Source organism: Diaphorina citri, unplaced genomic scaffold, assembly GCF_000475195.1.
Source record: "Diaphorina citri unplaced genomic scaffold, Diaci psyllid genome assembly version 1.1 scaffold488, whole genome shotgun sequence".
Classification (NCBI taxonomy): Eukaryota; Metazoa; Arthropoda; class Insecta; order Hemiptera; family Psyllidae; genus Diaphorina; species Diaphorina citri.
In genome coordinates, this window is record NW_007377923.1 from 1 (window position 1) to 144,179 (window position 144,179).

The following is a 144,179-nucleotide window of genomic DNA, read 5'->3' on the forward strand; positions in this document are numbered from 1 at the left end:
TAAATGATTGGGAGGTATATGACACAGATACTGAACCAAGCTGATGGTTCTTATACATGTGAAAAGTGGTGCAGTCACACAGAAGTGATAAACTTGGTTACACAACTTACACATCACATTCCTGCCCCGGTGCTTATTTTATTAGTGGGTGTTGAAAAAACAAAGGTTTCACAGCTTTCTGTAATTCATATTGGACTTGGTCTGGAGCACAGCTGTGTGCTCATATAGTAAGTAATGAAACAGCTGCTATAATGATCCATCATAATGATGTGTCCATCCCGTAGTCTCTCATCAGTTGGAGTAGACCAATTTAATTACACTAATCTTACACCTCTTTGTTTCCTTTTTCAGTCAACTATAAGACAGAGTTGTTTGACACTCGTACAGGAGGTTACATGCAGTCAAGTCCTGGTGTTGGTATGCACGTACAGATCAGTAACCCAGACTCCAAGATTATTCTGTCAAGAGTAAGTTATCAAATATGAAAGTTCTCAAAAATTCATGCATGTTAATATCACATGGCATTTGCAAGTTTGGACAGAAGTATCACCAGTTTTTTTTTTTTTTTTTTTTTTTTTTTAACTGAAGAATTAGCAAGGATTGAGTGCGAAGGGCATCCACTCGTAAAATTTTGTAGCCAAACCAAAATGTCAGCCCAAAAGCGATCGCTCTAGGTACTGATTGAGGGCTGACGAAAAACGCCGACCCCGTCTGAACAAGGGAAAAGGCGAAGAAGGAGAAAGGTTTGGATAGAGGGATCTAAAACTGCCATAGTCTTATCGTCCCGAAAGCGAAGAGAGAAGGTAGACAGGATAGGAGAAAGCCAGCCGTTCTGAGAACGAACCTTATCCCGGGTTCGATACCCGGCGGGGTCGAAGTTTCTTCGGCTCTGTGCTTGGAGTTCGGGGTGCACTCAGCCTCGTGAGGACAATTGAGTAGCTACTTTAATCGAGTAGCGACCAGTGGCGGCATTACCAGTGTAAAAAGATTATTGAAACATGGAAATTGATTGCAAAGGAGGCACTTAGTTATGTTGAGATATCCACAAAAGTTGTGAAAAAGCTCTGCTTTAACACAAATAATTTGTGATTTGATTTGACTTTGTTGATTGTTTGGTTTACAGCAACAGGAACCCTCCTGCCACACCCTCTACTCCAGCCTCGGCGACGATGGGAAGAACATCCTGTCAATGAAATCTTCCGAAAATATGGATACAAACCAGCCTTCCAAAGTAAGCCCTTAACATCACTCTTTAACAGGAAAGACAAAGTGGAAGATGAAGAATGTAGTGGGGTCTATAAACTGACTTGTGAATGTGGTGCAGAATACGTAGGCATGACCCGTAGAAACATTAAAACACGAACGGAGGAACGCCAGGAACTCAACTAAAGGCAGATCCAACTATGCAGACCACCTAATTGATGAGGGCCATGACTACACGAAGACTAAACTAGACGTCTTATACAAAGGGAACAAATACCGTGAAGTCATGAGCTACGAACAAATTTACATCCACGAGTCGGTCAGAAGAAATTTGAATCTAAACGCGGTAATAGACACTCTTCCCAGCCTCGGCAGTCCCCTCCAAGAAAATCAAAACCGAAGAAGAGGCCGATGATCTCACCAAGGACATGGAAGACCCTCCTGCAGAACCTAACATTGCAGAGGTATGCAGTATAATCTAATACAATTAGTCAAGATAACTGTATTTTATTAATAGTTGACCAAACGATGAAAGTAAGGTCTACGTTTTATGTACCGGGTTGAGATAGGCCATTCCCGTCCTTTCTTGGCGTGTGGAAAATGATGTGGTAACTTAACACAGCCTTCATGAGCGTGGAACCTAACATTGCAGAGGTATGCAGTATAATCTAATACAATTAGTCATGATAACTGTATTTTATTAATAGTTGACCAAACGATGAAAGTAAGGTCTACGTTTTATGTACCGGGTTGAGATAGGCCATTCCCGTCCTTTCTTGGCGTGTGGAAAATGATGTGGTAACTTAACACAGCCTTCATGAGCGTGTAAAGTTGGCGGGAAATTCGAAATTTTAATTTTTTTCTCCGCAACTTGTACAATCTGAATTCATTTTTTACATTTTTATGTTCGAGTTTTCACGTTTATATTATCTTCTTTTCATTTAATTAGATATTACAAACAAGCGAATACAAAACATACAAAAATAAAACATAAAATAATTCTTAATACATGGCCGCCGACAGAGGGTTGAAAACAATACCCAACACTCCCACGCTATCCTTGCTTAAGTTACCACTCCAATCAAAACTGTAGAAACAATATCCTATCTCACCTCGTCCAAGCTTCCACCTCCCAAAACCCCCCCCCGGTTACATAAACACCACCTCTGAAGTGTTCCTTGCGAAGGAGCTTTGCTCGGGACATTTGGATGTGACGTCATCACCTACGAGCGTAATGCCGTGACGTCAAAGTTCAACGATTTAACCGTTGTTTTTTTTTTTTTTTTTTTTTTTTTTTTTAATCGATTTATCTCGGGATCTAGAAGTCCTAGAAGAAAAAGAAAAATTCCGTTGGTCCTCATTTTTCCTGCTCTATGGCTTTGAAAAATCACCCAAGTAAGCGCAACTGATCTATTTACAGGTGACCCCGAGCAGTGGCGGAGGTAAGACAAGTGGTGTCAGCAAGCGAGACAACGAGGGAGCTCCCCTCAAGTCCGGGACAGTGGCGGATCTGGACGAGGACATGGAGAAGGGGGAAGGAGAGGGTGCACCCATCGTGCCCCCTACCAAGGAGTCTGGAGCTTCGGTAAGTTTTTTATTTTTTTATTATTTATTTATTTAAAGAGGTTTGATAAAGGGAACTGTAACTGCTATGGTCTTATCCTCCCGAAATCGAAGAGAGAAGGAAGACAGGACCAAGCTAACTAAGCTGGCCGGTAAGTTTTTTATTCTCTTCTTTAGGTCAGCGATCGCCTTGGACGCGGGAGACCCGGGTTCGATTCCCGGCGGGGTCAAAAAATTCGTATCAAATGATTGGTTCCGTGACTGGCTGTCGCGGGGCCCACTCAGCCTCGTGAGGAAAATGAGTAGCTATGTAGGTAATAATAATAATGTAATATAAATGCGCATTTGTCGTTCTCATTTTACATGACTCTCCTGAGACTTCCATGAAAGCATGAGACCATCCGCTTGTAAAATCTTCTATTCTAACACAACTCTAGTTTCTTCTACTGTTTTCTCTTTTCTACTCTATTTAATTCTGTTCTAAACTAATTTATCACTTTCCCTTCCTACCTTAATGTATTGTATTTCAGGGTGAGAACGGTCGTACTTCGCCATCCCATCGTGATCGCGATGAAGACACTGCTACGGAACAAATGCATCACATCGTCATACCATCCTATTCTGCTTCAAATTCTCGTGTCCTCCAGTAACCTCCGTGGCCGAGTGGGTATCACACTAGGCTTGTACGCCGGAGGTCCCGGGTTCGATTCCTGGCGGGGTCGAGTAGCGACCAGTGGCGGCATTACCAGTGTAAAAAGATTATTGAAATATGGAAATTGATTGCAAAGGAGTGCCTCCTTAGTAATGTTGTGATATCCACGAAAGTTGTGAAAAAGCTCTGATTTGTCACAAAGAATTTGAGATGTACATAATTGAACACATTTTAAATTGAACTTACTGGTAGACATATCTCATGAACCTCCTACAAAAACTTCATTAATTTTGTTAATCTTACGTATTCTTGAGAGTTCATTGCAACGGTCAATACATTAATTAGACTTACTTTATCATGGACACTGGTTGCTTGAAGTTGAAAGACTCGTCTACCGCGGCTGTTTTCTTCTACTATTTTCTCTTTTCTACTCTATTTAATTCTGTTCTAAACTAATTTATCACTTTCCCTTCCTACCTTAATTTATTGTATTTCAGGGTGAGAATGGTCGTACTTCGCCATCCCATCGTGATCGCGATGAAGACACTGCTACGGAACAAATGCATCACATCGTCATACCATCCTATTCTGCGAGTGTCCATGATGAAGTAAGTCTAATTTATTTGTTAACGTGTCCCCCTTCCCACAGAGCGGTATCGCGGGAACGGTTCCGGAGAAGGAAGGCGAGGAAAACAAGGACTCAAACTCCAAGCACAGAGCCGAAAAAAACTTCGGCATCGCCGGGAATCGAACCCGGGCCTCCTGCATGCAAGCCTAGTGTGATACCCACTCGGCCAAGGAGGTTGCTAGAAGGTAAGAGATCCGATAGAGCACTCACCTCCCGACTCCGGATCTTCAAGATAGGGATCCTCTATCGGCAACCGCAGGAAGTGCAGTATACACTCGTCCTGGGTTCGAGACCCGACGTGCTCGCAAACTTTGTTCCAATCGTCCTTGTACATTTCCAGCGCCTCCAGGAGGAGCAGAGTTTCCTGTTCTGTCCAATCACGAGAAAGCGATGCTGCCTGCTTGTTGCGCAGTGCTGCTGGCTTCTTGGCATATCTGGGGAAGTAAAAAAAAGGAATTTTAATTGTGTTCAGCATAAATGCTTGTCACAAATGTCGTCCCCTGCTTAACACACTACGCTAAATTTTATGACTTGACTTGGACTCGAACCACCAACCTCCAGATCCAGAGTCCACCACGCTAACCACTGCACCACTGAGGTTGGTATATCTGAGGAAGTAACGAGTCTGTAGTTACGTTTTTTACTTTTTATTACTGCAGTTATAGTGAAGCTATACTAGTAATGAGAAAGTAATGAGAAATTTTCAAAATCGGCAAATGGGTGGATATATTCGTTTTATTTAATTAGCTGAATATTTCTACATTATTCATTTTCGGTGAAATTAGATATAGAAACTGCATTTTTTTTTTTTTTTTTTTTTTTTTTTTTTTTTCATACCATCCTATTCTGCGTGGTTCGATTATAATTCCATCCATGCTATAGAGCGGCGCGCTCTGCCGGAATTTTTCAACAACAAGAACAAGTCGAAGACACCCGAAGTTTACGTTGCGTATAGGTAAGAAAAAATTACACTGCCCGTCTAAGCGTTTTATTATTTTTAGAGTAGAGAGGCTGTAATTGCTTCGGTTTTATCGTACCCTAAAGTGTGGAGAGAAGGAATATACCTCGTTTATACTTTTTTTTTATGGGATGCTATACACTGTCCTGACAAAGCGTGGCATTACCCCGTTTAAACTGCCAGACTGAGACTGAAAAGTCCCTGTTCTACCGCAGTCTAAACGAAGTCTTGGGTATTTGGTAAATAATTTTCCAAGCTATCAGTATAAGTAAAAGAGGAAGACTGATAAGTGTTCAGATTAATTCAATTATTTGTTTTTCTCGTGTCTTATTTTTGTCTTGAACTGAACAATCGTGTTATGCCTCCTGCGTGCAAGCCTAGTGTGATACCCACTCGGCCACGGAGGTTGCTTGTCTTGAACATTTTTAAATAATTCAGGACCGACCGAGTGTTTTCTTTTGGTCAGGAATTTGTTCAACAGGGTCTCTGAAATCGCCTATTTCTGATTGCAGGAACTTCATGATTGATACCTATCGTCTGAATCCAAGTGAGTACGTCACAAGTACGGCATGCAGGCGAAACCTAGCGGGAGATGTGTGCGCTATCATGAGAGTACACGCTTTCCTAGAGCAATGGGGTCTGATCAACTATCAGGTAAGATAAATGTTAATTAAAAATTTCAAAGACAATTTAGATTCGACATTCAACTGGTGAAAATATTTGGTGAGCTTTCGAGAATTCTCAGATTCTCATCATCAGACCAAAAATCGCGAAAGAGATGTTTATTGGTACATTTATTGTCTATTTTGATATTTTGCTTTCTCTCTCTCTCTTTTTTTTTAAACTTCCTCGATTTTTTTCTTTTTTTTTCCCTCTTAAGTAATTGTTATTATGTTAGTTTTCTTCACTAAAAGTAAACTTATTAGTCTCATTACCATTCCCATTTATCTCCCTCTTAAGTAATTGTTATTATGTTAGTTTTCTTCACTAAAAGTAAACTTATTAGTCTCATTACCATTCCCATTTATCTGGAAATCTACTTAAACCTTGTATTATTCAATCCCCTCCCCCCAGGTGGATTCAGATGCCAAGCCCACCACAATGGGGCCTCCCCCCACGTCTCACTTCCATGTTCTCACCGACACACCCTCCGGCCTGCAACCAGTCAATCCGCCCAAAACCGCACAGCCCTCTGCCGCCAAGGTTCTGCTCGATATGGACAAGAAAATCGAACCCGCGACCCTCGGACTGGGAGCCAAGAAGGAGGGAGGACCTGATATGTCCGCTAACTTTGGACTCAAGCTGGACCAGTGAGTGACTTTTTATAACCCCACCAATTTTTAGCACTTTCTAGCTAAAAAAAAAAAAAAAAAAAAAAAAAAAAGAGTTTTTTTTTTTATTTTCCCCAAAAAATAAAAATGTAAAAAAATTTTGTAGCCAAACCAGAATGTCAGCCCAAAAGCGATCGCCCTAGGTACTGATTGAGGGCTGACGAAAAACGCCGACCCCGTTTGAACAAGGGAAAAGGCGAAGAAGGAGAAAGGTTTGGATGGAGGGAACTATAACTGCCATAGTCTTATCGTCCCAAAATCGAAGCGAGAAGGTAGACAGGATAGGAGAAAGCCAGCCGTTCTGAGAACGAACATTATCCCGGGTTCGATTCCCGGCGGGGTCGAAGTTTCTTCGGCTCTGTGCTTGGAGTTCGGGGTGCACTCAGCCTCGTGAGGACAATTGAGTAGCTACTTTAATCGAGTAGCGACCAGTGGCGGCATTACCAGTGTAAAAAGATTATTGAAACATAGAAATTGATTGCAAAGGAGGCACTTAGTTATGTTGAGATAGCCACAAAAGTTGTGAAAAAGCTCTGCTTTAACACGAATAATTTGTGATTTGATTTGACTTTGTTGATTGTTTGGTTTACAGCAACAGGAACCCTCCTGCCACACCCTCTACTCCAGCCTCGGCGAATAGGGACTCTATGCCATCGGGATCGTCACCTAGGTTTGGTTGAGGAGAGAGAGGTATGCGAGCAGGCGCTAATGTTGGGCATTCCAGGATGGGTTAATCTTTAACCCATCAAATATACCAGACCTTGTTTAGACTGCTGGGGTAAAGGGACTTTTCAGTCCTATTCGGGCAGGATAAACAAGGTAACCCCTTCTTTACTGATATTCAAGCATCTCCGCCCCCTAATTTTCTGGAAAACTCATGGTAATTTTCATTCTGGAATAGTCATGGAATTTCATTCCGGGAAAAGCGTACAAACCCTGTATTACATATGTAGCTTTTCATTTTCCTCATGAGGCTGAGTGGGCTAAATTTTCGTGTAGTAACCTTTTTTTTTCTTTCTTTCTCCAAATGTTCACAGCTCCGTATCTCAGTGGACGATCTGATGACTGCCACAGGAACCAGTGCCGGGGCTGCTAGTAGTGGCGCGGGTGCCAGATCAAGGAGGTAAAGCATGTAGCATTCCTATACCTCCTCAATGGTCCCTTGGAGGGGAAAAAGTCGCGATATCAGTTTTTAAGTCTTATTTTTAAGAGGTGATAGGGAAAGCTGTATTTGAGTGTAACTGCTAAGGTCTTATCGTCCCGAAATCGAAGAGCAAAGAAGGATGAGATAGAAAGCCAGCCGTTCCGAGAACGAACCTTATCTGTAAGGCTGTATTTTTACTTGCTATTTTCTTTTTTTTTACAATGTTTAATCTTTATTTGAAAATAATAGGTACATAACATACATACGACGAGAAGTAGTTACTAGAATAGAATAGAATATACCTTGTTTATCCTGCCAGAATGAGACTGAAAAGTCCCTTTACTTCCGCAATCTAAACAAGGTCTTATATATTTCATAGGTGTAGTTTAAACATATGTAAACAAAAACCTTGTTTAAATATTAAAAAATGAGAAAAAAAAAGAAAAAAAATTACAAGAATATGTGATAAAGGATTAGGATTAGGAGATTACTATTGTAACTTAGGATTAGGATTACTATTGTAACTTCTAAGAGGAGGTAAGTTGTGTTACCCACATACCCACAAATACCCACAAAAGTAGTAAAAAAGCTCTCTGCTTTACCATGAAGATTCATGCTTTGATTTGACTTTTTATTTTCTTCTCTTCAGGTGGTGCGTTGGGTCCCCTGGCTTATCAGCCCATTCCATTCAGCAAGGCAGGCAACCCGATCATGTCTACTGTAGCTTTCCTGGCTTCCGTAGTCGATCCTAGGGTAGCCTCCTCAGCAGCCAAATCCGCCATGGAAGAATTCGCCAGAATCAAGGTGAGAACTTACTCTAGTACAGCGATTTCCAACTAGCGGCCCACGGGCCACATGTGAACCACCGGACAATTTTTGTGGCATGCGAAGCTTTTTGAGTGGGCCCCCTCGAGCTTCGTATTTGCTCTTTTACTATGGGGTGGACTCCGAAAATGTGGAATATCCATCACCCCTTCAAGAAAATCCTGGATACGGGCTTGCTCCCCCTGTGGCCCGCGAAATACCTGCCAATGTAGCATGTGGCCTGCATACACATGGAACCCCCAGCTGACTTTTGTGTAGGTGTGGTTATTTACTTTCATAGAGTTTTTTTCCATTCACATTCACAACTACTTTTTCTTTACTTTTGTTTACTTTCAATAAATAAAAGGACCTCTGTAGACAAAGCTAATTTGTACACCCTAGTTCACAAAGGGTACAAGTTATTTTTTTTTTTATTTTTATTTTTATTTTTTTTTTTTCGAAATCGAGTTACGTGTTAAAATGGGTTAATCGAATTATGTGTTAAAATGGGTGTAACTGCTAGGTATGCCTAGATATCATTCGTACGAGGTATCGCTTGTGCTCCGTGTTTATAAACCTTTCATTAACCCATTTTAACACATAACTCGATTTCGAAAAAAATGTCACTTGTACCCTTAGTGAACCAGGGTGTACATTTCTATTACTTTTTACTTCAATTAAGACCTCTTTATCTATGTATTCTAGGATGAAGTACCAGCTGCTATCATGGATGCTCACATCAAGAATGTTGAAGCTTCCACTGCTGATGGAAAATATGATCCGGCTGCAGGACTCCTTCAGGTAAACAGAGTTCAATATTCAATCTGCATCTTAATTACGATCTTTCAACCTTTAAATTTTAAACTATCAAATAAATTGTGAAATAGAACTTTTATTTGTTGAAATTTAATTTGTCTACTAACTAAATTAATAAAGTTTACATGGGATAGCATCATCACACTGATAACCATATCACAAGGGGGCACTTCGGCTTGTTATACAGGAATCGTTTCAGGCTCTGGTTATGAGAGACACCTACAGACCTACGAGAAGTATAGTGGTAACAGTAACATGTAATACAGATAATGGAGGAGTTGCAATTGGAAAAATAATATTAATAAAAGGTAGATTCCTACGAAAGAGTTGTGAAAAATCCGAATCTGAGGTCAAAACTCCGGGAATGTAACTTTAAAAGGTCGAAAATTCAAATTTTAATTGCCATTCTAATGAAAAAGTTCAAAGAGTTGTGACGTCAGATTTCACGTCAAAATGCGCAGAAACGCTTGCGCACAAACAAACGAAGCGGGAGTTATGAATTATGACGTCATCGCCTACGGGAGCGTATGCCGTGACGTCAAACTTCACAATTTACCGGTATTTTTTAAATCGCTTTATCTCGGTATCTAGAAGTTGAAGAAAAAGAAAAAAACCATTGGTCGTCATTTTTTCTGCTCTATTACTTTGAAACATCACCCAAGTAAGCGCAACTGATCTAATATGGCAAGGGCTACGATTTAAAATTGAACTCTGACAGTCTGACACATTCGCGTGCAGCAGTGCTAGTAGCTGAATGCGTCGGTGTTCGGGTTAAATTTAACTCTCGGATTAAGCAATATTTTACTAAATCAACCAATCAGATTGTTTAATCCGAGAATTAAAACGAATTAACAGATTATGGCCCCGGACATCCATAAAATCGGGAACTCGCGAGGCAAAAATCGACGATAGCTACAGCCGTGAAACTCAAGGATATGCAGCAAGCATGATAAATTATTCAGCATCGTCTGCAACGTTCTTTGGGTAAAGTTCTCTGTGCATATTATCACGAATCCTCTGTGGCGTGTTTTATCGCAGATACGTGTAGATTTTCATTTTCGAGAAATTCGGTTTTTTTCTTTTTTTTTTTTTAGGGGAAAATTGGGAAAGTTGACCAATTTTCTGATGAAAAGTGAAGTTTAATTTGCAGTTTTACTAGAATTACCTGGAAAAATGAAACAGCTCCTGTGTGTTGTCCTCCTGGCAGTCATACCATTTTCCTACGCCCTTTACTTTCACATCTCGGAGACGGAGAGAAAATGTTTCATAGAGGAAATCCCCGAGGAAACTCAAGTGATAAGTAAGAATCTATCCTATCCTTTTACAATTTTATAGTGTGAACTGTGAATCTCAGCTTCTTTAAACTAGAACAAGGACTCGGCGCCGTCCAGTGACAAGGAGAAAGGCAAAGATGGCGCCAAGACCAATGGTCAGGTCAAGGATGAGGAGAAAGAGGTCAAACAGGAGACGGAGGAAGGAATGGAGGTGGATAGGGAGGAGAAGGAAGGAGAGGACAAAGCGGAACAGACCACCCGAGTGGAAACCGAGAAGGAGCGATTGGTCAAGGTATTTATTTACTATTAATGAATTTATTTCATTTTGACATCCTTTGTAAATACTATTTTACTTGAGTTATTTTTATTTATGGATACTTACGAATTGGTTTTCCCTTGAAAAAGTCTATAAGATAGACGAAACTCCGAGTCGGGATGAAAACCTATTCGTAAGTGTATCCATAAATTAAAATAACCTAAGTAAAATGGGATTTATTTATTTAGACTCTATTGGTTTACACAAATACAAGAAATTACAAAGGGCGAAATTATTGCCTAGGGCAATCTCTACCATTCAACCCTGTGCATACAATATGCCACTTGGTAAGCTGGAGCTCGTGGTGGGTGCGATTCCGAAGCGGCAAAAATACTGTAATTAGGGTCACGGTTAACCCCAGAGGTTAGTCGCATTGGGGTAAAAATAATCACGGTTACCCCAGAGGTAACACGCTTGTCATACAGAAGGTCCCAGGTTCGACGACCATCATAGGCATCGAAAAAAATGCATTCATATTGCAAATATTTGATATTTAAATACATAGGTATTTCGATTACAAATAGTTTAACGTAGTGATAGATTCTGACGTGACTTTGTGAAGTTTCATCTTTGTGAAGTTTCATCTTGAACACAAGTAACACTCTTTACAGGTAGAATACTACCTTTTAGTGTTCTCATGTTGACCCAACACCTAAATGGGAAGTATTGTGTTTCTTGCCCATCTGACGAGGTGCAAACTACGAGATAAGTATGCTACAACATAGACCTCCTCCTCTTCTTTTTCTTCGCCTTTCCCCGTGTTCAGGGTCAGCGTTTGTAGTCAGCCTCTCAATCAGCCCTAACTAGGGTGATTGCTTTGGGCTGACATTTGGTTTACAAATTTTACGAGTGGATGCCCTTCGTACTCAAACCTTTGCTATTTCTTTAGCAAGGGAAGTTCAGGCTGGTAAGGAATTTTAATTGTGTTGAGCATAAATGCTTGTCACAAATGTCGTTCCCTGCTTAATGCACTACGCTAAATTTTATTTATGACTTATTAATTGGTGGTATGAAGTTCATTGACCTATTTTTTGTCCCTCAAATTCTTTGTTCCCATGCTCTACAGTAATAACTAAAACTGTCTTTTCTTCAATGTCAAAATAACATCCCGTTTTTCAGCTTTACAGTTACGAGGGCAGAATATCTTTCACCTCACATATGCCTGGTGAGCACGTCATATGTTTGTACTCGAACAGCATATGACTTGACTTGGACTCGAACCACCAACCTCCAGATCCGAAGTCGTCGGCGCTAACCACTACACCACTGAGGTTGGTAATTTCAGGCTAGTATACTCCCTGTTTAACGTCCCCCAGCTAGACACATGCCACACGTGGTAAATAAAACCACAATCCCCTCTGTTTCCAGGACGCACAGCTTCAGTCTGCTGCAGCTGCGGCCCTAGCCTCTGCCGCTGTCAAGGCCAAACATTTGGCCGCAGTTGAAGAGCGCAAGATCAAATCCCTGGTGGCCCTCCTGGTTGAGACGCAAATGAAGAAGTTGGAAATCAAACTGCGGCATTTCGAAGAGCTTGAGACTACCATGGAACGAGAGAGAGAAGGTAATAGATTAATTAAATAAAAAAAATCTCAAATTCTTTGTGGTAAAGCAGAGCTTTTTCACAACTTTCGTGGATATCACAACATTACTAAGTGCCTCCTTTGCAATCAATTTCCATATTTCAATAATCTTTTTGCACTGGCAAATCCATAAATTAAAATAACCCAAGTAAAATGGTATTTATTTATTTATTTAGACTCTATTGGTTATAATTCAGAGTACACAAATACAAGAAATTACAAAGGGCGAAATTATTGCCTAGGGCAATCTCTACCATTCAACCCTGTGCATACAATATGCCACTTGGTAAGCTGGAGCTCGTGATGGGTGCGATTCCGAAGCGACAAAAATACTGTAATTAGGGTCACGGTCAACCCCAGAGGCTAGTCGCATTGGGGTAAAAATACTCACGGTTACCCCAGAGGTAACCCGCTTGTCATACAGAAGGTCCCAGGTTCGACGACCACCATAGGCATCGAAAAAAATGCATTCATATTACAAATATTTGATATTTAAATACATAGGTATTTCGATTAGAAATATTTATCGTAGTGATAGATTCTGACCTGACTTTGTGAAGTTTCATCTTGAAAAGAAGAACACAAGTAACACTCTTCACAGGTAGAATATTTTAACGGGTTACTTTCTAGTGTTCTCATGTTGACCCAACACCTAAATAGGAAGTATTGTGTTTCTTGCCCATCTGACGAGGTGCAAACTACGAGATAAGTATGCTACAACATAGACCTCCTCTTCTTTTTCTTCGCCTTTCCCCGTGTTCAGACGGGGTCGGCGTTTGTAGTCAGCCTCTCAATCAGCCCTAACCAGGGTGATTGCTTTGGGCTGACATTTGGTTTACAAATTTTATGAGTGGACGCCCTTCGTACTCAACCTTTGCTATTTCTTTAGCAAGGGAAGTTCAGGCTGGTAAGGAAATTTAATTGTGTTGAGCATAAATGCTTGTCACAAATGTCGTTCCCTGCTTAATGCACTACGCTAAATTTTATGACTTGACTTGGACTCGAACCACCAACCTCCAGATCCGAAGTCCACGGCGCTAACCACTACACCACTGAGGTTGGTAATTTCAGGCTAGTATACTCCCTGTTTAACGTCCCCCAGCTAGACATATGCCACACGTGGTGAATAAAACCACAATCCCCTCTGTTTTCAGGACGCACAGCTTCAGTCTGCTGCAGCTGCGGCCCTAGCCTCTGCCGCTGTCAAGGCCAAACATTTGGCCGCAGTTGAAGAGCGCAAGATCAAATCCCTGGTGGCCCTCCTGGTTGAGACCCAAATGAAGAAGTTGGAAATCAAACTGCGGCATTTCGAGGAGCTTGAGACTACCATGGAACGAGAGAGAGAAGGTAATAGATTAATTAAATTAAAATAAATAAAAAAAAATCTCAAAGTCTTTGTGGTAAAGCAGAGCTTTTTCACAACTTTCGTGGATATCACAACATTACTAAGTGCCTCTTTTGCAATCAATTTCCATATTTCAATAATCTTTTTGCACTGGCAATGTCACCACTGGTCGCTACTTGATTGAAGTAGCTACTCAATTGTTGGTGGTATGAAGTTCATTGACTTATTTTTTGTCCCTCAAATTCTTTGTTCCCATGCTCTACAGTGGTAACTAAAACTGTCTTTTCTTCAATGTCTGTTTTTCAGCTTTACAGTTACGAGGGCAGAATATCTTTCACCTCACATATGCCTGGTGAGCACGTCATATGTTTGTACTCAAACAGCACAAAGTGGGTGGGAGCATCGCAGTTGAGGGTACACTTGGACATCCAAGTTGGCGAGCATGCAATTGACTATGCACAAGTAGCACAGAAAGACAAACTGTCTGAGTTACAGTTGAGAGTCAGACAACTTTTGGATCAATGTGATCAAATCACCAAGGAGCAGAACTATCAACGGGTATGTGAATTGTCCTGTGTTCTACTTTAGATTACAACCTTGCACCTCATTTCAGGTGTAGATGAAATATTGAGGTACTAATACTTGGTATTACATACTTGATTAGGGTTCAAATTGATGGTAATCAAACCAGAAGCTTGTAAAGTTTACATGTTACATGTAAACCTCTGGATCACATCTTGGATGTCTTAATCACTTTTTTTTTTTTTCAGTACCGAGAAGAAAGGTTCCGTGCAACCAGTGAAAGCACTAATCAGCGTGTATTCTGGTGGTCCCTGGCTCAACTTGGAATCTTAGTGTGCATGGGTGTCTGGCAGATGAGACATCTGAAGAGCTTCTTTGAATTAACAAAAACTTGGGCACTTTCAAAGAAATTTTGATCTGACGTGAATCCAGTTCGTCCTCGATTTGTAAATATTTATTTTAGAGTTTGGACACCGATTTAATTTTATATTATTTTATGTGTTTGAACATTTTTCTTCTGCTTTATGAAATAAATTTACGTAGATACGCATCATAGTGACAGTAGTAAATTTATTTCTAATATAGGTATCCCTTCTTTAGGTAAACAGGTGTTTCATAAGCAACTGGTGAATCTCATTGCACTTCATAATAGAGGGGGCACTTCGGCTTGTTATACAGGAATCGTTTCAGGCTCTGGTTATGAGAGACACCTACAGACCTACGAGAAGTATAGTGGTAACAGTAACATGTAATACAGATAATGGAGGAGTTGCTATGAATTATGACGTCATCGCCTACAGGAGCGTATGCCGTGACGTCAAACTTCACAATTTACCGGTATTTTTTAAATCGATTTATCTCGGTATCTAGAAGTTGTAGAAGAAAAAGAAAAATACCATTGGTCGTCATTTTTTCTGCTCTATTACTTTGAAACATCACCCAAGTAAGCGCAACTGATCTAATATGGCAAGGGCTACGATTTAAAATTGAACTCTGACAGTCTGACACATTCGCGTGCAACAGTGCTAGTAGCTGAATGCGTCGGTGTTCGGGTTAAATTTAACTCTCGGATTAAGCAATATTTTATTAAATCAACCAATCAGATTGTTTAATCCGAGAATTAAAACGAATTAACAGATTATGGCCCCGGACATCACAATCCTTCGTAATCATAAAATCGGGAACTCGTCAACTCGCGAAGCAAAAATCGACGATAGCTACAGCCGTGAAAAAGGATATGCAGCAAGCATGATTAATTATTCAGCATCGTCTGTAATGTTCTTTGGGTAAAGTTCTCTGTGCACATTATCACGAATCCTCTGTGGCGTGTTTTATCGCAGCGCAGATACGTGTAGATTTTCGTTTTTCGAGAAATTTGTTTTTTTTTTTTTACGGGAAAATTGGGAAAGTCGACCAATTTTCTGATGAAAACTGAAGTTTAATTCGCAGTTTTACTACAGTTACCTGGAAAAATGAAACAGCTCCTGTGTGTTGTCCTCCTGGCGATCATACCATTTTCCTACGCCCTTTACTTTCACATCTCGGAGACGGAGAGAAAATGTTTCATAGAGGAAATCCCTGAGGAAACTCAAGTGATAAGTAAGAATCTATCCTATCCTTTTACAATTTTATAGTGTGAACTGTGAATCTCAGCTTCTTTAAACTAGAGATTTATAAATGATTGGGAGGTATATGACACAGATACTGAACCAAGCTGATGGTTCTTATACATGTGAAAAGTGGTGCAGTCACTCGAGCTCCAAGAAGTGATAAACTTGGTTACACAACTTACACATCACATTCCTGTCCCGTTGCTTATTTTATTAGTGGGTGTTGAAAAAACAAAGGTTTCACAGCTTTCTGTAATTCATATTGGACTTGGCCTGGAGCACAGCTGTGTGCTCTTATAGTAAGTAATGGAACAGCTGCTATAATGATCCATCATAATGATGTGTCCATCCGATAGTCTCTCATCAGTTGGAGTAGACCAATTTAATTACACTAATCTTACACCTCTTTGTTTCCTTTTTCAGTCAACTATAAGACAGAGTTGTTTGACACTCGTACAGGAGGTTACATGCAGTCAAGTCCTGGTGTTGGTATGCACGTACAGATCAGTAACCCAGACTCTAAGATTATTTTGTCAAGAGTAAGTTATATCAAATATGAAAGTTCTCAAAAATTCATGCATGTTAATATCACATGGCATTTGCAAGTTTGGACAGAAGTATCACCAATGTTTTTTTTTTTCAATCTTGGGCTATACACATGGAAAAAATATATTGGTTAATAGGGAGATTTCGCATCGAATCCTGATCCCCATAACGCAACCCATGTTGGCGCCATCTTGTTTACATCATGTTTTTAGATTTAGCACGGGATCGAAAACCGAACGAAAACCGAAACCGAAAACCGAAGCGAACCTAGCGGACGCTCAAGTAATCATACCTTTAATTTGTTCAATGTTTTGTCTTGTCCTAAATAACAAATTATTCAAATCAGTTTTTGAATTAATTAATTAAAAACAGGAAACAATGATTTTTTAAAATTATTTATTTGTTTTCTCAATTTAATTATTCCACCGTGTTCGTTATCTGTTACGTTCTTTTTTGTACAAATAAAACGATGGGTAAAAAAAGGACATAACAGATAACGAAGAAAAGAAAAAATTAATAATTAATTATTACATAAAAAATGAGTTTTTTGCTATGTTTTTGTTTTTAATTAATTTCTGAATTAATTAAGATACCTACCTACATCAAAAAATTTCAGTCAAAATTAATTTCCCCTTCAAAAATGTAAAATAACCGTGATCTATTCAAAAAGAATTTAAATTTACGCGCGTTTCTAACATGGGAATTTCATCACCGTAATACGAAAAAAATCCCTATGTTCAAGCCAAAACATCGTAACTCCGATCCCCGTGTTCAAAACCCCATAACGTGTGTCATGCGCAGAAACCAAAACTCGTCGAACATTGGACCCGAAACAGGATGCGAAATCTCACTATTAATTGGTGGTATGAAGTTCATTGACTTATTTTTTGTCCCTCAAATTCTTTGTTCCCATGCTCTACAGTGGTAACTAAAACTGTCTTTTCTTCAATGTCTGTTTTTCAGCTTTACAGTTACGAGGGCAGAATATCTTTCACCTCACATATGCCTGGTGAGCACGTCATATGTTTGTACTCGAACAGCACAAAGTGGGTGGGAGCATCCCAGTTGAGGGTACACTTGGACATCCAAGTTGGCGAGCATGCAATTGACTATGCACAAGTAGCACAGAAAGACAAACTGTCTGAGTTACAGTTGAGAGTCAGACAACTTTTGGATCAATGTGATCAAATCACCAAGGAGCAGAACTATCAACGGGTATGTGAATTGTCCTGTGTTCTACTTTAGATTACAACCTTGCACCTCATTTCAGGTGTAGATGAAATATTGAGGTACTAATACTTGGTATTACATACTTGATTAGGGTTCAAATTGATGGTAATCAAACCAGAAGCTTGTAAAGTTTACATGTAAACCTCTGGATCACATCTTGGATGTCTTAATCACTTTTTTTTTTTTCAGTACCGAGAAGAAAGGTTCCGTGCAACCAGTGAAAGCACTAATCAGCGTGTATTCTGGTGGTCCCTGGCTCAACTTGGAATCTTAGTGTGCATGGGTGTCTGGCAGATGAGACATCTGAAGAGCTTCTTTGAAGCTAAGAAATTAGTGTGAAATTTGTACAGGGATGATCTCAAAAAAAAAAAAAAAAATTGGTTGTGTTTTGTCTACAAACATGGAGGGTTTTTAATCAATTTGTATGGGTTTTGTAGATTGAGACACAATTGTTTCTATTCTTGTTGTACTAACAATATGAAACAGCAACACAGCCCACCTTTCTGTACTGATTTTGAAGGCAATTCCTTTTTACAAAGTTAATGAATAGTAAGAACCATTGAAAGAATACAATAAATTATACAAAACATTTTTTTTATCATTTTCATGAGGTCAATATTACATACTTAATTTAAGTATTTTTCTTGAATGACACCCTTGTACATATTATTTCTTCGTGTCATGTACCCATAGAAATACTTACTTAGTGAGACTGACCCATTATTTAGAATGTGACACTATGGGAAATTTTAGGATAATTTATTGTTACATATGATGAGTATACCTAACACAAACTTGTGTAAAAGTTGAATAAAGTTGGCTCTCCTCCATTTTAGGTGTATTTTTAATCAAAATATTAACAAACTGTATTTTTATTATTGAGTACCTCAATCAGTGGTGCATAGAAATAAGGGGAAAAATAAAATAAATTAAGTAGGTAATCGTAATTTTCGTATATGTAATGTATAAAAAATAAAGAAGTCACTGTTACAGTACATTATGGAACAAAAACTTCGTTTTGTTTTTAATAACAGTAGGCTAATAATTTATGATTGCAAATTAAAAGAAAATAACAAAGAAATTCATAGTACTTTTTTCAGGCATCAACCAGTATCACCTTTGAAATTAAGGGCTTGTCACTTTATGATCTTTTGGAAAAAACAATGACAAACAGTTAGGACCTGTTAGGAGCTGTTCTTTGAACTCTGGAAAAGAACCAACCAACAGTCATAGAACAATATGTTCAAGAATTTAACATACCCCCAGTCCTTGCTGTTCTTTGAACTCTGGAAAAGAACCAACCAACAGTCATAGAACAATATGTTCAAGAATTTAACATACCCCCAGTCCTTGATAAAAACCCATGTTACAATTCCCAAACTGCCTGAATCACATTTCTTGTAAAGATCACAATTCTTTGATTCATATCACATCACTTGACCAGCTTCACCATTTTCTCATTCATTTGGACATTAGGAATTTTCAACAGCTTCTTGTTAAAGTTCTCTCGCACTTCTCTGGGAACTTCTTCCTCACCACTCTTGTACACAGCAAATACCATCTTCTTGAGTGATTTCAGTTTGATTTCCGTACCTGGCTTCAATAGCTTAGCTATGATGTCCTTGAATGGAGTTTTTTCTGGCTCATTGCTTTTCCCTGGGAAAAGAAGTTGATACCATTTTAAAATAGAAGTCAAATAATTATAATTTACGAGTAAAACCCCCCTTCACATTATATTTTTTAGACAATAAAAACTCACCCTTCAAAAACATTTATTGCCAGCTTAGCTTGAAATACTTCAAAAGAGAAGGTACAAGGTACAAGGTACAAGTACAAGAGGCGGAGCTCGGAGCTGCTGCTCGTTGAGGTGCAATTTTTTATTTTTTTTCTTTTTTTTTCGCGATCAAAGTTCATTTCTTAAATTTTTTGCCAAAGTTGTTTCTTTCGAAGTATTTGCTTCTTAATCTGTTTTTTCGCGATCAAAGTTCATTTCTTAAATTTTTTGCCAAAGTTGTTTCTTTCGAAGTATTTGCTTCTTAATCTGTTAAAATGTGTTTTTCCCCCAAGTTCTAACGTTTTGTAAATTAATTAATCAAAGGTAAGTAGGTACCTACCTGAAAACTTTTTCATTAGTGTGATATTGGGGCGGTATCCCACAAGGACGAAGGACGCATTCCCAGAGCTGATTCTTGGAATTGAGATTGAGTCAGGGGCTTAGTTACATAAAATTCAACTTAATGAGCTTGGAACCTAGGATTTCCAAAAAGTTCTGATATCACTTCATTCATTCAAGAGATATGGATTAGATAACATTGCTCAAGTTGTATTTTCTTTTTATTGTTGGTGTTTCACCTGTAAGGACTATCTGGCACCTGTTAGGTAGGTACCTGTCTTATTTATCTTGTCAGCTATAGTGATAGGGTAGGTTAGGATTCTTGGGTTTCTTAATTTAATACCTAATAAAAAGTACAACAAAACACTTTACTATCGGACCAACTTTTTCTGGGTTATTTTTAGGTTTTTGAATTTAACATTGTTTTATGTTCTAGCCCCCCTATTTACCTAACATTTGACACCATGGCCTTGTGGACAAAAGCTCAACACTTGGAAGAAGTGCACAGTATTTATGGCGACCACTTTCCCATTGAAGTGCGGCACTTTCTTGCTTCCTGGATTGAGGACAAAGCCTGGTAAATATTTTCATTTTTTACATTGTGACATAATTATGTACTTTTTATAAGAAACTTATATGAGGAAAGCCAAAAAAGATGTGAAAAATAAAGCTAAGTTCAGGCTTTTATTTTACATTAGTAATAGAAAAAAATTAACAAAAATTAATAATAACATGCCAAGTAGTGTTAAAAGCATCTTATGGAAAAAAGGTAGTAGGTAAGTACTTTCCTTATCCTATAGGACGGAAAGTAAGGTAATCGGGCTAAATTTTTAGGTAGGTATTTGTATTTCTCTATTCAACCCTTCACAAGCACAATGTGGAGCTGAATCCTCCTTGTCTAAAACTTTAGCATGTTTGTGGATTGATATGTACAGTCGAACCTGTCTGAGTGGGAAACCTGGATAACTGGGAAAAAATCATGGCCCCTTCATTTTGTACTAAAAAAACCCTGTTTAAATGAGAAAATCAAGCCTCCATATGTGGGAATGACTTTTTCTAGATACTCAGTACGGAGCCTCTGTAAGTGGGAAAGGTTGCCATTTTCCTAGCTCCGGAACCTTCTGCAGATCTCTGTAAGTGGGAATTTGCAGGAAAGCATAGCATATTCCTCTTCCTCCAAACCAGTGTTCACATTTACCTCTATAAGTGGGAATAGGGAAATGGCAACCCCTCTAAGTGGAACACTTTTTAACTGGGAAACCTGGATAAGTGGGAAAAAATTGTCGGTCCCTTGGATTCCCACTTAGACAGGTTTGACTGTATTGTGATTCTGAGTATGACCATGAAATGTTGTATTGTGCTTCCAGGACAGACATTGACTTGGACAATCCCCAGCATGAAGTGTATGTCACTAATCTAGTCGCTTCCCTTATCCAAGAACTGGAGAATAGGGTCAACAATATGGGTGGTGCCGAGGAAATGTTCTTGCTTCGGCGTAAGCTGCTTCATGCACTCGAAAATTTCAAAGTAAGTGATTCCCACCTAACTTCTTTTCAGCTCAAACAATTAGTTCAATGTTAGTGTACTAATTATAATAAAATTAGGAAGTGACTTTTTATCACAAGCCAAAGTCCCTCCCATCTAATACCTTACCTGAAGTGTTCACATGCTTCCAAAACTCTCTCTCTTCCTTTCTCTCTTTTTCTCTCTTTCTCTCTCTCTCTCTCTTTCTCTCTCTCTCTCTTTCTCTCTCTCTCTCTCTCTCTCTCTCTACTCTCTCTCTCTCTCTCTCTCTACTCTCTCTCACTCTACTCTCTCTCTCTCTCTTTCTCTTTCATTTGAGTTGTGATTAGGGATAAAAGCATTTGAGTTGTACCTTTGTTAATGTGTGCCAATTTATTACTCTGATATTTAGAGGTTATATTTACTGTAAAGTCACGTCATAACAAACTCCGACCTTGCACACATAGCAAATACACTCTCTTTTTCTCTCACTTCTTATCTTATCTTTTCAGGTAAAATTCTCAGGTTTAATAGATTAAAATAAATATGGTTTTGGGAAAACTTGTAATGTTTAGGGAATCTATAATCAACCCCAGTGGTGTAGTTATTCGCACAGTGGATTTGGAGGTTGATGATCTGAGCCCAAGTCAAGTTATAAAATCTTCCAAGGTGTATTAAATATAGAAGAAAACAATAACTAGGTAGAAGTGTATTTTCTTGTCAGGAAAATTTCGGAAATTCAATCAATTCCGATGAGGCACCCTCTTGAATTTCCTATGGTTAGGCCAGACACTATCACACAAAATGAAGTCCAAAAGGAAAATGCAACTTAGGTGTGCTTAAAAAGTATTGAAAGTGCTAGAAAGATGAGGGAAAAAAATCCCTGATTTTTTTGCTCTCTTTCAAGTCCAATACAAACTCCCTTTATACAGTTCTATTCCATCTCCATGCTACTTTGACAATAATGAAATACTGTGTCTGTCTTCTTGGCATAGCAATCAGTTGGTGAATATATTAAATCGATTTTTTTCCTCTGTACCTATTCATAAGAGAACGGGAAAACTTGTCCACACCATGAGTAGGAGTGGTGACAATGTTGCAAGTTTTGTAAATAGAAGATATTTTGTGTGTTTGGGGGGGGGGGGGGGGGGTTTTTGGGGCCTCCAATGCTATCGATATCTCAGTAGGTATGACCTCTTCTTTACCAATGTAAGAGATTTCCTAGAAGTACGTAACCTCCAAAACTCTCGATATTTCAGTAGGTATGACCTCTTCTTTACTTTTCTCCAACTCAGGCTCCGAGCAACACTATAGCCGTATTTTATTATTCCTGTGGCACTTTCACCATTTTTCAACATCCTGTCTCCCATTCCATGGTGTTTACCCACAGAAACCCATGTTTTAAAACATTTCCCTTAACACGAGAGACAGACTATTTTTTAAAATTCTTGGTATTTTTTCATCAAGAAATAGCAAAATTTCACTCAGAGGCCCTCTTTCAGATAACCATTGAAAATACATAAGTGGTCCGTGGCAACAAGTGTGGTGGCGCCATTACGCCCAGAGTGGAAAATCACCTCTGTGCTGCCTCTTTGCACACAGAGGAGGTATAATAAAACACGACTGTAGTATCCTTGCTCGAATGAGTATATCACTATTTCGATTCCTCATATGGGGTTTCCATATTAGGGTTTCAATTCTCCGAGTCAAATTTTTTTTTTTTTCGGCCCTGATGTGCTTGGGACTCGGAATGTAGCCTGGCCCCTGGGCTACCTGAGCCCGGATTTAAATTTCCATAGAATTTCCTCAGGAACCTGAATATGAATGAAGGAGCTCTTGAATTTTCCACGATCCTCTTCATTATACCCTGAGATGTGTTGCTCCCACTTTCTCTGTCCTGATATTTCTATTTCCATTTTCCACCTGTATTGTTTAATTTCGTTGAAAATTTTCCTCGTTTCGAATCTTTTGTTCCTGTATGTCCCAATTATCCTCCTACGCGCTTCGGTGTCACCTCTCTGTACTCCTCCTATTTCTCTTCTTCTTTGCATTCTTTTATTCTCAATTCTTCTTTTTTTTTTCTCGTCTCTTTTCGAAGAGCTTTGATTTTTTTTCCTTTGTATCTGTCTTCTTGTTCGTTCTCTTTTCCTCCCCTTCTCTTTCTCTTTCGTTTCCTCTTTCAGTTGCCGTTTTTCTCCTCCTCCCCCCCCCTCTTTCTCTTTCAAATACCTTATGTTTTCTGTTCTCTCTTCCCTATCTTATCGTTCGTTCTTCTGTATTTTTATCTCCCCTCGTCTCTTTTCGAAGAGCTTTGATTTTTTTTCCTTTGTATCTGTCTTCTTGTTCGTTCTCTTTTCCTCCCCTTCTCTTTCTCTTTCGTTTCCTCTTTCAGTTGCCGTTTTTCTCCTCCTCCCCCCCCCCTCTTTCTCTTTCAAATACCTTATGTTTTCTGTTCTCTCTTCCCTATCTTATCGTTCGTTCTTCTGTATTTTTATCTCCCCCTCCTCTCCCTCTCTTCCAAAATCGTATATTTTTCCTGGTTTCGTTTCTTCTTGTTTATCTCACCCTCTCTCCCTCACTCCCCCCCCCTCTACCTCTTACTGTTTCTGTATTTTCCTCCTTTGTTTCTTCTCGCTCGTTCTCTTTTCTTCTCTCCCCCCCCTCTCTCTCTCTCTCTCTCTCTCTCTCTCTCTCTCTCTCTCTCTCTCCCTTCCCCCCCAAGTAAAAAAAAACAGCGGCCTTATTGTCACAAATTCGAAAGGAGGACAGAGGATATGAGAAAGCCAGGCGTTCCGAGAACAAACCTTATTATGTTATGATAAATACGAGCTACCCTCCAAGTTAACTAGGCTGGCGTGGTTGTTTATTTTTTTATGAACTCTTTACACACTTCTAACAACCTATTCACACTGAACGAAATTTTTCTTGGTCCGAAGTTACAATTTTTCCGAATTCTTCGTTGACAATGTGTGAACACACTAACACTAATTATATGTGAACACACTAATACAAAAAAAAAAAAATCATACCGAAGAAAAATTCGTTTCGTGCAGTGTGAACGAGCGGAAAGTACACTTTTGGTGCCAAGCAATTAGAGGAACACTGTCATTTCCTTTGTTTTTCCTAGGATAATGGGACCTAGAATTATCAATGTACCATTGTTTGGTATTCGTAGCATAAAAAACATGGTTTATGTATATTTTGAACAGTTGAGTTTCAAATAAAATTGATAAGATCCAACCAAGAAAAGCAAAGGGGACAGAAGAAAACTTGAAAAATTGCAGCGTTCCTCGAATTGCTTGGCCCAGTGGCTGAATCCTCCTCTACACAAACTTCAGCTATTCAGCTGAAGTTTCAGACGAGGAGGATTCAGCTCTAGGTTTTATGTGCTTGTGAATGAATTGTCATAGTACCTAAATAAAAAACATCTACCTCAGTTTGTTTATAACCCGTATTTCTCTACTGATAGATGGGCTCTCCGATCCGGATCGATAGCATGCCTGTGTACAATCAGAATGCTACGGACATACTACGAGATTTGGAACTGCTGCGTGCTCGCACACAGAAAACAGCGGCCACCCTGCACAAGATGGACAATGCACAGGAAGCGTTCAATCTGTCCTACCATGACTTTACCAATATAACCAGTAAGTCCTTGTTTTTTTTTTTTTTTTTTTTTTCGATTCCTACGAAAGAGTTGTGAAAAATCCGAATCTGAGGTCAAAACTCCGGAAAAGTAACTTTAAAAGGTCGAAAATTCAATTTTTAATTGCTTGCCAGCTTGGTTAGCTTGAAATCTAGTGCACTTGCCTTGTAAGAGGTAGGTCGCAGGTTCGATTTCCACCCAGGACAAACTTTATCCTAAACAGATAAGGTTTGATAGGTTCTCTAAAGAACTATACATTGTGTATTAGGAAGTAAAACTGGCTTCCTCATAACTTACTTTTCTTTTTAGGGGACTTAGTAGACACAGTTGAGTCATTCATTTCTTCAACAACAGATACATCAGCTGGTTCTGGTTTGACTTCAGAGACCTCTTTATTATCTTGTGATGAAGATTGTTCATTCTTTTTCTTCTTCTTTTTCTTGTCTCCATTTGTCAGCTTCTCATCACAGGATTCTTTAATTCCATTTGATTGAACTCCATTTGATTTTTTAGTATCTTCAACAATGTCTTGTGCAACGTCTGTCTCTGTGCTGGTTGCTTGAGAATTTTTGTTTTTCTTCTTCTTTTTCTTGAGGATTCTTTAATTCCATTTGATTGAACTCCATTTAATTTTTTAGTATCTTCAACAATGTCTTGTGCAACGTCTGTCTCTGTGCTGGTTGCTTGAGAATTTTTGTTTTTCTTCTTCTTTTTCTTCCCAACTTCCCCATTTGTTTGATTTGTATCTTCCATGGGTTCTACCACACCATTGGCTGTACCATTTTGTTTAACTTCCATGTCAACATGAGTGTCATTTGTTTTATTCTTTTTATTTTTCTTCTTCTTTCCTTTGTTATTCTCCTCTTGTTCACTTTCTTGATTAGTTTTTATTTTTTTACTCTGGACTTTTTCATCACCTTCACTTGTTTCTGATATACTTCTTTTCTTTGCTGTAGGTTGCTCAGTTTCCTTTTTCTCTTTAGCTGCAGCTAAAGCTTGTTGTTTTTCCTGGTTAGCAGCCTCTACATTTTTCTTCATTTCTTCTTGTACTAAATTGAACACAGCAAGAATTTCTTTATCCGAGAATCGTCTCAAGTGGGAATTGTTTTTGCAAAAATTCTGAAATAAAATTGGGAATTTATGGTATTACTTTGGTGATTTTAATACACACTTGCATGACCCCATTTCTACAATATTGTTGTATAGTTTATGAACAAAGACAATTGCAATTCCACACTTTAATAAACTGCCAGGACTGAGGAGTCACTTTTTGTTAGCAGTTTAAATAATCAGCAGCACTTTCTTAGCCTAAAGTCTGTAATTCAAAATAAATCTTATCTATTATCCATAATGTGCTGAAGTAAAAAAAAAGTTCATTGCTATTAATCTGAGCACACATGCCTTCATGCCTAAAAACTCATACAAAGGAGTGTTAAAAATTACATAGGTAGGTAAGTCATTTCAGTGTCAAAAATCACATAAAATTGCAATAACTAATCCTAACTAGAAAGTGTGCAACAGTCCTACATACTGGTTTGTATGCACACTGAAATTTGGTCAATACCTTGAATTTAGCTTCTTTCCTAGGCACATTGTCTGACTCTTTGATGATATCCAATATGTCTTTTGATGACTGGTTAAGATTTGCATGGGTATCTGCTACACTCTGAATGATTTCACTCCAAGTCAGTTGTTTCTTCTGTTGTTTGTTTTTGGCTTCTTTTGCCACAAAGGTACCCTTTGCAGAGTACCTTTCATCTTCTGTTTGACATGATGTGTGTGCCTCGTAGTCTTGCCTGAGAGAATAATAATGTAATGTAAGACTTGAAACCTAATTGATTTATGCTCAAGTCTAGATTGATTGCTGTGTGTTTCTGTATTTTTGGACTGAAATGTAATGTAAGACTTGAAACCTAATTGATTTATGCTCAAGTCTAGATTGATTGCTGTGTGTTTCTGTATTTTTGGACTGAGATAGAGCAGAAGGTTAAACTCCAACATGCAATAATGCCCTCAAACCTGCAGGGTGTATCTGAAAGTATACCTTTTTACAATTTGTAGTTCACAATATTTTTGTCCCATAACTTTTGCAAAATGAATTTCTGAAACTGGGGCTTGATCTCTATGATTATAGGCAATTTGTACTATTATATAGACCTGGGGCTGGGGATTGGAGAGTGTGTCTGATTTGGATGGAGATGCAATAGTTACCTACCTGAAATCTTTCAAACAATCTATGCAGCACACATTAGGGCCACCAGATTTTCTCCGACACTCAAAGGAGCTATGTTTCTCCACTCGATTCTTCTTCACGGAGTCTCCACAGTTGTTACAAGTAAATGTCACCATACTTGAAATGGAATGATTTTGTCTGTCTCAATTTCTCAAAGTCTGGTTTACTAGTGATAGTGAAGAATGGCAAAATTAGCAAACACAACACACACAAACATACAAACACACGTGGGCAAAGCTATCGAAAAATTCAAGTTGAAAATTCAAATAATTCGCGGGCAAGTTTGTGAAAGGCATCACCAAATTCACACATATGTACGCCATTTCTGGGAGTCTCCTTACAAAGACGGCAGATTCTGTCGTTGATGACAGGCACTGTTGGTACCCTCTATAAATGCATCGGTTCTGTTGATCGTGTTATCGTGCCCATGGCTATTATAAACATGGCTAAGTACTTATACTTGGGTAATATTATTATAAACTCAATTAACCTTGTCGGGAGTTATCTAGCTTCCTGCATACCGTTTTAATTCAGTCACCTGTGTATAAAACGTTCTATAGCCGGAGGGTTAAACCATCAAGTCCTCCCAAGTACGACTTTGAATTTGAATTTGAATTTATTTATTTTAAAGTGCATACAATACAGGTAATTGACAAAGTATAATGGCAACACCCTATTACATTATAGACACTAGAAGAATAACAAAATAAAAGTAAAAAAAGTATGATTGATTTAGGGGCGGAGAAAGGGAGATAGGTGTATATAAAGAGAGAGAGAGAGAGAGAGAGAGAGAGAGAGAGAGAGAGGCGAAGGAAAACCACGAATGTAATCTCAGGCCGGATAAAATTTGCCATGGAATTTCCTCAGATACGGAGATTTCAGGAAGCTATAAAAAATCAATAGGGGAAAATGACAACAGTTCGCTTTTTTTTTACAAGATTATTATTATTTTACCAAACGGCACGGCGTTTCGCCAGTTACGGCATCTGTGAACTCCTGGATCAAGGAATTTTAACTTCTTTCTGGTTTCGTCTTCTGCTTTCTTCCCACTCTGTTGACTTCTGGAAAGTGCCTATCAGAATGGAGTCAATAAAGTCATCATGCAAAGTCATAATAGTAGAGTTATGTTGTGTGCGTGTTGACCGTAGTTATGACATGCAAAGCCTGACAGCCCGACACTCAATTTATATGTACATACTCTGCTGTTTTCTTGTTTCTTTTGCTCGATTTTTTTTTTTTTTTTTTTGAACCTAGGATTTCCAAAAAGTTCTGATATCACTTCATTCATTCAAGAGATATGGATTAGATAACATTGCTCAAGTTGTATTTTCTTTTTATTGTTGGTGTTTCACCTGTAAGGACTATCTGGCACCTGTTAGGTAGGTACCTGTCTTATTTATCTTGTCAGCTATAGTGATAGGGTAGGTTAGGATTCTTGGGTTTCTTAATTTAATACCTAATAAAAAGTACAACAAAACACTTTACTATCGGACCAACTTTTTCTGGGTTATTTTTAGGTTTTTGAATTTAACATTGTTTTATGTTCTAGCCCCCCTATTTACCTAACATTTGACACCATGGCCTTGTGGACAAAAGCTCAACACTTGGAAGAAGTGCACAGTATTTATGGCGACCACTTTCCCATTGAAGTGCGGCACTTTCTTGCTTCCTGGATTGAGGACAAAGCCTGGTAAATATTTTCATTTTTTACATTGTGACATAATTATGTACTTTTTATAAGAAACTTATATGAGGAAAGCCAAAAAAGATGTGAAAAATAAAGCTAAGTTCAGGCTTTTATTTTACATTAGTAATAGAAAAAAATTAACAAAAATTAATAATAACATGCCAAGTAGTGTTAAAAGCATCTTATGGAAAAAAGGTAGTAGGTAAGTACTTTCCTTATCCTATAGGACGGAAAGTAAGGTAATCGGGCTAAATTTTTAGGTAGGTATTTGTATTTCTCTATTCAACCCTTCACAAGCACAATGTGGAGCTGAATCCTCCTTGTCTAAAACTTTAGCATGTTTGTGGATTGATATGTACAGTCGAACCTGTCTGAGTGGGAAACCTGGATAACTGGGAAAAAATCATGGCCCCTTCATTTTGTACTAAAAAAACCCTGTTTAAATGAGAAAATCAAGCCTCCATATGTGGGAATGACTTTTTCTAGATACTCAGTACGGAGCCTCTGTAAGTGGGAAAGGTTGCCATTTTCCTAGCTCCGGAACCTTCTGCAGATCTCTGTAAGTGGGAATTTGCAGGAAAGCATAGCATATTCCTCTTCCTCCAAACCAGTGTTCACATTTACCTCTATAAGTGGGAATAGGGAAATGGCAACCCCTCTAAGTGGAACACTTTTTAACTGGGAAACCTGGATAAGTGGGAAAAAATTGTCGGTCCCTTGGATTCCCACTTAGACAGGTTTGACTGTATTGTGATTCTGAGTATGACCATGAAATGTTGTATTGTGCTTCCAGGACAGACATTGACTTGGACAATCCCCAGCATGAAGTGTATGTCACTAATCTAGTCGCTTCCCTTATCCAAGAACTGGAGAATAGGGTCAACAATATGGGTGGTGCCGAGGAAATGTTCTTGCTTCGGCGTAAGCTGCTTCATGCACTCGAAAATTTCAAAGTAAGTGATTCCCACCTAACTTCTTTTCAGCTCAAACAATTAGTTCAATGTTAGTGTACTAATTATAATAAAATTAGGAAGTGACTTTTTATGGGTGGTGCCGAGGAAATGTTCTTGCTTCGGCGTAAGCTGCTTCATGCACTCGAAAATTTCAATGTAAGTGATTCCCACCTAACTTCTTTTCAGCTCAAACAATTAGTTCAATGTTAGTGTACTAATTATAATAAAATTAGGAAGTGACTTTTTATCACAAGCCAAAGTCCCTCCCATCTAATACCTTACCTGAAGTGTTCACATGCTTCCAAAACTCTCTCTCTTCCTTTCTCTCTTTTTCTCTCTTTCTCTCTCTCTCTCTCTCTTTCTCTCTCTCTCTCTTTCTCTCTCTCTCTCTTTCTCTCTCTCTCTCTTTCTCTCTCTCTCAACGGAAATACTACGGGATGGGCATGCTATGACACAGACAGGGAGTCTAATGTAGGAGTTGTTTTATAACTTATATTTTTTTTATAATATAAGATAGTAATACTCTGGAATTCTAATTGCCCTATTGTTAGGAGAAAATGCCTGGGGCATTAACCTCGGCCTTCCATTTAACCCTTGATTCAAGAAGCTGGACATTTTAATCACAAGTCTGTCAGAGTGTGAAGTAAGCTGAATAGTTTTTACCGAGGCAAAATTGTCTAGCTAGGGGATGTTAAAAAGAGGGTAGGCCTAGCTAGCTGACAGTTTCAAAAGGTTCTCTCTGCTTGAAAAGAACAAGCACAAGTCCTTACGATGGTTGACTGCGGTTCAGGACGAGCCAATTAAACATTGCTAGAGACCACCACCCTAGTGTATGGCTGATAAAAAAGACATTTTCTCTATTGTGACCACCTTTCGGCCATAGCTAAAGCCGCTAAAACAACAACAACAACAACCGAGGCAAATTCTATTCTATTCTATCTTTCCCACCCTCCTAGTGATGATGGCCGCATGTGAAAATCATCTCTCAGTCGATATTGAATAAGAGGGGAAACCGAAGCCGAATTTCTGCTTAGTGTTCATGTTCATGCCAAGATGGAAGAACAAATATATTGCCCTTGTGTTCACACTCCATTAATATTCAAATATTTATCACCTCTCTCATTCTCTCTTCGTCCCTCCTCTTCTCCCTCTCCCTCCTTCCTTCTCCCTCCATTTGAGATACATAGTATTTCTAAGTAAGTTTTATTTATTTATTTTTTAGTTGAGTAGTTAGATAGGATACATATCTACTTGTTGCTCTTTCTTAATGTAAATTGTTAACATTTCGACTCCCACCTTTTCATCTCCGACCATTCAACAATGTAAGAGATTTCCTAGAAGTACGTAACCTCCAAAACTCTCGATATTTCAGTAGGTATGACCTCTTCTTTACTTTTCTCCAACTCAGGCTCCGAGCAACACTATAGCCGTATTTTATTATTCCTGTGGCACTTTCACCATTTTTCAACATCCTGTCTCCCATTCCATGGTGTTTACCCACAGAAACCCATGTTTTAAAACATTTCCCTTAACACGAGAGACAGACTATTTTTTAAAATTCTTGGTATTTTTTCATCAAGAAATAGCAAAATTTCACTCAGAGGCCCTCTTTCAGATAACCATTGAAAATACATAAGTGGTCCGTGGCAACAAGTGTGGTGGCGCCATTACGCCCAGAGTGGAAAATCACCTCTGTGCTGCCTCTTTGCACACAGAGGAGGTATAATAAAACACGACTGTAGTATCCTTGCTCGAATGAGTATATCACTATTTCGATTCCTCATATGGGGTTTCCATATTAGGGTTTCAATTCTCCGAGTCAAATTTTTTTTTTTTTCGGCCCTGATGTGCTTGGGACTCGGAATGTAGCCTGGCCCCTGGGCTACCTGAGCCCGGATTTAAATTTCCATAGAATTTCCTCAGGAACCTGAATATGAATGAAGGAGCTCTTGAATTTTCCACGATCCTCTTCATTATACCCTGAGATGTGTTGCTCCCACTTTCTCTGTCCTGATATTTCTATTTCCATTTTCCACCTGTATTGTTTAATTTCGTTGAAAATTTTCCTCGTTTCGAATCTTTTGTTCCTGTATGTCCCAATTATCCTCCTACGCGCTTCGGTGTCACCTCTCTGTACTCCTCCTATTTCTCTTCTTCTTTGCATTCTTTTATTCTCAATTCTTCTTTTTTTTTCTCGTCTCTTTTCGAAGAGCTTTGATTTTTTTTCCTTTGTATCTGTCTTCTTGTTCGTTCTCTTTTCCTCCCCTTCTCTTTCTCTTTCGTTTCCTCTTTCAGTTGCCGTTTTTCTCCTCCTCCCCCCCCCCTCTTTCTCTTTCAAATACCTTATGTTTTCTGTTCTCTCTTCCCTATCTTATCGTTCGTTCTTCTGTATTTTTATCTCCCCCTCCTCTCCCTCTCTTCCAAAATCGTATATTTTTCCTGGTTTCGTTTCTTCTTGTTTATCTCACCCTCTCTCCCTCACTCCCCCCCCCTCTACCTCTTACTGTTTCTGTATTTTCCTCCTTTGTTTCTTCTCGCTCGTTCTCTTTTCTTCTCTCTCCCCCCCCCCTCTCTCTCTCTCTCTCTCTCTCTCTCTCTCTCTCTCTCTCTCTCTCTCCCTCCCTCCCTCCCTCCCTCCCTCCCAATAGTCGAATAGAATAGATGTCTGTAGGCTAATTGATTCGTAGGCCTTATATGAGGGTACATTGTGATAGACCTGATAGAGGGACCTGTAACTGCTAAGGTCTCATCGTCCCGATAGCGAAGAGAGAAGGATGACAGGATAGGAGAAAGCCACAGCCGTTCCGAGAACGAACTTTATCTGTTTAGGATAAAATCCGCCCCGGGGGGGAATCGAATCCTTTTTTTTTTCAAGGCAGACGCGCTATCCTCCAAGATACTAGGCTGCCTTCATCCTTCTTGTCAAGTTGATGTTATATACTATTTTACTTTTTTTTTTTGAGCCCAAATAGGGCGTGTATTTTATTAAACCTTTGTCCATAAAAAGAAGAAAAAAACATCATCAGAAACACCATCAACACATTAGGGAACCCCTGCCCCATCTTCCATGTTTAAGCTTCTAGTCTTGTAATGGCTCCCACGCAGCCTGTTAACCGCACTAATGTGGACATCTGGACATCTTGAAAGTTGGTAGGTATTACCTATACACTTTTTGAGAAGGGAAACCACATTTCAAGGTTATGAATGGGAAATGTCCGTTGTCAAGTTCAATATCTTCGTGTCCCGAAACCTACTGTGTCACCCTGTATTCTATGCACTACATCAGTGATTCCCAAACTGCGGTCCGCGGCCCCCCAAGAAGATCACATAAAATATAGTATAGGGCCCGCGGAGCCTTCACAATTGAAAAAACTGACCATCGAAAATTTGACCCGAGTACATTACTTTCCTTCCTATAGGATAAGGAAAGCAAAAAGGGGGCCGCGTAGAAAAAAAAGTGGGAACCCCTGCATTACATAGTATGGTGTTGTTCCTAGCACTATGCAGACTGCTGAGTAGATATACCAGACTAGACAAGCGTAATAATTCTAGGAAGGACCTTACTACAAAGAACATTGAACAGACACAATAAGATTTGTGTCAGCATCAAGTGACATAACTTGATATGCAGTATGCAGTCTCAGCTGCAGATGGGAATAATCAAAACTGCTTGCTTCATAATAAAATGCATATGGAGATGGAGACTTTACCTCTTGGGTTGAAAAGACCTCATCTTGGAAGATGGAAAGCTACGTTATCCTTTTTTAATCTTTTTTCTCTATTTTATTATTATTACCTATTAGTTTTTTTTTTTTTTTTTTTTTTTTCACATGGGGTTTTATTTGTTCTTTGGTTTGACTTAACACAAATGTCTTACACGATGAAAATGATGAAATGGCTTATTTTTCAACACCTACAACACTTGCACTTAAAACAAAGGAATTTAACATTCTCCACTCCATACATATGAAAACCATTATTTAATATTTCTTTGTTCCGCTTTTGTTGATTTGACGATTACCCCACCACATGTTGACTGATGCGTTTTTTTTTTTTTTTTTTTAAAGTTTCCTTTGGTTTTTTAAGAGCTCTAGACTTCAATGAAAAGTTAGAAGAGAGTAATTTCTTTGAACTATTTTACCATGGTCTTCGAGGATTATAGATTTGAGTCCAGGGTTCAAGTCCAGCTCTAGGCATGATGGAATTTGTGTTATTCCAATACTATCGTTTCTCGGAACTTAACTTCAGTTCAGACTGTAGGTACTTAATACTTATTCATTCAAGGATATTATAGCCACAACAGGATGTATGGAAATTTGTTAATGGGCTTTGTGTAATGTACGTAGGTAGCACCTACAGGGCATTATGCCATCTCTCTATGTATATTTGTCTATTTATCGATTTATCCTCTACTGAACTGGCACTAATTACCTCCGTATTTCTCTTGTATTTTTCAGCACATATAGAATATTTGAAAACCGCAGAAGCGTCACCCAAAAACCTAGAACTGAAAAGACAATTCGAGCACCAAAAACTCATGATGGACCAACTTCTTAATACGAAGGTAAGCTGGAAAGCGGGCCAGATTAAAAAAACCCTAGAGTGTTTTTTTTTTTCGAAATCGAGAGAAGGACAGGATAGGAGAAAGATGGAAGCTAGCCTAGTACGGGCATTGTCTGTTTTGTACAAGTTCGCCCCGAGCGGGATTCGAACCCGAGGCATAGCGCTTACAAGTCAACCCGACCTTGCCAGCTAACTAGGCTGGCATACGGTATTATTTTTCTATTTATATTATACAGAGCTACTCATTTTCGTCAATAAATTCTTTTAATAAAATAATGAAGTAATGAATGTACCTACTGTTGGAAATTAAGTCGCATAGAGATCTGGAAATGTATGCTTCAAGATATTCTTAATATTTGGTTGTATCAATTCAGTACCTACTGTTGGAAATTAAGTCGCATAGAGATCTGGAAATGTATGCTTCAAGATATTCTTAATATTTGGTTGTATCAATTCAGGCCCAAGGAAAAAAAGAGCCAGCCTAGTTAGCTTAGTTGGTAGTGCGTCTGCCTTGTAAGCGCTAGGCCGCGGGTTCGATTCCCGCTGGCATACGGATTTTTCTATTTTATAATCAAGTGATTTTATTACAAATATGTGAATGAAAATTTGTCTATCTTATCTTACTATGACATTCTGTTCCATACTTCTATTTTATAATCAAGTGATTTTATTACAAATATGTGAATGTAAATTTGTCTATCTTATCTTACTATGACATTCTGTTCCATACTAACTGATGTGTTCATTGTGTGTGTTTAGATCAAAGCCCTAGGCCAGGATCGCTGTCAGTTAGCGGATAATCTAAAGGAGACATGTTTCCTCATTGAAAACACACAGGGCAAAATATTGAACGTCGAACTTCTCAAATGGAAGCGAGAACAGCAGCTGCAAGGTAATTAAAGTTCACCCCGGTGGGAATCGAACCCGCAACTGAGCACTTACTGGGCAGGCGTGACACCCTCCAAGATGAAATAAAAACCAAGCTCTCAAAATAAGATCAGGAACTAGAGGGGATATTTTTTTTTCCAAGAGGTTTGATAGAGGGAACTGTAACTGCTAGGGTCTTATCGTCCCGAAATGGAAGAGAGAAGGAAGTCAGGATAGGAGAAAGCCAGCCGAGAACGAGAACGAACCTTATCCCTTCAGGATAAAATCCGCCCCGAGAGGGAATCGAACCCGCGGTCACTGGTCGCTACTCAATTATCCTCACGAGGCTGAGTGCACCCCGAACTCAAAGCACAGAGCCGAAAAAACTTCGACCCCGCCGGGAATCGAATCCGGGACCTCCTGCGTGCAAGCCTAGTGTGATACCCACTCGGCCACGGAGGTTGCCAGTGTTTAAAATATAATAGGGTGTTACAACAGTACCTACTTTGTAGATTGCCTGTATTTTGTGCACTATAAATAAAACAACCAACCTCAGTGGTGCAGTGGTTAGCACGGTGGACTTTGAATCTGGAGGTTGGTGGTTCGAGTCCAAGTCATGTCATAAAATTTGTTAATGTTCGTTCCCGGAATGGCTGGCTTTGTCCTATCCTGACTTCCTTCTCTCTTCGATTTCGGGACGATAAGACCAGTTACAGTTCCCTCTGTCAAACCTCTTAAAAAAAGAAAGGGAAAAAAAGGGAAGGGGAGGAGGGAAAAAGCAAACAAACTTTTTTTATGTGGAATGAGAAAAAGAAAGGAGAAGATTAGAAGCAGAAGAGGAGGTGGAAGAAGATATAGGAAAAGAAGTGAGAAAAAAAGAACATCAGTCTGGAAGTCTTAATTCTTGGAAAATCTTGTTTGGTTTTTCTATTTTCTTCTTCTCCTTCCTGTTGTAGACTGGAGGAGTATTGTGTAATGTCTCGTTTGTTAACACAATACATTACGTGTTCTAGTTTGCTTTCTCTAGCATGCAGGTAGTGGTAGCTTTGCTGCTAAGTATAGCATGGGAAGGATTTTTTTTTTTTAGAAACAGCAGTTTATTATTTTGACCAAATTTTCAAAATTTTCGGTCCAAATTTGTCAATCAAGCACTCTTTTTCACATTTTTTGGGGAGTGAAATCTTTGGGAGGATCCATTTTTCCCATTTGGAAAAGTTCCCATTTTTTACCACATTATTCATGAGATACTTATCATTTTTACCGCCCGAAACTTACGAGTATACTTGAACAATCCTAACTTCTTAGTTTTGGTTCGATGACTTTTCTTTTAATTCTGTCTGACGATTTTCAAATGGTTTGTCCGATTCTTATTCTTATGAAATTCAGCACACCTGTTCAGGTTCAGTACATAATTTTGCTGATTTTAGGCTTCATCGGTCTAACGGGAGCGCTGTAGCGGCTCTTTTTCCGAGTTAGTGTTTTATTCAGACTGTGGAAATAGGGGATACGGTCCATTTAGCGGGCCCCCCTCAGGGAAGGTATTTGCGTTTAGCGTTCCCCATGGGGAAGTATGTGGTCCCAGTAGTACAACGAATTGCACGACACCCAAGCTTCTTCATCTATCCGAGAGAGCTATGTGTGATACGTTGCCAGTTTTTTTCTGTCCTTTCTTGCTGAAGTCAGCATTTTTATATCTGATATTGTAAACTCGGTTCAGTTAATGCTGAAAAAAAGTCGCGTGTCAGAGATAAAGAGAGAGACCACGTTGGCCATAAATGGAATAGGTAGTTGGTGTTCTTAGCTGCGAGAAACCATTAGTGGTTATACCCGATAGACTAGCCATTCCATACCTGATAATAAGTCCGATTGCTGGTTCGAAAGATTGCGGGTTTTTATTCGATTTAATGAGTTATTAATATTTTTTTTATTATTACTATTGTTAGCTATCTATATGAAAGCCATCCCCCTCCCCATTTGTAAACAGATACTTATTGACACAACAGGCCCAATATATAGCCGGCATAGTGTGAAGTGTTAGTTGACGTAATCGTGCTGCCAATTTGTACAAAATGTGCGTGATTGTATCCTAAATCCTATCCTCAAAATCTGTGATGAATGCTACATAGGTCTTATTCAAAAGTCATATAGCATAAAAAGGTAATTTCCTCATTCTTCTAAATTCTATTAACCTCAGTTAATAGTTGTGTAGTAGTGCGATGAACTACAGATTCGGGGGTTATTGGGTCGAGTCCAAGACAAGTCATAAAATTGAGCGTAGTGTGAACAAAGTGTTAATCAAGGCAGGACATTTGTATATGTATAGGCTTGAAGCACGGTCATTTTTCAAATGCTCCTTGGCCACTTCTAATGGAATAAGGTATTAGGTAACTTATTTTTTTTTTTAAAGAAGTTGCTTTCTTCCATTGGATGTGGGATGTGCGATGTACGAGTATGTAATCATTGTAATATACATATATATGTTTGTAACAGTAAAAGTGGCTCGATAACATAGAACGGCTAAATATTTTTAAATCAAATTTTCTAGGCCATTGGACTTTTTTTATTACTATTTTTTTCTACATATGACATTTGTCGAATTTGTGAACAAATGATATTAACAGGGTCCGTTTGATTTGTTTTCAGCATTTGTACTCGCACGATCCGCGCGCTTTGTTCAAAACGATTCAGGCCTGTCTAACACAAGAGATGAGGATTGTACAACAGAATGACCCGGTAAGTAAAAAAAAACAGCGGCGCTATCTATATGAAAGCCATCCGCCCATTTGTAAACAGATACTTATTGACACAACAGGCCCAATAGCCGGCATAATGTGAAGTGTTAGTTGACGTAATCGTGCTGCAAATTTGTACAAAATGTGCGTGATTGTATCCTAAATCCTATCCTCCTAATGAATACTACATAGGTCTTATTCAAAAGTCATAAAGCAAAAAAAGGTAATTTCCTATTTTACATAGTATTTACAAAGTTTTTGTACATATAAATACATATTAAATATAAAATACATACACAAAATACATATGTATAAATAGTATTTTTACAAAGGATGTCAGGGGCGGCCCTCCAAAATGTTGAGTACCTCCCAAATTCTTTATCATAATTAAGGCTGCATGCAAAATTTCAGCTTCCCAGGGTGAACTGTAAAAAAATTAAAAGGGTGGTCTGGGACCTAATGAACAGATTGTATACTCGTATATTATATTTGACAATTTTCTGAACAAATGATATTAACAGGGTCCGTTTGATTTGTTTTCAGCATTTGTACTCGCACGATCCGCGAGCTTTGTTCAAAACGATTCAGGCCTGTCTAACACAAGAGATGAGGATTGTACAACAGAATGACCCGGTAAGTAAAAAAAAACAGCGGCTGTGCAGTGGTTAGCACGGTGGACTTTGAATCTGGAGGTTGGTGGTTCGAGTCCAAGTCATGTCATAAAATTTAGCGTAGTATATTAAGCGGGGGACGACATTTGTGACTAGAATTTATGCTTATCACAATTAAAATTCCTTTCTTTCTTTTTCTTCGTTCACTATAAATAAAACAAATTGTTCCAGGTAACGGTGCCAGGTACAATTGCACACTCGATATGATTCAGGGCTACTGTGAATCTCTCGCGGAAATCATCTGGATGACGCGGCAGCAAATCAAAGAGGCCGAGCGGCTCAAGAATTTGATCTCCAAATATGTGGATCCTCCCAACATGGTGGATGTGTTGCCCAACCTGAACGCTCAGATCACGCAGTGTCTCTCCCATCTGGTCACCAGGTAAGGAATCCGGTTCTCCTAAAGGAGCGCTTCCTTGTAAAATAGATTATGTATTCATTACAACCTCCGTGACCGAGTGGGTATCACACTAGGCTTGCACGCAAGAGGTCCGGGTTCGATTCCCGGCGGTGCCAAGGTTTTTTTCGGCTCTGTGCTTGGAGTTCGGGGTGCACTCATCCTCTTGAGGACAATTGAGTAGCTACTTTAATCGAGTAGCGACCAGTGGCGGCATTAAGTACCAGAGTAAAAAGAAAAAATATAGATATGTCAGAAATAGTACAGGAGGCTCTTAGTAATGCTCTCAGCTTCACCACAAATAAAGCATGATTTATTTTTTTTTTTAGATTAGAAATATGTATTAATTTATAAGTAAAAACTGCCAGCCTAGTTTGCTTGGTTGGTAGCGCGTCTGCCTTGTAAACGTTAGGCCGCGGGCTCACTTCCCGCCCGGGGCGGATTTCATCCTGAACGGGTATTGTTCGTTCTCGGAACGGCTGGCTTTCTCCTATCCTGTCTTCCTTCTCCCTTCTATTTCGATAAGATCCTAGCAGTTACAGTTCCCTCTACCAAACCTCTTCAAAGAAAAAATAATAATCTCTTCTTGTTTCTTTTACAGTACGTTTATCATCGAGAAGCAGCCACCTCAAGTGATGAAAACCAACACTCGATTCTCAGCCACAGTTCGTCTACTTACCGGCAGTAAGCTCAATGTGTATATGACACCTCCTCAGGTAATTATTCGTTAGGTTTATATTAGACATCCTTATATGTTTTTGGATACTTTTGAATGAAGTTAAGTTTTTGAATACGGTATTTAATTTATCTTACGTATTCTTGAGAGCTCATTGCAACGGTCGTTACATTAATTAGACTTACTTTATCATGGACACTGGTTGCTTGACGTTGGAAGCCCAGTGTCTCCGGCGGCTGTTCTACTACCTAACCTCTTCTGGGCTTTCAACTTCAAGCAACGAGTGTCCATGATAAAGTAAGTCTAATTAAGTATCTAAAGAACAAACCTTATCTGTTATGATAAAGACGAGCTACGCTCCAAGTTAACTAGGCTGGCGTGGTTGTTTATTTTTTTATGAACTCTTTACACACCTCTAACAACCTATTCACACTGAACGAATTTTTCTTGGTCCGAAGTTACAATTTTTCCGAATTCTTCGTTGACAATGTGTGAACACACTAATTCATTTGTATACGCAAAAAAAAAAAAAAAAAAATCGTGCGTACGTACGTACGTAACGTACAGACCATGGGCTAAAAACCACTTTTTTGGAATCAGGGGACCCCAAAACGGATATTTTCAGACACATCATGGGTTTTGTAAGGAAACGTAAGGCAGAAGAAATGTTGGCATCTCAAGTGAAAGGCACGTTTCTGTTGCGATTCTCAGATTCGGAATTGGGTGGTATTACTATTGCCTGGAAAGGAGGTGAGTAAAAAAATAAGTAATACATAGTACATAGCTGCACACTAATAAAAATAGTGCTTGCTTTTATACTGCTCAAATAGGACTAAAGATTCCCTTTACTCCAGCTGTAGGCTACTACTATTTTTGTCTTCAAAGTCAGGTATGGTATTATAACCTCATAGGTATAGCACTCATTAACAATCGTGGCAATATAACAGCAAAAATGTTCGAAATATATGACATATCGAGTTTCATTGTACCCCGTTGCCAGCTGAAATAACACATGTTACTCTGAAATAACTCACTTCACTCTTGCTCCCATGTTGCCAGATAACACGGAAGTGTTCATGCTACAGCCGTTTACCAGCAAAGATTTCCAAATCCGAAACTTGGCCGACCGAATTAGCGACCTACCCCATCTGGTGTACCTGTATCCGGACAAACCGAAAGACCAGGCCTTCAGCAAATACTATACGCCCTTCCAAGGTATGTTTGTTTTGTTTTTTTTCCCCCTTTAACTTTGGTATACCTACCTACCTCTATTTAATATTTTTTTTCTTTGTTTTTTTCATTCATTTATATGTGGCGTCAGCATGATCGCTGGTGCCCAATACCGAGAAGATTGCACTTCGGTAAGATGTTCTGTCTACTACCAGCTCCTGAATTTCCTCAAACCTCCTTCCCAATCATTCTACAAAGTCATTGTCCGATACTCTTCTTGGTCTTCCTCGTCCACGCGTTCCTTCAATATTACCATCGAATCCCTATCCTATAGTAATGTAATTGAGTTAAAATGTTCGATAATCAGTTTTTTTTTTTTTTTTTACATTGTCTTTCTTTCTATCCTCAGATTCTCAACCCATGGGCACAAATGGTTACGTGAAGCCCGTCCTAGTGACTCATGTCCCAGGCTGGGGCTCTCCCAATAACAACGGCATGGGTGGTATGAATTCATACCCTTCCACTCCACAGAACATGTTCCACCCCCATTCACCTCCTGATCATACCCGGGACACGGCCTCTGTTGGTATCTAAAAACATATAACGGTAAGCAATAATACCTCCTCAGGTACAATAACATCGTAATTTCCATCCGAAAACTTTGTAGATGTTCTGCAAGAAGAATAAGTATAAAGAAATAAAACGTTTTTTTTCTCCTTTTCCCGTGTTCAGACGGGGTCGGCGTTTTTCGTCAGCCTCTTAGTCGACCCTAGGGGGTGATTGCTATTAGGCTGACATTTGATTTTGGCTACAAATTTTACGAGTGGATGCCCTCCGCACTCAACCTTTGCTATTTCTTTAGCAATTTTAATAGTAGTAACCTACTAAAGGGACTAGATGTATTCTCCTTTTGGAAAGGGCAAGTCGCTGCCACTCCACTTAGTGGTTGAACCAATTTTCCTTTAACTTCTTCCCGTCTCGGATGAACGTCAGATGAGGGGAAATTGTCTCCGTTTCCAAGCAGTATAAATAAGTATTACTATTTCTAGGTGAAAGCGCAAATCATTTGCGAGAGTCAGGCCAACGCGCTACTTAAGAACGAGAAAATAGGAAAAAGCGATGCGAGCGGTGAAATTCTGAACAACATGGGAGTCATGGAATACAACACACATTCTAAGGTGAGGCATCTTATGATGGCAATTTCAATTTTTGTCATAATCCTTAGCTCAGGCTCTTACTCCATTTTGCAGAAAGCGTTGAGGTTACTCTTCTCAGGAATAAGAATAATCTTCTTTTTCTTCGCCTTGCACAGACGGGGTCGGCGTTTTTTGTTAGCCTCTCAATCACCCTTTAGGGTGATTGTTTTGGGCTGACTTTTGGTTTTGGCTACAAAAATTTTACGAGCGGATGCCCTTCGCACTCAACCTTTGCTATTTTTTTAGCAAGGGAAATTTGAGGCTGGTATCCATCCTCCCTGTTTAAAGTCCCCTAAAGAGAGAACATTTGTCTTCTTACAGTAAACCGATTAAATCCAAAATATGTATAATATTCACAGGTGCTGAGTATTTCGTTGCGTAACATGCAACTAAAGAAGATCAAGCGGCGACCAGAGAAGCGAGGTACTGAGTCTGTGATGGATGAAAAGTTCTCCCTGTATTTCTCTTCCACGTTCTCTATTGGTGGAGGGGAACTAGTGTTCCAGGTAAGCGGAAACCGGGCAAATACAGTCAATTGTTGTACTCTTTGCTGTGTATGATTCTTAAATCTTGTCATATATACCTATATCAATTATTGTTACAAATAAATAAAACATAAAACAAAACAAATTAATGAAGGCACAATTTTGCCAAAAACAATAACAAATTCTGTAGGGTACTGTAGAATTTGTCCATTGGTAAAGCGTTAGCTTGTCATACAGAAGGTCCCGGGTTTGATGCCATCCGTCTACAAAAATTTTGCACTAGTATTTCGAATTTCGATTGCGAATTTCCAGCACAAGCTTTCAATGCTTATGGAATCAATCTATACTTTAAAAGACTTTTTTTTTAATATTCTTAATATTAATGAATATTTTAAATATTAGCTTTTTCCTTTGTATTATTGTTTATATTCGTGTTCAATATTGTTAAAAATAAAGGACTTGGAAAAAAAATCAAGGCTTTACTTTCTGGTGTTCTTGTGTTGACAAAAAAAAAAAAAAAAAAAAAAAAAAAAAAAAAAAAAAAAAAAAAAAAAAAAAAATCAAGGCTACATTCTGGTGTTCTCGTGTTGATCATCTGATGAGGGAGACTACGGGACGAGTATGCTACGACACAGACCACTCAAGTCCACTATATCAGGGCTACAAAGTAAAGGTTATGAAACTTGATGCTGAATATCCCCCCCCCTTTACTAATGGTTTCAGGTGTGGACCCTTTCACTTCCGGTGGTTGTGATCGTGCACGGCAACCAAGAACCGAACGCCCACGCTACGATCACCTGGGACAATGCGTTCGCGGAACCGGGCCGCAGTCCGTTCGTAGTGCCGGATAAGCGGCCGTGGAAAATGATCGCGGATGTCCTCATGATGAAGTTCGAGTCCGCCACTGGTCGCACGTTGGATGCGGAAAATTTGAACTTCCTCGCCGAAAAGGCTTTCCGGCAAGCCACTGATATTAAAATGTAATATATGTTTTATTTGCACATAAAATACATGATAGTACATCGTACAATTCGTACAATGGTCAATTTCTAATCTAAGTGGCAAAAAATTTAAAGATCATATAAAATTCAAAATAATTATTAAAAAATCAATATTATTACTGTATTTTTTTTCTCTCTTTAAGAGGTTTGATAGAGGGAACTGTTGTCTGCTAAGGTCTTATCGTCCCGAAAACGAGGAGAGAAGGAAGACAGGATAGGAGAAAGCCAACCGTTCCGAGAACGAACAATACCCGTTCAGGAAGAAATCCGGTCCCAGGAATCGAACCCGTGACCAAGCGTTTACAAGGCAAGGTGCTACCAACCATACCAAGCTAACTAGACTGGCGCATAGGACTGAAAAATCCCTTTACTCCAGCCGTAAGCCAACCGTTATGAAAATGAACCTTATAAAATACGCCCCGGGCGCTGTCAAAGCAGACGCTCTACCCACCAAGCTAACTAGCCTGGCGGATTTCTAAATTGATTTTTTTTTTAATTGTGTTAAGCATAAATGCTTGTCGTTCCCTGCTAAATGCACTCGGCTAAATTTTATGACTTGACTTGGACTCGAACCACCAACTTCCAGATCCGAAGTCCACCGCGCTAACCACTGCACCACTGAGGTTGGTAAATTAAATAAATAAATTAATAGTCACTGAATATTTGTCTCCTAGGGCGGAATGCGCTGACTACAGCAACATGCTTCTAAACTGGTCTCAGTTCTGCAAGGAACCTCTACCAGATAGATCGTTCACGTTTTGGGATTGGTTTTACGCCGTCATGAAGCTTACTAGAGAACATTTGAAGAACGTGTGGACCGATGGGTAAGTCATCACAGTTAGATAGATCCTTTTATCTGCAATAATATTTTGTAATTTTTTTTTTTTTTAGTTGCTTCTAACAAATTTTTAGTTGCTGTATTTTTACTGTACACTGCATTTTTAGATGCGTATTAGGTATAAAATTTATATTTTTTTTATATATCTTTTTCTCCTCAGACACATCATGGGTTTTGTAAGGAAACGTAAGGCAGAAGAAATGTTGGCATCTCAAGTGAAAGGCACGTTTCTGTTGCGATTCTCAGATTCGGAATTGGGTGGTATTACTATTGCCTGGAAAGGAGGTGAGTAAAAAAATAAGTAATACATAGTACATAGCTGCACACTAATAAAAATAGTGCTTGCTTTTATACTGCTCAAATAGGACTAAAGATTCCCTTTACAAATCTGGTGTGAACATCACACGACTTTCTATTACATTAAACTTCTCAACTGTAAGTCGGACAGTTCTAAAAGTTTCACCCTCTCTTTAAGAGGTTTGATAGAGGGAACTGTTGTCTGCTAAGGTCTTATCGTCCCGAAAACGAGGAGAGAAGGAAGACAGAATATCTCAGTAGGTATGACCTCTTCTTTACCAATGTAAGAGATTTCCTAGAAGTACGTAACCTCCAATGCTCTCGATATCTCAGTAGGACCAGAGAAGCGAGGTACTGTGTCTGTGATGGATGAAAAGTTCTCCCTGTATTTCTCTTCCACGTTCTCTATTGGTGGAGGGGAACTAGTGTTCCAGGTAAGCGGAAACGGCGTGAAAAATCACATTGATTAGAATATTCACATCCGAATGACCAAATGTTTTCGATGTCTCTTACCGTTTTTACGTGGGATGTTGTCTATCAACAGAATCCACTAAAACAGGTTGTTGGTCATTGTCACCACTCAAGTGCTGATGATTATCAACAGAAGAATTGAGATCTGTTTGTAGACTAGATAAATTAGATGCACTAGTTGAGTTTGTATGATTTCCTGGGTCAAATTGACTAAGAGGACTAGACGGGAACTCTTGAACACAAATCTTGCATTTGAAATTGCACAACCCCTTCTGTAGAGATTTGTAATCTTTCTTTGGAACATTGTAGCATTTTGCATGAATCCACTGGCCGCATAATTCACACTCGATCATGAAATTTCCATTGACTTTGAGACAAACAGGGCAGATATCTTTAGAAGTTTGGTTTGTTTCCATAGTGGAAAATATGATCCCAAATATTAATCACCCTCCCAAATTATGAGCACCCTCCCACTTTATTTCTGTAGAGATTTGTAATCTTTCTTTGGAACATTGTAGCATTTTGCATGAATCCACTGGCCGCATAATTCACACTCGAGTCGAGTCGCTTAAATGGTTTCCAGTAGATGTCGAGCGACCTCGGTTGATTATAGTCTAGACCAGGGCAGGGGTGCCAAAACTCTAAGTGACCGCGGACCGCATTGGATCTTAAATTTTTGGCCGCGAGCCGCATTCCTCTCGTAAAATGTGTTTTTGTAAACAGCATCTGATCTTTGGTCAGGGTTCTTACAACCTCCTCCCAATTCATTGAAATAGCGCCGCAGGCTAGACGCAGCTTAAGCCTTACGCCGCGCGCAGACGAGTAATGTTAAGGAGACCATCATCACTCGGTTCACAACTCATTAGGTATACATAGGTACTGACTACTGAGTGTACTGAGTTATCTAAATGGAGGTACGGTTACTGAGTGAGTTATCTAAATGAAGGTGTACGGTAATCTGCATATCAGTCTTATCACGTGATGACGCTATTAGTAGATCTGGCAACACCTGATAACATTCTATAACCCAGTTATTTATATCAATGAACACCTCCCGTATTGGAGAGGACATTGAGCCTCTGTTGTTAGTGCCGACTCCAAGTAAGTACCTCCTCCTCCTCTTCTTCCTAGCCTTTTGCTAGTTAAATAGGGTCGGCTTTTCTTGTCAGTCTCTTCCAGGCAGCCAGGTATGATTGTGTACCTCATGTCTTGATGAATTTTTCTCACCCAGGTCCTGATTCACACAATCTTTCCACCTTTTCTTTAGTCTCTCTCTCTCTTTTCTCCCCCTCACTTCCATTCTCTCAACTCTTTTTCTCTCTTCCTCACTTTATCTCTTGTTTAGTTCCTACTCAGCCTTTAGGGTTGTTTGTTGTAACTTGGAATGTGACGATGCAATGAAGCATCGAACCTCTGTGTACATAAGTAGGTAGATCAGTACGTTTTGTCATGGAGTGCGCGGCCACAACGGGGACCATAGACCCTCGCCTTAATACCAGCGGATAGGAAATGTTGTGCTTATCCTCGCTCTTTTCTCCCCCTCACTTCCATTCTCTCAACTTTTTTTCTCTCTTCCTCACTTTATCTCTTGTTTAGTTCCTACTCAGCCTTTAGGGTTGTTTGTTGTAACTTGGAATGTGACGATGCAATGAAGCATCGAACCTCTGTGTACATAAGTAGGTCAGTACGTTTTGTCATGGAGTGCGCGGCCACAACGGGGACCATAGACCCTCGCCTTAATACCAGCGGATAGGAAATGTTGTGCTTATGGGGGATTTTTCTCTATTTTCGACAGAGACATGCACAGAGATGCGGTCCTTCCTACCATTTTGGATCCGAAAAACTTCCGTCAAGACGTTACTCTCTCTTCCTACGATATATCTCGTCCCACCAAGTAAACTCGATCTGATGGTTTCTTTTGGTGTCATCCTGGCTGTAGAGTTGCAATGCTCTGTTTCTTCCTTTTCATTTAGTTACCATTTGTCTTCGTTAATTTCAAGTTGTTGTTTCTTTTTTAGCTCGTAATTTTGTGTTTCCATTTTCTTCTGTCGTCAATTTTCTTTTTCATTGCTCCCCCACCCCCAAATTATCCTCTTTTTTTCTTCGTTTATTTTAAACCAATTGTTTCTAAATTGGCTCGTAGTTTTGTTTGTTTTTAATTTTCTTCTCTTTTCATTTTTGTTCAATTTCCCTTCTAAGTTTGTTCTACAGTTATATTCAAGTTATGCCATTCTCTCCTTGTCCTGTTTGTGTTGGTCTCATTTTTCTAGTGATATGGATCAGTTGCTGAATTGGAGAAATGGTTTTCTTTTGTTTATTGTTGTTATCTAAGTTCTTTCTTTTTTACTTCTTGTTCATACTGGCACTCATGACTGACGTTTTAATTATCATTTTCAATTATTATTATTTTTCGATGTATTTTATTATCTATTATTATTATTATTATTTTAGGAAACCGTGCACGAACGATTTTGATTGTTTTGACTTTTTCTCCGTTTTGATGTTGTCTTTCTTCTCTATGTGTGCACGAGATGGTGCTTATTTGATTTCTTTTTATTAGTTTTGTTTTCTTTATCCAACACTCAGACCCGGTGTCACAGACACTTTTCGTTTAGTGGTCATGATGGGAGCGGATATGAACGGTCATGTTGGAAGTTCTAACTGTGGACACGAAACCAGTCACGGTGGATTTGGATATGGACAGAAGAATGAAGCTGGAGAGGTAACGCTAAGCATAGCCGAGGCATATAACTTGAAAATTATAAACACATGTTTTAAGAAGAAGGAAGAACACTTGATCACTTTCAAAAGCGGAAGATCAAGAACGCAGATAGATTATTGGATGTGTAGCGTTGATATTGTGAAAAAGGTAAAGGACTGCAAGGTGATTCCTGGTGAAGCTGTGGCATCCCAACATAGATTGTTACTGATGGAATTGGTATTGAATGAGAACATCGAGAAGAAAGATAGCATAAAACCCACAAAGAAAATTATCAGGTTGACCTGACAGGTACGCCTGTCAGGTCTACCTGATTCTGGTAGTGAGTGGCCGGCCTAAGAAAAAATAGATAGGACAACAAGAAAAAAAAGACACCAAGAGGAAGAGGTTGGGTTTTAATGGGTCTGGATGTCCTGATATCCGGACATCAATCCCACACTCCCCATTGTAAAGGCTTTTTTGCAATGGACACCTTTCGAACATTTCACTTTCTCTCATTCACTCTCTCTCTCTCTCTCTCTCTCTCTCTCTCTCTAAAAAAAGACAGGTCTCCTGGACCACACTTAAAGATCAGTTTAAAGATTATAAGAGATTCAATATACCAAACATCCTCTCTTCTATTCCTGGAATAAGATTCAATATACCTACCCAATACTCCTGTATTCTATTCCAGGGAACATAGTGGTGGACGGACCACCTCCATATGCCGAGGATACGTGGGACTGGGTGCGATTCAACTCTGACGTCATTACGCGTCAAGTCAAGCCATGCACGCGTTGTATTCTCACATATTGAATAATAGTGGAGATATCAAAATTACATCTTTCTAGAATTCTAGAATATTGTTAGTGGAGATGTCAAAATTACATCTTGCCAGAATATTGTTAGTGGAGATGTCAAAATTACAATAATAGGAAATTTGATAAATTATTTATTATTGTTGTGAGTCAGTCTAGAACAGGGGTTTCCAACTAGCAGCCCGCGGGCCACATGTGGCCCGCCAGACCATTTTTGTGGCCCGCGAAGCTTTTTGGATTTTGTACAAACTTACCTCGAAACTGACCCCCTTTAGCGTTTAGCTACAATTAGGAGAATACTTTATTTTAAAATTTCGCCTGTGGCGCTCAAAATTCTATCGGACTGAATTTCTGGAAAGTTGAGAGAGGGGGGGGGTCCTACAATGCCTCCCTATGTAGCCACATAATATGTGGCCCGCGAAGTACCTCCCAATATATGTAGCATGTGGCCCTCATACACATGGAAGTTGGAAACCTCTGGTCTAGAACAAGATTATAAGCAATATTAAGATGAAGTTTTGTCATCTCCACTAACACAATCCAACAATGCAGAGCCTAGGATATCTACAACCTGCTAGGGGGCATTTATTATGAGTTCTATTTCTTATGCGTACGAGTAGGTATGAAGTTCTTGTGGAATATGGACATATGGATAACAATATAATATCAATCGAACATCACTTTTTCATGTCACATAAGAACAGTTAGCACTGATCTATAATTCTATAAGTTAGTCCAGTAACTAGTTGATCCGTAAGAGTAGGTATGAGTTCTTGTGGAATATGGACATATGGATCACAATATCATATCAATCGAACATCACTTTTTCATGTCACATAAGAACAGTTAGCACTGATCTATAATTCTATAAGTTAGTCCAGTAACTAGTTAATGTTTTATGTCATAAAATGTCACCTGAGTGTTGAACTGAGGATCTTGGGATCAAAGTTTGTTGACTTTGAGTAGTAGGTATTGTTTTTTTTAGTGAGTGGATACCTGTAGGCTTTGCTATTGTTTCTATTTCTGCCAATCCCTCTTGGTCGATCATTTAGACTTGATCTGAATTCCCCAACTGGCGGAATCTATGGCATCTCTTTAGAGCTTTAGATATTATTTATTGAGTGGATACCTGTAGGCTTTGCTATTGTTTCCATTTCTGCCAATCCCTCTTGGTCGATCATTTAGACTTGATCTGAATTCCCCATCAACTGGCGGAATCTATGGCATCTCTTTAGACGTTGAAAACATCATCAATACGATCATCATCATCTTATTTTGAAAATAATAATAATTTTAAAAACAATAAAAAAATAATCCAGTCAAGTTGTGTGCCATACACTCCATACAGTAAGGTTAAGAACAGTTCGAATTTGCATAATGTGTGTCCAAAGAGCAGAGAGCACTTGCTATCGATATAATCTAAAGCTCTTCCCAACTAGGTAGCTAATAAATCACTTGGTGAATCATGTTTATGTATTTTTTATTTCTTCTGTCTTCGACATTTCTTCATTAGAGTTCTTATATTATCGTATCTTAATTGTTGTTATTAATGTAATGAGTTTAAATTAATCTTTATTTTAGTACTCTAAATATACAATACATTGTTTAATATGTATTTTTCATTTCTTCTGTCTTCGACATTTCTTCATTAGAGTTCTTATATTATCGTATCTTAATTGTTGTTATTAATGTAATGAGTTTAAATTAATTCTTTAAAATTATTTATTCAATGTTTTTAGTTCCTGTTGTGACGTGTATACGTGTTTTTTTTTTTATAATTTTAATTTCGTAATTTTGTTGACTCAATTGGCGCTCAAAGTTTATTTTTTAATCATTTTCGTGTGCTTGTTGAGTATAATTTTAATTTCGTAATTTTGTTGACTCAATTGGCGCTCAAAGTTTATTTTTTAATCATTTTCGTGTGCTTGTTGAGTCAGAAATGTGCTTTCAATGTAATTTTTGTGACACAACGTGACAAAGTACCTAAATAAACTGTTTTCAAGTTTACAGTTCCGTAATATAGTAGTGTAGGAATTTACGTTTTGGTTGTTCATGTTTCAATGTTCATTGTTGTTTGTACCTATGTATGTGTACCTTTTATTTACTATTTTCTATTTCCTTTTAGATTTTGCTTTATGTTAAATATTAAAATTAACCTTTACTATTAAATCTATTACCTACATAATGCATTATTTTCTTCTTTTTCTTGGAATCATAAAATTGAAAGCCCCTTTTAGATTTTGCTTTATGTTAAAAGATCCCTCCTGTTCATTCATTCCGTTCAATATTAAAATTAACCTTTACTATTAAATCTATTACCTACATAATGCATTATTTTCTTCTTTTTCTTGGAATCATAAAATTGAAAGCCCCCTTGAAAGAAAAAAAAATGCATACCTTAACCTATCAAAATAAACTTGTGAGGCTAAATTCTTTGTTTATTTTATTAGGTAAATATGTTATAGGTTTATGCATACCTTAACCTATCAAAATAAACTTGTGAGGCTAAATTCTTTGTTTATTTTATTAGGTAAATATGTTATAGGTTTTATTTAGGTAATTTCAGAAAATATAGGTCAATTTTTAGGGAACATTTTTTTTTCTTTTTAGGTAAATGTTGAGTAATGTAAATCAATTTTCAGAGTAAATTTAGGTAGGTAGACTGTTAGGATAATTCTTTAGTCAACAGTTATTTATACAATTATATTATTATACATATTCATAAGACAGATTGAGCAAGGTTACCTTTGAAATTCTTGTTCTTGAAATTTGCATTATCTGCAATAGTGTTTACACAAATGCATCTGATAAATATAATATCTAACTACTCACACAATAAATTATTTCTTCTTTAGTTCATACACAGGTACAATACACAAGGCAGAAAAGTCACTTTGCCATTCCAAGCTATTGCAGCCTCCCTTAAATTAAACAGACCTCTGTTGTTAGTGCCGACTCCAAGTAAGTACCTCCTCCTCCTCTTCTTCTTCCTAGCCTTTTGCTAGTTAAATAGGGTCGGCTTTTCTTGTCAGTCTCTTCCAGGCAGCCAGGTATGATTGTGTACCTCATGTCTTGATGAATTTTTCTCACCCAGGTCCTGATTCACACAATCTTTCCACCTTTTCTTTAGTCTCCCTCGCTCTTGTTTAGGGAACATTTTTTTTTTCTTTTTAGGTAAATGTTGAGTAATGTAAATCAATTTTTAGAGTAAATTTAGGTAGGTAGACTGTTAGGATAATTCTTTAGTCAACAGTTATTTATACAATTATACATATTCATAAGACAGATTGAGCAAGGTTACCTTTGAAATTCTTGTTCTTGAAAATTGCACTATCTGCAATAGTGTTTACACAAATGCATCTGATGAATATAATATCTAGCTACTCACACAATAAATTATTTCTTTAGTTCATACACAGGTACAATACACAAGGCAGAAAAGTCACTTTGCCATTCCAAGCTATTGCAGCCTCCCTTAAATTAAACAGAAATCTTCATACCTATGTGAAAGTTTTACCCAACCCTACAATGACCATGGTCATTTTTTTTTTTTCATTTGTGAAAGTGCTGAGAAAACGGTATATTTGTTTCGTACTGAGAAGACGGTATCTACTTTTTTTTTTTATTATTACATTTGTGAAAGTGCTGAGAAAACGGTATATTTGTTTCGTACTGAGAAGACGGTATCTACTTTTTTTTTTTATTATTATTGATGGGGGGGGAATTTCTAATGACCAATATGGTGCCAATTGTCTAGGGATTTTTTTTTATGTTAAGAAGGACAAAAAGTAAAAATAATTGCCTTTCACCGAAGCTCAAACCGTCTGACAGGCATAGACCGTCTTAACGTGTGTGACTGAAAAAGCTCGAGACCCAGGTCTGGCAGATGGTCTGAATGCGAGTGGCAGGTATAATAAGGAGTTGAATTTACTGTTCAGATGAGATTGTGTATCCCATTGTACCAAAACTAGTCATGCTCAATTTTAAAATTAATTGTTATCATTAACCTAGTCTTTCTATTTCTAGCCTTTAAGTCTTTATGTTATTTCCATTATTAACTTTACCATGAAAGTCTAGGTGCAAGTGTTTCCTTTTCATAAATGTTTCAGGCTCACCTAAACTTCTTGTCATTATAAAATCCATTGAGCCCAAGGTTGCGGTTATGTACCGGGTTGAGATGAGCTCGGACTAGGTGAGACAGGATATTGCAGGATTGTCCAACCCGCGGCCCGCGAACTCTGGGACTGAAGATTACATCAATGTTTGGTAGTTCATACATGTGCGAAAGTGCTTTTTCGACTATGAAGCATGTGAAAAACCAATCAAACTATCTTTCGGGTGTGTCTCTTCTTTGCGGCCCGCCAACTCTCTACCTTGGTCTCTTGTGGCCCTCGGGTGCACAAAGGTTGGACCTGGTAGTTCATACATGTGCGAAAGTGCTTTTTCGACTATGAAGCATGTGAAAAACCAATCAAGAAACTATCTTTCGGGTGTGTCTCTTCTTTGCGGCCCGCCAACTCTCTACCTTGGTCTCTTGTGGCCCTCGGGTGCACAAAGGTTGGACAACCCTGGGATATTATTACCAACCTTGCCTTCCCTAACCCGGTACATAACCACAACCTAAGAAGCATTGCATTGCTATTGTGTGTTTGTAAATGTTACATTTATCTGTCAGTTCCAATAGTGTATCTGCTAAGCCATTGAGTTTGTAACCAAGGAAACACTGGTTCGAATCCTTCAGGGGGTAAATAAAATAATTGGGTTAGAATGTTAGAAGAGCTTTTGTAAGATTTATGATTTTATAAGATTAAGTTACCTCGATTTTGGTACTTAAAAAAATATCAGTATTGCAGCTTCTTCATCATTTTTTTTTTTTACTTTCTTTCTGGGTAAATAGAAAAAAACGACGAACATATTTTTTATTTTTTAGTCACTATTAACTACCTGGCCAACTGGCTCTTATTTTGCTAGTAATTCAAATTTTATTTTCAAAATGAAGCTCCATGTTTTTTTTTTTTTTTTTTTTTTTTTTATCAGGTACGATAGATAAAAGTATATTTGTATTAAATTTGTAGTAAATTTTTTACAAAGGTTGGCTTAAATTCTAATTAACAATAGGTATGTAAGTAAAAAATATCCAATGAGTAAATAAAAACTCCATTATATCAAGTGGAAAATAGAAATAATATAAAAGTACATATTCTCTCACGTCCCGGGACCACACTCCAGGGCAATCAATGAGTCACTAACTCCAATCTCCAAAATTGTGGTCTCGGACCCAAATAGTCCAGTAATGATCAAGTACCTATTCTACATAAGTAGGTGCCTAGAATAAATAATATTTATCTGTATAAATAAAAGTCTTTCTATTACAATGTTACATACAGTCTAACTTTGTACCTACTTATAAAAAGTTTACCTATAGAGATTGCTACTTATACAGGTAATATGCACTCTGATGACTTTATTCATCTCTAAGAAATTGTCTTTTCCTAAGAGCAGATTTAAAGAAATAATAAACTTTATTCAAGTGATCGGTATTTTTGATTTTCAGTATTGCATGTAGTGCGTCGTTTCCAGTATGGTTTTGTAATAAGGTCCGTAGGAACTGATTTCTATAGTTTTCATAATGGGGACATATTATGAAGATATGATATAATGTTTCCATAGTTCTCATATTGCATATTTCGCATTCTTCGAATGTGTTCCACCGGAATGCCTTTCCTTCCGTATAGAACGATAGAACGAAATCATTTCCCCATGTAGTCTAAGTTGGCAGATTATTCTCGTTCGATCAATTGGGATTTTATAGAGTAAATATTTCTCTGTTTTTTGAACTGAAGTATCTTTGATGTATTTGTAGGTATTACTACCAACCAAGCTAACTAGGCTGGCTGAAGCTCCATGTTTGTTTCTTCAATTATGTATGTAAAAAAATAGATGTCTATTATATGAAATATTGATATTTAAAAAAAAAAAAAATATTCCAGCATTTCTTAATATCATATAGGGGTACTTGGGTGTTTTTTCTCTACTCTCATGTCCTCAATAGTTTTTTGGGGGGTATAAATTTAGGCTGAAGCATCTGACGGACTCTGTTGCCAGGGTCCTAATCCTAGTTTACCCAACAACATCAACATTGGAGTTTCTTTTTTTCTTGTTTGATTTTTGTACATATTCTTCTTATCCCTTTTCGGCTATCTATATCAGGGATTTCCAACTTCCATGTGTATGCGGGCCACATGCTACATTGGCAGGTACTTGGCGGGCCACACGGCCACATTCACAGGAGAGTAGGCCCGTATCCAATATTTTCTTAAGGGAATGGAGGGGTAGATGCTCCATTTTCGGAGTTCACCCCATATTAAAAGAGAAAAATCAAGCCCAAGGGACCCACCCTAAAAGCATCGCGGGCCACAAAAATGGTCTGGCGGGCCGCTAGTTGGAAATCGCTGATCCAGATGCACTTGGAAGAATCCAACTGATAGCTACTGCTACAGTTTACAGCCTTGACGCTCAATCTAATTGGTTTAAATTAAACTTCAGATTGTGGTCCCGGCCTTTGAGTGCTCAAACTCATAGGCCCAATGATGCTCGCATCAGTTCCTTTCGCAAAGATTGTATCAGGCCATCGTCTCAACTTATTGTTTCATTACAAATTTTCATCAGTAAATGGGTTTCTTCAAATTAAATTAAGTGCTCAAACTCATAGGCCCAATGATGCTCGCATCAGTTTCTTTCGCAAAGATTGTATCAGGCCATCGTCTCAACTTATTGTTTCATTACAAATTTTCATCAGTAAATGGGTTTCTTCAAATTAAATTGATCCCAAGGGCAAGGCAATGCCTAAACCCTTGACAAATGGAGTGTGCCTGAAGGCATGTGATGTGTTCCAATCCACTCGTCTAAAAGGGCAATAGTATGATCTTCACGAGTACGCTACCTCCGTCCAAAGAATTTTATGAAATGTCGTTATCAAAAATTTATTAAATGTTTTAATTAATTAATTAGGATTACTATGAGCTAAATGCATTTCGTGCCAATATATTTCATGTAAAGTGTAAATAAATATCTACTTTTTTTTTACTTTACCCTCCTTTGATAATTCTGTTGCTTAATCACCGCTTTGTCTAATAACTCACCAGTATTCTGAGGAGTATATCTTCACGAGTACGCTAACTCCGTCCAAAGAATTTCATTAAATGTCGTTATCAAAAATTTTATTAAATTAATGTTTTAATTAATAAATTAGGATTACTATAAGCTAAATGCATTTCGTGCCAATATATTTCATGTAAAGTGTAAATATCTACTTTTTTTTTACTTTACCCTCCTTTGATAATTCGTTGCTTAATCACCGCTTTGTCTAATAACTCACCAGTATTCTGAGGAGTAGCAAGGTAATTCCAATATACAATGATATATTGTTTTGTTTGTGTTGTGTGTGTTTTCATTTCGCTTTCATTTCTAAAATCAATTTCACTCATCCTGTCCAGCACTGTCATTTTTTTTTTTTTTTTTTTTTTTTTTTCCTTCAATCATTATCACAAATGATTTCAAATAGCCCCTGCACAATTTTTGGTGGTATCACAGCTTTACTGTCAGAGTGTCAGATTTTACAATTTCTTTTCAATTCTAGCAATTCTTTAAACATTATAATACCGCCACTGATCGAGCCGAAATCCCTGAACTTGATATTTCCTCCAGAAGGGAAACACTATTTTAATTTTATCTTGTTCACGTTTTACATATTTCCATTTCCCCCTTGTGTTTCTGTTTCTATATATTTGTAAATTATTTAATTTTATGAAGTTTAGTGGTGTAAGTTGAGTTACTTTTTCATTTCGTCCTTCTGTGTATTTTTCTGTTTAGTGTTTACTCAACCGACGCGAAGCGGCTGAGAACTGAGAACTGACAGTAAAATAATAATGTAGTAAAAATGACCTATCTAACTGTGTAACTCTGATTGTTCTAGTTATCCGAATGGTTTAGAAGGAGGCCCAGGCATGGAGTACGATATATTTAGCAGTCCTGATCTATCCGAGTTGCCACAGATCAATGAAGAGGACGTGGAAATTCAGCTGAATCAGTTCAAGTACACCACATCACCGTCTGAGCTCTAAGGTAATTCCTTATTCTAAATTTCTGGTTGGTAGGTATCAAATGCTGGGAATTGACTATAAGGTCATTTTCCTAGATTCTAAATAAATAATCGGATTTTTTAAGGATGTTTGATAGAGAGATCTCTAACAACGGAGGTATTATCGTCCCGAAATCGAAGAAAGAATGAAGACAGGATAGGAAAAAGCCAGCCGTTCAAAGAACGAACCTTCTCCGTTCAGGATAAAACGATCCTTATCTGTTTCGGAACGTTATTATTATTATTATTTAACACTTTTTTATTTGGAATATTTACAAAGGTATAGGTACAATAAATATATACAAAACAATAGAGGAAAAACAATAACAAAATAATGGATTAATAACAAAAAAGAAATGAAATAAATGATGAAATGACCTATTTACATAATATTCCAACTAAGGGGCGGGATTAATGCCTTGGGCATTCTCTTCCATCCAACGTTCGTCCCGAGTGGGAATCAAACATGCGACCTACCCCTTATAAAGCAGGTGCGCTATACTCCAACTATCCTATCTAATCCAGATTCTAATATTCATTTTATTACAGATGTGCTGTAGAAGATTGAAAATCTCAGGAATTGGGTTCTGGGCCATAGAATGATGGTGAAGGAATACTGTTCATGTCAAAACTGTAGTCTTCTGATCGTGCTATATTATCAAAACAGCCTGGTATAATGTCAATGTAGAAGCTTTGAACACAGATTAATACGTTAATTATTATTTATAATTTTAATTATTATAATTAGATTCGGAAATAGGAAATCCAACAGTCCAGCAAGTATCTTAACTCTTAACATTACGGACGGTACAAGAAGAAAATAGTACAAAATTAAATTAAAACAACTTGGTCAGAAGGCCCTTTTCTTCACCCAATAAATTTGGAAATCAGTGGGTATTTGATCTTGAAGTCTATAATCGTAAATGAAATCTAGGTAGGTGAATATTGTAGGTAGATTAACAACTACTGTATTTGTGGTACAGTAGGGCTTTGAATGCTATTAGTACAAAATTCCGTTTGCAGTACAATGTTTAGGAAATCCTGTGTTTGTACAAAAAAAAATACTTACGAGTTGGCAGGAAATTTTGTTCATTGTAGTTTACGTGTGAACTACAAATTGTCAGGAATTCCAAGGAAGTAGAAGTAACTTGATTTTCTTCATGTGCGTAATTTAGCGATTAAATTATAAATTAAAAAGCTGAAAGATGTGGACATGTGGTTCTTATTGACACGTTCTTCGCCTCATGAATGTGGACACCTCAATTAGTATGTGATAAAAAGAAATGTAATAATGGGAACGAAATGCAATCATCTATGTACGTAGAAAGGCAATGTAATTGTGGCTAATATTTTAGAAATAGATTATTTTATTCTTTCCAGACAAGAACCTAAATTTCTTTAAACTTGGAATGAAGGAATAAAAGGATTCATTAAGTTTTTCGTGGTCTTCGTATATAATTTTAAAATTTTGTTCATAACTTTATCTACCTTGTTTCGCATTGCATGTTTTTCATTTATTAAATTTTTATTAACCTTACCTTTAGATTTACTATTTAGCCACGTGCTGTGCAAATTGTTGTGCCTTACTTAACCCCATAAATTATTGTATAGAATAATTATGTATATTTTAAATAAATTAATTAATGAATAGGCGCGTTCGGAAATTTGATCTTGGTAAATAGATATCTACTTTTATAATTGAATTTTCGAATGGTTATTTAGGTTATTCTGAGGAAGGGCTATAAATGAGTTCTAGTGATTCAATCCGAGATTACTCATGATTGTTTCCAGTTTCAGATATATTATGTTTTTTTCTTGTGGCAAAAAATCAAAATAGTCGAAAGATTTCAATGGTATAATTACCTTGTGTTATAAATATTTATTTGCTCTTTTTTAAAGAGAATAATTTTGTAAGTTTAATTTGACAGAATACATTTTTCGGTGCTTCTTTAGTTTGTGCATTTTTATGAATTTACTTTTAAATAAATACATTTTTATTATTCATTATTTTTATGAGTTGATTGTTTTTGATTTTTTCCCTACATCTACAAATTAATGTAAGTCTATGTATTAGTGTTTTTCCCTCAAACACAGGCTAACGCTAAAGCACATGGAGGTTTTATCATGTTGAAATTGAAGAGAATGTAGACTGGTGTACCTACTACCTACCTAAAAGAGGTTTGACAGAGGGAACTGTAACTACTGAGGTCTTACCGTCGCGTCGTAATCGAAGAGAGAAGGAAGACAGGATAGGAAAAAGCCAGCCGTTCTGAGAACGAACATTATCAGTTCAGAATAAAATATTCAAACGCGGCCTAGCGCTTACAAGGTAGACGCACTACCTAGGCTGCCTCCTACGAGTGTACGAATTCAAAAAAATGAAAATCGACACTTCTTTAGAACGTGTGAACGGACCCTAAAAATCCCCCACGTGGAAAAATTCCCTCGACATAAAATTTCCCTCTCAAGTCCAAGGAGGTGAAAATGCTCTGGATACAGCTGTATTTTGTTGAAAAGTGAGGCTTTTCTACAACAAAGTTGTGCTTATTGCATACCTCAAAAGTTTCACGGCTAATTCTTGCGTTATTTCTATCGAATTTTTATACCCGCGAAATTTTGAAAATTCGGTCTCGAAATTTGAGGATGGCAAGTGATGAAAGATGAAGATGAAAGGGATATTGTAGATAAGGCTGATAAGGTTGATCCAAGCTGTGAACTTTCAGGAGGTAGCACTTCACTGGGCTCCCACAAAATTAAAAGTTTAGACTTTATTTACCTACCTATAACAGTCGGAATAGACTTTATTTACCTACCTATAACATACTAAAATAAAATGTAGAAAGTAACGTTTTGTGGAACAGGTTCTTTAGAACCAGACTAACCAGCTATGCAGGTAAGTATAAGCTACATTTGTATGTATGTACATCAGCTCATTATGGTTTTATTTCAGACCCCGATGTCCAACTCAAATAAACCCTCGGGGGGTCGCTCCTTGAAGCACTTTGTCGACATTTTAGAGCCTCGGAGACATGGTAGCGACCTAGCTTGGGTTTTTCGTAGCATGGAATTGACCAAAGCGTATGATCAGCTCAGATCTCTGTCTCACCCAGAGGTTATCAAGTACAATGTACTGGAGAGTGAGGAGACAGCAAGTATTATTCATGAGGTAAGGCTGGTTTAGTTAGCTTGGAGGGTAGCACTTAAAAGAAAATGTGGAAAGTGACTTTTTCTGGAACAGGTTCTTTAGAACCAGACTAACCAGCTATGCAGGTAAGTATAAGCTACATTTGTATGTATGTACATGAGCTCATTATGGTTTTATTTCAGACCCCAATGTCCATCTCAAATAAACCCTCGGGGGGTCGCTCCTTGAAGCACTTTGTCGACATTTTAGAGCCTCGGAGACATGGTAGCGACTTAGCCTGGGTTTTTCGTAGCATGGAATTGACCAAAGCGTATGATCAGCTCAGATCTCTGTCTCACCCAGATGTTATCAAGTACAATGTACTGGAGAGTGAGGAGACAGCAAGTATTATTCATGAGGTAAGGCTGGTTTAGTTAGCTTGGAGGGTAGCACAAGGATATTAATTTTTGATCTACATAATTTATTGAATCTCTGTGCCAAGTTTGAGCGACTTTGGCTGAAATTTAAAGGCCTGAGCATTGCGAACTTTTTTTGAGCTTTTTCAAAGATTTGGCGTTAAATAGCGGCCGAATCGTTCATTTTTCGAGGTCCGGCCCGCGGACACTTTTGATCATCATCAATTATGGAAATTGTCTGCAAAATTTGAGCGACCTGTAGCTAAAGGTAAAGTCGTGAGAAGCGCTAGTTCCTTTTGAGCTTTTTTCCTGTATTTTCTTATCCTTAGTATAATGCCTTTTTTTTTACTTGTTTATTTGCAGTTCAGTCTGGAGCTTTCTCTGCCCAAGGAGCAGGTTCGACTCCAAGTGTTGGACATATTAAACTACTTGTTTATTTGCAGTTCAGTCTGGAGCTTTCTCTGCCCAAGGAGCAGATTCGACTCCAAGTGTTGGACATATTAAACGAGATAGGCTACGGTCGCTCATTGACTGTGGTCAGATGGCTGGGTCTCCTTCTGGTCAAAATACTGAAGAAAACTCGGACGTCTGTGTACGTGAATGAGGAGCAGTTGAATAAGGTACGTTCTGCCCCTCAACTAAGGTAAAAAAGTTCACTAAAAATCATCTTTTAGCCAGCCTAGTTAGCTTGGAGGGAAGCGCGCATCCCTCGTAAGCCGTCCTGGGCGGATATTATCCTAAATCACTAAAAATCATCTTTTAGCCAGCCTAGTTAGCTTGGAGGGAAGCGCGCATCCCTCGTAAGCCGTCCTGGGCGGATATTATCCTAAACAGGCAAGGTTCGTTCTCGGAACGGCTGGCGTTCTCCTGTCCTGTCTTCTTTCCCTTTTCGGGACGATAAGATCTTAGCAGATACAGTTTCCTTTATCAAACCTCTTTAAAATAAATGAATAATAATAATCTTTTCTTTTAAACAGGTTTGACAGAGGAAACTGTAACTGCTAAGGTCTTATCGTCCCGAAATCGAAGAGAGAAGGAAGACAGGATAAGAAAGCCAGCCGTTCCGAGAACGAACATTATCCCATCAGGATAAAATCCGCCCCGGGTGAAAATCGAACCCGCGGCCTAGCGCTTACAAGGCAGACGGGCTACCAACCAAGCTAACTAGGCTGGTAATAATAATCTTTATGAATATTGTTTTCAGTTGAGAAAGCAATGGGGAGATAATCCAGTCTTATTTCTTCCTAGTCACCGGAGCTATGGCGATTTCATTCTGATGGCTCTTCTCTGTTTCCATTACAACATAGAGATCCCTTGTGTTGCTGCTGGAATGGGTATGACACAGATATTACTCGTCTAAGACCTGCTCGCTGGTGTAGTGGTCAAGGCATGGTTACCAGGAGAGCGCGGGTTCGATTCCAGCTGAGGCATGGAATTGTATTCCCATTTACATACATATTTGAAAAATTGACCCTATATATATATATATATATATATATTTTTTTTAATTTATTTACGGGAATTCCCATTGTACAAAAGGTAAATTATTTATTTATTTATTTGATTACACGCTAAGCAACACGTTACAACAATTACCTACATAAAATTTAAAGTAAAAAAAAAAATAATAAAAAAAAAATAACAAAATAATGAGAAAAACTTCGATTTCGGGACGATAAGACCATAGCAGTTACAGTTCCCTCTGTCAAACCTCTTAAAAAAAAAAAAAAAAAAAGTTGGTACAAAAAAAATGGTACCTACCTACTTATTATCAAAGTGGCCTGATAAAGCCAGGTCCACTATGCGCCCAGCTGGCATAGAGCTCCAAGGGTTTAGGTGGTAGAACCCTGTGGGTTTAAATAATCATCAACATTACAGTTGTCCCAAGTTGATCATTGATTGGAACTTAGAAAGAGTTGGTGGGTGTGTTACAGGTTGCAGGTAATGTTGATGAAAGCCAATTGAACATTGCATAGGCATTGCTTAACACTCAGGTTGTGGTTATGTACCAGGTTGAGATGAGCACAGACTAGGTGAGACAGGACATTGTTTCTACAGTTTGGTATGGGAGTGGTAACCGAAAAACAAGGCAAGTTTACCAACCTTGCCTACCCAACCCAGTACATAACCACAACCTCATGACAAACATTTATGTCTTCACTAGTAAGTAAGTAGATAATAATACTAGGTACATACTTTATTTAATATTAATACCGGCTGTTCACTTCAGAATCTTATTAAATTTATCATACAAGCATACATCACTGTTCCCTTCCTATAGGTTCCATATTTATAGAGATGTTTGCTGATGCCATGCATTAGAAAATAGATGTGACTTCTCACTTAGCTCATGTAGGTTTCCTCTGTGATTCATATCCTATTATTCAGTATGCGTGATTGACAAGCATTGACTCACAAGCTTAGAATACACTTATCTGAAGCCTAGCAAGCAAGATAGTAAAATAAAACAGGTATGTACCTAAGTAGATATTATTTAATAATAGTTTTTTCTCTTTTTCATATTTTTTTTTCTTTTTATATATTTTTTTTCTTTTTAATTAAAAGATAAGCTTGACTATAATAATTAATTCTTACTCTAAAATGTGAATTTTCTTTGCTGGGTTAAAACTTTCCTCTTACAATTTTCTCAGCAAAATTAATCACCATTAAAAAAAAAAAAAAAAAAAAAAAAAAAAAAAAAAAAAAAGACTAAGGTTGATCTGTCGATTGTGGAACTGGTATTAGAGGCGCTCCAACTGGAAGTAAAGCCCATTGTTTGCTAAGGGACTAGGCAGCTGAAAACAAAGGTTGATCTGTCGATTGTGGAACTGGTATTAGAGGCGCTCCAACTGGAAGTAAAGCCCATTGTTTGCTAAGGGACTAGGCAGCTGAAAACAATCCAGCAAACAAGAAGAACACTCATAATGTGAGTTTTTTTGAACAAGTAATACTATACCTACTGTTAGGCAGATAGGTCATAGAAGTCTCATTTCCAGGAGATAATACACTAATTGAGTATTTCCTGTTGTGAGAAGACCCAATTTGTTAAAAGTGATGTAAAACCCCTAACAACACAGAACACATTAGAGTAATAGAGTATTTGCTTTATCTGCATGTTGGGAAGTTTTACATTTTTTTTTTTTTGTTTTACATTGCCAAGTTTTACAGTTTTTACAAGCAATGTAAAATAGAATGATGTAATGGGAGAGAGGTGTGGGTTTTTGTTTTACATTGCCAAGTTTTACAGTTTTTACAAGCAATGTAAAATAGAATGATGTAATGGGAGAGAGGTGTGGGTTATCCTCGAACAAACAATGTTCCTAAGGATAGGTGGGTTGGAAATTTCGAATAGCTGTAATTGACATTATTCTTGGAGTCAGCCATGAGGGCCATGTTGAGTTCCCATCCGATCACTGTAGCATGTAGCAACGTCGAGCGTGGTTAGTACTTGGATGGGTGACCCTTCACGTTCTGTTGACAGGTCTACTAAAGCAGGTGCTTACGCCGGTGTTGGATGGCAGAGTGAAAGATTTGACCATCATCCCTGTCAGCATTAGTTATGATAGACCATTGGAGGAAAGTTTATTTGCGTGTGAATTACTGGGTATTCCAAAACCTAAGGAGTCCACTTCTGTAAGTAAGAGTCGTAGCATGCCCATCCCGTAGCATGCCCCTCGTCAAATGGGTGACAAGACACAGTGTTTGTCATTTAACCGTTGGGCTGCCGGGTCAACATGAGAGTACCGAAAAGTAACCCACTGAAATTTTTAAAATCGAAATTAGGCTGCGTGGGAGCCGTTAAAGGACTAGAAGCTTAAACATTGAAGATGGGGCAGGGGTTCCCTAATGTGTTGATAGTTTTTCTGAATATTTCATGCATAAAGGTTTATAAAGTACACGTCCTATTTTGGACAAAAAAAAAAAATCCTCTAATATTGAGTATCAAACCCGGGACCTTCTGCATGACAAGTAAGCGCATTATCAATGGGCTAACCGTGTCCTAACGTGACTCTTATTTTTAAAGGGTAATTTTTTTGTCGACCATTTTTACTATCATAAAATCTTGGTGAAACTTTCATTATAATTCTTTTATGTTCTGTTTCAGGGACAAAAATGTTATCTACAACGCTCACGTGGATGTTCTACAAGCATTCCATGATGATCTCAATAAGTTACGCGACACAGTGGTCAAACAAATATCGAATCACAGCAAAGTCGACAGCCTAGCCCTAGGCAAATCTAAACTGTAGCCCTAGGGACTTTGGTAAGTATTCAACAAACTATCTCATACTCCAGTGTAATGGACTTCGGATCTGGAGGTTGGTGGTTCGAGTCCAAGTCAAGTCATAAAATTTATCGAGGCCATGTCAGTATCTAAAACTCCTACTTTAAGTTCTTCTTCCAACCCTTTTCCTATTTAAATAGGGTCGGCGTTTCTTGCGGGTCCCTTCCAGGCAGCCCTATTGTGTAATCTACAACGCTCACATGGATGTTCTACAAGCATTCCATGATGATCTCAATAAGTTACGGGACACAGTGGTCAAGCAAATATCGAATCACAGCAAAGTCGACAGCCTAGCCGTAGGCAAATCGAAACTGTAACCCTAGGGACTTTGGTAAGTATTTGACTAACTATCTCATACTCCAGTGTAATGGACTTCGGATCTAGAGGTTGGTTGTTCGAGTCCAAGTCAAGTCATAAAATTTATCGAGGCCAAGTCACTATCTAAAACTCCTACTTCAAGTTCTTCTTCCAACCCTTTTCCTATTTAAATAGGGTCGGCGTTTCTTGCGGGTCCCTTCCAGGCAGCCCTATTGTGTACCTCATGTCCTGATAAATTCTTCTACCTCAAGTCTTGTTAAGTAAACAGACAATAGATTAATTATTAATCTACCGGATAAGGGCTAAATTGTCCAAGGCGCTGCCAAAAAAAAATTGTTATCGTTATTTAATAGGTTTAGTAAATAGTATTTATGCAATAGTCATATTAGTCAATCGAATATTTAGCTTTAGTTTGTAGCTCTAAATTGTCCAAGGCGCTGCCAAAAATATTGTTATCGTTATTTAATAGGTTTAGTAAATAGTATTTATGCAATAGTCATATTAGGATATTAGTCAATCGAATATTTAGCTTTAGTTTGTAGCTTTTATACGGATTTTGAATATTATTTTATGTTTTGAAATACAATCAATTTGTTTACGGAGTATTCAGTTTATAATTTTAACTGCTTATTTTATTTAATCAAACGGTATTGATTTCGCTGGATTCACGTTTATGTTGAATCCTCATTTTGCGAACATCTCTTATTTATAATTTTAACTGCTTATTTTATTTAATCAATCGCTATTGATTTCGCTGGATTCACGTTTATGTTGAATCCTCATTTTGCGAACATCTGTACTTGTTCCAACACAGAGCTTCTTCCTTCGACGAGTCATTTTGCGAACATCTGTACTTGTTCCAACACAGAGCTTCTTCCTTCGACGAACCTTGGTTTCTCTACTCTCTAGATCTCTAATTTCTTCTTTTGATTTCTTTCTACTTAAATCCATTTCACTATTCAAGTGTCTACTCTCTAAATTTGTAATTTGTTCCGGCGATATCTTTCTAGCGTAACCTATGTCTCTATTCAAGTCTTTTCTCTCTAAATCTGTAATTTCTTCTGATTTCTTTCTACCTAAATCCGTTTCAATCAAGTCTCTTGAATGTTTGGATTTCGCATGTCTCTTTTTATTCTCTGACTTACAATCTCGAGTTCGTCTTGAGTCAGCAGACTTCCTCTTAGCTGATCGAGTTCGTTTTGAAGTACGATGCTGATTATTCTTATCTTTACTGCCTTTTCTCTGCTTTCCATTTTCAACTTTGCTTTCTTTTTCTTCGCTGTTTTTTGGTTTGTCTTTCTGTTTTGTCCCATTTTTCGAAGTTTTGAGTTCTTTTTCTTCTTTACTCTCATGTTCTTTTATGTCTTTTCCTTCTGGTGTTTTATTTTGTTTTTCTTTAACGTTTAGATTTCTTTCTACCTAAATCCATTTCAATCAAGTCTCTTGGATGTTTGGATTTCGCATGTCTCTTTTTATTCTCTGACTTACAATCTCGGGTTCGTCTTGAGTCAGCAGACTTCCTCTTAGCTGATCGAGTTCGTTTTGAAGTACGATGCTGATTATTCTTATCTTTGCTGCCTTTTCGTGATTTCTTTCTACCTAAATCCATTTCAATCAAGTCTCTTGAATGTTTGGATTTCGCATGTCTCTTCTTATTCTCTGACTTACAATCTCGAGTTCGTCTTGAGTCAGCAGACTTCCTTTTAGCTGATCGAGTTCGTTTTGAAGTGCGATGCTGATTATTCTTATCTTTGCTGCCTTTTCTCTGCTTTCCATTTTCAACTTTGCTTTCCTTTTCTTCGCTGTTCTTTGGTTTGTCTGTTTTTTGTTTTGTCCCATTTTCCGAAGTTTTCAGTTCTTTTTCTTCACTACTCTCATGTTCTTTTATGTCTTTTCCTTCTGGTGTTTTATTTTGTTTTTCTTTAACGTTTTTGTTTTTCTCTCCCTGCTCTTTTCTATCTCCAGATTCATCATCTTTTCCTTTGCTGTTCTTGTTTGTGTCTCCTTTTTCATTCTCATCCTCATATGTCTTCTCTGTTGTTTTGTCATGAACAGACAATTCATTTTTGGTATCTTCCTCTGCTTTCCATTTTCAACTTTGCTTTCTTTTTCTTCGCTGTTCTTTGGTTTGTCTTTCTGTTTTGTCCCATTTTCCGAAGTTTTCAGTTCTTTTTCTTCACTACTCTCATGTTTTTTTATGCCTTTTCCTTCTGGTGTTTTATTTTGTTTTTCTTTAACGTTTTTGTGTTTCTCTCCCTGCTCTTTTCTATCTCCAGATTTATCATCTTTTCCTTTACTGTTCTTGTTTGTGTCTCCTTTTTCATTCTCATCCTCATATGTCTTCTCTGTTGTTTTGTCATGAACAGACAATTCATTTTTGGTATCGTTTTCTGTCTGGTTTTTGTTGTTTAAAATTCCAGATACTGTGCTTGTTTCATTATTTGATTTGTCTTCTTTGTTGTGCTCAGCTTTGTTTGTTTTTGTGGTGTATTCTTGAACCTGAAACAGCGAATTCAAGTTCTAAGTGATTCAATTATTTTTAAAATAATTATACTGATTTATACATCTCATGTATAAGTTATTGAAGGTACACCCTAATGTATAGGACATAGTACATTTTTGAAACAATCCCAAATCATATAAAACATTTTCCCTTCTGGAGTGATAGCGCCTGTACTAGACCATAGGAAATCCCAGATGGCACGCCATCGGCATCGTTTCCGAAAGGAAAATACAACTATTGTAGGTACTTTCTAATATTCCCCTCTTTAAAAATAAATTATAAAGTTTTATTAATAATTTTCCAAACGCCTTATTCCCGCACCGTTTTCAAATTCTATCGTTCTTAACTTCCTTCCCACTCTCAGGTCGCGGTTATGTACCGGGTTGAGATGGGCAAGGTTGGTAAACTTGCCTTGTTTTTAAGTTACCACTCCCATGCCAAACTGTAGAAACAATATCCTGTCTCACCTAGTCCTGTCTCAACTCAACCCGGTAATCCACATAACCACAACCACAACGAAACCGCTTGCACCAGTGAAATCTTCTTCTCTGGAGTATTCCCCTCTTCTCTTGCATCCAGATTTCCACTCGATGTTCCTCATGGGTAATATGCTCCGAGGCTGTAGCGCCTATTTCATGCGGCGGACATACGGTACGGATAAACTGTACTGGCGAGTGTTCGATGTGTATGTACAGGCCTTGGTGACATCGTGTGTCGCCCCCTTGGAGTTTTTCATCGAGGGAACGCGAAGCAGAACGGGCAAGTCTTTGTATCCCAAACTGGGTAAGTGTTCGGGGTTTTTTTCCAGGTTCCAAATTCCAAGACATAGGACTCAAGTATATGGTAATTCTTACCATGTATCTGCAGTTAGATTATGGAATTCTCTTCATAGGGATATAAGAGACTCACAAAGTCTAGGAGAATTAGTATAGCTCTGCTATACATTAGTAGGTAATAGAAAGTAAAAATATTTTTGTCATACAGACACACAGTAGGTATGAACCTACACTACACATACACACTTACCTGCTGTAAAGTTACCAAGAAACTTTTTTGATAAACCATGTTTTGTGGTTGATAGATATTTCAACCCTTTTTCAGATATTGTTTTTGGAGTTCACTCACAGAGTGTGGTATCACTTCTAGATATTTAACAAGTGCCTCATCATGAAACTTGAGTCTGTCCAATTCTTCCCCTAGTTCTGCTAGGTCTTTATCAAACAAATTAATATTAACAGGAGGTGCTGCTTTTCTATGAAACAGGTTTTCTAGGAGGGACCATTTGAACACTCCAGCTTTGATTTGCACAAAACACAGGATTATACAGATGACAAGGAGAATAGTTTTCATGTTGTAATATTTCCTGGAAACGAGAACAAATAAATGGGATATTATTGTGTGCTGTATATCATGATCAACAGGAATTAAATTTACATTAAAAAAAAAAAAAAAAAAAAAAAAAAAAAAAAACCCCATGGTAATAGGTCCATAGGTCCAGTTCAATACAAACAATCAGTATCCAGAGGCCAGTGAAAATTGAGTGACATGCAGGCTAAAAAAAAAAAACACCATTTTTCACACTTACTTGAATGTCCTGTACGTTTTGATAACTTTGTTCAGACGGATCTTTCGTTTGGAGAGATATTTATCGTTGGTGTTCTTCAAATAGATATCCAGAATGGTGCTTGTTGTAACCATAAGACCAATTTAAAGAGTACCTTCAAGTAATTTGACTTGTCAAGTCACATTTATAAAAAGTAACGAAATGAAAAATTCACAAAACTGATGTACGAGGGGGTTAAGCTGATTGATAGGATATATTTTTAATTTATTGTTTTTAAGTTTACTATTTTTTTTCTCGTTAGTATTCACGTTAGTCGATTTTCTCTGGCGGATTAAGTGACGTCTTTCACTTTCCTGAAGACTAGGGGAAGAGATTGAGCAACAACCAAGTCTCGTCTCTAGTGTCTCCTTTGTGTAGTGTCTTCTCCTGAGTACATGTAATGTCTTCTCCTGAGATGATTTTCAGTGATAAAAACCATTCTCCTCTCATAAAACACTTCATAAACTCTAAGACCTCTAGGCCTCTTGGTACTCTATAGTCTATTCTACTGTGTACTGAGAGCATTTTGTGCTATTCCTTGAGTGGTGAGTTTGCTTCCTCTGGGTGTACAAAATTACAAGCTGTGAACTTTCAGGAGGTAGCACTTCACTGGGCTCCCACAAAATTAAAAGTTTAGACTTTATTGTTGGGATACTAGGTTTCACTTACTTCATAGCTATCAGCTAATCATTGGGAAATCATCGCGGTTATATGAACTTTTTTTTCTTCAATTTCATAAGCTTGATCTCTTTCTCCTCTCTCTCTCTCTCTCTCTATCTTTCTATCTCTCTCTCTTTCTCTATCTCTCTCTCTCTTTCTCTATCTCTCTCTCTCTTCGAACTCTAATAAGATTTTCTATTCAGGGTTTCATCAAAGCTGTGAACACACTGAATGAGCAGTACGGTAAAATCTGCATGGACTTTGCAGACCCTATCTCAGTACGTCAGTTCCTAGCCTCGGTCAATACACAACTTCATTCCAATCGAGAACTCTGCCTAGCACATCACGTGCTTAGAAGGTAATCATGTGTGTTACCTGCCTCGGTGGTGTAGTGGTCAAGACGCTCGCCTGGTAAACAGGAGGGCGTGGGCTCAATCTCAAGCCGAGGTGTGGAATTTCATCCTCAATATAATTTGACGACAAAATAGTAGTAGCCTACTTCTAGACTCTAGGGTAAAGGGATTTTCCAGTCCCATGCGCCAGCCTAGTTAGCTTGGTTAGTAGCGCCTTGCCTTGTAAACGTCTGGTCGCGGGTTCGATCCCGGGGCCGGATTTTATCCTAAACGGATAATGTTCGTTCTCGGAACGGCTGGCTTTCTCCTATCCTGTCTTCCTTCTCTTTTCGATTTCGGGACGATAAGACCGTAGGAATCTCTCTCTCTCTTCGAATTCTAATAAGATTTTCTACACAGGGTTTCATCAAAGCTGTGAACACACTAAATGAGCAGTACGGTAAAATCTGCATGGACTTTGCAGACCCTATCTCAGTACGTCAGTTCCTAGCCTCGGTCAATACACAACTCCATTCCAATCGAGAACTCTGCCTAGCACATCACGTGCTTAAAAGGTAATCATGTGTGTTACCTGCCTCGGTGGTGTAGTGGTCAAGACGCTCGCCTGGTAAACAGGAGGGCGTGGGTTCAATCTTAGCCGAGGTGTGGAATTTTATCCTCAATATAATTTGACGACAGTAATAGTAGTAGCCTACGGCTAGAGTAAAGGAATTTTTCAGTCCTATGCGCCAGCCTAGTTAGCTTGGTTAGTAGCGCCTTGCCTTGTAAACGCCTGGTCGCGGGTTCGATCCCGGGGCCGGGTTTTATCCTAAACGGATAATGTTCGTTCTCGGAACGGCTGGCTTCCTCCTATCCTGTCTTCCTTCTCTTTTCGATTTCGGGACGATAAGACCGTAGGAGTTACAGTTGCCTCTATCAAACCTCTTAAAAACTCTAATAAATATTATTTAAAAAAAAAAAGGACTACAGGGACTTCAAAAACGAAATTGGATAACAGCGGTTGGGAATCGAACCCTCGATTTCGTAGCAATGAAACAACTCCTGTGGTCTATGTCTGTGTGTTATCTGATTTTAATTAATTCTATTCTATCTCCAATCTCCAGACAACAGAACTCCAGCGTGATCTTGGAGAGATATTTATCGTTGGTGTTCTTCAAATAGATATCCAGAATGGTGCTTGTTGTAACCATAAGACCAATTTAAAGAGTACCTTCAAGTAATTTGACTTGTCAAGTCACATTTATAAAAAGTAACGAAATGAAAAATTCACAAAACTGATGTACGAGGGGGTTAAGCTGATTGATAGGATATATTTTTAATTTATTGTTTTTAAGTTTACTATTTTTTTTCTCGTTAGTATTCACGTTAGTCGATTTTCTCTGGCGGATTAAGTGACGTCTTTCACTTTCCTGAAGACTAGGGGAAGAGATTGAGCAACAACCAAGTCTCGTCTCTAGTGTCTCCTTTGTGTAGGTACATGTAATGTCTTCTCCTGAGATGATTTTCAGTGATAAAAACCATTCTCCTCTCATAAAACACTTCATAAACTCTAAGACCTCTAGGCCTCTAGGTACTCTATTCTACTGTGTACTGAGAGCATTTTGTGCTATTCCTTGAGTGGTGAGTTTGCTTCCTCTGGGTGTACAAAATTACAAGCTGTGATGTCTTCTCCTGAGTACATGTAATGTCTTCTCCTGAGATGATTTTCAGTGATAAAAACCATTCTCCTCTCATAAAACACTTCATAAACTCTAAGACCTCTAGGCCTCTTGGTACTCTATAGTCTATTCTACTGTGTACTGAGAGCATTTTGTGCTATTCCTTGAGTGGTGAGTTTGCTTCCTCTGGGTGTACAAAATTACAAGCTGTGAGTAGGACTTACAGTTGCCTCTATCAAACCTCATAAAAACTATAATAAATATTATTTTTTTAAAAAAGGACTACAGGGACTTCAAAAACGAAATTTGATAACAGCGCTTGGGAATCGAACCCTCGATTTGTTAGCAATGAAACAACTGCTACATTAGACTCCTGTGGTCTGTGTGTCTGCTATAGCAGACAAAAAAAAGATATCTTTTCTTTATTTTGCTATTGCCGTTCGGCGAAAGCTAAAGCCGCTCAAACAACAACAACATGTCTGTGTGTTATCTGATTTTAATTAATTCTATTCTATCTCCAATCTCCAGACAACAGAACTCCAGCGTGATCTCTCCATTCAACGTGCTCTCCATTCTGCTCTCCCACCATTATATTCATCGTCCCCACCTCCACTCCCCCTCACCTCCAGTAGTTCTCACTCAGGCGACGTCATTTCTAACCTGGTTCTCCGGCATCTTGGAGAACTTTGGAGCTCTGGTCGATATTCCTAAAGGTAAGTCTCTTGCAAGGTAAAATCGATAGCAAGAGAGGTCCCGGCAGAAGAAGAATCTCGTGGTTGGGTAACCTCAGAATCTGGTTCGACAAATCATCAGCAGAACTTTTCCGGACTGCCACCAACAAGATAACCGCAGGGCTGTATTTAAGGACCGCAGGGCTGTATTTAAGGACCACAGGGCTGTATTTAAGGACCGCAGGGCTGTATTTAAGGACCGCAGGGCTGTATTTAAGGACCACAGGGCTGTATTTAAGGACCACAGGGGGCCGGGCTTTTTTTGTTCCTAAATGTAGTACATAATATACTAAAAATATTGTATTATTCTGGCAAAATAGAAAACGCCTTCGGTATATATTACTATATTACTAAAATTATACATTATGTATCATTTACACCATTTTCTTTGTCCAGAGAATGTGCCGTTTGCTCTGGAAGACTGTTTGGAATTTTCTCTGCTTTCCATTTTCAACTTTGTCTTCCTTTTCTTCGCTGTTTTTTGTTTTGTCTTTCTGTTTTGTCCCATTTTCCGAAGTTTTGAGTTCTTTTTCTTCTTTACTCTCATGTTCTTTTATGTCTTTTCCTTCTGGTGTTTTATTTTGTTTTTCTTTAACGTTTTTGTGTTTGTCTCCCTGCTCTTTTCTATCTCCAGATTTATCATCTTTTCCTTTACTGTTTTTGTCTCCTTGTTTTTTCTCATCCTCATACGTCTTCTCTGTTGTTTTGTCAGGAACAGACAATTCGTTCTTGGTGTCGTTTTCTGTCTGGTTTTTGTTGTTTAAGTTTGCCGTGTTTGTTTCATTGTTTGAATTGTCATCTCTGCTGTGATGCTCAGCTTTGTTTGTTTTCGTGGTGTATTCTTGAACCTGAAACAGTGAATTCAAGTTTTAAGTGATTCAATTCTTTTTAAAATAATTATACTGGTTTATACATCTAACATCTAATGTATAAGTTATTGAAGGTACACCCTAATGTATAGGACATAGTACATTTTTGAAACAATCCCAAATCATATAAAACATTTTCCCTTCTTTGCAAATAGTTTGTACTCTGTATAGCCTGGATTTCCTTATATTCGGCTCCCAAAAATGCTCTTTATTCTTATGACCAGCCAGCCACTCACTATCAGGTAGACCTGGCAGACGGACCTTTTCAGCCGTACCTGTCAGGTCTACCTGATAGTGTGTGTGTGCTCATCAGGTAATAGGTAGATCTGACAGGCTGACCTGATCAGGTGTACCTGTCAGGTCTACCTGATAGTGAGTGGCTGGCCTTATGACCATCTCCGCGTACGCACTTACCTTTGTAATCACAAATTGCGCCATGGTAGGCAATACAGTCAAGTTTTTATAGTAGAAAGAGCCGTACGGTTCGTCAGGGGTGGTCAAACCGATTCGAAACACGGGCTCCGTACCTGTCAGGTCTACCTGATAGTGAGTGACTGGCCTTATGACCATCTCCGCGTACGCACTTACCTTTGTAATCACAAATTGTGCCATGGTAGGCAATACAGTCAAGTTTTTATAGTAGAAAGAGCCGTACGGTTCGTCAGGGGTGGTCAAACCGATTCGAAACACGGGCTCAGGCTCCTCATTAGCATAGTCAGGTGAAGTGAACGTAAACCCTTGGTCCGTGCCTGCGTCCATTGGAATCGCCTGAAGTACAGACGAAATGATAAATCAAAGGGTTTGATGCAAAATGGACCTATAATTACCTGCCTCGGTGGTGTAGTGGTCAAGGCGCTCGCCTGGTAAACAGGAGGGCGTGGGTTTCAATCCCAGCCGAGGTATGGAATTTTATCCTCAATATAATTTGAGAATTTGACCACAATAATAGTAGTAGCCTACTGCTGGAGTAAAGGGACTTTTCAGTCCTATGCGAGCAGTATAAATAAGCACTATTATTATTATTTTGCCAGTCCAGAACGGTGAAAGAGATCTCAAGGAAAATTCAGGAAAAAAGCTTCAATAGTTTGGACAAGTAGACCTATCTAATTTTTATGGCCCATAAATCGTTTTTGCGCCACTCCTCAATTGTGCCGGAGTAATTAGCAAATAGAGTTTTTCACTTGGCAGGAAGCAACGAATTACTCGTTGTCGATTTTTGTTCACTATATTTTAGGCATGTACCTATTTCCGGTATTGTCTTATGTAAAATTTCCAATATAATAAGAGGACAATATTTTTACCAATATAATTTTACTTGTGTCAGTGGCGTAAGAGTCAAGACGCTCGCCTGGTAAACAGGAGGGCGTGGGTTCGATCCCAGCCGAGGCATGGAATTTTATCCTCATTTATTTGAGATTTTGACCACATAATAATGGAGATCTAAGGGTTCGGTGGTAGAGAACGCCTCGAGCGTTAACCTCGCCTAGTGGTTACCTTTTAAACGAGAGTCTAATATTATTTGCCGTTTTTATGCCTTAACTTCATCTCCCCATTATGTTTCAGCTGTTTTCTACCGCCCTATCTCACCTCTACACGCTTGACATAGTAAAAGACAGTAGTTCTACTTTGACGCTCACCCAATCTGAGGACTCACAATACTTGTGTTCTATATTTGTGTCTATGTTGTACCCATACATAGTTGGCTACCATGTTGCCTGCTCTGTACTAATAGAATTTGGGGTAAGTGTTTGTCAATTTTTTGTTTTCTTGACTTTTTGCAAAAGATTTTTTTTTAGGTTTGATAGAGGGAACTGTAACTCCCAAGGTCTCATCGTCCCGAAAGCGAAGAGATAATGAAGACATAATAGGAGAAATATTATTATTCTCCTTCTTTTTCTTTTCTTTTCTAACTGACGTTTTACAATTGTATTCATTGAAATGTTGTATTTTTAATGTTATATTATGTACAGTAAAAATAAATTGAAAATTGAAATTGAGAAAGCCAGTCGTTCCGAGAACGAACCTTAACTGTTTGAGATAAAATCCGCTCCGGGCGGGAATCGAACCCGGGACCTAGCGTTTAAATTTACTTTAACTTTCGAACGGAACGGTTATCCGATTTTGACGACATTTGCTCTCTTGGTGTTTTACAAGGAAATTTTCTCATCAGATTTTGAGTGCAATCGGATCTTTGGACCGTTTTGTCTGAACCACTTGTTTATCAAGGTATTCCTTTCTTTCCCTATTCATCACTTCAAGCCGACGGTCTAAGGGTGCCCGCCGAACGAGGAATTCAAGATGAAGCATATTCAGGCGGAACATCCGGAAACAATTCAGGCGAAAATCCAGAAAGTAGCGCACGCAGAACGAGGTTTATTTTTCCAGAAGGATTTCCAAGCTGATCATTGAAACCCATTGAATTTGCCTCCAAAAACAAAATATTTTGTTCTTGAAAATTTTTTCTGAAAGATTGTTTCTGATATTTATCTCGAATCTTCGGAATGCTTCGTTCTGCGCGGTCTCATAAGAATGTGTACGTGTGTTTGTTTTTTTTTTTTTCATCTTACGGCTTCATCTTGAATTCCTCCTTCTGTGGGCACCCTAAATGAAGAACTTCTACTATTTTCAGAGTGTCGGTGAACATGAAGAAAAACATCTGGTGAAGAAAATACAACGTTTACAAGCGACATAAATAATTTATTCAAAGTGGCATTCAGAAGACCCGGACATGAAAGACAAACACCTCTTGAGTAGGGCGGTGTTCATTATTCGAACATAATAAATGAGACTAATTTAAACACCAACTGTATCTATTCATATATAGAAAAAAGTACCTAAACTAGAGATTACCTAAAAGTGATCATGTACCTAAAAAAAGTAAAAATCTATAATCATCAACGTTCCATATAAGGGCAAATACCTAAGTCATCCCCTCTTAAAGTAAATGTTGACAAAGGTTCCATAAATAGTCTTTTACATTTTTAATTTGTTCACTACAGAGCCAACTAAGCTCAGAGAAACAACATTTTTTTACATTAAAAAAAAAAACACTTTATTTATGTAAATATTTGTACAAAATCAGCACCACTTTTACAAATGTCTACTGAGGGCTATCAGCATTTTATTATTTCGCACTAGAAAAGCGAAAATCACCTAATCAGTAGCTTTATCAGTTCAATTCCGTAGAAGTGCAAGAAAGGTCAATATCATGAGAAATAAATGTGCAGACTCCGTGACCGAAGCCCGGATATAGTCTGGAGACTGGATTGTAGTTCGGGGACCACGAGTTCGAAAAAATTGGACGAATTCAGGGGGTAGGATAGGGGTTTAACGTCTTTTTTTTAACAAAAACCAGACAGAAAACAATGCCAAAAACGAACTGCCTGATCATAACAAATTAATAGAGAAAACAGAAGCTGAGAAAGAACAAGGAGACTTCTTGTGACGGGGGTTTTACCCACCATTCGGCAACAAGCTACCTGCCTCCTCAATTTAACCTAACCCAGCCTGAGTGGAGCTGAGAATCCAGCAGCACGCGGAATCCCCAGATGGTCACCCATCCAGGTACTAACCACGCGCAACGTTAACTTCAGTGATCCGTGGGGAACTGTAGCATTCAAGGTGCTCTCACCGCTGGTGGACCAATTCATAATCCCATCCTTTTTTCACGTACATGATCTCACGTACATGAACCTGCCTCGGTGGTGTAGTGGTCAAGGCGCTCGCCTGGTAAACAGGAGGGCGTGGGTTCAATCCCAGCCGAGGTATGGAATTTTATCCTCAATATAATTTGAGAATTTGACCACAATAATAGTAGTAGCCTACTGCTGGAGTAAAGGGACTTATCAGTCCTATGCGAGCAGTAAAAATAAGCACTATTATTATCATATAGGTAGGTACCTACGTAGGTAGTGTTTACATAAAGCGGAACTTTGAGCAGGGATGTTTGGTATGTGGAGATCATACTATTCATATTATTCTTCTCGATCGAAATAAATGTGCCAGCCTACTTAGCTTAGTTGGTAGTGCGTCTGCCTTGTAAGCGCTAGGCCGCGGGTTCGATTCCCGCCCAGGGCGGATTTTATCCTGATGGGATAATGTTCGTTCTCGGAAACGGCTGGCTTTCTCCTATCCTGTCTTCCTTCTCTCTTCGAATTCGGGACGATAAGACCATAGCAGTTACAGTTCACTCTGTCAAACCCCTTAAAAAAAATGTACATGTACGAAAAAGTAACTACTTGAATAAGTGCATGATAAAAAAAAATGGAATGAAAATATCTAAATTTGAAAATAGGTATAAGTACCTAAGCTGATATTGAAAAATAGTGATAACAAAATGCGTAGATAGGTACCTATTCGATCTATTTGAGCCCCTAACCCAAATCCCTATGGTAATAAGCCCACAGCGCGTCGTACGATATTGGTAGATGACGTCATCACAGGAGTACAGTGTTGTCGCTAGGTATGATATCGGCGGGCTTGAGACTCTCATGTTCCGAGAGCTGTATCTCACGATCTAGTGAACGCATTTTCTTCGTTATAGTCTCAATATTTTTTTTAATTTTCATAGTTTTTTCTGAGATAATAAAAAAAAATCATGAGAATCACCAATTTCGTTCAGGACAGTCACACTACTTTCACGTCACGTGAATCATGAACGAGATTACCTACAATATTATGTGGGAAAACTTTGAACTACATTGTCTTCTCTGTTGTTTTGTCATGAACAGACAATTCATTTTTGGTGTCGTTTTCTGTCTGGTTTTTGTTGTTTAAGTTTACCGTGCTTGTTTCATTGGTTGAATTGTCTTCTCTGCTGTGATGCTCAGCTTTGTTTGTTTTCGTGGTGTATTCTTGAACCTGAAACAGTGTTACAGTGAATTCAAGTTTAAGTCATTTTAATAAAATAATTATACTGATTTATACATCTAATGTGTAGGTAAGTTGTTCAAGGTATACCTGAATGTATAGGACATAGTACCTACATTTTTGAAACAATCCCAAATCATATAAAACATTTACCCTTCTTTGCAAATAGTTTGTACACTGTATAGCCTAGATTTATTCTTATGACCAGCCAGCCACTCACTATCAGGTAAACCTGGCGGGCGGGCCCTTTTAGCGAGGTTGCAGTTTAGCTTAGTATGTACTGTGTTTAAGCTGATTTTTTCAGCCTATGATTTTCGTCAGGCTGTTTGTACAGGGTCGCTTGTCTTAATTTTCAGGACATATCTTGATGAATAGTACTATCAAGGACAGTGTAGCCTGGATGTCTATTCAAAACTACAGTAACCCGTGTTTAAGTTTCATCATAGATGCTGCCGCTATCTGTATTCTATTGTTGACAAGTTCGTCACCCAAGGATAAAGGTAATTAATTTATTTTACTATCATTATTTTGTAAAGATTCTAACCTCGGCACCGCTTACGAAATACTTCAAGGCACATTCTTTTACATCCATGCCTATCCAAGAACGGAAAAGTTTGGTTAGAAAATTTCCGCCCTGACCGGGATTTGAACACTATCTGTATTCTTTTGTTGAGAAGTTCATCACCCAAGGATAAAGGTAATTCATTTATTTTACTATCATTATTTTGTAAAGATTCTAACCTCAGCACCGCTTACGAATTACTTCAAGGCACATTCTTTTACATCCATACCTATCCAAGAACGGAAAAGTTTGGTTAGAAAATTTCCGCCCTGACCGGGATTTGAACCCAGCACCTCTGGGTTGAGAGTCATTCCTCTTGACGACTCGGCCACAGAGGTGGACCCTCCAATGGTCTATCATAACACAAATGCTAGAGTGACAGCACATACCACTAGTCTATCCACCCCTCCGGAGCCAACATAAGGATGCGCGGAGGATAAGGGTTTCCTAACTTCATACACATCCTACACAAGACTTCATAATATATCCAATAGTTTATCTTAAACCAAGTTTAAACCCTTTGTTCAAATTCAAAGCGATCATAAACTTTTGTTTTGTTGCAGAAACATTATCCAATAGTTTATCTTAAACCAAGTTTAAACCCTTTGTTCAAATTCAAAGCGATCATAAACTTTTGTTTTGTTGCAGAAACATTGTTTAAGGAATACATTCAGATGCGACTTTTGTTCAAGTATGAATTCGTCTTCTATCTTCCCCTAGCAGAAGAAGTAAGTAGGTATATAATCTTGCAAGAAGGCACTTGGCAGGAAGCAACGAATTACTCGTTGTCGATTTTTGTTCACTATATTTTAGGCATGTACCTATTTCCGGTAATGTCTTATGTAAAATTTCCAATATAATAAGAGGACAATTTTTTTACCAATATAATTTTACTTGTGTCAGTGGCGTAATAGTCAAGACGCTCGCCTGGTAAACGGGAGGGCGTGGGTTCGATCCCAGCCGAGGCATGGGATTTTATCCTCATTTATTTGAGAGTTTGACCACATAATAATGGAGAGCTAAGGGTTAGGTGGTAGAGAACGCCTCCAGCGTTAACCTCGCCTAGTGGTTACCTTTTAAACGAGAGTCTATTATTATTTGTCGTTTTTATGCAATTCAATAGCCTTAACTTCATCTCACCATTATGTTTCAGCTGTTTTCTACCGCCCTATCTCACCTCTACACGCTTGACATAGTAAAAGACAGTAGTTCTACTTTGACGCTCACACTTGACCACATATTACATAATAATGGAGATCTAAGGGTTGTTAGGTGGTAGAGGTTAGATAGCTATTATTATTTGCCGTTTTTATGCAATTCAATAGCCTTAAGCCTAAGCCAATCTCACCATTATGTTTCAGCTGTTTTCTACCGCCCTATCTCACCTCTACACGCTTGACATAGTAAAAGACAGTGGTTCTACTTTGACGCTCACCCAATCTGAGGACTCACAATACTTGTGTTCTATATTTGTGTCTATGTTGTACCCATACATAGTTGGCTACCATGTTGCCTGTTCTGTACTTATAGAATTTCGGGTAAGAGTTTGTCGATTTTTTGTTTTCTTGACTTTTTGCAAAAGAATTTTTTTTAGGTTTGATAAAGGGAACTGTAACTCTCAAGGTCTCATCGTCCCGAAAGCGAAGAGATAATGAAGACATAATAGGAGAAATATTATTATATTATTATTTTATTTTTTCTCTTTCTTTTTCTTTTCTTTTCCAACTGACGTTGTACAATTGTATTCATTGAAATGTTGTATTTTTAATGTTATATTATGTACAATAAAAATAAATTGAAAATTGAAATTGAGAAAGCCAGTCGTTCCGAGAACGAATCTTAACTCTTTGAGATAAAATCCGCTCCGGGCGGGAATCGAACCCGCGACCTAGCGTTTAAATTTACTTTAACTTTCGAACGGAACGGTTATCCGATTTTGACGACATTTGCTCTCTTGGTGTTTTACAAGGAAAGCCCTCCAATGGTCTATCATAACATAAAAGCTAGGGTGACAGCACATACCACTAGTCTATCCACCCCTCCGGAGCCAACATAAGGATGCGCGGAGGATAAGGGTTTCCTAACTTCATACACATCCTACACAAGACTTCATTAATCCAATAGTTTATCTTAAACCAAGTTTAAACCTTTTGTTCAAATTCAAAGCGACCATAAACTTTTGTTTTGTTGCAGAAACATTGTTTAAGGAATACATTCAGATGCGACTTTTGTTCAAGTATGAATTCGTCTTCTATCTTCCCCTAGCAGAAGAAGTAAGTAGGTATATAATCTTGCAAGACGGTAATTGGCAGAAATCACTCGCTGTTGTTTTTTTTTCCACTATATTTTAGGCATGTACCTATTTCCGGTAATGTCTTGTTACTTTTGTAAAATTAATTTCCAATACCTAAATAATTTTATAATAAGAGGACAATATTTTTACCAATATAATTTTACTTGTGTCAGTGGCGTAAGAGTCAAGACGCTCGCCTGGTAAACAGGAGGGTGTAGGTTCGATCCCAGCCGAGACATGGAATTTTATCATCATTTATTTGATAACTTGACTACATATTACATAATAATGGAGAGCTAAGGGTTGTTAGGTGGTAGAGAACGCCCCCGGCGTTAATCCCGCCTAGTGGTTAGGTACCTTTTCGTCTATTATTATTTGCCGTTTTTATGCAATTCAATAGCCTTAAGCCTAAGCCAATCTCACCATTATGTTTCAGCTGTTTTCTACCGCCCTCAAAAGCGGCAAAATACCTCCAAGCGTTGCACCGACCTTAACCTTACGTACATACCTATATTGATTTTGTTTGTTTGTTTGTTTGTTTGTTTCTTTTTTAACAAAAATGTCATACCTTGGAATATTCGGCGTTCACAAAGAAGGAACTACTTGTCAGTCCCACACCCTTCCTGATGGGTGGAGCGTAGAATGTACTCAGCACTTGACTATGGTTCAAGGTCGATTCAAAGTCCTCCGTTTTTCCCAGCTCAGCAAACGTCTGCAGACTTTTGTCAGCCAGTCTTCCTACTTGAAACAGGGTCAGGTTTTCGGTGTGTGAAATGCCTGAAACAACAATACTATGAGGTTGACTGTCGAGGTACGGCATGCGATCCCCAGTAAACTCCGGTTTCAACTTTAAATGACCAAATACCTTCCTAGTCTTCCTATTCTTCTTCTCTATTTTAGCCACTTTCGTCTTTTCCCACTCAAGTGGGGTCGATAAGGTGAACTTTAAAGACCCAAATGAGGCCCAAAATCGAATAAAGCGGTCGGGAATTCGACCGAGAAAAGAGGTCGTAAAAAAGGCCCCCAATGCCTGATTGAACCTAAAATCTAACGAAAAAATAATCCTTAATGTGTTGAACAACAATAGCGAACAAACTGTTCAAGAGTTATCGCGGATCAAACCTACAAACAGACAAATTAAATGCAAAATATTCGTGTTAAATATCGAAATTTACTTCTTTCCTTCAACAAATGTAACACTCATCTTACCGTAAAGTTTAGTCCACTGGGCCACGGGTCTGGTGTCGGGGAAATTAACGAGAAAAGAGGTCGTAAAAAAGGCCCCCGAGGCCTGATTGAACCTAAAATCTAACGAAAAAAGAATTGCATTAGTTTTGAGCGAAAAGTGGAAAAAAATGTATGAGCATGTGCTGAGCTGGTTGAGAGTGAGGACTGAGTTCTCAATTCTGAAAGCTGTCTCATTAAGATTAAGAAGCAAGGCAGATTGTTAAGCCTTATGCTTTTGATGATGGAGCTGGCTTGATGTATATTGATGATTGAAAAAAAAATATTAAAACTTCCTATTAAAAAAAAAAATAAATAAATAAATAAAAAAGAATCCTTAATGTGTTGAACAACAATAGCGGACAAACTGTTCGAGAGTTATCGCAAATCAAACCTACAAACAGACAAATTAAATGCAAAATATTCGTGTTAAATCTTGAAATTTACTTCTTTCCTTCAACAAATGTAACACTCATCTTACCGTAAAGTTTAGTCCACTGGGCCACGGGTCTGGTGTCGGGGAAATGTTTGGGAAACGCTTGTTGGGACCAAAAAGTGTACACTGTTAGTCGATAAAACACCAAACTTTCGGGACTGCATTGTGCCGAGCTTAGAACTGGACCAAAAGCTGCCAGTATGAAACTAATAGTAAGGAGAAGCAACGTGGATTTCATCGTTTTATTTATTTATACTGCTGCCTCGTTGCGAAACTTTTTTATTATGGTACGATCACTAAACTTGATGGTAAGATAGATTTCGTCCTTAGAAAATTATCCAAGTGTGACACTTTTCTGAGTACCTGGGACCAAAAAGTGTACACTGTTAGTCGATAAAACACCAAACTTTCGGGACTGCATTGCGCCGAGCTTAGAACTGGACCAAAAGCTGCCAATATGAAACCAATAGTAAGGAGAAGCAACGTGGATTTCATCGTTTTATTTATTTATACTGCTGCCTCGTTGCGAAAATTTTTTTATTATGGTACGATCACTAAACTTGATGGTAAGATAGATTTCGTCCTTAGAAAATTATCCAAGTGTGACACTTTTCTGAGTACATTTTTGTTAGATAGATGCGTATCTGAACGGTAATTAATATAACTATAATTAACTGAGTAGGTACTTGCCAATCAGGGGGACTCACACCCAATGAATGTTATTTTTTTGGGTGTGATCAATTAATTTTAATTTATTTTTTGGGCAGAAATAAAATTTATGAATGGGGTATTCTCAAAAGTTTTGCGATCACTGAGAGCGAGATTGCCTAAAACAATACACGAGCCCATAATACAGTTTTGTTTCGACCGGCTATATGCTCAACCATATAGTCGCAGATAGCCTCTCACTTTCCAGTGAGTCAAGGGAGACTGCTCAGAGTCACCTTCTCTGGTAAGGAAGAGGATAGTGGTATTATCCCCTTCCTGAGGTCTCCCAGTGCGCTGCTCAGAGTCACCTTCTCTGGTATGGGGTGCACTGACGATGTGGCAGAGATCGGAATCTAAAACATTGTCAGTGTACTCCTAGGCGCACACCCTGCCGGAAGGTTAATCCGGACTGGCCCTCCAGGTTGGGGGTTTGGCTGTGAGCTTACCACTTGCACCTGTAAAAATCACACCCTCCCGATAGTGGTATTATCCCCTTCCTGAGGTCTCCCAGTGCGCTGCTCAGAGTCACCATCTCTGGTATGGGGTGCAATGACGATGTGGCAGAGATCGGAATCTAAAACAGTGTCAGTGTACTCCTAGGCGCACACCTTGCCGGAAGGTAAATCCGGACTGGCCCTCCAGGTTGGGGGTTTGGCTGTGAGCTTACCACTTGCACCTGTAAAAATCACACCCTCCCGACTTTTACAAAAGTCTACTGAGGGCTATCAGCATTTTATCATTTTGCACTAGAAAAGCGAAAATCACCTAATCAGTAGCTTTATCAGTTCAATTCCGTAGAAGTGCAAGAGAGGTCAAGATCATGAGAAATAAATGTGCAGACTCCGTGACCGAAGCCCGGATATAGTCTGGAGACTGGATTGTAGTTCGGGGACCACGAGTTCGAAAAAATTGGACGAATTCAGGGGGTAGGATAGGGGTTTAACGTCATAACCTCAGAATCTGGTTCGACAAATCATCAGCAGAACTTTTCCGGATTGCCACCAACAAGATAACCGCAGGGCTGTATTTAAGGACCGCAGGGCTGTATTTAAGGACCGCAGGGCTGTATTTAAGGTCCACAGGGCTGTATTTAAGGACCGCAGGGCTGTATTCAAGGACCACAGGGCTGTATTTAAGGGGGCAGGGGGCCGGGCTTTTTTTGTTCCTAAATGTAGTACATAATATACTAAAAATATTGTACTATTCTGGCAAAATAGAAAACGCCTTCGGTATATATTACTAAAATTATACATTATGTATCATTTACACCATTTTCTTTGTCCAGAGAATGTGCCGTTTGCTCTGGAAGACTGTATGGAAGTTCACAAGTCCCTAGTCCATATCTCACGAGATGAGAATACACGAGAGAAAGTATTGTGCGTCACTCCAACACGGATGAATGTTACCGCTATTGATTCCTCAAAATTGAAAGGTAAGGAGTACTGCACGTATTCACTGTGGAATGAAAAGAGAAGGAATCGGGAAGGATTTTTTTTTCTTCTTCATCTAAAATGTCCGGGATTCAATCAAATCTCAAATTCTTTGTGGTAAAGCAGAGATTTTTCACAACTTTTGTGGATATCACAACATTACTAAGTACTAAGTGCAGAGAGAAAGTATTGTGCGTCACTCCAACACGCATGAATGTTACCGCTATTGATTCCTCAAAATTGAAAGGTAAGGAGTACTGCACGTATTCACTGTGGAATGAAAAAAGAAGAAATCGGGAAGGATTTTTTTTCTTCTTCATCTAAAACGTCCGAGATTCAATCAAATCTCAAATTCTTTGTGGTAAAGCAGAGATTTTTCACAACTTTTGTGGATATCACAACATTACTAAGTACTAAGTGCGAATCGGGAAGGATTTTTTTTTTTCTTCTTCATCTAAAAGGTCCGAGATTCAATCAATTCAATCAAATCTCAAATTCTTTGTGGTAAAGCAGAGATTTTTCACAACTTTTGTGGATATCACAACATTACTAAGTACTAAGTGCCTCCTTTGCAATCAATTTCCATATTTCAATAATCTTTTTACACTGGTGATGCCGCCACTGGTTGCTACTCGATTCAAGTAGCTACTCAATTGTCCTCACGAGGCTGAGTGCACCCCGAACTCCAAGCACAGAGCCGAAAAACCCTATCTAAATTTTATGGCCCATAAATCGTTTTTGCGCCACTCCTCAATCGTGCCGGAGTAATTAGCAAATAAAGCTTTTTTTTGTTGTTGCTCGATGCTCTATGCGTTATGCTCTTCGCTCCACTCTGTTTTTAGCATAAGAAAAATAATCGACACTTACCTCAATTGTTTGATTATGAAGCCAGGTTCTTTTTATGGCCCATAAATCGTTTTTGCGCCACTCCTCAATTGTGCCGGAGTAATTAGCAAATAGAGTTTTTTTTGTTGCTCGATGCGTTATGCTCTTCGCTCCACTCTGTTTTTAGCATAAGAAAAATAATCGACACTTACCTCAATTGTTTGGTTGTGAAGCCAGGTTCCATTTTGACACAAATCCAAACTATCCACTCCAATGAACCAGTCTGGAGAAGGATGGATTTTCATCACAAATGATATCTGTAAGACGAAGAAAACAATTTGGTAGTCCGTCTGCCTTGTAAGCGCTAGACTACGGGTTCGATTCCCGCCCGGGGCGTATTTTATCCTGAACGGATAATGTTCTTTCTCAGAACGGCTGACTTTCTTTTATCCTGTCTTCCTTCTCTTATCGCTTTCGTAACGATAAGACCTTGGCAGTTACAGTTCCCTCTATCAAACCTCTTCAAAATAAGATAAGGAAAGTAAAAAACTTCTCATCCATCTCAGTACACGTAGACATCTTGACACTTGTTACGGCATCGACATAAGGGGGGAAAAAAATCTGGTGTGAACATCACACGACTTTCCTTATCTTATTAAATGATGCTTATTTGGGTGTTTTTCTATTGTAACTTTTACAATCTTGAGAATCCCAACCCTAATGCTCCCAGTTTTAGGAATAGAAATATTAAAATAATAATGATAATAATATAAAATACAAAAGATAAGCGCTAGACTACCGGTTCGATTTCCACCCGGGGCGTATTTTATCCTGAACGGATAATGTTCTTTCTCGGAACGGCTGACTTTCTTTTATCCTGTCTTCCTTCTCTCATCGCTTTGGGAATGATAAGATCTTGGCAGTTACAGTTCCCTCTATCAAACCTCTTCAAAATAGGATAAGGAAAGTAAAAAACTTCTCATCTATCTCAGTACACGTAGACATCTTGACACTTGTTACGGCATCGACATAAGGGAAAAAAAAATCTGGTGTGAACATCACACGACTTTCCTTATCTTATTAAATGATGCTTATTTGGGTGTTTTTCTATTGTAACTTTTACAATATCTCTAACCGTTTAATCAGTATAGCTGAAAACTGCCAAAAGCGGTCGAAAACCGCCAAAAAGTGGCCAAAATGCCGCCAACCGCAGCACCTATCGTAACCAAAAGTTTTGATTTACATCCTTGTCACTTTTGTGGACTACATACCAAATTTCAAGTCTCTAGCTCATACCGTTCCCGAGATAATAAGGAATTACGCCGAAAACCGCCAAAAAGCGCAAAATACCGCCAAGCGCCAAGCGTTGCACCGACCTTAACCTTACGCACATACTTAGGTACATACCTATATTGATTTTTTTTTTATTTATTTTTTTTTACATAAAAATGTCATACCTTGGAATATTCGGCGTTCACAAAGAAGGAACTACTTGTCAGTCCCACACCCTTCCTGATGGGTGGAGGTGGAGAAGGCTCATCAGAGCAGGTTTTGGACCTTCACGGCCTGTATAACCGGATAAGTAAGTAAGTAAGTAAGTAAGTTCCTTTTCTATAGGTATCCACCCCTCAATACAAACGCGTCTACTGATGGTTCCTTTTATGTTATAAAGAAATTTGAGCTAATTTTCAGACCTATTCTACCTGACAGTATGACAATAGTCGACTTGGTAGGCGTATTTTACAAGCGACATAAATAATTTATTCAAAGTGGCATTCAGGAGACCCGGAACTGAAAGACAAACACCTCTTGAGTAGGGCGGTGTTTATTATTCGAACATAATAAATGGGACTAATTTAAACTCCAACTGTACCTATTCATATAGAAAAAAGTACCTAAACTAGAGATTACCTAGAACCTAGAAGTGATCATATACCTAAAAAAAAAAAAAAAATCTATTATCATCATCAACGTTCCATATAAGGGCAAATACCCAAGTCATCCCCTCTTAAAGTAAATGTTCACAAAGGTTCCACAAACAGTCTTTTACATTTTTAATTTGTTCACTACAGAGCCAACTAAGCTCAGAGAAACAACATTTTTTTACATTAAAAAAAAAAAAAAAAAAATACACTTTATTTATGTAAATATTTGAATATTTGCATAAAACCAGCACCACTTTTACAAAAGTCTACTGAGGGCTATCAGCATTTTATCATTTTGCACTAGAAAAGCGAAAATCACCTAATCAGTAGCTTTATCAGTTCAATTCCGTAGAAGTGCAAGAGAGGTCAAGATCATGAGAAATAAATGTGCAGACTCCGTGACCGAAGGCCGAATATAGTCTGGAGACTGGATTGTAGTTCGGGGACCACGAGTTCGAAAAAATTGGACCAATTCAGGGGGTGGGATAGGGGTTTAACGTCTTTTTTAACAAAAAAAAGAAAGAAAAAAAAAAAAAAAAAAAAACAAAAAAAAAAGGCAAAAACGAAACCCCCGATCATAAAAAAAAAAAAAAAAAAAAAAAAAAAAAAAAAAAAAACAGACAAAACAATGCCAAAAACGAACTGCCTGATCATAACAAATCAATAGAGAAAACAGAAGCTGAGAAAGAACAAGGAGACTTCTTGTGACGGGGGTTTTACCCACCATTCGGCAACAAGCTACCTGCCTCCTCAATTTAACCTAACCCAGCCTGAGTGGAGCTGAGAATCCAGCAGCACGCGGAATCCCCAGATGGTCACCCATCCAGGTACTAACCACGCGCAACGTTAACTTCAGTGATCCGTGGGGAACTGTAGCATTCAAGGTGCTCTCACCGCTGGTGGACCAATTCATAATCCCATCCTTTTTTCACGTACATGATCTCACGTACATGAACCTGCCTCGGTGGTGTAGTGGTCAAGGCGCTCGCCTGGTAAACAGGAGGGCGTGGGTTCAATCCCAGCCGAGGTATGGAATACCTACCTCGGTGGTGTAGTGGTCAAGGCGCTACCTACCTCGGTGGTGTAGTGGTCAAGGCGCTACCTACCTCGGTGGTGTAGTGGTCAAGGCGCTACCTACCTCGGTGGTGTAGTGGTCAAGGCGCTACCTACCTCGGTGGTGTAGTGGTCAAGGCGCTACCTACCTCGGTGGTGTAGTGTGAGAAGGGAAACTACATTTCAAGGTTATGAATGGGAAATGTCCGTTGTCGATTTCAATATCTTCAATTATTATTTTGAGATCTCTGCTGCCAGCCTGGTTTTTATTTTATGTTAGAGGGTAACACTCCTGCCTAGTAAGTGATAGGTCGCGGATTCGATCCCCACCTGGGGCGAACTTTATCCTAAACAGATGAGGTTCGTTCTCGGAACGATTAGCTTTCTCCTATCTCGGTTCTCGGGACCATAAGACCTCTGTTGGTACAGTTTCCTCCATCAAACCGTGAAGAAAAAAAACCATGTGTGGGTCATAAGCTGCTCGCTTAGCAAAAGGACCTATTGAGACCTTAACTAGATATTAAAAACAATCCCGATTACCAATGACATTAATTTTTTATAACTTAACTTTATTTCAGTTGGGGAAATTTTTAGGTAAGTTTAAAATACACAATTCAGAAGATTTGGTGGGTAAAATTAAGCTGGGAGCAGGAGAATTTTCGGATCCACCTTTCCAGGTTTTAGGAAGAGGAGGAGGAGGAGGAAGAATAGGAAAAGGAAAGAGACTTAGATCTTGAGTATCCCAACCCTAATGCTCCCAGCTTTAGGAATAGAAATATTAAAATAATAATGATAATAATATAAAATACAAAAGTCAATACACTTTCACTACCAACTTGGAATAATTTCATGTACAAAACACTGACATAATGTACGTAAGTACCCTTAAGGATATCGTTAGTTATAAAATTGTTAAACAAACTTAATGTTTAGTTATTAGCTTTATTATGATGGAAAATCAATAAATGTAAACTGACTATATTAAAAGATTCGAAAAAAATTGCAATGATCAGTCAATACTCAATATTTTTGACATACACCATATCCCATAGCATAGACGTGTTTAAATAAACCTATTTAGATGCGTTTAAATAGACAAAAACCTTGTATTTTTATCCTTACCTTTCAATTTCGCCTTAGTTATAAACAAGTTAGCTATCACAAACATATTCTCACTGTCACAGCATGCCAGGCACTTAGATAACAGCAAAATATGTGTGAACAGAGGTCCACACTTCCACAGACTTGTTAGAATTACATCCTGCTGAGATGTTCTGATAGTAGTACAATTTACGCTGTTGAATTGAATTGAATATACCTTGTTTATCCTGCTTGAAGGGACTAAAAAGTCCCTTTACCCCCAGCAGTCTAAACAAACTCCCTGTTTTGTTGTTTAGCAGCTTAACTAGCAGAATTACAGCCCGATACTCCAGCTCTATTTTGATGTGATGCCGTGTGGGCTGCTAAGCTAGTAGAATTCCTTTTAGAATTACAGCCTGATCCAGTTCTATTATAATGTGATACCCTGTGATGGCTGCTAAGTTAGTAGAATTCCTTTTAGAATTATTACCGGATCCAGCTCTATTATAATGTGGTACCCTGTGATGGCTGCTAAGTTAGTAGAATTCCTTTTAGAATTACAGCCCGATCCAGCTCTATTATAGTGTGATACCCTGTGATGGCTGCTAAGCTAGTAGAATTCCTTTTAGAATTACAGCCCGATCCAGCTCTATTATAATGTGATCCCTGTGATGGCTGCTAAGCTAGTAGAATTCCTTTTCGAATTACAGCCCGATCCAGCTCTATTATAATGTGGTACCCTGTGTTGGCTGCTAAGCAGAATTCCATTCCCAGCTGCTCACTGGTTGACAGTTAATTTCCGTCGGAGCCGAGTGTATAGAATTCAGCACCACGTGAAGAAGGGACTTTTATTTTGGAACACTCCAGCTCTATTTTAATGTGATACCGTGTTGGCTGCTAAGCTAGTAGAATTCCTTTTAGAATTACAGCCCGACCCAGCTCTATTATAATGTGATACCCTGTGTTGGCTGCTAAGTTAGTAGAATTCCTTTTCGAATTACAGCCCGATCCAGCTCTATTATAATGTGATACCCTGTGTTGGCTGCAAAGCAGAATTCCATTCTCAGCTGCTCACTGGTTGACAGTTAATTTCCGTCGGAGCCGAGTGTATAGAATTCAGCACCACGTGAAGAAGGGACTTTTATTTTGGAATCTCTGAGTAAACGTATCACTGAATGATCGGAACTTGGTTGTCGTACCCACACGACCTTTGGACCTGGAAACATAGATGTAAGAATAAAGAATAGAAGTGAGTAGAATACAGTTGTCGCATTTTATTTAACACTAAACCATAAACCGAAATTTAGAGAGTGGGGGTAAAAATCTCGTAGTCAACTCGTAGTGGGGATAATCAGCTGATTGAAAAAAATCAGCTGTTCGCATGAACCGAGAAAAAAATGGCGACTCTATCGTCAACCGTTTGGGTGACAGGCATTGACGTGACGCGTAGAATATGAATTATCTATACAATCTATAGTAATATGAAATGTTGTATGTTTTTTATTTTTTCTTGAGAGATAGGTAATATTAAGTGTTTGCAAGAATAATTAAATTTAATACCTACTGAAAGAAATTCAAGTATGTATAGGTACTTATACAGATAGGCAGATGAGTTATTATTTATGTCTAAGCACTTGCGATTTGTGATAGTAAAGTATCTACCTATTTATTTAATCTTGTTTAATTATACCATCGCTAAAAAATCACTAATAGTAATAGGTATTTACTTAATCATCTTCATTGTATGTTATTTGTCTTGGAACATTTCTGAGCCACTTTCAGTTCATTGATTTGAAACTTGGCACATCTATGTTAGACCGTTTGAAGGTTCACTTTCCCTTTGTTTGTTCCTTCTTCCAATCAACCTACCTTAGTCTTGGGGACAATATTCAGTCCTAATTTCTGGTCCACCAGACTGGCAACACTAAACCATAAACCGAAATTCAGAGAGTGGGGGTAAAAATCTCGTAGTCAACTCGTAGTGAGGATAATCAGCTGATTGAAAAAAATCAGCTGTTTGCATGAACCGAGAAAAAAATGGCGACTCTATCGTCAACCGAAGTCCAGAGCTTGGTTTAGCATGGCAAGAAGGGAAACGTAAACCTAAAAAATGGTTAACACCCCTCACGTCATAAACTCACTTCCATGTGAAGGGAGGTAGTGACCTTGACTAAACCGAACTCTGGTTTACGGTTTAGTGTTAAATAAAATGCGACAATTATCTCATTACTGCTAGGATGAGACTGAAAAGTCCCTTTACCCCCGCAGTCTAAAGAGGGTCTTACATAATTATATCGCACATTGGAAAAATATGAAGTTACCTTTTTCCATTAGATGAGTGATATATTTGATTCGTAAAATAGAAATATGCCCGCCTAGTTAGCTTGGTTGGTAAAGGTTGAAGACCTAGGTCGCGGGTTCGACTCCTACCCGAGACGAACTATCCCAAGCAGATAGGTAAGATTTGTTCTCGGAACGACCAAGTTCTCCTAGCCTGTCTTCTTTTTTCACTTTCGGGACGATAAGACCGAAGCAATTTCAGTTCCCTCTATCAAACCTTTAAAAAAAAGCTGGGTCCGTCCCTCCGAGAATTTTTTAGCCCGTAGTTTATTCGATCGTGATTAAAGAAAATCAGTACCTATGTACCTACCTACTTTGTTTAATATTCAGTTTATTATTATTCTTGATTTGATTTTTCGATTTTACTTTCATGTAATGATTTAAAATAAGACTAGAGCCTTTAAGCCACCCATCCATTTTTTGGCCTTGCTCGGCGTACCTTAACATAGGTGACGCTAAAACCGGTCTTAAAATAACGACTGAAGTGTTATCAAAAACTTTCTCGCTTTGAGTTCATATGTAGGTCGTCGCGACAAATTTCGAGATCAGAGCTCATTTGTGTGAGAAAATGTGAAAAAAATCCCCCAAAAACCCATTCTTTTGGTTTTTTGGCTTTCTGGACAAAATTTGCACCACCACTTTCGTGTTCCTGGTGAAAAGACCTTTAATTTGATATATAGTTCGACCAGGTTTGGATAAGTCTTTCTATGGGCACAGACCGACCGACAGACAGACGACACCGAAGCGAATACAATAGTCCGTCCCTTATACCTTTTTATTACTATTGTAATAATAAAGGAAAGTACATTTTGCTTTCATTATGTAGTCACACACATTGTTGTACCATACCATACTTCAAATAATTTTCCATGATAAAATATCAGAAACAAAAACCTTGCTGGCACAGCCTTGATACACATTATACATGGTGTGATGTTTTGTTACTTTACCTACATTCAGATCAAGGCCATTGCACCTGGCTAGGATTCTAACTAAAACAAAACTTTTCTAAAATAATAATTTCAACCTCATTGTTATTACACTTTCTAAATAGGTGATTTGAGAGACTAGGGCACCTACCTACTTACCTAATGTAGTGAGTACCTACAGTCCTATGCTGGTAGTATAAACAAGGTAAACAGCTCTTCATAGTACCCAACTAAACTGAAGCAACTTCAAGAATGAAACTTATTTAGATAGCTATGTACATTGCTGGAATAAATTTAGGACAATAAACATGTTAGAATACATAGGTCTTATCATAACAGGAAGTTTGTTGAAACTCAAAATGACCACATCAGTTTCAAAGAGTGCTTTGTAGGTATTAACTGAGGCTGAAAATAAAACATGAATAGGAACGTAGGACATTATGCTGCCTCTATATTGACACTATGATATGGAATGGATTTAAGGTAACATAAGTACCTATGTAAAACACCTACTACATTTTGCTTTCATTATTTATAGTCACACACATTGTTGTACCATACTTCAAATAATTTTCCATGATAAAATATCAGAAACAAAAACCTTGCTGGCACAGCCTTGATACACATTATACATGGTGTGATGAGAAAGCGAGAGTGGAGATCGAAGGAGGTACTCAAATGCATAGCTCAGGTAATTGAAAAAAAGTAGTAGGTATAAGGTATCTAATAATGTACATAGTTGTTGAAATGCCTACGAAAATACCTATAGCTTTTTTTTGTTTTGTTTACCTGATACCTAATCTAATCACACCTACCTGATACCTAATCTTTACATTGTCTTTCCAATCTAACCAGTTAGCTTATCCAATGTCCTATCTATTCATAGATCAATAAAGCGATCATTTCATTTTAAAATGCCCATGTAGTAAAATATGTAGGTAGTAGGTAGGTATTTCATAAAATTATTTTGAATTTCAGATATTCTTGAGACTACCACAGATAGTGGTGAAATAATAATATCTGATGGTGAACCAATAACTGATATTGAAATAGAAGCTAGTACCAATGAGGTAACCTCTACCCCTTCCACCGTCAAAACTACGGTTACCTTCACAAGTACCCATGTCGAAAGCAAACAACATTGTACGAGTACCTCTCATTCAAATGAAACCTCGGGAAGCCGATTCATCCATTACATGAAAAACCTGTTCGGAAAATATAATGTATTCAAGAAAACAACCAAATTCATTCAAATGAAACCTCGGGAAGCCGATTCATCCATTACATGAAAAACCTGTTCGGAAAATATAATGTATTCAAGAAAACAACCAAACCTGAGAAACCCGAGAAAATGGGAACGACTGTGACGAGCACAACAAAAATTTCGCGGTATCATTGGAAAAGACTTCTTTACAAGCTAAAGAAAGCGAGGATCCTACAGGTATCTGACAAGTCAAAATGGCCCACTTGGTATTTGATAAGTAGGTAATTTTGATTCTACCATCTTACTTACCCCTGTTGGATTTTTAACAAAGTAGCTACCACTTGATCCTTGATAAATTCTTTCTGGGAAAATGCCATTGAAATGGGAACGACTGTGACGAGCACAACAAAAATTTCGCGGTATCATTGGAAAAGACTTCTTTACAAGCTAAAGAAAGCGAGGAAAGCAGTAGTAAGAAAGTTTCAAAATCTAAGGACAAGGGGGAACGCAACGAAAAGCAAAGGCTTTCTCAAACGAATTATGGAATACTTCAAAAGGAATAAAACCGAAAATGTAACACAAGCACCAATGAGCCGTAAACGACGTCAAGTGAACCTGAGGGAACACAACGAAACTACTGACAAATTCTTTACCAAAGGTTCTACAAAACCAATGGGATTTTTCAAGAAAATGCCATTGTCTATTGCTATTTCTGCTTGCCTCACCAGCTCTGTGAATCCTGGATCATCTGTAATAATTAAAAAATAATAACATCAGGTACCTATTACAATATTTCCGATAATGAAGTCTACAACTTGGTTAATGATCCTGCAGGTACAATAATGAAGTAAGAAAACAACACATTATTTTCAAAACAATTTACTAGGCAGGTAATTACCTATGGTTTCAAGAGAATAAACATAATTTTAGTAGGTATAGGTAAGTCCTAGGCATTACAAACCTGGAAAATGATTGCCATATGTTTCCCCGTCCATACGTCCAAGTAAGGGTTGATTTTCTCTATTTCGATGACTTTCACTTAGGTTAGATGTACTCGGGCCACAAAATTCAATGTCTGGTAAAATAGCCGTCTCTTCAGAGGATAATGATGACACACCAGAGCTTGGTCTCACATAACCGTTCGATACAGCTGAAGTACTGGGAAATGAAGAATTCAACTGTGTTTGTTCCGTGTCAGTCATTGAATATGGGGCTGAAATACACAACAGCTGCTAGGCCAAATTTAGAATGTAAATTACATTCGCCGATGAGTCATCAAATTACAATAATAAATGCACTGTGCTATCACTACCACACCAGTAAAAACACTTCTATTTTACATAGGTAAACACAATCACAGAGAATGTAAATTACATTTGCCGATGAGTCATCAAATTACAATAATAAATGCACTGTGCTATCACTACCACACCAGTAAAAACACTTCTATTTTACATAGGTAAACAATATCACATTCAGAATAATTTGTGAAGGTTTTGACTTGAAACAAGTTGATTACTGTGTACACATTAAATTAACTATGGACAGTTCCAAAATAAAGAGAATATTCGCACAAAGAACTAGGTATATTTGCAATGAAGAACAATATTAGATCAATTAGATGATTATGAAGATACGATATCCTTTTCTAATTACATAACCTTGGAAATTCATGGAAATTTTCAGACGCAGATTAAGTTTTAGTAGGTACAGAAAATTTGAACAGGCGTAAGATTTGTGAAGGTTTTGACTTGAAACAAGTCGATTACTGTATACACATTAAATTAACTATGGACAGTTCCAAAACAAATATAATATTCGCACAAAGAACTAGGTATATTTGCAATGAAGAACAATATTAGATCAATTAGATGATTATGAAGATACAATTTCCTTTCCTAATTACATAACCTTGGAAATTCATGGAAATTTTCAGACGCAGATTAAGTTTTAGTAGGTACAGAAAATTTGAACAGGCGTAAGATTACACAGGTCCTGCACAAAGTTCATATCAGCCAGCAGAGGTTGCACTAGGTCTCGCGTTTCAATACTAAACGGGACTTTAGCCTGTGGCAGCCACGCCCAATGATACGGGTAGGCTCGCCAAGAATCTGGATGTTTGAATGGAAACGCCAGCCCATTATCAATGGCCGCCAGACGAATGTCTGCCTTGTCTACCACGTTCCAATCCTGAAGAACAAAAATGAGGATATTAGGGTTTGCAAAATAAATTGCCATTTTTTTTTTTCAATCTTCTGCATAGAAAGCAAGGGCGTTATCACTGGACTAACCGTGCACCCCCCTTTTTTTAAGAGGTTTGATAAAGGGAACTTTAATCGCTAAGGTCTTATCATCCCGAAATCGAAGAGAGAAGGAAGACAGGATAGGAGAAAGCCAGCCGTTCCGATAACGAACATTTTCCGTTCAGGATAAAATCCGACCCGGGCGGGAATCGAACCCACGGCCTAGCGCTTACAAGTCAGACGCACTAACAACCAAGTTAACTAGGCTGACTCGTGCCCCTTGTTCGTACAGTTTACCCAAGGCGTGTTCGATTATGTGAAATTTAATTCAGTCAATACCTATGCCCGACAGCATGGCCGAATCTTTTTCATCTTCAACACCCTGGTTGCCAAGCTCGATTATGTTTACCCACAGTGTTTCCACTCGCTTAAGAAAGAAAAATCCCTTATCTAGTTGTAAAAAAATCCCCAAATATTCTCCCTTAACTTCTGATGTATCCCTCACACAACTCAAAAATCCCCAAGAGTGGAAACAGTACATAGCGTTCGTAGCAGCAAGTGTGGTGGCGCCATTAGTCCAAAGAGAAATTCCATTAAGAATTCGTCTCATGACTGACTTCTATTTCACATAATCGAATACAACTCCACTCACCGTTGCATCCTGCATCTCATTCTCCCTTTCGATACCAGAGGGCGCGTTGCTCTGTATATCGGGCTGCGTATACTTGATGAGCCAGTTGTCGTTGCCCCTGTCCGTATTCCGAATGATATAGTCGAGTACCACGAGGCGTTCAAACTGGATTTGGAACGATAGGGCTAGACCGGCTGGCAACGGCTCGAGGTCGAAGCGGCGTAGCCAGAATTCTGCATCCTTGTATCCGTCCACGAACATTTGAAACGAACCCACCTATGAACAGTAAAATAATAGCAATAATGAGGGATTAGGGTATTCTCCTGCCTCGGTGGTGTAGTGGTCAAGGCGCTCGCCCGGTAAACAGGAGGTTCAATCCCAGCCGAGGTATGGAATTTCATCCTCAATATAATTTGACGACAATAATAGTAGTAGCCTACTGCTGGAGTAAAGGGACTTTTCATGTATTCCGAATGATATAGTCGAGTACCACGAGGCGTTCAAACTGGAGTTGGAACGATAGGGCTAGACCGGCTGGCAAAGGCTCGAGCTCGAAGCGGCGTAGCCAGAATTCTGCATCCTTGTATCCGTCCACGAACATTTGAAACGAACCCACCTGTGAACAGTAAAATAATAGCAATAATGAGGGATTAGGGTATTCTCCTGCCTCGGTGGTGTAGTGGTCAAGGCGCTCGCCCGGTAAACAGATGGGAACGACTGTGACGAGCACAACAAAAATTTCGCGGTATCATTGGAAAAGACTTCTTTACAAGCTAAAGAAAGCGAGGAAAAGGCCTGTTTTTTATTCTGATGTAACTGATGTGAGCATCAACATTTGATTTTTTTGTGTTTTATTTTCACTTCCCCACCCTGGTAACACTAAACCATAAACCGAAATTTAGAGAGTGGGGGTACAAATCTCGTAGTCAACTCCTAGTGGGGATAATCAGCTGATTACAAAAAATCAGCTGTTCGCATGAACCGAGAAAAAAATGGCGACTCTACCGTCAACCGAAGTCCAGAGCTTGGTTTAGCATGGCAAGAGGGGAAACGTAAACCTAAAAAAATGGTGAACACCCCTCACGTCATAAACTCACTTCCATGTGAAGGGAGGGAGTGACCTTGACTAAACCGAACTCTGGTTTACGGTTTAGTGTTAAATAAAATGCGACAATTATCTCATTACTGCTAGGATGAGACTGAAAATTCCCTTTACCCCCGCAGTCTAAAGACGATCTTACATACGTAATTATATCGAACATCTAATGGAAAAATATGAAGTTACCTTATTCCATTAGATGAGTGATATATTTGATTCGTAAAATAGAAATATGTCCGCCTAGTTAGCTTGGTTGGTAAAGCGTCTGCCTTTGAAGCCCTAGGTCGCGGGTTCGACTCCTACCCGAGACAAACTATCCCAAGCAGATAGGTAAGGTTTGTTCTCGGAACGACCAAGTTCTCCTAGCCTGTCTTCTTTTTTCACTTTCGGGACGATAAGACCTTAGCAGTTTCAGTTCCCTCTATCAAACCTAAAAAAATCCTTTCTCTTACCGTTCAACTATCACTGCCGGCATTTGCACAAGCTGTACCGGACTCTTGCCGTCTTTCAGAGCCTGGTTGAGGTTCAATATTTGACCTCTCATTCTCTTACCGCTCAACTATCACTGCCGGCATTTGCACAAGCTGTACCGGACTCTTGCCGTCTTTCAGAGCCTGGTTGAGGTTCAATATTTGACCTCTCATCACGGACATTTGCTTCTCAAACAAGTGCCGGTCAAACCCTTTGTCCTCCTGCAATACAAAACAGAGATTAAGATTAAAATAATAATAAAAAAAAAATGTATCTTAGAACCACTTTCGCATTACTAAGGTACATTCTTTTACAGCCATGCCTATCCAAGGACGGAAAAGTTCGATCAGAAAATTTCCCCTCTGCCCGGTATTCGAACCCAGCACCTCCAGGTTGAGTCAGTGCCCTTGACCACTCAGCCACAGAGGTGGACAAAAAAGGGCCCTACGAAATTTTACTGAGTGCTCCCGGTGGACCAAGACCAGAACGTTCAAATGGGATAATGTTTATGAGAAAGCGAGAGTGGAGATGGAAGGAGGTACTCAAATGCATAGCTCAGGTAATTGAAAAAAGTTAGTAGGTACCTATCTAATAATGTACATAGTTGTTGAAATGCCTACGAAAATACCTATAGCTTTTTTTTTTGTTTTGTTTACCTGATACCTAATCTATACAAATACATTGTAGGTACCTACCTAATCTGTTTACCTGATACCTAATCTAATCACACCTACCTGATACCTAATCTATACATTGTCTTTCCAATCTAAACTAGTTAGCTTATCCAATGTCCTATCTATTCGTTCGAAAGCGAGAGTGGAGATCGAAGGAGGTACTCAAATGCATAGCTCAGGTAATTGAAAAAAAGTAGTAGGTATCTAATAATGTACATAGTTGTTGAAATGCCAACGAAAATACCTATAGCTTTTTTTTTGTTTTGTTTACCTGAGACCTAATCTATACATTGTACCTAATCTGTTTACCTGATACCTAATCTATACATTGTAGGTACCTAATCTGTTTACCTGATACCTAATCTAATCACACCTACCTGATACCTAATCTTTACATTGTCTTTCCAATCTAACCAGTTAGCTTATCCAATGTATAGTCAACATGGCTGAACCGATGAGATTCCGCTTTGGACCTTCACACTTGCTCCACAAAGCGGAATCTCACAATCTCATTGCTTCAGCCATGTTTGCTATAAAAAGTCACAAGTCACAAAATAAAATACGGCTTTAACTAGGCTGTCGCTACCAGTTTCATTCACGAAAAATTCCCATTGATGTTTGTTTTTTATAAATACCTACTGAAAGAAATTCAAGAATGTATAGGTACTTATACAGATAGGCAGTCGAGTTATTAATTATGTCTAAGCACTGGTGATTTGTGATAGTAAAGTATCTAGTTATTTAATCTTGTTTAATTATACCATCGCTAAATCACTAATAGTAATAGGTATTTACTTAATCATCTTCATTGTATGTTATTTGTCTTGTAACATTTCTGAGCCACTTTCAGTTCATTGATTTGAAACTTGGCACATCTATGTACAGGTGTTAGACCGTTTGAAGGTTCACTTTCCCTTTGTTTGTTCCTTCTTCCGATCAACCTACCTTAGTCTTGGGGACAATATTCAGTCCTAATTTCTGGTCCACCAGACTGGCACCGGCTTCTGATAAATATCCCTGGTTTTTGTTTCGTTTAACGCCCGCCCTGGTTTGTCCCCTTGATTTCAGGTGATGTATAAGTAGACACGTGCTGTTTCAGGTGAGAAACTCACTCACGAGACATACCCCGACATCCCGCTCAGCACCAAACCTCCATTCGATTGGTTAGTCGACTTCACGGACAATGACGACGGTGGAGTGGCAGAGAAAGTGGCGGAACTTATGAAGTCGAACCAATCCGTGGTGGACTATTTTCTGGCACACCCTGTCAATACAGAGGGCGGACTTCCCAAGACTAGGACGTTCACAGGTGTTAGGCCAGTTGAAGGTTTACTTTCCCTTTGTTTGTTCCTTCTTCCAATCAACCTACCTTAGTCTTGGGGACAATATTCAGTCCTAATTTCTGGTCCACCAGACTGGCACCGGCTTCTGATAAATATCCCTGGTTGGGGATGAGACAGGCCCGTCCAAAACAGCAGGGACAACACAGCTTGTGCATCCATTTGGTCCATTTTGGATTCAGTCGTCCATAGGGCTCTTCATCTTTGGGCTTGAAAACGCCTATCTTTTTCTGCAGAACAAAGAAATTAAAAATTAAAGTCCTTTAAAACTTTAAAACAAAAACAGGAAAGAAAAAAATGACCATTTTATGAGGTAAAAATAAAGTGAATGGTTTTACAAAGTGTGGAAAACATGAAAACAACATCTTGTAGAGCTTTGGATTCAGTCGTCCATAGGGCTCTTCATCTTTGGGCTTGAAAACGCCTATCTTTTTCTGCAGAACAAAATTGGAAAGACATCATAAGAAATTAAATAAAGTCCTTTAAAACTCTAAAACAAAAACAGGAGAGAAAAAAATGACCATTTTATGAGGTAAAAATAAAGTGAATGGTTTTACAAAGTGTGGAAAACATGAAAACAACATCTTGTAGAGGGATATAAGAAATTAAATAAAGTCCTTTAAAACAAAAACAAGAAAGAAAAAAATGACCATTTTATGAGGTAAAAATAAAGTGAATGGTTTTACAAAGTGTGGAAAACATGAAAACAACATCTTGTAGAGGGACTTTTCAGTCCTATGCTGGTAGTATAAACAAGGTAAACAGCTCTTCATAGTACCCAACTAAACTGAAGCAATTTCAAGAATGAAACTTATTTAGGTAGCTATGTACATTGCTGGAATAAATTTAGGACAATAAACATATTGAATACATAGGTATTATCATAACAGGAAGTTTGTTGAAACTCAAAATGACATCAGTTTCAAAGAGTGCTTTGTAGGTATTAACTGAGGCTGAAAATAAAACATGAATAGGAACGTAGGACATTATGCTGCCTCTATTAGGCGTAAGATTAAAACTGAACTTATTACTTGTGTTACTTTGAATTACGCAAGAATAGCACATAGGTACATACAGAGAGAAATTTGATATCTTATCAGTAAGGTTTAATATAAAGCTGATAAAACATAAAACCACTCGATCCAACTCGATCAATGGATTTTTCAAAATTCAAAATTTACCGCCTGTTTTTATTTTGTAAGCGTAAGATTAAAACTGAACTTATTACTTGTGTTACTTTGAATTACGCAAGAATAGCACATACATACAGAGAGAAATTTGATATCTTATCAGTAAGGTTTAATAAAAAGCTGATAAAACATAAAACCACTCGATCCAACTCGATCAATGGATTTTTCAAAATTCAAAATTTACCGCCTGTTTTTATTTTGTAAACAGATGTATTGAGGTTTCCATTTTATCCTGTAGAGTGCGCTGAGATCGCACTTACATGGAGGTAGAAGATTTGTGGATAATGAGAATGCACATTCATCAATCATTGTTCTAATTCTCGCCCCCCCATAATCATGGCTTCGTCAAGTCTAACAGAGATGACTTCATTTTAGCTCCTTATGTCGTTATGCATTTCATAGATTTTTCACAATTTTAGCATACCTACCTATGTACTGCCGAAGCAGTACAATATCCTCAAAAATAGTACGAATGGCTCTTACCTACTCTCTTTACAGGATCACTGGACGTTTGTTCATTAACAAATTATCATGGAGAGAATGCACCATGAAAAGTGAGGTGAAGAAAAACTGAGAACCACCATTTAAAAATACCTACTTTTAAGTTTTACATCTATAGGTAGCTTTGGAAATAAATATACCTATTTTTTCTTTTTGTAACTTGAGATACCTGTTCGGAATGAAATAATTTTTTTTTACGTAGGTAGGTAGCTAACTAGTTACACGAAAATAATTATAATCTTTCATTACTGCGAAGTTTAGTTTAAAATGCTTCATTTAAAGCCCGGGCCCCATGAGTTAAGTGAGAAGGAGTCATGAAGAAAACTTCAAATCATTTAAATTACGTCCCATGCCGAATATTGTAATGTTTTGATTGATTGAGACCTTTGATAAAAACTAGTCATGACTGCTCGAATTGTGAACACAGGTAATGTCGGACTAAATAAAGTTCTATCTATCATCATCTATTTTAAAGTTCTAATTGTGCCTATCTACTGAATTCTTTTAGGAAATAACGTTCTACTAAGTTTTCGAGCGTTTTGTGCTTTTATACAGATACAGAAGTTTCACTGAATACCGTGTCTCAGAAGATTTTCAACTATAATTATTCACTATACCTACTGTACTTAATTTTACAAAAAATCCTAAAATGGACAGTGGAAAAACCTTTGGTTGCAAAGTGATTGGAATGTTTAAGTCGTTTAACAGGGTCAAATCACAGGACAGACTCCGCAATCCTCACACCATCAGATCTACCAAATCAAATTGGTCCTTCAAATACGGCATCATGGTGACATCTGCACTTTGGTGCAAGAAGAGTTTGATAAAAGAAAAATAGGAAATATTCAAATTAAATGGGTATAAATAGTTGAAAGTTTAGAGCAACAAATTCCAAAATAATAAAAGAGTAATGAAAATCTTTATCAATCATTGTTCTAATTCTCGCCCCCCATAATCATGGCTTCGTCAAGTCTAACAGAGATGACTTCATTTTAGCTCCTTATGTCGTTATGCATTTCATAGATTTTTCACAATTTTAGCATACCTATGTACTGCCGAAGCAGTACAATATCCTCAAAAATAGTTTACAGGATCACTGGACGTTTGTTCATTAACAAACTATCATGGAATTCCATGTGTTAAAAAAAAAAATACTAGATACCTCCTACAGGAAGGGGGAAGGTGAATTTTTATCATGCATTCCCAATTCCCATGATGGCCGTGTTATTTCCCGTTCAATTGCAACATGACTATAGGTAGCTTTGGAAATAAATATAATACCTATTTTTTCTTTTTGTAACTTGAGATACCTGTTCGGAATGAAATATTTTTTTTTTACGTAGGTAGGTAGCTAACTAGTTACACGAAAATAATTATGATCTTTCATTACTGCGAAGTTTAGAGTTTAAAATGCTTCATTTAAAGCCCGGGCCCCTTGAATTAAGTGAGAAGGAGTCATGAAGAAAACTTCAAATCATTAAAATTACGTCCCATGCCGAATGTTGTAATGTTTTGATTGATTGAGACTTTTGATAAAAACTAGTCATGACTGCTCGACTTGTGAACACAGGTAATGTCGGACTAAATAAAGTTCTATCATCATCTATTTTAAAGTTCTAATTGTGCCTATCTACTGAATTCTTTTAGGAAATAACGTTCTGCTAAGTTTTAGAGCGTTTTGTGCTTTTATACAGATACAGAAGTTTCACTGAATACCGTGTCTCGGAAGATTTTTAACTATAATAAAATTCACTATACCTACTTTACTTAATTTTACAAAAATACCTAAAATGGACAGCGGAAAAACCTTTGAGTGTAAAGTGATTGGAGTGTTCAAGTCGTTTAACAGGGTCAAATCACATGACAGACTCCGCAATCCTCACACCATCAGATCTACCAAATCAAATTGGTCCTTCAAATACGGCATCATGGTGACATCTGCACTTTGGTTGTTTCTACTCTCACATTTGGTCTCAGGTGAGACTATGAGCACACTCGGGTTATCCGACGCTGAAGTTAGGCTTATGGTTCGGATGTTCGGCCGATCGAGCATACCTTTCAATGTGGTTGATTACTATTTGTCGCGTCAGAATAAAGCGACAGCATTTACGGGTGCCTCCTCTCACATTTGGTCTCAGGTGAGACTATGAGCACACTCGGGTTATCCGACGCTGAAGTTAGGCTTATCGTTCGGATGTTCGGCCGATCGAGCATACCTTTCAATGTGGTTGATTACTATTTGTCGCGTCAGAATAAAGCGACAGCATTTACGGGTGGCAATCAGTACTTCAACGTGTATGAAAACGCCAGGCTGCACGGTTTGCACGGAGGTAAATAAACTAATACCTCCGATATTCAATTTCCCAATGATCTATGAATTCCATTTTTGAGTAATTTTCCCAACTGGACATACTCGTACCAACCTAAGACATAAGTACCATCCGAATATACCTTTAGAAGAATGAGATCAAAGTGAATGTTGATTTTTGTTTACACCTCCGATATTCAATGATCAATGAATTCCATTTTTGAGTAATTTTCCCAACTGGGACATACTCGTACCAACCTAAGACATAAGTACCATCCGAATATACCTTTAGAAGAATGAGATCAAAGTGAATGTTGATTTTTGTTTAGAATAAAAAAATCTGTCCAGGGAGGAAATCGAACCCGCGAGCTAGCGCTTACAAGGTAGACGCGCTACCCTCTTTGACAGCCTAGTTAGCTTCACCTCTAAAATCATTTCATCTTTATTTTGCAATTTTGAGATCTTATTCCTCACATTCCTCAAATTAGGCACTCTACCCTGAAAGCAAACAAGAGCCGTATTCGATTATGTGAATTTTTTTTATAGTCAACTTGGCTGAACCTTAAACTAACACCTCCGATATTCAATTTCCCAATGATTAATGAATTCCGTTTTTGAGTAATTTTCCCAACTGGACATACTCGTACCAACCTAAGACATAAAAGTACCATCCGAATATACCTTTAGAAGAATGAGATCAAAGTGAATGTTGATTTTTGTTTAGAATAAAAAAATCTGTCCCGGGAGGAAATAGAACCCGCGAGCTAGCGCTTACAAGGTAGACGCGCTACTCTCTTTTAGTTAGCTTCAGCCTAGTTAGCTTCACCTCCAAAATCATTTCATCTTTATTTTGCAATTTTATTCCTCACATTCCTTAAATATTAGGCACTCTACCCTGAAAGCAAACTAGAGCCGTATTTTATTATGTGACTTTTTTTATATAGTCAACATGGCTGAACCGATGTTACCGATGAGATTCCGCTTTGGACCTTCACACTTGCTCCACAAAGCGGAATCTCACAATCTCATTGCTTCAGCCATGTTGGCTATAAAAAGTCACAAGTCACAAAATAAAATGCGGCTTTAACTAGGCTGTCGCTACCAGTTTCATTCACGAAAAATTCCCATTGATGTTTGTTTCGTTTAACGCTCGCCCTGGTTTATCCCCTTGATTTCAGGTCATGTATAAGTAGACACGTGCTGTTTCAGGTGAGAAACTCACTCACGAGACATACCCCGACATCCCGCTCACATCATTCCTACCTTGTTTGTACTAACACGGAAATTTTGTGTCTAGACCGGAAATCGGTTGGATTCGCTTACGCATTTTCGGATTCAGCAAATTTTTCACGCCGCGCCGAGTGGGCAGGATCTTGGGTAGGTGATTTTTTTTTTTTGCATCATCCTCATTATTAGGAGACAAGGAGACTTTTGGAAAAGAAAATTATCTAAATATGAAAATAACTTTTACTCTTCACTGGTAAAAAAAACTTTTACTCTTAAAAGTTATTTTCATATTTAGATACTTAAAATGAACCTTCACAAAGTTACTAAGTCTACCATCAATATGCTAAAAAGAAAATTTCCTGGTTTTCAGCTAGTTCGTCACTTGACTCACTAGAAAATTCTGGATTTATTAGAGAGCTTTTCGCAATAAATCATCCACGCATAATTATTTTAAATTATTATTTTCATAAGTAAAATGGGTATTTGGTCCATATTTTGCCCGAGGGGAATGTGCTCTTGGTTCTGTGGATGGCCCGCGAAATGTATAGGTAGCGGGTTTCATTAGAGGTAGCAGCGAGTTAGAATAAAACATTAAACACATTAAGAGTTCGTCATTTATAGTTAACTCAATGGGATTCATGGGGCTATGGGACATAGTTTACAATTTAGGAGCTGACAAAACTATCAAACATGTGAATTTCTCTCGCAGCAACATTCAAAGAACATCACAATGAGATTAGAAGCATAAATTATTTATGTTACATTAGTACCCAACATGACTGTGTCTTGTTTCAGATCCGGAAATGTATGTTTTTTAGTAACATCATAATAAATTGTAAATAAATCATATAGGAAATATTGGAAACCACGTGGCTTGAAGAATCAGTGTCGAATAGAGAAATAATGGTTAAATCCTCCCTAGATCTGACCCCTATTTCAGAAAGGAAAGGTGTATTATCCTTTCAGGAAATTGACCACTGGAAAATCGACCACTGCTCCATTCAGTTTCCATTGGAACAGTGGTCAATTTTCCAGTGATCAGTTTCAAAGGATAATACACCTCAACTTCACTCTTTGCATTTCGCAAATTTTGTGACGTCACTGCGACTATTAAAGAGCTTTCGCAATGTTTTTAAAGGTTTTCCCTCAGTTGACTGATTATTTGATGACGTAAAATTGGATACAGACATTCCGTGATTTCCATTTTATTGGCATTAGATCTAGACGACTTGCCATATTTTTGAACCAACCGCGAACCTAACCTAAAAAATATTAATACGTACCTACCTATATTGCAAAAGAAATTTCTGCCCATCCTCAAGCTTTCATTAGCCCTTGATATGCTCTCTCCTACAGCATTTCCCAATCGCATAGACACCACTGATGCAAATACATATAAGCAAGTACCTTTCCCTGAGAATGAATGGAATGTTTTGCGCCTCCACTAAAGCCACGTGCCTCTGTGCTTCTTGTATTGATAGATCGTTTTATTTTCATCTTGATTGCTGATTGGATTTCTATCCGGAGATATAAAGGGTGGTAGCGAGATAGTATGGCTATCCAGATGATCCTGAAATTCGACAGGAAACACTTTTCTTAAGAGGTTTGACAAAGGGAACTGTAACTGCTAAGGTCTTATCGTCCCGAAATCGAAGAGAGAAGAAAGATAGGGAAGGAGAAAGCCAGGGTGGTCAATTTTCCAGTGATCAGTTTCCCGAAAGGAAAATACACCTTAACTTCACTCTTTGAATTTCGCAAACTTTGTGACGTCACTGCGACTATTAAAGAGCTTTCGCAATGTTTTTAAAGGTTTTTTCTCAGTTGACTGATTTTTCTTTTTTTTTCCATAAGTTTCCATTTATATTTCATCGACAAAAAACTCAGAACCTACATTTTTCATATAAATGGTATACCCACCCGTATAAGCAGAGCTTGTGCCACGGATTAGTTGATGACGTAAAATTGGATACAGACATTCCGTGATTTCCATTTTATTGGCATTAGATCTAGACGACTTGCCATATTTTTGAACCAACCGCGAACCTAACCTAAAAAATACTAATACGTACCTATTGCAAAAAAAATTTCTGCCCATCCTCAAGCTTTCATTAGCCCTTTATATGTTCTCTCCTACAGCATTTCCTAATCGCATAGACACCACTGATGCAAATACATAAGCAAGTACCTTTCCCTGAGAATGAATGGAATGTTTTGCGCCTCCACTAAAGCCACGTGCCTCTGTGCTTCTTGTATTGATAGATCGTTTTATTTTCATCTTGATTGCTGATTGGATTTCTATCCGGAGATATAAAGGGTGGTAGCGAGATAGTATGGTTATCCAGATGATCCTGAAATTCGACAGGAAACACTTTTTTTTTAAAAGAGGTTTGACAAAGGGAACTGTAACTGCTAAGGTCTTATCGTCCCGAAATCGAAGAGAGAAGAAAGATAGGGAAGGAGAAAGCCAGCCGTTTCGAGAACGAACATTATCCTATTAGGATAAAATCCGCCCCGGGTGGGAATCGAACTCGCGGAAACACTCCTTATCACAAATACTTGTAATAAGAATTCCAAGTTTGGAACCAAAATTGATAGTTAGTTAGATTAAGAAGAAGAAGAAAAGAAAAAGAAGGAAGAGAGAAAGAAAAAAAAAGCTCAATAGTTCAGTTTGGTTTGCCGTTGTTGACAGCCAAATTGGGTATGAGTGGTCCCATTGCAATCCCATTAAAATTTAATATACGCTCATATTTGACTACACCCTGAACATGTTCCAGAGTGAGCTAAGGGTGCTCATCGCTATTTCCTGTAGGAATTTCAATCTCCATACACATCTTTGCGTATATCCGGTGGTTTTGAGTTCTTTACTCCATACTCCATGCTCATATACATATATGTATTTATCTATTTATGTAAGTATGATATGTACATTGTATATGCTCTGGGCTATGGCAATGAGTATGAGCGAAATGAGCAGGTATTTTTAAGTATCTAGTACATTGTATATACTCTGGGCTATGGCAATGAGTATGAGCGAAATGAGCAGGTATTTTTAAGTATCTACTGAATAGAATCAACCTGTCTCTTGTATGACACTTCGATCAGGAGAAATTAGTCTCGGCTCATTGAAGTATATACATAAATACCTACATTACCTGCTCCTGAAAGTTGGGTCACAGACGAAATTTCAAACATTTATTATGTAAATGACAAGGTGCCTGAAAATTTCGCAACGTTACATTTTTGGAAATCTTTATTATTATGGGTTTGATAGAAAGAACTGTAGTAGGTAGTAACGCAGGCAGGTTTTATCTTCCCGATACCTATCAAAGAGAGAAGGAGGATAGGGTGAAAAAACTCAGCTCGTCTGAGAACGAACCTTAGTCCTTTTTTATTTGTTGGGGATAAAGTTCGATTTGAATCCAGGTAGGAATCGAACCAGCGATGTAGCGTTTACCAGGCAGACCAGGCAGACAAGGTACCCTCTAAGCTAATTTAGGCTGGCAACTCTCAACAGGGTTTAGTGCAAAAACAGCTGAGCATTCTGAGACATCAAGGGAAATTTATAATAAAATCTGAGCAGAGACAAAATTTTGCACGAAGTGTCCACAGACATCCAGACATTTACATGAAGTGTCAAATTTCAGTTCATTGGCATTAGAGTCTGGATAGTTTGGCCTACGAGTGTTTTGGTCTAGCCTAGGTGTATTATTTGTGTGTCTGGCGCTTGTCATAAGTGTGGCATGAGGCGCTTCCTTTACATTTCTATTGTGTGACACATTTTCATTGTGTTTTACATTTACTTCTGAATTCTTTGTAGTAAATAATAAAATTAATATTGGGTATGTACCTACAATCTAGATATTTCTTCAGTTACACGTACATGTAAATGGAAAACGGTGATTTTATCAAAGTTGACTCTCAAAAAGGCTGCTTCTTTTCTAATCAAGCGCTTTAACAATGTGTAAGCTGACAATTTTCAACTCTTCTTTTAATTTTCTTCTATTCTCTTTCATTATCTCTTTTCTTGTATATTCACTTTCTTCTCCCTTCATCCTCACCCAAAAGTCCCGAAACTCCTCTCGCTCAATTTATCACTTTCTCTCTCATATATTTCATGTTTCTCTTTTCTCTGAGGTTGTGTCTCAATTAAATTTAATTGTTTTCTCGTAGGTACTGTTTATTTTTTTAATTTTCAAATATAGGTACCGGAGTATTGTTGTGCCGAACACTCTTCATTTATTCTATTCTTCTCTTTGATTCTATTTCTTCTTCTGATGTGTCGTTCAGAGACAGAAATGACGTAGGGACTGTTTATTTTTTTAATTTTCAAATATAGGTACCGGCGTATTGTTGTGCCGAACACTCTTCATTTAATCTATTCTTCTCTTTGATTCTATTTCTTCTTCTGATGTGTCGTTCAGAGACAGAAATGCATCAACTGTCAAGATAACTCGAGTGCAGGATCGTATCCAGGGGGTTTTTGCAGGAGTTAAAAGACGACAAATAACCCTTCTCGGAGTTTTTTCCCCTAGGGGTTTTGCACATCCACCAATACAGCTTGGAAACATACGTATGTAGGTGCATGCTTTCTTCCATGCCGTGGACATGTGGAGCTTTCCTACATACTTGTACACCTACCTCGGTGGTGTAGTGGTCAAGGCGCTCGCCTGACCCTTCTCGGAGTTTTTTCCCCCTAGGGGTTTTTAGCACATCCACCAATACAGGTTGGAAACATAGGTAGGTGCTTTCTTCCATGCCGTGGACATGTAGAGCCTTCCTACATACTTGTACATTGTCGAAAATCTTATCGTGCTGAAATCAAAGAGAGAAGGAAGACAGGATAGGAGAAAGCCAGCCGTTCCGAGAACAAACCTTATCTGTTTAGGATCAAGTCCTCCCCGGGCGGAAATCAAACCCTAGACCTAGCGCTTAAAAGTCAGAGGCGCTACCCTCCAAGCTAGCTAGACTGGCTTACAGGACAATTAAACAATGTCTAATCCGACAGTATAAGCCGCTCCTAGAACAAACCTTATCTGTTTAGGATGAAGTCCGCCCCGGGCGGGAATCGAACCCTAGAGCTAGCGCTTACAAGCCAGAGGCGCTACCCTCCAAGCTAGCTAGGCTGGCTTACAGGGCAATTAAACAATGTCTATAATCCGACAGTATAAATCAGGTACGAACTCAATAATTCACGTGTCACACACATAAAACAGTTCAATACCTCAGGAGTCAGTTCACAAATAATTTTTACTTATTTGCAACTGTTCCATTAAACAATGTCTAATCCGACAGTATAAATCAGGTACGAACTCAATAATTCACGTGTCACACACATAAAACAGTTCAATACCTCAGGAGTCAGTTCACAATTACATGACATGTTTCACATTTTTCAATAATGAATTGGCCGCCCGCCCGTTCTGAGGAGACAATGGTATAAAACATAGTTGGGAGTTATTAGATCTTTCAATACGAAACAATAAACTGACTCCCTCTCCTGACTCCCTGGGCTTCGTGTTCCCTATTCCTGGGACTTCCCTCTCTCTCTCTCTCTCTCTCAAAAAAAAGAAAAAAAAATCCTTGATGAATAGGTATAAGTACTAGTAAGTTGTGGGTTTTACCAACCTTCTTATTTAGCCCATAACAGCCTGTTATAGCCCTGTCAAGCCTATACAAATCAAATGGAACTTAACAGCCATTCAGGGGGGCTGGAAAAATATTGCTGAAATCCATCTTAGATCTTTTAATTTGGAAAACTGACAGTGAGCTTTCCAGGTAGGAATGTAGATTTGTGGCACTTTAATTCACTCCCGAAGTCGATATCTGTGACAAGCATTTCGACACTGACATTTTCCTGACTTGTGATTCATGACTTGGGTTAGGATAAAACATAGTCGGGAGTTATTAGATCTTTCAATACGAAACAATAAACTGACTCCCTCTCCTGCTCCCTGGGCTTCGTGTTCCCTATTCCTGGGACTTCCCTCTCTCTCCTTCCCTCTCTCTCTCTAAAAAAAAAAAAAAATTCCTTGATGAATAGGTAGGTAGGTATACTAGTAAGTTGTGGGTTTTAGCAACCTTCTTATTTAGCCCTTAACAGCCTGTTATAGCCCTGTCAAGCCTATACAAATCAAATGGAACTCAACAGCCATTCGGGGGGGCTGGAAAAATATTGCTGAAATCCATCTTAGATCTTTTACTTTGAAAAACTGACAGTGAGCTTTCCAGGTAGGTATGTGGATTTTTGGCACTTTAATTCACTCCCGAAGTCGATATCTGTGACAAGCATTTCGACACTGACATTTTCCTGACTTGTGATTCATGACTTGGGTTGGAATCGAATAGCCGACCTCCGGATACAAATTCCATCTGAACCACGACGACGCCGACGTTGGAAAAATGTAACAAGCCTGACGCAGGGAGAATGGATTTATTACATTTTGGAAGACAAAAACATGTTAGTTGGAATCGAATAGCCAACCTCCAGATACAAATTCCATCTTAACCACGACGACGCCGACGTTGGAAAAATGTAACAAGCCTGACGCAGGGAGAATGGATTTATTACACTTTGTAGACAACTTGCCATATTTTTGAACCAACCGCAAACCTAACCTAAAAAATATTAATACGTACCTATTGCAAAAGAAATTTCTGCCCATCCTCAAGCTTTCATTAGCCCTTGATATGCTCTCTCCTACAGCATTTCCTAATCGCATAGACACCACTGATGCAAATACATAAGCAAGTACCTTTCCCTGAGAATGAATGGAATGTTTAACTTGCCATATTTTTGAACCAACCGCGAACCTAACCTAAAAAATATTAATACGTACCTATTGTAAAAGAAATTTCTGCCCATCCTCAAGCTTTCATTAGCCCTTGATATGTTCTCTCCTACAGCATTTCCGAATCGCATAGACACCACTGATGCAAATACATAAGCAAGTACCTTTTTTTTTGAGAATGAATGGAATGTTTTGCGCCTCCACTAAAGCCACGTGCCTCTGTGCTTCTTGTATTGATAGATCGTTTTATTTTCATCTTGATTGCTGATTGGATTTCTATCCGGAGATATAAAGGGTGGTAGCGAGATAGTATGGTTATCCAGAAGATCCTGAAATTTGACAGGAAACACTTTTTTTTTGGAAGAGGTTTGACAAAGGGAACTGTAACTGCTAAGGTCTTATCGTTCCGAAATCGAAGAGAGAAGAAAGATAGGGAAGGAGAAAGCCAGAATAGTATGGTTATCCAGATGATCCTGAAATTTGACAGGAAACACTTTTTTCCAAGAGGTTTGACAAAGGGAACTGTAACTGCTAAGGTCTTATCGTTCCGAAATCGAAGAGAGAAGAAAGATAGGGAAGGAGAAAGCCAGCCGTTCCGAGAACGAACATTATCCCACCAGGATAAAATCCGCCCCGGGCGGGAATCGAACTCGCGGATTTTATCCGGTTTTGAGTAATGGGGACAGGCCCGGGATATGGGGATCTGGTGTCGAATAATGGGGACTGATGGGGATTGGGGGACAAATTGATATTATACAAAGATAGTGAGACACAAGTAAAAAGCACGGAATTGAATGGCAGAACATCCTGCTGAATCCAAACATTCCAAACGGATACGACTGGTTGAAAAAGCTAAGCACTCTTACGGTCTGTGAAAGCTGCGCAGTAAAAGTAAGTCATCGCCAGCCTAGTTCGCTTGGTTGGTAGCGCGTCTGCCTCGTAAGCGATAGGCCGCAGGTTCAATTTCCACCCAGGGCGGATTTTGTCCTGAACGGATTTTATGCTAATGTTCGTTCTTCGTTCTCGAAACGTGTGGCTTTCTGCTTTCTCCTATCCTGTCATCCTTCTCTCTTCGATATCGGGACGATAACACCTTAGCAGTTACGGTTCTATCAAACCTCTTCTAAATAGGATAAGGAAAGTAAAAAAACTTCTCAACCATCTCAGTACACGTAGACAACTCAAATTGATACTTGGGACGGCATACGGCATTGGCATAAGGAAGAAAACATACCTTTTATATAACTTACATACATACTTACATTTATGTACCTACATTGATTTTTTTTCTTCACCCATGAATCCCATGACGGCAATCGGCAAGACAGTTATGTACCTACATTGATTTTTTTTCTTCACCCATGAATCCCATGACGGCAATCGGCAAGACAGTACCCAGGGCGGATTTTATCCTGAACGGATTTTATGCGTTCTTCGTTCTCGAAATGTCTGACTTTCTGCTTTCTCCTATCCTGTCTTCCTTCTCTCTTCGATATCGGAACGATAACATCTTGGCAGTTACAGTTCTATCAAATCTCTTCTAAATAGGATAAGGAAAGTAAAAAACTTCTCAACCATCTCAGGACACGTAGACAACCCAAATTGATACTTGGGACGGCATACGGCATCGGCATAAGGAAGAAAACATACCTTTTACATAACTTACATACATACTTACATTATTTATGTACCTACATTGATTTTTTTATCTTCACCCATGACGGCAATCGGCAAGACAGTCACCCGAGTTTTTTTAATGTCAACAAAGAGCACAACTTTTCCCCGGTGTCTAAAAATAAACTAAAACATGTTCATATTTTGACTGATGCGAGCAAGAACGCTGGAGAAATAAAAGATTTTGTTGACAAATTTGTCTTGGGTGCATGAAACGACGTCAAACGATAATGTGATATGTCTTGTCGTTTTGAGTAATGGGGACAGGCCCGGGATATGGGGATCTGGTGTCGAATAATGGGGACTGATGGGGATTGGGGGACAAAATTGATATTGAAAAACCTTTAAAAACATTGCAAAAGCTCTTTAATAGTCGCAGTGACGTCACAAAATTTGCGAAATTCAAAGAGTGAAGTTGAGGTGTATTATCCTTTGAAACTGATCACTGGAAAATTGACCACTGTTCCAATGGAAACTGATTGGTGCAGTGGTCGATTTTCCAGTGGTCAGTGGTCAATTTCCTGAAAGGATAATACACCTTTCCTTTCTGAAATAGGGGTCAGATCTAGGCAGGATTTAACCATTATTTCTCTATTCGACACTGATGATTCTTCAAGCCACGTGGTTTCCAATATTTCCTATATGATTTATTTACAATTTATTATGATGTTACTAAAAAACATACATTTCCGGATCTGAAACAAGACACAGTTATGTTGGGTACTAATGTAACATAAATAATTTATGCTTCTAATCTCATTGTGATGTTCTTTGAATGTTGCTGCGAGAGAAATTCACATGTTTGATAGTTTTGTCAGCTCCTAAATTGTAAACTATGTCCCATAGCCCCATGAATCCCATTGAGTTAACTATAAATGACGAACTCTTAATGTGTTTAATGTTTTATTCTAACTCGCTGCTACCTCTAATGAAATGAGACATGAATCATTCGGGCTAGATATTCTAACCGATTGCCAAAAATGTAACGTTGCGAAATTTTCAGACACTTCGTCATTTAACGTAGGTAGGTACGTACATAATAAATGTTTCAAATTTCGTCTGCGACCCAACTTTCAGAAGTGATTTCAACTTCAATGAGCCGAGACTAATTTTTCCCGATCGAAGTGACAGGCTGGTTGATCCTTTGAATCCTCGTTAAATTGCCTATTCATAGCAATATATGTTCGTATTGAGAATTGGAGCTTCGGAAAAAGGTTTTAACTTTTCAACATTGAAAATTTTGAGAATAAATTGATTTGTAATTTTCAGCCTCAAAGATCATCCTAGAGTTCTCAAATTCCCAGAAACATTACAATTTTTTAGATGAAATAAGTGGATACGTCTGGAAAAAGACAATATGGGCCAAAAACATGAATTTCTCTCCCCTTGTTTTATTCTAAACGAAACTTTGGTAGAATCGGACACAACAAGTAACATACAATCCAGCAAACCAATTCGAAATTACTCGTATAACTTTAGGAGATTAGGCTATGATGGGTAAAAGGGTAAAACTAATATGTATTTCATCTCATCCCTAAAAGGATAATAATAAAATAATTACTTACCGCAGTACTTCAAACAGATGTTCTCCGCTCACACATACACACCGCATAAACGCGACCAAAAAGTCAAGAGAAAACTCACGACTCGCGATATAAAAATCTTTCACCGTAAAAAAAAAAAAAAACTTTCTGGACAGCAAGAATATCAGGGTAAAGGACTTTTGAAAAAACTGATTGCAAAATTAGACTAAAGAAAGAAGGAAACAGGTAAAAGGCACACAAAAATACAGGGGAAAATGGAAAATCTGAACTCACAGGTTCAATTGGAAAGTTCTGTTGGGGTTTTCTAGTCATCGATACTGGACACAATATCGGTCGAAACTTTTACGGAACACATCGAAATTTTTTCGTAAGAAATTATTTCGTCGTTCTAATTTAATTTTCGAGTGGTGTGACAGAACTCCGAAGCGGATGTGCTTCCACTGAGACAATTTCCAGCAAACCAATTCGAAATCACTCGTTTAACTTTAGGAGATTAGGCTATGATGGGTAAAAGGTTAAAACTAATATGTATTTTATCTCATCCCTAAAAGGATAAAAATAAAATAATTACTTACCGCAGTACTTCAAACAGATGTTCTCCGCTCACACATACACACCGGATAAACGCGATCAAAAAGTCAAGAGAAAACTCACGACTCGCGATATAAAAATCTTTTGCCGTAAAAAAAAACTTCTGGACAGCAAGAATATCAGGGTAAAGGACTTATTATAGGACTTTTGAAAAAACTGATTGCAAAATTAGACTAAAGAAACAAGGAAATAGGTAAAGGGCACACAAAAATACAGGGGAAAAATGGAAAATCTGGACTCACAGGTTCAATTGGAAAGTTCTGTTAGGGTTTTCCCAAAAAGTCAAGAGAAAACTCACGACTCGCGATATAAAATCTTTCGCAGTGAAAAAAAACTTTCTGGACAGCAAGAATATCAGGGTAAAGGATTTATTAAAGGACTGTTGAAAAAACTGATTGCAAAATTAGACTAAAGAAAGAAAGAAATAGGTAAAGGGCACACAAAAATACAGGGGAAAAATGGAAAATCTGGACTCACAGGTTCAATTGGAAAGTTCTGTTAGGGTTTTCTAGTCATCGATACTGGACACAATATCGGTCGAAACTCTTACGGAACACATCGAAATTATTTCGTAAGAAATTATTTCGTCGTTCTAATTTAATTTTCGAGTGGTGTGACAGAACTCCGAAGCGGATGTGCTTCCACTGAGACAATTAAAATGACGGAGCGGCGGGGTTGGTGACACATTACCGTCTGTGACGATTTTTGGTGCTCCTCGAATGCGACGACGCGGCAATGAAGAAATTCTTGGAATCCGAAGTTTTTCCCCGGAGACTGGTGGTGATTTCGGTTTTTGTACTGAGGCTGGAGGTGATTTCAGTTGGTATCTACTTTTGACGACCACAATGGCCAATACCTACCATTATTTGGCGACTGAAAATGGCATTGTTAAATGTCTTTCCCCGCCCATACATTCCTGGTGAATTGTAAAGAAGAACCTGACTTGAACTCGCTTTCCTTCTTGAAAATCCTTGGCTTTTCCTAAAATCGACGATATAAAAGGAAATAGTAGGAAAGGAATTAGGATAGGAAACAGTATAACCGCCGCCCCAAGGAAAAGGGACTTTTCAGTCCTATCCCAGCAGGATAGACAAGATATGTTCTATTCTACAGAGGTACGGCGTGAACTCAGATCGCGATCATTTCGAATTCCAACGTTCTCACCCATCGCATTTATGTTGCAATTGAACGGGAAATAACACGGCCATCATGGGAATTGGGAATGCATGATAAAAATTCACCTTCCCCCTTCCTGTAGGAGATATCTAGTATTTTAACACATGGAATTCCATGATAATTTGTTAATGAACAAACGTCCAGTGATCCTGTAAAGTAGTTTAAAGAGATTATATAGGAGCCGTTCGTACTATTTTTGAGGATATTGTGAAAAATCTATTGCATAACGAGCTGAAATGAAGAGTCATCTCTGTAGCTGTTTAGAATTCTGGAATATCCTGATCCAAGTTGGGCGAGGGTTGTTCTAGTTACCCGAGGCAGCTTCTTTTCATCGGGTGAGATGTCAGGAGCTTTTGTTTCCAGTACTTTGTTTCCAGGATTCTAAACAGCTACATGAATCGCCTGGATCCCAACATTGAACATAGATGCCCCCGGTGCAGAGGAAGCCCACACAACACCTTACATCTCTTCAATTGACCCTCTAAGCCAACACAAATGACACCAATAGATATGTGACTCAAACCAATTGAAGTGGCTGAACACCTGGGCCTACCAGTAATAGATGGGGTTGGAAGTACCTGATGGGACTTTGGCTACTACAACAATAACAACAACAACAACAACAACAACAACAACAACAACAACAACAACAACAACAACAACAACAACAACAACAACAAGAGTCATCTCTGATTGATCCATTGATCTTATTAGTTTTAACCTGGACTTGACGAGGCCATGATTATGGGGGCGGGAATTAGAACAATGATTGATAAAGATTTTCATAACTCTTTTATTATTTTGGAATTTGTTGCTTTAAACTTTCAACTATTTATGCCCATTTAATTTGAATATTTCCTATTTTTCTTTTATCAAACTCTTCTTGTGTGATATTTCCCTTACGCTTCAATATCTTACACAGCTTCTTATAATGTTCGTAATCTTCTTCGGATTCAGTTTTCTTTGCCGGTCTCCTAATGTCAACAAAGAGCACAACTTTTCCCCGGTGTCTAAAAATAAACTTTGGCGAATATTATAATTCGCACCACAGAGCAGACAGTCTTGAAATCAGCTGTTTATTGGCGTGCATCCACATAGTGGATACGACATACCTTTTGTCTCTGAAATATCTACGGAGACGTTGAACTCGGGGAGATGTAATTATGATGCCTGTGATAGCATTCGGAAGATTACGACTTAATGTCCGCGATTGACGCTCAGAATGTCTGACAGACCCAGGTCTGTGAGTGGTGGCAGTCTGGCAGCTTAATGCTAATTTAAGGGAACTGACTCCTAGGAAAGTACGACATACCTTTTGTCTCTGAAATATCTACGGAGACGTTGAACTCGGGGAGATGTAATTATGATGCCTGATAGCATTCGGAAGATTACGACTTAATGTCCGCCATTCACGCTCAGAATGTCTGACAGACCCAGGTCTGTGAGTGGTGGCAGTCTGGCAGCTTAATGCTAATTTAAGGGAACTGACTCCTAGGAAACAAAAATATTGCCGATCAAGATCGAAAAATTGGTACAAGGTGTGAGATTTTTTGGATTTGTAAAGAAGTCAGTTTGAGAAGTATCTGAAATCCATCTTTTTTTTTATATTTTATTTAACACACGTCAATTTGTTTCGGATAAGATCAAATTGACCAGTAATAAAAGACGATTAATTACTCAATGATAAATACATTGGCAGGATTGATACATGTGTACCCAGGTAGGAATGTACAAGAACTTTCGCCTAGAACACCATATCTGCCATAACCGGACTGATAAGGACCAGTTTTTGGCAGTCAGGGGAAAAAACACTGGTCTCTTAATGATTCTTGGGGGAGTTTCGAATCTATTTTCTGCTCGACTAAACACTTAATCGACACTTTCTTTTGAAATTATTTTTTCTTCAGGTCTGAAACGTTTGGACTTGGTTGAAAAGAGCATCAATTAGAATTCAATATGTTTTCAATCTGGCTAAAGTGCCCTGGTTTTTTAATTTCTAAAATGTCATAGTACGTACGCGACGTTGTAACGTACAACCTACTCGAGTACTCAGAAATTAGCCACCGTTCAATGCAGTGATAGCATGTTGAATGCACCAGTGACTAATGTCCTCTCTCGGGAGAGAACCAACAGGTACATAATTATAGTCGAAAGTTCTAGTTTCTATAGACTCCAGCTACGGAGGCCGCGCTGAAAGTGTTTGCGGGACCCCAGTCCGAAATCCCTGGTTCTAGACAATGAAATTTCAGATGCAACTGCAACAATAGTTTGGAAACCAACAGGAGCTTGAGATAAAAACGAAAATTACTAAGAATAGGTGTTACAAGTTACATGGAAATCTAGAACACCATATCTGCCATAACCGGACTGATAAGGACCAGTTTTTGGCAGTCAGGGGAAAAAACACTGGTCACAATAGATCTACTAAAGGTCTCAGTGATAATTACATACCCTCTCTCGGGAGAGGAGCAACAGGTACATAATTATAGTCTAAAGTTCTAGTTTCTATAGACTCCAGCTCCGGGGGCCGCGCTAAAAGTGTTTGCGGGACCCCAGTCCGAAATCCCTGGTTCTAGACAATGAAATTTCAGATGCAACTGCAACAATAGTTGCAACTGCAACAATAGTTTGGAAACCAACAGGAGCTTGAGATAAAAACGAAAATTACTAAGAATAGGTGTTACAAGTTACATGGTTACTACGAGTGTTTTGGTCTAGCCTAGGTGTATTATTTGTGTGTCTGGCGCTTGTCATAAGTGTGGCATGAGGCGCTTCCTTTACATTTCTATTGTGTGACACATTTTCATTGTGTTTTATTTTTACTTCTGAATTCTTTGTAGTAAATAATAAAATTAATAGTAAGTATGTACCTACAATCTAGATATTTCTTCGGTTACACGTTCATGTAAACGGAAAACGGTAATTTTATCGAAGTTGACTCTCAAAAAGGCTGCTTTTTTTTCTAATCAAGCGCTTTAACAATGTGTAAGCTGACAATTTTCAACTCTTCTTTTAATTTTCTTCTATTCTCTTTCACTATCTCTAGATATTTCTTCAGTTACACGTACATGTAAACGGAAAACGGTAATTTTATCAAAGTTGACTCTCAAAAAGGCTGCTTTTTTTCTAATCAAGCGCTTTAACAATGTGTAAGCTGACAATTTTCAACTCTTCTTTTAATTTTCTTCTATTCTCTTTCACTATCTCTTTCTCTGTAAATTCACTTTCTTCTCCCTTCATCCTCATCCAAAAGTCCCGAAACTCCTCTCGCTCAATTTATCACTTTCTCTCTCATATATTTCATGTTGTTACCTATCTATCTTATGTATTTATCTATGTAAAGTGGAAAGAGCATTCTTTTTATCTATCTTGTGTATTTATCTATGTATGTAAAGAGCACTTTTATCTCAACGAGATGTGCTTGTGTGATGTGCTATCTGTGTTTTTATGCACGTTAGAAAGAAGCAAAATATTCTGGAAAATGTCCCATTTCTTTAATGAAACTTGGGTGACGGTAGGGATGTCTCTTTTTGAACTGGAATTTATGGTGCTTGCGAGTTATGCGTGTACCAGGGGACCTGTCTGAGACATCAGTGCCGGTCTTAGACTTCTTGTACGAACAATTGTAAGCATTTTCTCCTTAATCGGCCTTTCCACTCGGCCAATGAAGGGCACCAACCTTGTCACTGGAAAATTTCGGATTTCCTCGATTAATTTATTTCAAATCCGATTGGATCTGATGGTATTTACAGAACTATAATTGGCATTAAACTAATTAAGTCATGGACAAAAGACAAGTGGGTATTTTAACTTAGTCTGAGACTGTCCCTTCTACACATGTCCGTTAAATCTAAAGGTGTGTCCAAACATAGTGGACGAGGTAAAGCTATGTTGTCGAGGCAGTGTGGACGGTTTAGTCGACATCGATCGATGTCGACACAGAGCCGGTCGACTATGTGTGGACACATCTTAAGGTTTATAGTTTAAAGAATTCTTCAACTTAAACTTAATAGACATTTCCAATAAAAAGTTACTGATAGTTTAATATTCGTACTCCTATACAAAATTTCTCGTTCTTCACATCCTTCCATATTCTGACGTTGGCATGCGTCCATTATCCCGCAGTCCACCTGCTAAACTTATTGAGTTTAGGACTCTTAGTGCAATAGTCCTAAACTGAAATGAACACGGCACACAAGGGATCAAGAAGAGACCGCCTTAACACAGTATTTTTACCTATGTACCTCGTAGACTTGTAGGTGTAGGTACCTTAAAAGCTCATCATCACCAACTCTTCTCGAGCTCTACCGACCGAGTTAGTCGGACTATCCCCTTGAGTTATTATTTATTATTTTGTTGACTTGCCCAAAGGAGATATAGGTGCCCACTCAATGCTATCCAAAGGTTTAAAACAAGACTCCCAATACTTACCCATTTGAAGCACATATACGTTAAGACTAACAAGAAGGAAGGGGTTAAGTTGAACGAGAAATTAAAAAAGAGCACATTTTCAGATTTCTCGTTTGACTAAACATGATCCAGTTTGCACGACATTTCGCTATCTTATGTATTTATCTATGTAAAGAGCACTTTTATCTCAACGAGATGTGCTCGTGTGATGTGCTATCTGTGTTTTTATGCACGTTAGAAAGAAGCAAAATATTACATTTTCAGATTTCTCGTTTGACTAAACATGATCCAGTTTGCACGACATTTCGCTGTAAATGTTTCGTTGATAGTATCATCTTCACCAATAGTCAGGTAACTCTCAACCTTTGTACCTTTCACTCAGCTTTACATGTTTCAATTCCTCATGAGAACTTTGGACCAATCAGTATATTTCATTCAAGTTCAGATATTTCATACTAATTCACACGTTCACGCCACTCAGAAAACAAAGATATCATCCCGCGTGACCCACTACAAAGAATTACGATGGCCGAAACAATAAGACACCTCATCCAAGGTCCAAGGTGGAGCTCGTATCACTCGAACATATCTCACAAAAACAAAGCCATAGGAAACATCGAGCATGGAAATAGAAGTCTTGTGCGTAGAATCGTAGATCACGAGAAACCAAAATACATAATAGAAACCCGTAAAAAAGAGGTAACAGAATATTTCAACTTGTATATTTTTTGGTTGTGAAAGATCAGAAAAAGATATGTAGACACCAGAGTGATACCTATACAAGTGAGGATGGTTTTGTAGGGGGAGATACTCGAGATAAGTGGCGTATCTACTGATGGGTGAAATGGGACGATATACTTAGACACCCAATATTTTCTTGAAGGGGGGACCCAGGAATAAACGGAAAAGAGGTACCTACGAGGTTAGGCTAGTGCAGTGGTTCCCAACCTTTTTTAGACAAATACCCCTTTTTATGCTCAAATTTAGCCATTACCCCCCCCCCCTCCCCCCCCCCCCCCCCCCTAAAAAGTAAAGCATAGAAATAGCTATAGATAGGGAAAGAACAAGTACTTGAAATTGTACCCAGTTGGTCAGTAGGTTTATTTTTTTTTAATTTATTTATTAAATTTAACATATTTTCAATAAGTAGAACAAAAGCACATAGTGCACATCTCAGAACTGAATTGAATGGCAGAACATCCTGCTGAATCCAAACGGATACGGCTGGTTGAAAAAGCTAAGCACTCTTACGGTCTGTGAAAGCTGCGCAAAGTAAGTCATCGCCAGCCTAGTTCGCTTGGTTGGTAGCGCGTCTGCCTTGTAAGCGATAGGCCGCAGGTTCAATTTCCACCCAGGGCGGATTTTATCCTGAACGGATTTTATGCTAATGTTCGTTCTTCGTTCTCGAAACGTCTGGCTTTCTGCTTTCTCCTATCCTGTCTTCCTTCTCTCTTCGATATCGGGACGATAACACCTTAGCAGTTACAGTTCTATCAAACCTCTTCTAAATAGGATAAGGAAAGTAAAAAACTTCTCATCCATCTCAGTACACGTAGAAAACCCAAATTGATACTTGGGACGGCATACGGCATTGGCATAAGGAAGAAAACATACCTTTTACATAACTTACATACATACTTACATTTATACTTACATTTATGTACCTACCTACATTGATTTTTTTTCTTCACCCATGAATCCCATGACGGCAATCGGCAAGACAGTCACCCGAGTTTTTTTAATGTCAACAAAGGTAGATGATAATGTGGCACATCCACTAGCAATGTTCGACCAAAGGAAGAAAGATGAACCAAGATCTAATTTTGTTTATTTTTGTTTCATAATAGTGAGATGACACTGAACCTCTGGTTAAAATCTACGTTCATAGGTATGAATACCACTAACTTATTGAGTTTAGGACTCTTAGTGCAATAGTCCTAAACTGAAATGAACACGGCACACAAGGGATCAAGAAGAGACCGCCTTAACATAATAATAACCACCAACCTATGAATAAGCCCACACTGTATGTACAATGCACATTAACAACTTAATAAAAAAACACTGTTGTAGGATTCTTCCATACCGTGTAGTGTACAGTATGGTCCTAATGTCATAAATCATCGATATTATATTACCTGGACTTGACACGTTATTACCTCTGTTATCAGATGCAGTCAAGGAGGTATTGGAATACAGGGTGTCCACTAAAGAGGAAAGGAAGACCTCCTTTAGATTAATTGTTGCACCCGAAATGCATTGATTCTTTGAAAAAATTTAATTGTAAAAAAAAGGAAAACTGAAGTATCTCTTTATCTTTTATCCATTGGAAAGATTATCTTCAATTCTACAGGAGGTATATAAAATCCAAGGCTTATGCCTGTGAAAAGTTTAGTCTTCCACGTATGTCAGATGTGTCTTTTGTCTCATTCTCACATTCACATCTTCTAAAGTTGCAACATCAGCTCTGGTTGTCCTGACAACATGTCCTCCTGGTTTCACGTTCACTTTTCATTTTCTTATTGAACTGTCAATGTATTATATTTATTGAATGCATATTTATTTTCATTACATCGCGACGAGTTGATGCCCTCAAAACACTTTAACACTTTAACTGCCGTGTGTAACATTTTTGTTCACATTGACATTTCTTGTGTGATCATTATTGTTACACAGCAGAGTTCTTTTCAAGAGCTGGTGTGAACAATAATGTTACACATCTTATGCTTTTTTATATGCTGATTAGATTCTCTCTATCCCGCAGGAATTTTCACGTCTACGCCACTGAAGTTCCGTCTTTACCCGCTAGGTGCACCCCGGATGTCGTCTATGATATAAAGTACAAGGGACCCAAGTCTCCTGTCATACTTGTTCTTCATAATTCTATATTAAATTTATTGAATGCATATTTATTTTCATTACATCGCGACGAGTTGATGCCCTCAAAACACTTTAACTTTTGACTCTGTAATTCTGTATATTTTGTCGAGTTATGTACGAGAGTGTACTCGGATCCGGGTGGAAAAATGACGAGATGTGAGATCGTAAAAACTCTATACATTACCATCACGTGACGTGAGCTCACGTGACATGATAGTAGTGTGGCTGTCCTGAACGAGATTACCTACAATATTATGGGAAAACTTTGGACTACATCTTTCTGACTCCCCAAGAAGCTCACGTGAGTTTCTACCTTTAGACCAATTATGACGAAACTCAACGAGTTTAACGCCTTATTTCTCGAAAACTCCTAGATCAGGGTCTGTTTCTTAGCCATTTTGCCATTTATATTCACAGTAAAACAAACGTCTAAGACGAGACGGTACATGGTAGTTGTTAGGTAGGTAAACATAGACATTGGACTGTTAGAAGAAGCTACTGCAGACAGTTATTTGGCATAGCACAAGAATTATTACCGGTATCATATTAAAATAATTCCAAGTATGATATCACAGCATCAGTATTTTCCCGAGATCTCAAAACAAACCGACTGATATACAAGAACCTATTTACGTACAAACCCAACTTATAAATAGATAAGTAATGTATGTTCATTCTCTTGTGTTAAGGTTAGTAATTGATGTCATGTCACACATTCTAGTAGGTAGGTATCAAAGATAAAGTGATAAAAAAATAATATCTAATAATAATTTAATAATATTTAATGATAAAAAATATCTTAGACAATAATCAAAATTTATAGTTCAACTTCTGGAATTAAATCGGCGAAATTTATGTCGTCCGTTTCCGAACCGTCGGATCAGTGAAGATTTACTAGACAATCACAATACAACAAGAGTAGGAGTCGTAATCCTACGTCCTAATAATACTGATGATATTGAATATTTTGATGATCTTTGTGGTCTAGATTGCGTTTTGCTTCGAGTGCTTTGCACGAAATTCGATATTTTATTGAAAAGTTGCAATAAAATTTTGATTTCATGGTCGAGTTTTTTTCGCGTTTTGATGATCTTTGTGGTCTAGATTACGTTTTGCTTCGAGTGCTTTGCACGAAATTCGATATTTTATTGAAAAGTTGCAATAAAATTTTGATTTCATGGTCGAGTTTTTTTCGCCACATGTGGACTAGCATCATGGCATTATCTCTAAGAGGTGAGTCATAAGAACTTGAACAATGTTAACTTGGTTTACACCTACTTAGGATTTAGGGAATGATCTTGGAAATAATGCTTTGGACAATGGGACAACTCTTCGCTTATACATATGTATGTTGTATAGTTTAGAATTAGGATTTGACATGTCGCTATTATCGCGATTCTAGACTCATTAGTTATCAATCCACTACAGAAAATGGGTACCTATAGCTACTCTTTCGGTGATAGACTAAAAACGACAATCTGCCTTGCTATATGTGTCAAAAAAATGTGCAATGTCCTTGGTAGTGGGGCTTCCTCAATCCAAACTCTTTAACAATTTCATGAGTGATGTGTTGATGACCACTGAGGTACCTATAGCTACTCGCTACTCTTTCGGTGATAGACTAAAAACGACAATCTGCCTTGATATGGTTTAGGCTAAAACCTTTTAACTAACGAGTAGTAGAACATTAACTTATTCACCAGTCTAGTTAGCGGGGAGGGTAGTGCTTGCCTTGTAAGCCCGGTCACGGATTCGATTCCTGCTCGCAGCAAACTTTTTCCCAACAGATATTCATAATTTCATATTTTAAATATGAGAATCACACATGGCCTTATGTAAAATATATATGAGAACATTTGGCTTTTTCCGATAGAAAATAGCTGTCAGTACAGTACCTAGGTTCAAGCTGAAACTTCTTAGCTACTAATGCTAACGAGTAGTATCACATCATCAACGTTATTCTTTGTTACCTAGAACTCTTCCACTAGTCAAATGTCTTGCTTGTGCATGCTACATGCGAATGCATGTAGCATGCTTGAATGAATTAAATAGAAGATAGTACTTAAATCGTTGCAAATCCTCAAGATTTAGATAGAACTCAAACTTATCTTTTCTGCCGGAATGAAGATACCCAGGAGATACTTAAACTGTTTCAAATCACTAGATTTAGGTTAGGCGGGACTCTAACGTATATCTTTATTATTCTTTGAGTTCTCTTATGCCAGGGATAATCTCTTGACACTGATGGTGGCATCTCGGATATCCGCTATAACAAGTATACTTTATAGAGGCCTTCTTCCACAGCAATATTTCAGCATATTTCCAAGTACAGGATGAATCTATTGTGTTGGTAATGGTGCGTGGATATTGTAGCCATCATGTGTAAGAGGCCCGAGTATGTACCAAGTCTCGGCTAAAGTATCTTTTGCGGGTACGTGCCCTATAGTCCCTATACATAGAGACATTCGTAGAGAGATGTACCCTTACGGAGTTGGTTATTGGTTACCTTTATGTAGAGTTTGCCCGTCCTTCGACTGCAAAGAGAACTTCCCTAAGAATCATTTAGATAGCCAAACAGCAGAATCACGTCATCCTATCTTTTCTATAAATAAGGCCCATTCTACTAACTCCAAGTCTAAACCAATGTCTTGAAAATCCCAAGTTTTCATTTTACATCTTTTAACGGATGAATGGGTCAGACGCATTTTTCTATCCTTGGATTTTGCAATTCACCCTTCATTCTCTCTTAGTACGTCTATGGACTTACCTAATATCAGTTACTAGGTTCATTACATAAAGTAATAGTGCATTTATACATACTTACTTTAAAGTCATCTACCTATTCAATATTTTTCAATCTAATCTAAAACCTGGTGAACATAAAATCTTACCCAACCCATGTTTCCATTTGAATGTCATACAAAAGAGAATTGAATGAACATTGGATGACTGGCCATGTGATAAGATTAGGCCGAGATGTGGCTCGTTAAGATAGCGTTGTCACAGGAGTTATCTGCTGAATTCTCGATTTGGCACTCCAGATTATTCACCGGTCAGAAGTCAGAATACATTTTATACATTTACCACTCGAGCGTTTTAACAGTTTTTTATCAGTCTATAGCTAGCTACGGGAGTGTGTGGGTTGTGCGTGTTATTTCGTTTTTGATTTTGTTAGAAAATAATATTTAATTAAATTCGCTTGTTTTTGATAGTATGAATATTTATTTATTTTTCAAACAAGTGTTTGAGTTTTTATTATTTTTAAAAATATTGTTTACCTACTCATCATAATTTACATTATTACTTTTGTTTATTAAATCTTTCATTATAATTTTAATATTGTTGTTATTGTCTTCATTAGTAAAGTTATTAAATTTGTGACTGATTAGTTTGTTTTACTTGTATTCCTGTACTAAACGGTTTTTATTAGATTTTTCACCACTCATTTTCAATATCCAGTTTTCGACTTGTCATTTGTTTACAAATATTGTTCGTTTTGATGTAAATCTTGTCTCGTCTAATTAGTTATCTAATTATGTAATTTTAAATACTGCATTAAAGTTGTTTACATATGAATTGCGATATTTGAAAACCAAAGGAGTGATATTTTACAATAGTGTTAACCTTGGCAGTTACCTATAAGTTGTAACAATTTCAACTTTTTCCCCCTTCTTTTCAGGATGCTATAATGTTCCAACATACCGTCAGCGCTACTCAATCTGCGGACCATGTCATGTGACCTTGAAGACAATGAGTGTGACGTCATCACTACTCTAGCTGAACCAAATCCGGATGAAGAGATAGATAGCGTCCTCGAAACTTGCGAGAACACTTGGCACAAAGGTAAGACGAAACAACAGTTTTTCCTGAAATTTTCCTCTGATAAAAAACCTCTAAAAATTCAAAAGACAAGCAAAGGATATATCGTTATTAGGATTAGCAAAGGAGTTCCTTGGAACTACTTTACAGCAAGTTTAATTGGATACCTACCTAAACAACTATGGACCCCAACGTCATATATGGTAAGTTGTCATCATTATCAATTGGTGTTATCAGAATCAGAATGTGTAATGTTACTTTTCTTTTTGCATGGTATGGACGTATGGTACACGAAATTGACCGACTGCCTTTTTTGACCCTCGGAAATTTTGTATTTGGTAACACATTTCCTTTGCTAGGGACAGTGTTTGTTGCATGGTGTAGGTAAATTGTTCTTCAAATTAGAACAGTACCTACAAGTATTTTATATCCAGTAGGACAGACAAGAAATCAATCCAAATAAAACAGAGTTGCTATAAACCTCGAAGACTGTCAAACTGTCAATTCTAGGGTTGCCAGATCATTTTCAGCCCAAAACGGGACAAGCGACCTAAAACGTAAAAAAAAACGGGATTTTGGATGAAAATACGGGACAAGCAGCTTTTTTAACCCCCCCCCCTAGCCCTCACCCTGCAATTTTTGGAAGAAAAAAAAACACTCAAATTTTAAAAATCAACTGTTTTTTCTTCAGAGACTTTTAAATAGGGCGGCACCATTGCTCAATAATATGCTTTTGTTGAAAAGGTCATAATGCTTTACCGGCAACCTCAGCAACCTGTATAGTTTACCTGAGAGGCTATTGTTTAATAAGGTAGTTTACCACTTTTACGTTTCATTGTTTTAAAAACCTCCTCCGCATACATATTCATTCAATCAGGAGATGGTCACACAAAAAATAAATTTGAACTGTGTAACAATCCAACAATATTGTGACGCCGACATAGCAAAGGTAGAAAACGAATAAAATAAATAATAAACTGATTATTTTTAAAAACCAAGCGAAAAACAAAAGTACTGAAAAAACACTGAATAAATACATATTAGTTCTCTGTTTCCAGGTAGGTAGCTACATTTATTATTATAAGAATGTTAGATTGTGTGGTGATGTGCTGAATTGAGAAAACTGACACATCCACTAATATACATCTAATAAGTCACTCTACGAGTAAAGTACAATGTTTTAAATGACCCACCTTCTGTCACCACATTTACTGTCTCTTCTATAGACAATGTATTGTTACTCCAAAGCTCAAAGTTTCATTTTCATTACTGAAAGAGGCCTTGTGCTGTACTCTACAAGTACGTAGTACAAATTTACAGTCAGGTAGATCCGTATTACCTGTTACTGGTACCTCTCGGTACTCTTTATTGGCAATCATATCTCTCTTCTCCTGATAAGATCTAACGTGCTGCTCTCAGATTATTATCTAGTTCCACGTATTGGTGTTTCTTCAGCTCAAACCTACTTCATAAATGTATCTCCACCTCATACTACTACCAGGTTTAGGCTAAAACCTCTTAACTAACGAGTAGTAGGACATTAACTTATTCACCAGTCTAGTTAGCTGGGAGGGTAGTGCCTGGCTTTTAAGCTCGGTCACGGATTCAATTCCTGCTCGCAGCAAACTTTTTCCCCAACAGATATTTACAATCTCTTATAAATATGAGAACATTTGTTTCATATATGAGAACATTTGTTTTATATATGAGAACATTTGTTTCATATATGAGAACATTTATTTCATATATGAGAACGGTTGGCTTTTTCCAATGGAAAATATCTGTCAGTACTAGGTTTAAGCTGGGATCTCTTAGCTACTTATGCTAACGAGTATACGTTATCCAGATGGATATGGCAGCAATGAGTCATCAACCCAAAATGAAAGAACCAATCAGAATGCGAGAATTCCTTGCATTGTTGCAATTAAGGTAAAGGTCTATTTTTATAAACTCTCTCTTTTAAAAAGTAAAGGTAGCTTCGATCTGTAACCTTTTTTTACAAGAGGTTGAATCACTGTGCAATGTGGGAGGAAGCACTGTGCAATGTACCTTCCTCTTTTAAAGATTTTCTACCGTTGCACCTTTGACATGTTTGGCAACGTACCCTACTTTTGTAATGCCTCCTTGCTGCCATATCCATCTGGATAACGTATAATCCATCTCAATTCCAAAATAGGACACAATTTCCGCCACTCGAGTTCTGCACGTTAGTCCGTTTGAGTCTCCAAATAAATCGTTGCGAAGTCTGAATTGTGCCTGATAACAATAATGACATCATTAAAATCAATTGATGCTCTGCGAATTCAGTTTTATTGACAGACAATTTTTGAAGATAGACAAGCATTATTCTTCCTACTTTTTGTGGTGTCTATCAGAGCCTCCCTCCCGTATCTGTATGTTTAGTGGATAGAGACTTTCAGATAAGGGATACCACGCCACTATAATATATGAAGCGCCTAAGCGGATCAAAATTTAGGACAGGCCCTAATCACTCATTATAGAATCAGCAGATCAATTAGACAAATCGCTACGTAACTCTTACCTCCACTCTTGCTTACGTACCGCCAGAATAACCAGACGTTACGTAGTGCCCAGAAAAAGATTACACTGATAAAATTCGCAGAGAACCTGTTCTCAGAAGAAGCTATTGGAAGTCGTAAAACCAATGGCGGATATGAAACGGTTAATACACCAGATGACAAGTGTGTATCAACTCTTGCACCTGAGTGGTAGTGCCCAGAAAAAGATTACACTGATAAAATTCGCAGAGAACCTGTTCTCAGAAGAAGCTATTGGAAGTCGTAAAACCAATGGCGGATATGAAACGGTTAATACACCAGATGACAAGTGTGTATCAACTCTTGCACCTGTCTAACTACTCTGAATGTCCATGTCGAAACTGAAATGAAATCAGTCTAAATCAGCTGGACATGATCATTTCAATTCACATTCGTTTGAGCTTATTCTTTTGCAACGCATTCGACACGGGCAACAATTCCTTGAATGAATGTTGCAGCAACATTCATTCATAGAGGCATTGAATAAGGTAAAATATCGATGCTGATAGTTCAATAAAATTGGACAAGACTTTGGAACTTAATTTCGAAATGAACATAACCGAGATAAAATCCGCCGGGGCGGAAATTGAACCCGCGACCTAGCGCTCACAAGGGAAAAGGGTAGCGACCCTCCAAGCTAACTATGTATATATTGTATATACATAGGCTGGCTCATCACTTCTTAATTTTTTAATAGTGGATGTGACAATTTTCTCATAGAACTAACTACGTTTCACAAGATGTACAAAATAGGACTCTAGCTAATCCTTCAGATTCAACTTCAACCAATTTTGCATCACCTCCAAGATTCCAGTAACAGATTTATGCGAAGAAGAAACCAAGACGCATTGTTAGACTTTTTAGTGGATGTGTCAATTTTCTCACTTTCACACCCAAGGTTGTAGATTCCGTGATTAGTTCAAGCCCTTTCCATGTTGTGGAATACATTGGGAGTATTGATGGGTTATAAACAATTGATTTATAGTTCTTGTTTCTATAATTAAGGAGGTAACAGGTATACATCTAGTGTCGTAGACTTAGAGTAGTGTTACTGTGGTTAGTACCTACTGTTACTGTTACTAACTTATAGTGTGGTTAGTAGTGTTACTATCTGGTTGTCTGGGTTTGTGTTTGTTGTTTAAGTTTTAGTTACTTCGAGATCATCACTTCGAATGACTTTTGTGAGACAATATCATTTAATTGGTTAATATGATCCAATGATTCCACGGGGTAAGTTAGCTGAAAAAGCATATTTTATTCATGGAAGTTCAAGGATTTGAAGCTGTTCTTATTATCAGCATTTTTTCAAACGAGTTCACAAGAAATTAGGAGATTTTACACTTCTTCAAGAAATTTCTGCTAAAGGAAGGTTATTCTTCAAAAGCACACTCTCCAAAATCCCTGAACTTCGGAGAAAAAACATCTTGCTTTTGTTCCTCACATTCCTCCAATCACTCTATTGTATTAGAAATGGCAGTGAAAGTGTTAAAAAAAATTCTATTGTTATGGCGCTTAACTTCAACACCAATACTAATGGCGCTCTGCTTTTAAACAAAAGTCTTGCGGTAAATTTCAAACAGCCTCTGATTTTATTTAATATGCATTTTATGTATTTTTAAAATTTCTCAATTATGAATAAACTCGTCATAGAGTTGGTGATTCGAAAACAAGGGGACAGATAACCATCACCCTTTTTTTAAGAATTTTGATAGAGGGAACCATAACTGCCAAGGTCTTATCCTCCCGAAAGCGAAGAGAGAAGGAAGACAGGATAGGAGAAAGCCAGCCGTTCTGAGAACGAACCGAGATAAAATCCGCCGGGGCGGAAATTGAACCCGCGACCTAGCGCTCACAAGGCAAATGGGTAGCGACCCTCCAAGCTAACTATGTATATATTGTATATACATAGGCTGGCTCATCACTTCTTAATTTTTTAATAGTGGATGTGACAATTTTCTCATAGAACTAACTACGTTTCACAAGATGTACAAAATAGGACTCTAGCTAAGTAATCCTTCAGATTCAACTTCAATCAATTTTGCATCACCTCCAAGATTCCAGTAACAGATTTATGCGAAGAAGAAACCAAGACGTATTGTTAGACTTTTTAGTGGATGTGGCAATTTTCTCACATTCACCCCCAAGGTTGTAGATTCCGTGATTAGTTCAAGCCCTTTCCATGTTGTGGAATACATTGGGAGTATTGATGGGTTATAAACAATTGATTTATAGTTCTTGTTTCTATAATTAAAGAGGTAACAGGTATACATCTAGTGTCGTAGACTTATAGTAGTGTTACTGTGGTTAGTACTGTTACTGTTACTAACTTATAGTGTGGTTAGTAGTGTTACTGTCTGTCTGGTTGTCTGGGTTTGTGTTTGTTCGTTAAGTTTTAGTTAGTTCGAGATCATCACTTCGAATGACTTTTGTGAGACCATATCATTTAATTGGTTGATATGATCCAATGATTCCATTAGTGTGGTTAGTAGTGTTACTGTCTGGTTGTCTGGGTTTGTGTTTGTTGGTTAAGTTTTAGTTAGTTCGAGATCATCACTTCGAATGACTTTTGTGAGACCATATCATTTAATTGGTTGATATGATCCAATGATTCCTAAAATTTCTCCCTTTCTTAAAAAAATCGTAAATGTTCCATTTTTAAATGACAAAGAGGTATCCTGTTAGCTATTTTTTCGGCCAAAATTTCTCCCTTTCTTAAAAAAATCGTAAATGTTCCATTTTTAAATGACAAAGAGGTATCCTGTTAGCTATTTTTTCGGCCTATTTGGAGTAGGAGTTTCAATGTCAAATTGTCCATTTACACATATCTAAAGGCAAAAGATACCTGAAGCATGATGGTCACATCACCTTCATGGCTGTTTTGTAAATCCATATTGGTCTTTTTTCTAACTTTTTCATACAGACCTCTCTCTCTTTCTTTCTCTTTGTGGCCGGAAGTGTAGGTAGGAATCGGACCACTGTTGCTATAAGTAACTTTTGACAACACAGCATCGAGTATGTTTTAGTACCCTTCTTAATTCTTGGGATAATCCTACTCTGGCGAGTCTGGGTGTGCTAAGTATAATAATCTCTCGAGGTAAACACAGTTCCTAGCGGTCTAAAGCGGACCCATTGATCTTCAGAAATTAATACGAACACCAAACTCAAGACCACCCTACTTGCTTTTAAGAGTTTCAAATTACTGTGATTATGTTCGCCTTTACATACAAACAAAATCGCCGAACACGATTTCATATTTACAATAAATTTGTTCGTTTTAAATTGCACTATCGGTAACAATCCCAGACCGCCAGTGGTCCATTTGTGGCAATTGGTATTGCTTTGTTGCCTCAAGATTTTGACTAATAAATTTCCACTTTATTGATAGTATTTTACTGTGAAATTTTAGAAAAAGAAAGACATGCTGTGATTTTGTTTTGCTTATAATAAAAATGGGGGAAAATGTAGCCTTTACTGTGCCTTTGGCCGTCGATAGCTCTAGCTATCCTTCGGTGCTTACCACCAGTCTCCTTTACCTTTGCACTTGAAATTTAAAAATCTCAAAATACGTCGGAGAACATCATGGAAACGGGCAGAAAATGCTAATAGGGCAAAGCTAAAGAGGGCCTTTATCACAGAGTCAGAGTGAAAACTGAACATATGAGTGGAAGTTGCAATGTTAGAGGTCATTCAAAACGTTTGCTTCTCAGACATTTCTGATAAGACACGAAATTTACTGGTATGTCTACCTAATATGAACAGGAACGGACTGGGAAGTTTGAAATAGTGCTAGTGGAACCTGACTTTGCTATGTGAAACATTTACGCCATGTAAGTATGTACATATTAGAACTTTAAAATTGATATAATATGTAGAGTTACTCGTTCAAAATCTTCCAGTTTTTAGAGGAGATTTTGACTGTCCCTTGAAAAGATCGTCAACGGTTTTGTTACACAATTTCCTTTTTGTGGTCCTTGTCTTACTGTTAGATATTAGTCTCAACACAAGTGTTACACTGTTACATGGCACAGTCTGCTAGTAGCTGTAGCAGACAATGTTGCTGTACTTTGAATGTTCATTTCCAGACCAACTCTTTTTTGAAGATTTCATCATAACTTTGTTTGATCTTTGTGGGCAAAAATCATTTGGTTCCTTGGGTAGTTTAGGCTATGTACTCTCTGTTCCGTTCAGATTACAAGACGGTTCGACCATGCCTAACTCTCACCAGTATGAGTATAGATTCAACCAGATAACTGAACTCCACTAAGCTAACGTAAACCTATAAGGCTACAACGGTATGGTACCTTGCAACTTGCAAGTTGTAACTCGGCACAGACTGCTGGTTTATGGTCACTTGTTGTGGAACTTGTACAAATCCATATGCCTTGTAGAACCATCTGACTACGATGTCACTAGGTCAGGTTCTTTATGTTAGTCATTTCTACATACGAATGTATTAGCTCTGCAAACAAATCATTGTTCAAATTACACGCATGTAACCGGGAATGTAAACAACGCATTCGGATTTGTAAACAACAATCCCACGTGCGTCAGTTATGTGAAATTGTGAGAAGTTCTTCTGGCTTGTAAGACTCAAGACTAGCATTTGGTCGTCAAACGAGGTACCTAGGCCTTAGGTAAATCACTACACATCTTAAACTCTCTAAACAAGTGGGCATTGTAAAGCTGAAACAGTCACTGATTAGAATTTTATCCTCTGTGGTACTGAGTTGACCAAAACTCTTACTCGTTAATCTCATTATCCAACCAGATTGTTGGTACATAATCTCATTATCCAACCAGATTGTTGGTACAATCTCTCTCACACAGGAAAATGTCAATTAAGAAGAGTTCTCATTGAAATTCTTCACATCAATATGGTTTGCAGCTTGATAAAAGGAAATCAGGACATACCTAATGTTACTAGAAGCCAGAAGGGGAAGAGAGGCTCCTTCAGCTACAACAAAAGCATCTAAAATGAAGATGACACAAACCACAGCAAATTTTATCAGTTTACTCAAATAGATAAAGATTAAAGCTGATAAAGCAAACAATCTGACTCATTTGCCACAATTTCCTATCAGAATTTTTCACGGAAATTACAGAGGAAACCATTGCATGCTCACAAATTTGTCTCCTGATAGTTAATATGAAATAACCAGGGTTACTATAGGATGTCACATTTTACTACTATCTTGTGGTTTCATGTCCTATTTTTACATCGTCTCCCCACATTGCAGCAATGGTGAACTGCAACTATTTGCAGGTTTTGTGGTTTCGAGCTGACCACAAGTGAGATTTATTTTCGTGACGGAAGTTCTGGATGTCTGGTCTTCTAGTGGAAGACTGGATAGGAGAAAGCCAGTTGTTCCGAGAACGAACCTTATCTGTTTAGGATAAAAATCCGTCCCGGGCAGGAATCGAACCCGCTAAATGTACCTATTCTACCAATCGCGACCTTTATTATTTTATTTATTATTATTTTGTTTTAAAAGATGAGTGTTCCACCGCAATTTTTATTTCGTAGCAATGGAACAACTGCTACATTAGACGCATGTGGCCTGTGTCGTAGCATGCCCATCCCATAGTATGCCCATCCCGTAGTACCTTAATCCTCAAATACCCATTAAGCTATGTCTACATAAATTATAGTCGACGGCGGTCGATCTATGTCGTGGTTATTAGGTTTCTTGGTTGCTTCAAGTTTCAACTCATAGAAAAGTTATAAACCTTGTGAACCTACACAACAAGGCCCAACTTTCTGGAACCCAATTTAATTTAGAGGCAATACTTCATTTTTCGAGTCAACTTTTGAGTTAGTAAAGGTCAACATCATCTCGTGACAAAAGGTAATGAAAATTGGAATCACCAAGATTAAATTACTTCTTCATAAAACCTGTCTCTCGAGACAGTTGAACTCTCGAAGACCATAGGTAAAACCAAGAATGGTTGAACCAAACCAAATGTGGGGAATCGAACCCGGGAACAGCACAAGTTTTCAACGATACCAACGATCGACCGTCACAAGTTTTAGTTACGACAATTTGTGGTTTTAAAATGACAACAATAAATTATTGTGTAGGTATAACGAGTACATATTATCCAAAGGTAAAATAAGTCAAGATGGTAGTTATGGTTATGCAGGAATTTTACTTGGGAATTTTGTGTCCCTTTGGAACCAAATTTTGGTCGAAGAATTGCCGCCAAACAGATGCTATTAATGAATTTATTTAATTTTGACATCCTTTGTAAATACGATTTGCTATTTGTGTTCACTGAACAACTATTAGTACTGAACCTATGGGATAAGTAGTTTACAAACAACACCCTACGTTGAAAGAATAAGGATTGTGGTAAGCTGATGATAAGGGCACTAGAACAGTATAAGAACAATGGTCTGAGTGAGCAAACCAAACAATCCACTATTAGTAAAGTCACTGACATCTTCAGACCTATGGTACCCGATCAATCTGATCATAATACAAGAAATCTGATCATAATAGGTACCTACATACAAGAAAATCCAATGTGCTATCAACATTTTAGGTCCAACCTGCGATCAGATAATAATAATAATAATATGGCAGTTTATTGCGATCAAGACTATAATTAAATTTTACATGTTTCCTAACAAGGTGCGGTTTTAAAAGGAGGGTCGAACTTGCTTGTATGCCACTCCAGATATCCTCAACACACACAAAACACTCAACATTATGGGTTCCTAACCATACCGACACAATAAGAGCAAAGAGCTGGGAGTCAAGAGCGGTCACTAGAAAACTGAAATATCACTCACACTCTGAACTTTGGCTGACTCATACATTGGTCCAGCTACTCCAGCTCAAGGATGACAGATGATAGAGATACTGTTTAGAGTTTCCTAAATAATTTTCAACCAAAATTCGGAAGAAAATTGACATCATAGACGCATTGAAAAAAGTAGGTAGGTTGTATGTCAATGAATCTGGAGGTAGGTATCGTGTTCAAGTATGTACCTATCTATACTCTTACTATCTGTACATACTCTTACCATCTACAACTTGAAAATTAGGATGGACTAACTTTCGAAAATCTCGGGATTTGAATCAAGTCAAATTTGTGATTTGTAATGCTGTGGTGTGACATTTTTAATACAGAATAATTGTATTGATATGTTTAATAATATAATAGTTATATTAATACTTACGTTATAAACTGTGATTTTAATTGTTCCTCTGTTACCGTTTCACATCAATTCACATTTCCGTCTGAGGACTTATTTCCGTTTTGCTCTCAGATAACTTTGGGAAGTTGTGATAGAACTGTTTAAGTTAAGAGCAGCAAATTGTACCTAGATATTATATTTTTTCTATAGATCTGAAAGTCTGTCTTTTAAAGGCTTTGATAAAATGGATGCAGTATAAACAAAGGCTACGTATGATAGGTATTCTAAAAACACCACCCCGAGTGACCCTGGCCCAAAATTGTGATCAGTTTCGGCATGAAATCAGTTTTAGTGGATGTGCTAAAACACCCAGAGTTACAAATCAAAGGCTACGTATGATAGGTATTCTAAAAACACAACCCCGAGTGACCCCGGCCCAAAATTGTGATCAGTTTCGGCATGAAATCAGTTTTAGTGGATGTGCTAAAACACGAGTTACAAATTTCTGTAGGAACTTGATTTATTGCCCGATTCTTCCCTTGATATTCTCAAAGCGTGAAGTTTTAAATGTACAACTCCTGTGGTATTCTCAAAGTATAAAGTTCAAAATCCTATAAAAATATTGCCGATCTAGGAACTTGATTTATTGCCCGATTCTTCCCTTGGTATTCTCAAAGCGTGAAGTTTTAAATGTACAACTCCTGTGGTATTCTCAAAGTATAAAGTTCAAAATCCTATAAAAATATTGCCGATCAAGATCGAAAAACTGGTACAAGGTGTGAGGTTTTTTGGATTTGTAAAGAAGTCAGTTTGAGAAGTATCTGAAATCCATCTTTTTTTTTTATATTTTATTTAACACACGTCAATTTGTTTCGGATAAGATCAAATTGACCAGAAATAAAAGACGATTAATTACTCAATGATAAATACATTGGCAGGATTGATACATGTGTACCCAGGTAGGAATGTACAAGAACTTTCGCCTTGAAATCATCATCAGTCGTGCCAACATCCAGATGTTTATCATTTTCTCGGCACTTAATGATTCTTGGGGGAGTTTCGAATCTATTTTCTGCTCGACTAAACACTTAATCGACACTTTCTTTTTAATTCTTTTTTTCTTCAGGTCTGAAACGTTTGGACTTGGTTGAAAAGAGCGTCAATTAGAATTCAATATGTTTTCAATCTGGCTAAAGTGACCTGGTTTTCTAATTTCTAATAAAATGTCATAGTACGTACCTACGCGACGTACAACCTACTCGAGTACTCAGAAATTAGCCACCGTTCAATGCAGTGATAGCATGTTGAATGCACCAGTGACTAATGGGTCTCTGTGAATCTATTTTCTGCTCGACTAAACACTTAATCGACACTTTCTTTTGAAATTATTTTTTATTCAGGTCTGAAACGTTTGGACTTGGTTGAAAAGAGCGTCAATTAGAATTCAATATGTTTTCAATCTGGCTAAAGTGCCCTGGTTTTCTAATTTCCAAAATGTCATAGTATGTACGCTACGTTGTAACGTACAACCTACTCGAGTACTCAGAAATTAGCCACCGTTCAATGCAGTGATAGCATGTTGAATGCACCAGTGACTAATGGGTCTCTGAAGTTAAGTAACTCTGCGCGTGGTTGGTGTCCGGCTGGGTGACCATATATGCGCAATCGCGTGCTGCTGGCTTTCAGGATGGGTGAGATTAATGTGAGAAGGCGTCAAGTTTGTCGCCGAATGAAGGGTACAAATCCCGTCACCAAAAACTCAAGAAGTGGAGTCCACAAATATTTTTTTCAGTCCTTAGAAAGTCTATTCAGCTAAAAACAGCCTGTTAGCAGCTAAAAAGGAGGTTGGTGAAACCTATACAATGTCTTTTTATTATTATTATTTTTTTTTTCAGGATGCTATAATGTTCCAACATACCGTCAGCGCTACTCAACTTGCGGACCATGTCATGTGACCTTGAAGACAATGAGTGTGTCGCCCAATGAAGGGTGAAAATCCCCACAAATATTTTTTTCAGTCCTTAGAAAGTCTGTTCAGCTAACAACAGCCTAGCCTGTTAGCAGCTAAAAAGGAGGTTGGTGAAACCCACAATGTCTTTTTTTCAGGATGCTATAATGTTCCAACATACCGTCAGCGCTACTCAACTTGCGGACCATGTCATGTGACCTTGAAGACAATGAGTGTGACGTCATCACTACTCTAGCTGAACCAAATCCGGATGAAGAGATAGATAGTGTTATTAAATTTGTGACTGATTAGTTTGTTTTACTTAATTTACTTGTATTCCTGTACTAAACGGTTTTCATTAGTTTTTTCACCACTCATTTTCAATATCCAGTTTTCGACTTGTCATTTGTTTACAAATATTGTTCGTTTGGATGTAAATCTTGTCTCGTCTAATTATGTAGTTATCTAATTATGTATATGTAATTTTAAATACTGCATTAAAGTTGTTTACATATGAATTGCGATATTTGAAAACCAAAGGAGTGATATTTTACAATAGTGTTAACGTTGATTTTGAAGTTCGTCCAGGCTTTTTTTGGCCCAGTGATACCGTGAAATTTCAAAAGACAAGCAAAGGATATTAGGATTAGCAAGGAGTTGCTTGGAACTACTTTACATCAAGTTTAATTGGATACCTACCTAAACAACTATGGACCCCAACGTCATATATGGTAAGTTGTCATCATTATCAATTGATGTTATCAGAATCAGAATGTGTAACGTTACTTTTCTTTTTGCATGGTATGGTACACGAAATTGAACGGCACTTTTAAAGATATAGGCAGTTTATCTTCATGTGTCTCTGAGGGTCTGCGCCACCTAATGTTTTTGTTGACCCTCAGAAATTTTGTCCGCAATATTTGGTAAAACATTTCATTTGCTCGGGACATTGCTTGTTGCATAGTGTGAAATAGAAGAAGAGGAAGAGTACAATATTTTATATCCAGTAGGACAGACAAGGAGTCAATCAAATAAAACAGAGTTGCTATAAACCTCGAAAACTGTCAATTCTGACGGTTGAGCCTGAACGCATGAGGTCATACTTCTCACGAAATTTTAATACCTCTAAAAATTTACCTACTATACATTGAAATTTATCTAAATCTACAGCTTAACCCCACATACACAAAAAGCCCAATCTGAGGCTTAGGTGTAGGGGCTAGACAGCCCTAAAGGATGGGTTAAGCTTCTATGAAGATCTAATAATTCTCCCTCTAAAAATTTACCTACTATACATTTAAATTTATCTAAATCTACAGCTTAACCCCACACACAAAAAGCCCAATCTGAGGCTTAGGTGTAGGGGCTAGACAGCCCTAAAGGATGGGTTAAGCTTCTATGAAGATCTAATAATTCTCTTTCTTTTTCATAAGTTTATAATTGATTTGGTTATTTGGACACAAACTAAACTTACAAACATTTGTAATACTTAGGTATTAAAAACTATGTACCTAGAACCTAGATAATAATGGGGCACATCCACTAACAATGTTCGACCAAAGGAAGAAAGATGAACCAAGATCTAATTTTGTTTATTTTTGTTTCATAATAGTGAGATGACATTGAACCTCTGGTTAAAATCTACGTTTATAGGTATGAATACCACTAACTTATTGAGTTTAGGACTCTTAGTGCAATAGTCCTAAACTAACATGAACGCGGCACACAAGGGATCAAGAAGAGACCGCCTTAACATAATAATAACCACCAACCTATTAATAAGCCCACACTGTATGTACAATGCACATTAACAACTCAATAAAAAACACTGTTGTAGGATTCTTCCATACCGTGTAGTATACAGTATGGTCCTAATGTCATAAATCATCGATATTATATTACCTGGACCTAGATGTGGCACATCCACTAACAATGTTCAATCAAAGGAAGAGAGATGAACCAAGATCTAATTTTGTTTATTTTTGTTTCATGATAATGAGATGACACTGAACCTCTGGTTAAAATCTACGTTTATAGCTATGAATATCACTAACTTATTGATTTTAGGACTCTTAGTGCAATAGTCCTAAACTGAAATGAACACGGCACACAAGGGATCAAGAAGAGACCGCCTTAACATAATAATAACCTTTATGTAAGTATGATATGTACATTGTATATACTCTGGGCTATGGCAATGAGTATGAGCAAAATGAGCAGGTACTTTTAAGTATGTACTAAATAGAATCAACCTGTCTCTTGTATGACACTTCGATCAGGAGAAATTAGTCTCGGCTCATTGAAGTATATAAATACCTACTCCTGAAAGTTGGGTCATAGACGAAATTTCAAACATTTATTATGTAAATGACAAGGTGCCTGAAAATTTCGCAACGTTACATTTTTGGAAATCTTTATTATTATGGGTTTGATAGAAAGAACTGTAGTAGTAGTAACGTAGGCAGGTTTTATCTTCCCGAAATCAAAGAGAGAAGGAGGATAGGGTGAAAAAACTCAGCTCTGCTGAGAACGAACCTTAGTCCTTTTTTTATTTGTTGGGGATAAAGTTCGATTTGAATCCGGGTCGGAATCGAACCAGTGATGTAGCGTTTACCAGGCAGACAAGGTACCCTCTAAGGAGTCTAAGATAACTTAGGCTGGCAACTTTCAACAGGGTTTAGTGCAAAAACAGCTGAGAAGTCTGAGACATCAAGGGAAATTTACAAAATCTGAGCAGAGACAAAATTTTGCACGAAGTGTCCACAGACATCCAGACATTTACATGAAGTGTCAAATTTCAGTTCATTGGCATTACCAAAACATACTGTATGCGAGGGGGGAGCTCCAAGGCTATTCAAGACCAAAGGAAACGTCCATGTTTTGTTTGCCTGCATGACGACACGATGATGTGCATGTCAGGAATTCCCATCGTGACGCGCGACAGGTCAATAGCTGCCGCTACAACGCGCGACGCTAGACAACTCGAGAAAAACGCTACAAATAGACACGAAGACGCGACTGTTAAAAATAGAAAACACATTCGGCACTTTGTGCGAATATCCGCGAATGATATTTCTAGGTTACCTATCTATCTTATGTATTTATCTATGTAAAGTGGAAAGAGCATTCTTTTTATTTATCTATCTTATGTATGTAAAGAGCACTTTTATCTCAACGAGATGTGCTCGTGTGATGTGCTATCTGTGTTTTTATGCACGTTAGAAAGAAGCAAAATATTAAATCCAAGACCTATGCCTATCGAATCCTAAAAGTTTAGTCTTCCACGCATATCTCATGTCCGTCTCATTGTCACATCTTAGAAACAGTTGCAACATCAGCTCACAACATGTCCTCCTGGTTTCACGTTCACTTTTCATTTTCTTATTGAACTGTCAATGTATTGTTCGGACTGTCATTGGGGATATTGAGTAGGGGATTGTGGACTGCTACTCAACAGTCCTGGGTTCGACGTTAACTTCTATCCACCCCAAGTCCTCTATTCGGTAGTTTTACCTACGTACATTTGTACAATTGTAGTACATATCTCGTAGGTTACATACCTTAAGCTCATCATCACCAACTCTTCTCGAACTCTACCGACCGAGTTAGTCGGATTATCCCCTTGAGTTATTATTTTATTGACTTGCCCAAAGGAGATATAGCTGCCTACTCAATGCTATCCAAAGGTCTAAAACAAGACTTCCAGATACTTACTCATTTGGAGCACATATACGTTAAGACTAACAATAAGGAACGGGTTAAGTTGAACGAGAAATTAAAAAATCTGGTGTGAACATCACACGACTTTCCTTATCCTATTGAATGATGCTTATTTGAGTGTTCTTTTACCCTAACTTGTATGTACCAACAACTCTCGGCTAAAGTATCTTT

At 38.1% G+C, this 144,179-nt stretch overlaps 8 protein-coding genes and 1 long non-coding RNA gene across 12 annotated transcripts; 5 read left to right on the forward strand and 4 right to left on the reverse strand.

Annotated features, from left to right (window-relative positions):
• Positions 1–351: 351 nt before the first annotated feature.
• On the forward strand, positions 352–14,202 carry LOC103509324 (SWI/SNF complex subunit SMARCC2-like; the record flags this gene model as incomplete). The annotated part of the gene is given in 16 exon segments (XM_026823704.1): positions 352–460; positions 1,124–1,154; positions 1,566–1,667; positions 2,624–2,788; positions 3,916–3,991; positions 4,878–5,001; positions 5,517–5,658; positions 6,079–6,314; positions 6,928–6,961; positions 7,373–7,458; positions 8,115–8,283; positions 8,989–9,093; positions 10,468–10,665; positions 12,058–12,282; positions 13,424–13,616; positions 13,880–14,202. Coding segments are annotated over 16 exon segments (2,318 nt in total), but the record flags the coding sequence as incomplete, so codon positions are not given.
• Positions 14,203–15,482: 1,280 nt separating this feature from the next.
• Positions 15,483–18,463, forward strand: LOC103509321 (transmembrane emp24 domain-containing protein eca). The gene is made up of 4 exons (XM_008473932.3): positions 15,483–15,735; positions 16,170–16,285; positions 17,256–17,507; positions 17,712–18,463. Exons 1-4 carry the CDS (start codon positions 15,609–15,611, stop codon positions 17,859–17,861), a joined length of 645 nt encoding a protein of 214 aa, XP_008472154.1. The 5' UTR covers positions 15,483–15,608; the 3' UTR covers positions 17,862–18,463.
• A 1,033-nt stretch (positions 18,464–19,496) lies between these two features.
• LOC113467494 (signal transducer and activator of transcription 5B-like) lies at positions 19,497–21,231 on the forward strand. Its single transcript, XM_026823709.1, has 4 exons — positions 19,497–19,557; positions 19,589–19,620; positions 20,072–20,212; positions 21,003–21,231. The coding sequence occupies exons 3-4, from the start codon at positions 20,100–20,102 to the stop codon at positions 21,214–21,216; spliced, it is 327 nt and encodes a 108-aa protein (XP_026679510.1). The 5' UTR covers positions 19,497–19,557; positions 19,589–19,620; positions 20,072–20,099; the 3' UTR covers positions 21,217–21,231.
• Positions 21,232–24,579: 3,348 nt separating this feature from the next.
• LOC103509325 (signal transducer and activator of transcription 5B) lies at positions 24,580–44,572 on the forward strand. 2 transcript variants are annotated; one of them, XM_026823706.1, is made up of 10 exons: positions 24,580–24,785; positions 34,115–34,221; positions 34,980–35,112; positions 38,662–38,872; positions 39,489–39,603; positions 41,783–41,911; positions 42,289–42,435; positions 43,138–43,394; positions 44,090–44,239; positions 44,414–44,572. In XM_026823706.1, exons 1-10 carry the CDS (start codon positions 24,608–24,610, stop codon positions 44,544–44,546), a joined length of 1,560 nt encoding a protein of 519 aa, XP_026679507.1. In that variant the 5' UTR covers positions 24,580–24,607; the 3' UTR covers positions 44,547–44,572. The 2 variants fall into 2 exon arrangements, with proteins under 2 accessions (XP_026679507.1, XP_026679508.1); XM_026823707.1 differs by having other exon boundaries at positions 43,138–43,373.
• A 1,107-nt stretch (positions 44,573–45,679) lies between these two features.
• On the reverse strand, positions 45,680–59,489 carry LOC113467495. Its single transcript, XR_003391556.1, has 3 exons — positions 59,478–59,489; positions 58,768–58,772; positions 45,680–46,098 (listed from the first exon to the last, which is right to left on the reverse strand). It is a non-coding gene; the product is annotated as an uncharacterized LOC113467495 (long non-coding RNA).
• Positions 59,490–60,004: 515 nt separating this feature from the next.
• Positions 60,005–85,000, forward strand: LOC103509326 (dihydroxyacetone phosphate acyltransferase-like). The gene is made up of 8 exons (XM_026823705.1): positions 60,005–60,220; positions 60,661–60,837; positions 61,422–61,551; positions 67,903–68,249; positions 70,339–70,493; positions 72,126–72,310; positions 84,575–84,721; positions 84,972–85,000. Exons 1-8 carry the CDS (start codon positions 60,011–60,013, stop codon positions 84,998–85,000), a joined length of 1,380 nt encoding a protein of 459 aa, XP_026679506.1. The 5' UTR covers positions 60,005–60,010.
• LOC103509323 lies at positions 68,252–69,521 on the reverse strand. The gene is made up of 2 exons (XM_008473933.3): positions 68,909–69,521; positions 68,252–68,686 (listed from the first exon to the last, which is right to left on the reverse strand). Exons 1-2 carry the CDS (start codon positions 69,019–69,021, stop codon positions 68,410–68,412), a joined length of 390 nt encoding a protein of 129 aa, XP_008472155.1. The 5' UTR covers positions 69,022–69,521; the 3' UTR covers positions 68,252–68,409.
• On the reverse strand, positions 81,373–87,681 carry LOC108252412 (spondin-2-like). Of its 3 annotated transcripts, none has more exons than XM_017444149.2 (3): positions 87,538–87,681; positions 82,627–82,882; positions 81,373–81,698 (listed from the first exon to the last, which is right to left on the reverse strand). In XM_017444149.2, exons 2-3 carry the CDS (start codon positions 82,817–82,819, stop codon positions 81,484–81,486), a joined length of 408 nt encoding a protein of 135 aa, XP_017299638.1. In that variant the 5' UTR covers positions 82,820–82,882; positions 87,538–87,681; the 3' UTR covers positions 81,373–81,483. The 3 variants fall into 3 exon arrangements, with proteins under 3 accessions (XP_017299638.1, XP_026679509.1, XP_017299637.1); XM_026823708.1 differs by lacking the exon at positions 87,538–87,681 and adding an exon at positions 82,945–83,430 and having other exon boundaries at positions 82,627–82,687; XM_017444148.2 differs by lacking the exon at positions 87,538–87,681 and adding an exon at positions 83,203–83,426 and having other exon boundaries at positions 82,627–82,944.
• A 2,787-nt stretch (positions 87,682–90,468) lies between these two features.
• LOC103509329 (phosphatidylinositol 4-kinase type 2-beta) lies at positions 90,469–100,765 on the reverse strand. Its single transcript, XM_008473939.2, has 6 exons — positions 100,563–100,765; positions 98,639–98,740; positions 97,440–97,565; positions 96,971–97,225; positions 96,054–96,265; positions 90,469–90,818 (listed from the first exon to the last, which is right to left on the reverse strand). The coding sequence occupies exons 1-6, from the start codon at positions 100,689–100,691 to the stop codon at positions 90,719–90,721; spliced, it is 924 nt and encodes a 307-aa protein (XP_008472161.1). The 5' UTR covers positions 100,692–100,765; the 3' UTR covers positions 90,469–90,718.
• Between the last annotated feature and the right edge of the window lie 43,414 nt (positions 100,766–144,179).

What these genes read in the sequence shown, in the direction of transcription:
- LOC103509321 (XM_008473932.3), top strand. Translation starts at nt 15,609, where the DNA reads ATGAAACAGCTCCTGTGTGTTGTCCTCCTGGCGATCATACCATTTTCC. An exon ending in CTAAGATTATTTTGTCAAGA is followed by an intron (nt 16,286 to 17,255) that starts GTAAGTTATATC and finishes TCTGTTTTTCAG; the next exon opens with CTTTACAGTTACGAGGGCAG. An exon ending in AGGAGCAGAACTATCAACGG is followed by an intron (nt 17,508 to 17,711) that starts GTATGTGAATTG and finishes TTTTTTTTTCAG; the next exon opens with TACCGAGAAGAAAGGTTCCG.
- LOC113467494 (XM_026823709.1), top strand. Translation starts at nt 20,100, where the DNA reads ATGGCCTTGTGGACAAAAGCTCAACACTTGGAAGAAGTGCACAGTATT. An exon ending in TGGATTGAGGACAAAGCCTG is followed by an intron (nt 20,213 to 21,002) that starts GTAAATATTTTC and finishes TTGTGCTTCCAG; the next exon opens with GACAGACATTGACTTGGACA.
- LOC103509325 (XM_026823706.1), top strand. Translation starts at nt 24,608, where the DNA reads ATGGGCTCTCCGATCCGGATCGATAGCATGCCTGTGTACAATCAGAAT. An exon ending in ACCAACTTCTTAATACGAAG is followed by an intron (nt 34,222 to 34,979) that starts GTAAGCTGGAAA and finishes GTGTGTGTTTAG; the next exon opens with ATCAAAGCCCTAGGCCAGGA. An exon ending in GCGAGAACAGCAGCTGCAAG is followed by an intron (nt 35,113 to 38,661) that starts GTAATTAAAGTT and finishes AAATTGTTCCAG; the next exon opens with GTAACGGTGCCAGGTACAAT.
- LOC103509326 (XM_026823705.1), top strand. Translation starts at nt 60,011, where the DNA reads ATGTCCATCTCAAATAAACCCTCGGGGGGTCGCTCCTTGAAGCACTTT. An exon ending in ATGAGGAGCAGTTGAATAAG is followed by an intron (nt 60,838 to 61,421) that starts GTACGTTCTGCC and finishes TATTGTTTTCAG; the next exon opens with TTGAGAAAGCAATGGGGAGA. An exon ending in TTGTGTTGCTGCTGGAATGG is followed by an intron (nt 61,552 to 67,902) that starts GTATGACACAGA and finishes TCTTGCATCCAG; the next exon opens with ATTTCCACTCGATGTTCCTC.
- LOC103509323 (XM_008473933.3), bottom strand. Translation starts at nt 69,021, where the DNA reads ATGGTTACAACAAGCACCATTCTGGATATCTATTTGAAGAACACCAAC. An exon ending in AAAACGTACAGGACATTCAA is followed by an intron (nt 68,687 to 68,908) that starts GTAAGTGTGAAA and finishes TCTCGTTTCCAG; the next exon opens with GAAATATTACAACATGAAAA.
- LOC108252412 (XM_017444149.2), bottom strand. Translation starts at nt 82,819, where the DNA reads ATGAAATCCACGTTGCTTCTCCTTACTATTAGTTTCATACTGGCAGCT. An exon ending in CCAGTGGACTAAACTTTACG is followed by an intron (nt 81,699 to 82,626) that starts GTAAGATGAGTG and finishes TTGTTGTTTCAG; the next exon opens with GCATTTCACACACCGAAAAC.
- LOC103509329 (XM_008473939.2), bottom strand. Translation starts at nt 100,691, where the DNA reads ATGCACAAGCTGTGTTGTCCCTGCTGTTTTGGACGGGCCTGTCTCATC. An exon ending in ATATTGTCCCCAAGACTAAG is followed by an intron (nt 98,741 to 100,562) that starts GTAGGTTGATTG and finishes TTTGTATTGCAG; the next exon opens with GAGGACAAAGGGTTTGACCG. An exon ending in CAGGACCTGTGTAATCTTAC is followed by an intron (nt 90,819 to 96,053) that starts GCCTGTTCAAAT and finishes CTATGTTTCCAG; the next exon opens with GTCCAAAGGTCGTGTGGGTA.